The following is a 121,313-nucleotide window of genomic DNA, read 5'->3' as shown; positions in this document are numbered from 1 at the left end:
TGATTTCTAGCCGGTCTCTGATTACTATTGTTATATGCTATTTCGTATGAATTGCTAATATCCCACTATGTTTACGCAAATTGCCCCCGAAACCGTTGCCCATAATTACGTTCTGAAATTGCGTATGCTTTATATAATAATAAAATTACTAAAGGTGCTAAAGGTAATTTTGTAGAATTTATTACTAGGTACTTCCTCTTTTGTAAAACTGTAGACGTAGAGCTTTACGTACGTACACTTTGCCAATCTTTATTTAAAATATCTACTTACATAAATTAATTAATTAATTTAACAAAAGGAATTTTTCATCACAATTAATGGAAATTTAGTTTTAAGTAAAGCAACAATCAATTAAACCACTAAGTTTATAGACACCTAAATATTTTTATAAAATAATAAAAACTCAATTTAAAAGACAGGACGTAACTCCTTAATTGCATGTATACTTCTATCCAATATAAACGTAATAAAAAAAGGTTTTTTTTAACGGATTTTGTCAATTTTCTTCAAACAAACCATATTATATACCATATATATACATTACATTAAAGGTATACATACACTTTAAAACTGGTACTATAAACCTAAAAAGTAGTAATAAATTTTATACAATGGACAAATAAAAATGTCTTCAACCGTTAATTCTATTAAATCTTGTGATCTCTTTTTCAGTTTTCTTTTTTTTTACATTTGAGTTTTAAAATTATAAATGTAACATTGTTATCAATAACTTAATTAACTTAACTTAATCTTTATAAATACACTTAGCTACATTATAATATTTGCAGACCATATTCCAGCATCACTGCATTTAACACACAAGGTAGTCTAACTTATTGCTGATCTCACGTGAGTAAGCTTTGCAATACAATGCACGAACTAGCGAAGTTAGCTAGTTTGTCTCAGGATGCGGTCCGAAGATTAGATTGCATATCGCATCATAGCCGGAAAGTTAGCGAATTTGTCAAACACAACTTTAACTAACATATGAGTATAACAAACATCATATTGCGCTGTTACGATCTAATAACTTATATTAACATATGTAAGTACTTGACGTTGAAATCCTTCAGATGTTTGTTCTAGTTTAATATGCTTGGATTGCAATTGTAACTTAATGTCTATATTAAAGATAGAGAGATCCAGCATTTCGAAGTTTATATGTCTTTGGAACCATTAAAATATTAAAATTTTAACTCGGACATTCAATGCGTAAGGCTATATAAAACTTTAAATTTTAAACCCTACATGAGTTCTGAATTATGAGCTTCGTTAAAACAATTCACTTAGCTTATACACCCCAAATACCTGGATTAATGTTGTGTAATCAATTAGGTTATTCTAGTGAGAGATTACGAGTATCTTATATTTGTCACACCACGCTCCCAAGTATTCATTCACAGGACCATATTCTATAACATTCTATATTATTCTATTTCACGCTGCAGACTTCATCACCATTAAATAATAACGTGAACCAAAACCACGCCGTCAGATTATAGGCTAGTGATTTTACGCTGTTTGCTTTTAAAACTAGGGCGAGGGATAAAGGAAATTCGAAACCACGAGCAAATTATTTGCGATTCTTATTTTTCCTAGTATGTCACGAAAAATAACATATTTTTAAAGTTCCATCAAAAAAATGTTTTCAATAGTCCGGTTTTATGAAATAAAAATGAAATAAAACCATAAAAATACTGTTTTAAAATAAACATTTATGGAATCCAGCTAGCGTATAAAAATAGAAAGTCGAAATTCGTTCGATCATATTACGGCCGAGGATCTAAAGATCTTTATTGGAAATTACTTCCGGCCAATATGTCGGCAGACAAGGGTCCATGTCGCAAAGACACATTGGACATGATGAAGAACTTAACAAGGAATTATACGACCGAATATATCGTGCAAGCATTACTCAATATACCTTTTTATATTTTCATTGAAAAAAAAAAATTAACCGTTCTGTGTTATTGTTACGCTAAAAAGATATACCAATACATATTATACAATATTAAAATTCTTTTATGACAGCATAATATACCAAATTGAAGAATTTCAAATAGAGGGGGGTAGAATTTTTAGACGTGGCTTCCTTTTAACTACCGCCAAAGCCCCAACTTAAGGCAATGCAGTGTCGTCTCCGTTTTAGGTCGGGCGTGAACCGTGTAATCCTTTATTACAACGGGATGTACCGCGGTGTCCCACTCTCGTAAGCGCATTACCCGAATTAACAATTAGTCATGCCTACGTCTGGCAAACTTTACACAGATTTACATAACAACAAAGCCCTTTCGTTATGGCGATTTTTAAAATTAATTGGATTGCGAACCATTCGAAATTTGTATTCCCCTTGCCGTACTCCATAATTTTGTGGTCAGTGTGGAACGCGGGAAAATAGCCATTTCGTGAAATCGCGGAAAACATAACAAATTATCTTTATTTTTCATACAACACAGGTAGAAATTGCCGTAATGAAATTTAACTTTATTTATACAAACATTTATTCGGTATTCCCAATACGGACGTTATTCAAATATATTATTGTTTTTCGAAATACAGATCATGTAAAATATAGTATGATATTTAAAACGGACATGTACAGCCATATTTTAAACGAAATAAAAATATTATTATCGCTTTTAAAAAAAATACAATGTTACAGCAACAGCAACAGTTAATTCACTCGGATATTATTAATAAAGTTTTCCATACAACAACGTTTCACAAAAAGCGTAGCAAATTTTCCACGGTTACTGCAACATTAATAGCATAGAAATCACCACTATAAAGCACCAACACAAACTGCATGCATAATGGAACGTGCGTTTAGCCGCTAACAACTGTATATTTGTATTTTATTCAAAATACTTCCACAACGTAGATCATACACGAAAACTTGGTCCACCATTCAAATGGATAGTGATGAACGTGTAAAACTAAATCTAAACCAAATGAATGAGAACAATGCATAAATTTTAACATTGTTCCCAACGATTATGGAAGAATAGAGTCATTTGCAGTAACAGAGTTAACGTCGTGACCCTCACAGCATAGGTTTTGTTTGTTAATCTTCAAAAAGGGCGTTACTCATTTTGTCATCTCATAATTTAATTTCTTCGGAACCCCACTAGCAAGTTTCAACTCCGCACCGGACATGGGCCTTAGTAATCTGTTTATATAATTTATCGACAGTTTATATTAAAATGACCAGAAAACCAGTTAACAGTTAGTGTCTTAACTAGTTGTTAATTAGTTGTAGACCGGATCCTTTATCAATAGATTTTACTTACCGTAATGTAGTCACAACATGAAAACTTTGAATTGTGGTATAAAATTTTATTAAATTAATAATATGTCTTTATAACTCCTTTACATAAACCAAAAGTTATAATGAGATATAATAAAAAGCACTTGAGCAACCTTTCGGCAATACTACTGATATAATTTCATTAAAAACCATAAATTCCAAATGTTACGAAATTGTTGCCACAAAATGAGAAAACTTTTACATCATGCAAAATATTCAATAGTACGGCCAGAAGGTGACAGTGTACGTTGGGAAATGCTTAAAATGCAATGTTACAGGAACACTTTTATTTATGATCCCTAAAAAATGTAAAAAGCAAACGTTTTATTGCTGGGTTTTATAAAAATACGTAGAACAAATAATGTTCCCTGCATCTCAAGATAGGGGAAGTAGGACCGTATTTATCCGGTAGCTATGCATCAAAGGGGACCCTTAAAATTTATTTTTAAGAATCGTACCAAAGGTAAGACAGTGACAATACCATTTGCCTTGAAAATTTAAACAAATGTTTATAGAGGGAACGGAAGATTCCCGTGAATTATAAAACTTTGTGCCCCTTCTAAAAGCTAACTATAATCTTGTGATTTTTTGCTGGAGGAGATTTTGAATAAGAATTGTCAAAATTAAAAGTAATTTAGTACTAAAATTATTATTTTATGACTGTTGCCTAAGTTGCTTCAACCATCGCCGTTTTTAATTAAAAATATTAATTGATAAAAAAAAAATTACATTTCAACTTAAATTCTGAATGTAAAAGTAGATGGAACCATTTTAAAGACCCTTTGAAATAAAGTGGAGATTCAAATCACTGATAAATTAGATTATTCTCGTGACAAAGAGATTTCATTTTGATAAATCAACACTTATTGTTTGTAAGATGTATATATACCCTTTATTTCGAATATTACGTAGATTTGTGTATATGCACGAAAATGTTTGTCAGTGTGTCACATATGTAAAATATTTTGTATACATAACACTTGATTTCACTTATATAGGTCGTTTGTATTTTTTGAATTTCGAATAATATATATATGCATTTTTATATTATTCTACTACTTCTCAACTCTATTATTTATAAGTAAGTTTCGGGTAATTATCAAATGTTAGGTTATAAATTTTTATTCTTATTGAAAAGTTAGTTCTTAGTAAATTCTTATTGAAATAAACGTATGTAATACATTTCGACAGTCAATTTGAGGAATAATTATGAACGGTTCATAAAATTTGACAGCGCTTTTGTAAAATGATCGCAACATTATTCCAGGCGTCGAGCTAAATGGTGAAAAATGTGAAATATTTAAGATACAAGATTTTATAATAAAGATCGGCGGGATTACACCTTGATCTCATCAATTTTTAATGCAGCGGCTGGAAGTGGGACATTTTTATTGCCCCCAAGCTCTAGATGAGTTTTGTTCTGTGAATTTGATGCATTTAAAATGAGCCAAATTACTCAACGCCCCGTGCAACTTGCTTCATATTGTTATATAAATTTAAAATATCATATTACGTTTGCTTTCATGCGTGTCTTGTTTAGCATTTTTATTGTTTGATCCACGGAAACGTCTATATAATGTATAGAACCTGCTGCCTCCAACAATCCGTTCGTGACTGAATCAAATACCTATATTCTTGTGTGATCTCGTAGAAATCTATATTGATAATGCGCAAAATAGGAACGAAAATTCTTATTTTTTTTTTTTATATGATAAGGGGCAAACGAGCAGGCTAGCCACCTGATGGTAAGTGGTCATCGCCGCCCATGAACACTCGCGGAACCTGAAGGTTCCAGAGTGCGTTGCCGGAAAAAAATATTGTTAAGACAATCATAATAGAATCAATTTTTTATTTATATTTCTTACATGTTTAAGCAATTTATTTTTTTCATGTAGTGAACATTTTGTAATATAATAAGTGTTTTACTCTAACACGTGCCCTTAATTCGTTCGATTTTGATACAAATTTGTTTATCTACAGCACGAACACTTTACTTACTTTAACAAAACACAATTTAAACATAGCGTTTAACAGTATTGAAATTGAAATGTTGCAAACAAATCAGAGAAGCGACAAGAGTGACATTCTGTATCAAATGGGATACAAAAGTGCAAATATGAACATGTGCAAAAAATATCTCGGGTATGCATTTGGGAATTTCGCGTGACAGAGAATTTAATACGGGGGGAGTCTAATATTAAACCTCGGGGACCCATCACTTTTAATATTTGGCCGGCATCCTAGAGGGCATCTAAATTATTTACCAAATGGAAAGGTAATGGCCACGGAAGAGTGAGAATGAAGAATGCAAATTTTATAAACATGTATTGTTGGTAATAAAGCCTCCGCCAGCAAAGTAATGAAGGATGAGAACTCGTCAAAATGCTACAACAAGTAATTCTCGGCTCGGACGGAGTGAAATTCGTCGTACTCTGTAATTATGAATCACGGACTTTAGTAACTACGGTCGTTTCGTTTACTCATACGGTGTTTAGCAGTTTTAAATTATAAAAGTTGCTTTTATGTTAGCTTCTTCACAAGAAGTACTTAATAAATATTTTACGTTTTTACTAAGGTGTTTTCTGAATCATAGTTAATTAGTTGAGGAAGCCAAAAGCCAAACAAAAATTTTTCTTGCCTGTAATTAAGTTAGGAATTGGTGTAAAATACCTAAAAAAAATATTAATTTTTATTCTTATTCTTTGCCGCTTTATAAACATGAATAATATAAAATGAATATCCTCTATGCTGTCTGTATCAATAATCGTTATAATTGCATCTAAAATTCAATCAAAACTGAACATTCGGTGATGTCGACTGGGGATAAATGTAGAAAAATCACTATTAATCCTACACGTGTCTGTGTTTAGAAGGGGTGAAGTCACGGACCATAAACAGTCACGCTCTGCGGCGACGGGGTCGGACGAGTGAGCCGGCTGCGTCACGGCTAATGATGAATCGCGTCGGCTACGAGAACCGCGTCGGCTACGAGAATCGTGTCGGCTACGAGAACACAAATGTTACGGTCATAATTTCATCGTACATCAAAACTGGCTGGTCTTTAATTAAATACACGTTTCAGACTTATTGATTAAATACTATATTTTGATGTGATGTTTCGTTATGGTGTTTATCTAAATGAAGACAATTTTGTTCAACATGTTAATATATAAAGTTTAACAATGTATTTTTTATACTTGTATTTAAAGTTAGAATTTTTTTATTGAATCTTCAGCAATAAAGTTATTAACAAATAATTTTATCTTTTAAAATACATTATTTTATAGAAAATTTATATCTTACATTTTGATATAATAATGAATTCTTTTTAAATACAGAATACAAAGGAAACCCATAAAATCTTCTTTACCAGGATAGAGAATGATCTCGTTTATTCATTCTCTTTGAATAATACTTCATAAATTACACAAATTATATTAGATGCTTATTCTACATTACAGAACAAGTTTAAAAGTATTTCAATTTATTATCTACTTCAATTGAAACTGTAAAGGTCTCTATCATCGAGGGTAGATTCAATCAATAAGAATCTATCCTTGCATACTGAAGATAATGAACTTGTATGGACATATCTTATAAGCTATTCATTATCAAAGTTATAAGAACTAATATATAAAATAACGTTACATTATTATTGAAAATATTAAGTCGAGTTATTCTTAAAATGATATTGTATATAAGTAAAAATGTGTGAACCGAGTCTAATCCTAAAAAAATTCCAAAGCAGTCTCTAAAGCTCATCTCATCCAACGAGGGCATCCCGCTTTTTATAGATTATTCAAATGGAAACCTTAACTTCCTTCTTACGTCAAATCATAAGATGAATTTTCATGAATATAGTATGCGCCGTCTTGTACACCGTCAAATTTTACAAAGGAAAATGAAATTGTAGCGTTTTTTTCTTTAAACATGAGATGAAAACATTTGTAAATATTAGCATTCTTTCTTTATGTACTAATTAATGAGTATTTATTGTGTAAATCTTTAATATATGGTAATTACTACAAAAATTATAACTTTATTTTGTATGGAAACAGGATAATTTTTATCAAAATATAATCGGTATATAGCATAGTAGTGTAATTCAATACAATGATTTCACTCATTTTAATTTAAACTTCACAGAACCCTAAAATATTCACAGCGAAAGGGCAAATCCAATAAAAACAAGGAACGGATTGGTGCACGTAATTCGATTATCGTACATTGTAAGTCTTGTATGAAGTTCGTTAATCAGTGAGAGGGTTACATTTTGTTTATTTCAATGCACCGATTGGGACCAGCGGCTCCGACGGGGTAAAACTTCTATGTATCTAACATATACATACTAACACTTTAAATTTTTGTATACATAAAAAGAATGAATAATATTCAATAATTCAAACATTTAAATCTACTCAAAAATAATGGGTCTTTATAATATATTGTAAATTTTTAATACATTGATTACCGGAGTATTTAATCGGCTTAGTGTCAATCAAGATTGAAATCCTTAGGGAGGTTTTTATTTTAAATAACACAAGTTCAAAGATAAAAAACTCGTGTGATATTCTGAAGTAAAACAATATACACAGGAAACAAGATAACAAAATTAAATAGGATTAATTCAAAACGCCTTTTGATAAAGGCTTTGCTTGAATATACATTTTTATTTCTCAATTAACAATTTACGATTTAATATTAAACAATATGTTTTAGCTTATTTTTCTCTCTTTATTTTCCAACAGCCTTTCATTATAATAACGTGAACGAAACATAATATACGTATATATTCAAATCCATACTCATATATTCATATATATAAACAATATTGATACTGTTTGTTGCTGTGCATAAGCCACGGAAAGACGTCTAAAATGCTTGTGAAAATATTTTCTATGGAAATCTCATTTTAAATCACTTTAAGACCAGAGACTACATCCCGACTACAACTTTATACCAAGTGATAGTTTAGTGAGATAAGAAGATATATGAAAGTGCCCACACTGGATCCATTCCATCTTCAGTCGGATAAAGAGCACAAGCGCCGATTAAATTATACAAAAATGATTTTATATACTTTTGCTTACTGACGGAAGTTTATATATTAATGATACTGATAAATAATTTTAAAAAACCTACAATTATTATTAAATCGTAATATAATATTTGATTAGCTATGAATATCAGAAGTTTTTCTAATAGCAAAGTGAATTACAGATTCTTAGTGCGTCGTCACAGCTGAATTGTGCCCAACGGTGTATAAATGGGGTAGGATTATAGCGTTTACACAGTACTGTTGGATATCATTTAAAATTATTTATACTTAAATGATTGTATACAATGACTATTGTAAAACTAAAATTAACGCATAAATATCGATTATTTTTTCAATTAAAAACCTTCTCAAATCAAAATTAGCAATAAAATCTTCGTAATAAATATATCTTTAATATACAACAAATATTTCGGTGATATATAAAGGTTAGAAATATATCAAGTAAACATATGAAATAATTTCTCATTCAAAACTAAATTTACAGCCAACAATATTTTATAATGTTCTATAATGAACTGTAATAATTAAAACAGCTTAGTTACAAGGCAAATAAATCTACCGAGTGCTCATATCAATTCCCAAGAGTCTTGAAATGATATCTTAAGGGGAAGTTATATAAATACGTACGAGGAACAAAGAGCTTGTCGGATTTTCAAATGGATCTTCATCATAGACTTATAAGTGTAAAATTATAAACATTACCCGTCCTCTGTAGACTGTAGAAACTTTAACAATTAATTGTTCGGGCTAAAATTATTTAAATTTTTAACCTTATTGTATTCTAAGCCTTACTTCTTTTAGAGCATTTTTATATAAAATAATTTCAAAGTTTTTGTTCAAGTATCGACATTAAGGTTTCAAATGAACACAATATATCAAGAATGCAAGGAAGGGAGTAACATTCCTTTGTAAATCCAATATTTTTGATCACCACAATATTCCCAGGAGGTATTTTTAATTCATCGTACCACGTACATATTGCGGTGACACGTTCCATAATAACGTTAGACACAGGCATGCAGCGTACTGGACAAGCGGTTACGATTGCGGTAGCTGAGCGATGTCTCGTCCGCCAACTTAGCCGCAACGCCTTACATGCATATACACACATAATCTAATAAACAATTCTCACAAATTATTTTTTATGACATATATATATATTTATCTTTACTTAGTTCGAGATTCTATGACATAAAGTTCGAGATTATAAAGGTATTACATAGATAATGTAATGTTATATACAAAATATGAATAATGTATTTGTTCAGTTATTATTAATTTTAACTAAATGTGGTTTAGAATACTTTAATAATAGAAGACAATTAATCAAAATTATATGTGTAATGTAACTAGTTTTGAAGCGAACGATCTGGACGTACTCTGAATCAATGCCATTAGGCAATTCACACAACATTAGTCCTAGAATAGAACCCGTTTGCTCGTATTACAGTAATTACCACAAATACTGAATGAAATCTCATGACTTTTGAGATCGAGAAATGTAGTGATATATGTACAATGTACATTCATACGTATTATTTAATTTACTTCTTCCAAAATAAACTATTAATCGAAAAAGATTTTTATAATATACATATCTTCTCATTGCATATAACATACGTACATTAAAATATAAATAAATTTTATACACACTCTGGCGAATAGACGTGACATTTTAAATTCTTTATGAAAAACTAAAGTTTATTTCTATATCTGAATAAATACATGAGAAATTTAAAAAGAGAATATAAATGTCTAAGACAGAATAACTCTTTCGTTTTGTACACTCAAATAATTAAAATGACTATCTATACTCTATTTATCAAACATATATTTAATAATAGAATATATATCTACTACATATTGATAAAGACTATTTTATAACAATTTGCTAGCCGATATAACAGGAGGCTTTTAAAAAAATCATTTTAAATGTATAACATAAATTAGACGTCGCATATAAATTCATGAATCACGTATTATGAAAAACATACGTGTTTTATGGTCTTAAGCTAAATATGCGTACAATCGCAGAAAGAAGCGAGAAAAATTGATACGTATACTTAGATTAAAAGCTTCTTATTTTCCCTACATTTTGAGTGCGGTATTAAAATCATACATGTTTGTTAATTCTCTGCTAGAAAAGAACAATCGCGGCTCGTGAGTGCTGGCTATGTGTTCTGCATTACTGTTATAGCACTGCTTAAGTTATGAGAACTTGTTGATTTTTCCTTTTCTTCTTACTCGTGCAACACTCAGTAATTAATATATGAAAAAAAATATATAAGCTTAAAATTCATTTATACCTATGTCACAATATTTCTTCTATAAATACTATAATATTGACTTAATTTTATATTAAATATATCTAACTAATAGATATTTGCAGTCCGTCGTCAACTAACAAAATAACTTAAAACGACCTAAAGAGACAAATGATACATGACCTAATACAGTTAAGAAAAAAAAATTGGACTATTAGTAGAATTTTGACCTCATTGATTTTATAAAAATATTTCATAACTTGGACCATATCGTGAAAACTGAGGAGATTAGGGGAAAGAGACTAGTATGTACAAACATGAGCCAGGCTTTCCACAACAGCTTTGTCCATTATTAACTTCCTCTATACACCTGCATTTAAAGACGGCGTCTTTTATTTTATTCCTTTCCCTAGTATACCGTTTGAACACAAACACTCCTAGCGCCGGCGAGTTTTCGTCTAAGTGCACATAAAGCCAATGCTACAATAAAACTTAACTAGAATTATAAAAGCGTCTAAACTAAATCTAAACTTTTTGTTTAAAACTATTAAACATTGTTGCTTAAGTCCTTCGAGTACGGCATGTATGTTACATAGTTTTCATAAAAGTTTTTAATATTCAGTTAATTTGAATGAAAATTTCGAGATCTGTTTCAAGACTATATAATTTTAAAATTGAGTTCGTATCAGGGTATAGATAATTTAAAGAAATTTTAATTGATTTATAGTTTATTATTTATGTTTAAGCCTTAATATCATTTGATTCTCGTATTTTTTCGTAACCCAAAACTGACGTCAATCAATCATCGATCGTGCATTTATTTTGTTAAGAGATAAACAATGGTGAGCTAATATTTAAAATTAAATAAAAAGTATGGAATAACAAATTCATCTACACTGCCACCTTCGGAATGATAGATCAATTGCTAAAGGGACTGGAACGCAATAATCCTATTAGCTCAACATTGCTTTAACATTAAAAACATAATTACACGAATTTAATATCGGTACAATGTTTGTTTTATATTGCAAAGTTAGGAAATTATTCATTAGGATTTTTTTAAGAAAACCAAAAACATTTCAACTCTGTGGCTATAACGGTTAAATATATAGAATGATTAAATCTCCGACTCGAGTTAGGACGCGATAGTTTAATTGGTGAAGTAACTAGAACGCAATATTCCGAAGGTCACAGGTTGTTCGTCAATGAATTTTATTAAACATAGATCTCAATAAACAGCAACAAAAGTAACTCGTAAATTTATTGATATAATATAACTTTTATTCATGATACAATAATGCCATCAAATAATTAAACAACCAAATGTCAGCTCTAAATCAGAAATGTCATTTCCTATCCTTGTTATCTTGTGAACTTAGAACGTCCTGTCATCCCGATACAGGAGATAAATATGACCAGCCAGCCCCTCGCGGAAGTGAGGATGTCTTATCTTAATATCTAAAGTAAATAAATTATAGCTCTCAATTACATTGAAGTGTTTAACGACTCGGAATGAATCTTCTTTAACTATATTCTCGGATATTTTTTTTATTCGGAATTTGTAATCAATTTTATTCTTACCAGTTTCAATATTGGTACAAGTATCTTTGTCTGTTGTGGCATGAAAATGGTGATTAAAAAGACTACATACACCTCGCTTCTTTTATAATTTAATTATAAAAAAATAACTTGTTTTTGTTCGATTCATACAACTTATTTCACCACAAAATTTTTCCTAAATATATCATACACAGAGATTTCTTCCGCTACAATGCACTGACCTAGGTTGGCCTAGTCGCCATTACTCATTGAAAATTATACTCCGCTAAGTGGTTATACTGGTTGTACCCAGTCATGCGAGCTCAACATCCACCCCACAACAAGAAGGGATCCGATGCATTCGATGCTTTGATATATTTTATGTAACTTTAAAACAATTCGCTAAGTCACGCTGTTCATACGATCTATTAATGATGTCGCCACGCGAGGGACATTTTTTCTGTCATACATTTTTACCCAAAAATAAATAACTAAATTTTTATTTCAATTATGCATAGTTTATCAAAATTATAAACATATTTATTTAAATTCATATCTTACAAAGAAATATATACAGAATAAATTAGTGAAAATTATTTTACGGTTACTTAATTCAGTACGTTGAGAATGCTATCTGTGAATGGTATTTATGCATAAATAACATCATTGTGAGAAGTATGTACATATTATATCATAATAATAAATTAGCAAATATTTAAAAGTACTAGTTGTAAATGATAACAGCAACATAACACACAACATGTCAAATACCTGTCATCTGTCAACACCAGTTGTGATTTAGGAGCAGAACGTCGTGACTATATTTTTCATAACTATTAACGAGTTGAAATTTTATTACATTTATAATAGAGTTAAATTAAGTTCACTTCACATGCATGCTCTAAATTTTTAGCTATAAAAAGTTAAATGAAGTTGTTTAAGTTTTTAATTTAATACAAAGCAATTTTTTTCACTGTCTTATATCTCACATAAATTTATTTTTAAAACTAAATTCCGAGTATAATTTTAATATTTTTTTAACATTTAAACTTCAGTGCTCGTTAAACAGCCAACACATTTTAGTTAATCTTACTCTATACGACTAACGAAAGAAATTAAAAATAAATCTTTTTTAATGTTCAACTAACTACCGAACAGTTTTATGACAAATGTATTTGTTTATAACCAAGTAATAAACAGTTATAATTGAAATTTCTGGTTTAAACTCATTTCAGGTCAACTTTCAATCGGATATTGCACAAATTTGTTTTCAACTTTTAATAGTATTCACCCAACGAAGTACGGTAACATTAGTTATGTTTTAGAAAATCAATGTATAGGTAGGTTGATTTGTATGCGTGTGCATGTACGTGTACGTGTACCCACATCCACATCTATGATAATAAAAAAATAATATCAATATCTCATGTTTACTATATGCGTGAGATGTTTGTAGATGTTTCTCTTATGCATATACAAGAATTTTTGAGTTATCTATCTATGTATTGTAAAACAATATTATTATATTTCTGTCACATTCTCAATGCAGTTAAGTTACAAAGACGTTCTTATTTTTTATTTTATATCAATATTGAATATATAAAATCACAGTAGCCGAAAAATATTACTTAAGATTGTTCTGATATCATCATAAAATTATCGGAAGAAGTTGAAAAGAACTTTGACGTAGTAAAAATAAGAATATATTGAAGTGACACTGGTAGATAGATAACAGTTATCACATGTTAGAATTTCATGAAGCAAACAATATTATTACTAACTCTGGAATCAGTTAATAGGCTTTTTAATAGATATAAAATCTAATCTTCCCAAAAAATATATATTTAAAATGTAACATGCCTCGTCCCTTGCGGGTCTAAGACAAGTAATAAGTTTCTAACTAACCCTATCTCAGATTGGCACGAACTCCTGACAGTTGGAACGAGTGACGGCACGTCTATATAATTTATCATCATTAATTAGTTGGCGATGTATCAAACTGTTGTCTCTAGAGACTGAATTGACGTATAGAACAAAATTATATTTAACATTCTAATGCCTTTGTACAAAACGTGCAGCGACTTCTACCTTCACATTGTTCCTTGACAGAATTGATGTGATAATATCCTTTTTGTTGCCTTCAAATGCTGAATAAGTGTGAAAATAAAATTTAATTTATGTAATCATAAATAGCCTATTTTAGAAAGAAAGAAAATATGCCTGTTTATTATAGACAATATATTATAACAGCTGTCCCAGCGGTTGAATATTCCAACATAAGTCAAATGTAGCCGGAATGTTCTTTACAATAAACAGAACATTTGAGACGTTTTTTTTTATTTTAATATATATAATATAAGTTGAAATATAATAAAGCAGCAAAAATTAAATTGTAGCGGAAAGTTAAACTCCGCTAATGGCGCAGTCTTAAGCTATCATATTATATCGGCAAAGAGCGATATTCCTTTGGGACGGGGAAGCGATGTTGTGGGCATAGTCTTCAGATTGTAAATTCCACATATTATACCCTAGTAATTGTAACGTATATATAATTTTTAAACTCCTTGTCATATTACCAAAAAAAAATAACAACCTATATGTAAATGCTAAGTGAATACTTAATGACAGTGTACTCTCGAAAAAGTTAGAATACTTAATAAAATGTATTGCGAACTCACTGTAAACTATTTTAATATGATATTATGATATGTTTTTAAATAACATTTTAGAAGCCTAAAAGATAGTGATCATACATTATGCTACCTATCTTTGCATGGACATATACAGAAGTACGAACAAGTTAAAGAGTTAACTTCCAATTTTGATAGGTTTATATTGAACATGGTAAATATTAATGAGATCTAAGATTTTCGCGAGTTTTATTAATTTAAATGAAACTAATATATTTCGGATTTTATTATTTTAAAAACGACATAATCCCGACGTTTCGATTACTCTTCAGCAATCATGATCACGGTTATACATAACCGTGATCCGAAATATATTAGTTTCATTTAAATGGTAAATATTAATTTGTCGTTACAAAAAAAAATGTTATATCACTTGTCTATCTAATTCTTTATCTTTCGATATCCTATAGCGCATTTGTTTATACCTCATTTTTTTTAATAATATAGGTCAATAGTAAGATGATTGAAATAAAATAAAACTCCATATTAAGGTCCTTTGTTTCTGTTGAAACCGATAAACGAAAAACAAAAAAAAAATAAAAAAAAATCTATGTTGATAAGTAGTTATACTTTCGAGATTTCAATATAAATTTTAAAGCTAGAAACGTATTTAATTAATACAATATTAACTACATACATATAACACGTGTCTCGGTAACTTTGAAAGTAATTCATAACGTCAAATTCATAGTATATGACGCAAATTATTTACAACAACCCAGTTTCCATAGGAAAGTGGAAACTATTTAATTCAGTTGCCATCCGAACTAAGTTGGCGCGACAAGTGGAAGCACTCACGACGATGAAGACACAGTTTCACCACTTACTTCTATTTATCTATACTTGTAATAAAATTATTAAACACTCCGCATACGTTGACGACATTAAGATGAAATGAGATTTATTTTAACATTACATTATTTATTTTATACCGCCAGAGATTCTATTGAAACAGGATCAGATAAATTTTTAAATATTTTTATAAGTTTATGAAAAATTTCTAGATAATATAAAATGCCAACTTTATATCCGTGGAGCTTAAAATGATTCATTTTATTTCAAAAAGTACAAGCAGAGAGTGAGGACTTTAATTTGATTGATGATTTAAATGTCACGTAATGTCATTAAGTCCGAATGAACATTTTAACCGGCCGCGTTATTGTATGAAAACTTTCATCCGAGTGGACATTTTAACCAGCTTTATTGGGGTAGCATTAGCTATTTATTTTGACGTCACTGATGGCGGCTCTTCAAATTCGTAATTAGATATTAAAATATAATATAATCCTATACGTTTATTGGTATGATTTGAAAAGGGTGTGGATGTAAATTATGTTATAAACTGTCACTTTACATGACAAATTCGCGGTAAAAACTTTCAGTCAACCGGACATTTTAACTGCGTAATTGCAGTAACAAGGGTACTCCAACGTTATTCGGCACGATGACATTCATGTCAGCAGTCGTGTTGACCTTAAATATATTTAATTATGAGTTTTCAATAGATTACGCAGTCTCGAGTGGCTCAGTGACGGCCAGTTCGGCCTGCTTGTAATTAATTAGCTTTTAGCATAGAAATTTCAAATATAACAAATACCGAATACTAAAAAATATAAGAGATTTTTTTACTTCATACATAAAAAATTCAACGAAACAAACATGACTTTAATTATGATCTATTCAACAATTTTTATGTTTCGAACAAAAAATAGTAACGACAAAAACATGATCTCAAATTAAAGAAATAAAAGTTGCTTTTTCATATTAAATAGTTGATTTTGTTTATTAAAATTTACTTTTTTTAATTAATTCAGAAACCTAATCTGTCCATAGAGGTGTACTTAAAGTGCCAGATCTATAAACACATTCTAAATGTCAATTGAATTATTAATACGTATATCAATGTCGGGATGTTTCAGAATCATCAGAAATATCGTTCAACTTAATTATACATGAGCCGTCAAACACCGGAATCGATACCTGTAAGTGAATGACGTCTAACAATACACGAACAAGAAATGTACTCTCCTGAATATTTTATCAGTGTTACCTGAAGATCTTGCGTTTATAACATCGTAAATGAAAATCAAAACAAACAATTTCAACAGAAAATGTACTCCTATGTTTATTATATTTAATATTTCTTTTATAATTTATGTCTTTTGAAAGCAATATAAAGTCGTTTGATGGATGTTCGTTATTTTTCACGCCACATACATTGAGTCGATGTTAGTAAAGCTTAACAGTAATTTAGATTATATATCAGTATAACAAATAATCTGATGTTCATTGGGGACTATGTTTGATCGCCACACACTTAATCTGAGACACGGCTAATATATAATCATATTTATATGAATAATAATTTTAGAAAAATGCAAAAAAAACTCTAATATAAAACAATACACGAATATTTTATAGTATCCTATTAAAGGATATATTTTGCTGCCATCGGTTGTGTCAAAATCGAGCGATGTCGCCGTCCGGATCAATTATCCCTCATACTGTCATTCACATATTCGATCGATAGTTATGTGTAAACTATGGGTAAGCCAGGTTTACGTCGAGATAATCTTGCAAACAACAACGCCGGCACGATTGTGTTACACACACTCATGTACTTTTTATCATATCGCTGTTTAAATTTTTTGAATGCCATTTTGTATTAACCTTTCCGTGTAACATATTCTATGACACATGAAATTTAAAAACTGGCAACTTTTTATATTTTATTCACTTTCATATTACAAACAAATTACACGATGTTATGTACAGGAATAATAGATAGATAAAAATTCAATCCGTTTGCATTTAACAATCCAAAAAGCGTTGACCTTTGATATCAATTTACATATTTTAGTTTGACGTACAAAAAACCTGTAATGATACTAATAAATTTCATATAAATGTCAAAGTATGTTTCATTATTATAACGAGGAAAGGCTTTCAAATACATGCACCTTACAGAGCCATAATGGAAGAGGTAAAAGAATTTACCGCCCCTAATGGACATCCTTTTAACACATTAACACGTTTAAAATCCCAAAGTGGTGGGGAATGCGGCAGATTCAAAAAATATCAAACCCCTTGAAAAAAGCAATGCGAATTCGATTTAAAGTCTGTGTGACCATTTGTAGAATTTTTTTTGAGTATAAAATAAAAGTTTGTCTATGGAAAATAGTTTACCAATATATTTTATCATCATTTTTTTGCATGCAAACCAGATATTTTTATCATGTTTTCTTTTATAAAACATTAATTAAGATTTAAATAGTTGAAGGAGGCAAGCTACAAGACTTATAACGTATTATATCATGACGGAGATGCTAGTGTGATGTTTTTTTTTTTTTTGTATTTGATATCACCACTTAAAATACATTAATAAACCAAATCGTCTTTTACCAATATATTATAGTATACGTGACGTTAAGCAAAAACCAATTAATGTATTTGGGTAAAACATAGTTATAATACAAAATTACATATTCATAAACAATTTTTTTTTTCATTTACTACGAGTTAAACATTACCCAAGATAAATAAGGTCTATTTGGAATTTTCTAGTTTTGGGTTTTTCGAGTTTCGAGTTTCGGAATTTCGAGTATAAGCCATTAATACTAGCCACATAACCTACCAATGCGTCCAACCATTGAAGTGTTTTATGCAATACACAACGGTATCGCATTCGCTGCTCCTCACTGCCTCTTGACATCTACAATCGAAGGCATCTGGATTCACTGTCAAGAGCTGAGTAATCTAGTTGCAAGTATCAAGTGAATCTTGAACCAACCGTAATGTGATGCTGAACTGTTTTCGGAGACCTAAATTCGATTAATGTTTAAGCCTTAAGCTATTCCCTCCATTCCAAGATGTTATTTAATCGTATTACACCCCGAAATCCTGTCTTACTTAAGATGAAATTTAGAACTTCGTCTCTACTGATGAAAATGTCATTAAATTTGTCGATTAATTTAATTATTATGAGAATTTCAAATTTATGATACTTCACATCAAGTACTATTGTTTTTACAAAAACACAATATAAAAGAAAGACAAAGTGATAACTCGATAAATATGTTTATAAAACCAGATCTTCTTAGTCTTCTATAAAGCATAAGATATAAAAATATTTTGATAAATGTTACTCATTAATCAGGAAAAATATTTAAATTCACGTAAAGTCGGCTGTTTTTTTTTTAACTAATAAAATTTTGTCAATTTTTTTATATAGGAAACCAGACAATATTATCGCTGAAGCACCATTTAGCTTTAAATAAAGCGCAAAATAATCAGATTATGAAAATTACTTTTGTCAAACTTGAGTTAGTAACTAAAAAAATTTCTGTTATTATATTTAAATTGTCTACTTATTGTATTATCATACTAATGAGAAGTAGATTAATTTTGTGGAATGTTTTTACTTGTCGGCAATATATGCGAAAATAATTCACATTTTCCTAGCTTTTTGATCCATAGCTATAAAATTTCCTGTGACGCAACAAGAATGCTAAAGAATATTTTAAATGAAAAAAATTATAAGGAAATGTGATGTACATATCTTTGTGCGCATTATTTTAAAGAGATTAAAGTCGATAAATAAGGTAAATAGCTAATATATTAAAAAGTAAGGGATGCGTTTACTTAAAATTAAAAACAATTTAAAATCGTTTTATTTTTTTGCGGATATTCCTTACTATGTTCATAAACAAAAAGCTAGAAGGAGCAATGGGGTCGTAATCGACTCGCGAGAGCCACGGGCCGACGCCAGCGAACACCGACGCCAATTAGAATCAGCACGTAACCTGGCGTCATCACTGCTATATTATCCGCAATGGCCGCTAAAATTTTATTTTTTGTTCACGAAAAAATTCATTATATTATCCAAGTTTATTTTTTTTTACAAACATTAAAATTGTTTTAAAAAATCTAGTGACTGGCAGTAAACTGATTATTTTTATCTGGCTAGCATCCAATACACCTACACCATTGGTGTGATTAAAATGACAATATGATTTTTTTATGAATCAATGTTAATATTGAATTTACTTGAGTTTTGTCACTAACTTTTGGGCTGTTTTAAAAAAAGCCTAGGTTAGGTGAACATTCAATTTTATTCAATCAATAAAGCCATAACTATTCTTTTATATACGCAATAACATTTTAGCGGCTTCAGTCCAGTCGAGAGGTAAATTTTTTATCGAATAAATTAGTCATAGCAGAGCGTAAATTTAATTAGCGCGATTAATGCCGTTCGGGCCTCGTTAAAATCACCAACTAAAGCAAAGTACCCATAACAAAAAACATTTTGCCTTAGAATGGTACTGCTGAAGATCATTTAATTTCTAACATGTCAATAATTGATAAAATTAAAAAAATATATATTTAATATAACGATTTTACATAAAACACTGTAAATGATTAAACTGATAATTGTATAACCCGATCCTTAACATCAGCAATTCAGAAATTTAAATACAGCACGAAAAATATAGGTAACACATAAATTATCTTTAGCTATTTATATAATTTGCTATTTAATACAAAAATTATGTAGTCATTAACCAGAAACATTAAAAAAACTAGTGTAATATTACCAAAAGCAGGTCTATTTGATGGAATTAAATTTAACATTTTAAGGATACATTACATTGGCTGTTCAATCCGGACATAAACCGAGGAATGAACAAAACTGGTCGCTGTTTAAAAAATCATTGGTACACGTTTCTGCACTTACACACTGCACTACCCATGAACTAGTAACATAAAGACAAACATAGTTATAAATTCAGATTTATATATAACTATAAATATTTCAAATCTAATATTATTGCTCAAATTAATATTAAAATGATTATCTATGCAACGTTTATTCCTCAAAGTTCCTTCATTTCATCATATTGAATTCTATAATTAAAAAAAAAAACAACAAACTAAATTGAAATCGTTGCAAATCTCTGAAAGATTTGAAGCGGGACATACAGTGTTATAATCATTATTTTTCTATCCCTCTGTTTGAGATGATGGTATCTTTTAAACTAGCCAGCAGCCTGTATACAGAGTAATGTAGATATAGCTTCAGGAGCTGCGCTGTATGCACGTCTGTCAAGATCGCATCAATATCTGTCAACGAACAAGCCAATCAAGTCTCATTGTATGTGCGTTATTGAACCGATATCGACCGGCCCCGAACACAGACTTGTATTGACAATTAATAACTTTACTTTAATATATTTATATGAAAATGCTGATCTATAAATTAAGAAACTTCATATAAAATTCACATATTCTGAAAAAATATAATATCTGCATATATTACTTAGACTATGTTTAAAAATTTCACTAATATTTTTTTTATAATTATTGGAAAAAATGTGCATTAATTCAATATCTTTGTTAATGTCGTATATAATTTATATTTTAGAGTATAACACTCTATGACATTTATGATTTATACCTGAAAATGGAAGAGACGCTTCATACAATAAATGGACTGGACTAAAAAAAACTACTCCATTAATAAAGTAAAATATTCGTAGTATATATTCCTCTAGTATAATGTAGAGGTCGTTACCCTCATAGAGATGAGTAACTACCTGCAAATGATTTCGATAACACCTTTTATCAAATGCGAATCGGACATTCATTAATCTGCTAATTCTAGATATTTTTTCAACATTATAATTTTTTTATGTAAAGATTTTGCGTATTTAAAACTTCGATAACTTAAAGTGGAGTAATTTGATTTTATGATTAATCGAGTAGATAATACCTAACTTCTATAATAGTTGGATTTTAATAAATTCTATAAATAAGAAACAGTTCGAAAAAGTAACAAGAAATTTTAAAAGTAAGTAAAGTAAATATGTGTGAAACAGAGCTCGTAAGCAGAATAATTTCGTTAGAGAGATATATTACATAATAACCTAATTAAAAAAATAAAAATAAAATTATCATAATAACTTCTAGATGAGACTTACGCATATGTATTGAATGAGTCTGTATTTTTCTTCATCTTACATGTAAACAGTTGAATGTTTCAAGACAGTTAGACAAATATAAACTAATATAAGCACGTATTACACTGATATTCATCACATAAGTCTATAAATTTAAAAATATTTATTGACATGTATTCCTGATCTCAATTAAAGACGATTAAATATTACGATTTTAACATATTTTACATATATTTTTCGCTGTTCGTATATACAACATGGAAACAATAGAATTTAAGGGGTCATATGTTCGTAACAACGGTTTTTCAAATACGTAAGCACTCGTACTATTTATTAATTGTCAGTTAAAAAAATTTACAAAAGTTATAAAAATAAATAATAATACTCTACTGTACTCTCAAATTCAGATATATTTACACAATAAATAATGTTTTATTTAGATTTTATACAAAAGCAAGCCTGACATAATATACAGATCACATAAAGTTTGATAAAAATTTACTTAGTGGAAACCGCTTTTATGTAATATCAATGTATGAATTAGAAAGGATAAAGTTATTATGAAGAACACGTAACTGACAACAAAAAAATAATATTATTTTAATTTGCAACACCCGAGAAATTTTAGTTTCGAATCTTGTTGACTTTAAAGATTTTAAATTACCAAACGAATTGCAACAGAAGACTTAATAGGTATATCAGCAATTTTTTTGTATATCAGGTGAGCTGAAAAGTTCGTGGGCTAGCAAAAAATAAAACTTTTTTTGTTTATTACAGAGGTCATATATTTTTTCAATACTATTTTTGTAGTATGATTTGTCCTTACCCTCAAAATAGGCTTCAGTTTGGCTATAACTTCTTTATCACAGCGATACTAATACTAAGCCAGTAAACATTCGCTAGAGACCAGATCTGGAGGAAATTGTGGATACAGAAGTTCGAGGACGGGATGCATTATCTCGTCAGCATTATTTTCTTCTTAAAATCTCTGTAACGCTTCAATATCGACGCGTAACAGTCGCCATTTATGGATTGAATTATACTATGCGAATCCAAAGAATTATGCCATAGGTTCTCTGAATTTGCCAGTCGATTTTCCTGTTTTTCACTTTTTTCACACTGCTCATAATATTTATTTCGTTATTGCTTTGATTGATTGTAAGCTCGCTGCGCACACTTTAACAAAACGCTTTTTATACTAGTAGCACCATTTATATGTCAGAATACTAATGTTTGAGTTTACCCTATATACGCTTAGTTTCAAAAGGAATGTTTTAAAAAAGTATCAATGAATACTGTACATTATTAAAAGAGAAGTGTACAATAAGTCACCTTGTGGGACTCCTATTGAATTTAGTGTTTTATTTGAACAATACTTAAAGTCAAAGAAACGCTAATAAGTATAAACACAAATGATCATTGGAAGGAGTAAACGAATCAAGAGTAAAATATAACAAAGCTAATTGTGACAGTACTTGGACTTCATCAATCAACTTGAGGATTCATTCAGTAAATGCCCCATATCCAATGAATCCTAGAAGTATTTGATATGAAAGGGATGCATCAAGATATTTCAATTAAAACCTTAACTGTTGTAATAAACTTTCCTTATGTTTAAATACATAATATATTTAAAAAGTTTAAGAAAAAGCCATATTTTTATCAAAGCTCGTTTTGATGGTAATTATTTTGTTTTTTAAGGATTTATTACACTGACCGTTCCTTACGACATTAATCAAAGAATCAACAAAACTGGTCTCTATTTAAAAAATCATTAGAACACGATTCTGCACTTCCGAACTGTTTTACTGTAGACTAGAACCTAAAAACGTATGTATTTATAAACTTATTAATTTGCTTTTGTGTACATATAATTGTTTTTAAACGTAAATATTTATATAAAGAATTTTGTATCAAAGTATAATAGACTTTCATTGTTCATATGAAGAAAGTTCAAAAATAAATAAATTAAATAACTTAATAATTGTACAAAACTTGCAATACGTACAATCATGATTTAAGGAATATAAATACAAATAATAATTATCACAAATTAACAAAGAATGAAAAATGGCAATAACAAAGGAAATAAGTGCAATATAAAATCATTAATTAAACATATAGATTATGAATCATCCTCAAATTAAGATCTCTGACTAATGATTTCATATCTAAATCATATGATTAATTGCCCTTGTCATTTTTAAGTATTTTATTGATTTTATCATACCCCGAATATCGGTTACAGTTCCTATACATCCATCTGGTGTGTTATTTTTACCACATTATATTTGCAGGCTGGTCTCATAAGTGATATTCCTGGTAGCTCAGGACAAGAGGTATGCGGAGGTTCTCTACTTAGCACAAACCGAGTGTTAATGGCTGCTCATTGCTGGGACGATGGTAGAAGCAAAGCTTGGAGATTCACTGTTGTTCTTGGATCGGAAACGCTTTTCACAGGCGATACTAGAATTCTTACCAGCTATGTGGTCACCCATCCACTGTGGAATCCTGCATTTGTCCATAATGACGTTGCCATGATTCGTTTACCCGAACATGTTGTTCTATCCGGTAAATAAACTTTAGATTAAAAGAAAAATAAACATATCTAAAGACCAATATAAAAACGTTCGTCAAACCTATAACTCGTATTGATCACATTGGTTAAAAAACAACTTGTGTGATTCAAAAAAACCGATTGTAAAATAATGACGCATTTGATTTTCAGATACTATCGGAACTGTCTCCTTGCCCAGTGGATTATAAGTTTTTGAGGACTTTACCAGTCAAGTCGTTACAACTGCTGGGTATGGACTTACACACGACGGTAGGAAAATATTTTGAATTTACTTCTAACTTCAAATTCAATGTAATGTCTAAAAGAAACAAATGTACCTTTTTTCAGTTGACAGTATCAATAAAAATCAATTATTAAATTTTGTCAATATGGCTGTCATCACTAATGAAATATGCAACGTCGCTGTCTTCGGTGACATTCAATCTTCAAACATTTGCACGAACACCCTCGGTGGTAAGAGCACTTGCCGTGGTGACTCTGGTGGCCCACTTGTTGTCCAAAGACGTGTCAGGACTGTTCTGGTGAGCTATTTTTCTCAAAGTTCCTCCTTTAATTCTCAACGCCCATCCGTTTTATAACGTTTACGAGACTAAGGATCAAATTATTACTGTAATTTTCAGGTTGGTGTTACCTCATTGTTCAATTTTCTGGGATGCGAATTTGGCTGGCCGGTATTGTTTTCGAGAGTAACATCGTTCCTTTGATTTGTTATCAGCAATTTGTAAATTATAAAAGTAATATCGAAAATAAATATGCATGTGATTTTTGTTAAAAATTAGTTAACTGTCTGTAACCTTACATTTCGATTACTTTTATTATAAGAATTAATGAAAAATATTATTGTTTTAGATACCAATAAAATCACGTAGGTGCTATAAGACGCGCCTTTTTTCTTTTAATAATTTTGAATGCCTTTTAATTCACAGGTCTCTCCTATCAAATAAATTTATTATATTTAAATGCTTATTTTATTCTTGTTTGTAAGTAATGGCATAATTCTATTGCTGTGAAAATCGTGGGATTTTTAAATAACTGCTAATGTTCTTCTTCAACAAAATGACTTTGGCCAATTTAGGTGCGTCTGTGTTATAGGAATGTTTAGGGTAAAAACAACACAGTATTACTTTTGCGGGCACACCATATGATTCATAAATATCGTAACTCCTTTTCATAACCTGAGTCTTTCTACCTTCTGATGTGTTATAACGAATAACATTATAAAATGTTTATAAATATTTGGTTAATTTTCTTACTGGCCAATTAAATCAAATAGTATCACGTATTTTAAAAACTTAAATAACATTTCATTCATAAAATATTATTTGATTATATTGGTATGAATGAATGTAATTAAAACTAAATTAATTAGTACTCTAAATAGTATTCTATTTCTATATATATTTTACGCTCTATAACTAATATAGGTAGATCTTCCATTTGTGATATAATCTGTTTCTATCACACATCGAAATGACACGAGACAGAAATATAATTTACTTTTTACTTATATCCTTTTTAACAACTTAAATCATTATAAAGAAACCATATTCAACGCTTATTTGAATTAGCTTATAAATTCAGAGTTAAAGTAATTAATACAAACCTAGTATTCCTAACTGAGGGTTTTCGAATTTTCTGATTTAGATCTAGTAATTGCTTTATTATGGAATTAACAATATGTTCAAATACATTTCCTATAAACCCATAAGTAACATGCATATTTAAAAAGTAAATATCTTATTAACATAAATAAATAGAACCGTAGAGTTAAAGTTTTATTCTATTTTTATTCATTCTGATGTTATAAACATTTAAAAAAGGACAATTATGTGAAATGAAGCAAATAAAAAAGAGAAATAAATTCGTTTGCCTCACTTAAACTCGTTGCAAAATAAAAAACTGCTACCGACCTCGGGTAAAAGGAGATTCTGCATATTCAAACCTTCTCATCATTGCCCCAGATTAATTTTTGAGAAAAAAAAATGACGACCATAGTGTATTGATTTCTCACCAGGTCACAGAGACGTGGACAAGTTTAAAGACGAACAAGTGACTTACTTCCATCTTACTTTTGATTGTTCTTTAAATAGTCTCTAAATCTCTGTAAATTGTCTTTCCCTAACTATATTCATAGATTTAGAAGGGCAATTTATATTAGTCATCTTTGAAGCACATATCGGACATGACAATGTTTTGAAAATAAAAATACTTTTGAAAAGTTCTGGTCATTTATGTTTGTTATGAAAACTCGAATAAAAAAAATTGTCCATCTGATACTACTTATAGCTCAAAACAATATTGATGAAGCCATTCAAGCGTCCTTATCAGATATTGTATATAGCGAGACTCTTAGGTTACCTGAAGAGCTATTTGAAACATCCACATATAAGTCTAGTAAACTTAATCGATCTTATGAGTAATGGAACAGCTAATCATTAATTGGAAAAACTTTCAACACCAACCAGCTTTGAATCACTGTAATATTTTTGTTTTTTCATTTAAAAACCTTACATTGACTTTACCTAAGGTGGTTTTGCTAAAAACATAAACACTTCCAGAAGCTTACACTGATGCACATTAAATTATTGACTCTATGGTTATAATTATAAAGTATATTATTTTCTGTAGTCTCTTGTGTGCTGTACGCTCAGCATTATAACTATTATGCTGACTATATTCTTACAGAAAATTTTAATTTATTGTTGAAAACTGTAAAAAATATTCTTTAGCAAAGCTGCAAATAAAGCGCAAAAATGAACATTCCATTCAAAAATTAAACCACTTTCAACATCTACAAATGTAATACTAAATTCTTATACGATTAAGTATTTAAACTATAATTATTATTATCTAGGCAACATAATTTGAAATTAAGATTTAGATTTAAAATCGATACACCCAATAATTTATATACTTTTATTTATCCACAATTCCACTGTCTTTGATTGAGATAAGAATGCCTTGTTTGATCTAGAGTGATCATTATCTACTCCTATATCGGCAAAAGCACTTCTGTCGTAAAAATTATATTGGCTTAATCCAGATTTTCCCTTGACTGAGATTATCAAGTTGTTTTTATTTCTGTCTGTCTATCTTGTTATTTTAATTTAACAGCTTTGTAATAAAAGTTACGAAACTATATATAAAACTGCAATTTTTAAAACTTTTATACTTTTGTCGACCTATCTTATGGCTCATTTTTAGATCGACCGGGCCGATTTTTGATAGGATTTCCACTCATAGGTAAGGAGGGTCATGTAACTACTTTTTAAACGAGTTCAAAAAAGAATAAGTTCTCAATCCGACTTTATGTTTGTTACGCTATTACTTCTTCAATTAAAAGAGCGGTGACTTTTTAAATTATTTTTAATTTAAAATGGCATTATCCTCAGGCAGTTTCTTTGTCACCAAGTCAGGATTTGAAGTAAAGATTTTTTTTATATCAAAGTTATGAATATATATCCAAAATTTTTATGATCTAAATAAACACAATCCAAACATCTTAATACTTTTATGAAATATTTATTTTTTCACGTCATGTATGTATTCCATTCTTGTATTGCCTTCTAAGAAAAAAATAGTATTTTGTATATAACATTTTTTTTTATTTGACGTGGTATTATTAGAGCTCACTTGAAACATTTTTATAATGTGCGTTAGAAAGAATCTGGCCCTAACAATTGAATCATGGCAGTGTCGCTATAATCGACGGCCAACTGAGTCAGCCTAACGTGTATTTACCTCCCACATCCTTGCATTGCATTCACATAGCTCAAGAGGTGGCTAGTACTAGCTCAAGGACTATTGATGAAGATCTTGAATTGTTCAAATAGAAAATTTGAATTTAGTTTGAATTAAGTGCCTAGTAAGGTTTCAGGCAGTCACACTCAAACTAATACTGACTGGCTCAAGATAATACTTTTACTCATACAAAAGTTTATATTTTTATACTCCCATTTTAAATCCTCGGTATTTGCGATCTTATGAAAACATGACTATTACGTATATACCTTATATAAAAAAGTGGTAAGAAAGAGTAAATGTAAATATTTTTGGAAAATTTTAAACCATACACGCCTTACAATTAACTGCGCGACTGATTATTTTATCTTTGATGGACGCATTTGTAAATAATTTTTGAAAGGAGATCCTATTTGAATCCTAGTTAAAGTTTGGTTATATTCAATTTAATAACAAATGAAGTAGTTCGTGCACATAAAGATATCTAGGATACTAAAAATAGACGTGCATCGAAGTAAGCCATGAATTAGTTGCAAAACCTTATATACGTTTGTAATTAAGTGTTATGTACTATATTGTGTTTTAAGCATTATTATTTGATAATAAAAATACTTTTCGCTTGCACTGTCATCGTATGCTCTCGGAAAATAGTATGCTTAGTCCAGGTGTGCAACTTCTTACTACATACGAAGGGTTTCCTGTTTCTCATTTAATAAAACGTTAAATAATGTGTGATGATCTATGAATAAGCAACAAGGATGTCGATGTCAACTTAGACTAAGCATACCGATTAAAATATTGGACTATGACACATACTTGTACAGCTACAATATTCTTAATTCATGCTAGCTTTACTCACCTCCTGCGGTGTTTCAGCTATGAGACGGGGATGGAAGCGATTTACAAGACGTACAAGAGATATTTGTAAACAAATAAATCTCCGGATATCGTCATTACTGTGATATTTAAATCGTTATATCATTCGTTTATCATTAGTCTTTTTTGGGACACACAAAAACAGACACAAACTAAATGAAAATATTATTTCCGCGGTATATTATAGTACAAAATGATGTGTACCTTCTTCTTCATATCCAGACAGCACTTCCAATACCATGTCCTCCTTAGAATCTGACTCATTTCCGAGGTTTGCTATCACCTCGTTTATCACGTTATCAAATCTCATATCTCGGTTTAATTTTTTTTTATACGTAGTCGTTACACTTTTGATGTGTTTGTGGGGAAATTCAATCATATGTTCATTTAAATTTTATCATCCGATGAAAACTTATATTATTGGGAATTGTTTTTATCTCAGTCAGCATAAAGTCCATGGTACTTAGATCAGAATTATATGTTGAAAGACGTAACAATATTTTTTTTATTATAAAAGAGTTTCCTTATAATAATTATATTATGTATGTGTGAGTTCAATACTCTTTTTGTGAGACGGTGGTTCAAGGAAAAAACTAGGAACATTGTAAATAAAATTTGTGTGAACATTGTAAATAAAATAAAATGTGATTAGCAGATTCAATCCACCAAATATATTTTTATTTTACACTCATAAACTAACAGTAATACATATTTTAAATTATTTTTATATAGATCCTTGTGATGATGAAAGTGACTGAATTAAAAGCTTTAAACTTTGTATATATGCTCAAAGTTTTCAGTCCTCGATTTAGCACACACTTTAAACATAGGTAATATAAAATGAAAAAAATATCATTAAAATATAAATGGAAGGTTTTTTTTTAATATTTAATTATATTTTTGAAAAAATAAATAAATGTTATATTTAAAGTATGTTACAATGACTCTAGACTGTTCGAACCCTGAAATATCGCATTGTAATGCATGGAGTACTCATAAATACGCTCTCATATGTGTCTTTAATTATTTTTAAACTCCTGGATTATCTGGGAGAGTCTCTTCTAAACACTTCTGACGTCGATTAAAAGGCAATTTTATTCGTACTCAAATATACTAAACTAATAGCAAGCAGCCTGTATACAGAGTTATGTAGATATAGCCTCAAGAGCTGCCCTGTATGCACGTCTGTCAAGATCGCATCAATATCTGTCAACGAACAAGCCAATCAAGTCTCATTGTATGTGCGTTATTGAACCGATATCGACCGGCCTCCGAACACAGACTTGTATTGACAATTAATTAATTTACTTTGATATATTTATATGAAAATGCTGATCTATAACTCGGCCTTCTATTATTAATTCATTTTATTGATTCAAACATTCTTTAAAGAATGTTATTGTTATGTTAAAATACGATTGTATTTGACAACATCGTAATTGTATAACAAATAAAACAATCAAAATTAGATTAAAAACAGCGAAGTCGTAAAGGAAAACCAATTTATGTAGACCCCTAAAGTACAAAGAGCTAAGTTAATTATTAGACTATCAGAATATTTGAGAGGCCACGCTTATGAAGACGGGGAGGATCGAGTTCTAAACGGTTGTTTGATTGACACTCCCTTGTGTGAATAATTTGAACCAAAACATTTGTATGTACCGCTTTATGAAAACGCAGACACTCGACACTAAACAGTATTGAATAGCGCAAAACGGTTCGTGATGGCTGGCAATATTTGATGTTGTTTTTAAATATTTATCTAGCTAACAATAATTATTGGTGTAATCATTTAATAGAAGTATAATTTATTACTTCAGGAAATCTATATTATAATAATTAGTCATACGCTGTCTGTTTGTATTTTCTTAATAAATATCTCAATTTTATAAAAAATAAACATTCTCAAAATCTTTTTTAATAAAGTCTCATTAGGAATTTGTTTGTAAAAAAGGAATTTAAAGTGGTAGAGCCTAGCCGTGGTCAAGTTGCTACAGCTCGAACATGGGCCGACTCGAACGGGGACGTACCATCCTCTCACAGAAGATTGGCGTGCAGTAGCTTTAAAAGGCTGCCTTTCGTCCGATGAGTGAGAGAGCTGTTTGCCCTTTCCCTATTGCCACACTTTCCTGCCATTTCCTTATTCCCACACCTGCCTTTTCCTGAACAATCCAATTTGGCAATGCAACCGCAACATCTACATTGCGGATGTCCATGGGCGACGGTCACTACTGCCCATCAAGTAGGCTATTTTCTCGTTTGCCACCCTTCACATAAAAAAATGACCACTTTCAATCACCCGTACAGATTAGCTGAATTCATTCGTTTTTATAACAATTCAATGTTGGAACACTTAAAAGAAATCGAGGTGATAAAATTATTTGCACATAAAACTTGTATTAGTGCAATGTATCCTAAAGAACGTTTTGTGTGGACTTAAGTGTGCAAATAAATATTAATTGAGATACAATGAAAGAAACAATTACTCAAACTAGTTGTATTACAAAAAGTCTCCCCATTAAATATAAACGTGATTATTATAATTACATTTAGTATTAGAGGATCACATAAAGGTAAATCATCTGATAAGAATAATCAGTGACAAATTCTTATTAACACTTGTGGGACGGGATTATAATAATCCGATAAATAACTTTAATATTTTTTTATACATTACCTTAAAATATAGTATTATTGTTTTAAATTTACAGTCAACATTTGATCTAAAGGTATCATTAAATCTGAAATACGTGTATTTGATTTTATGACCAATAAAATTGTATCGAACCCTGAATTCACAAACAGTTAGTAAATTATCATTTATCAAATTATATATAATAAATTAGCTTTCATTGATAACTTTACAAATAAATGGTATTATCAAACGTTATCTATGTATTTTCTTAAACCCTTATAGATTAATCAGTCTATATAAAGCATGGACGCCACATCAGCAAATGTTAATCCATTTCTACATCATGAAGCTAGCCATTATACTTTTATCCCTAGCGGCCTTTGGGTCCGCGGATTTATTGAACAATATCCTTAGTTACAATACCGCTTATGGATACTTGACTAAATATGGTATACCTGAAGCTGAAAGGATCCAAAAAGCTGAAGAGGAATATCTGAGAAACAAACCTTTTATAAGCAGAATTACTGGCGGCTCTCCAGCTGCAGCAGGACAATTCAAATACCAGGTAAATATGTCAGTTTATTATTAAACTGAGCTTTTTGAACAACTCCGCTATTTTTATATTTTCCCGACGTTTCGATTACTTTTTAGCAACCGTGATTACGGTGGATACTCTCGTTGTCTGACCATAATCACGATTGCTGAAAAGTAATCGAAACGTCAGGAAAATATTTAAAACAAAATAATAAAAATCACGTAGTTATCGAAAGAGAATATTTTTTTAAATGTGTACCCACGAAAATCTGGGACACATATCAATTTATTGTTAATAGAATATTATTTTATTACATCGGATTACTTCAGCTTACGATGAGTGGATAATTGTACGCATATTTACTCTAACATTTATTAATCAAAGTCGATATCATGATGATTAAAATTGCAGGCTGGTCTCATCAGTGAAATAACGGGAATAGAAGGAAGAGGTGTTTGCGGAGGATCTCTCGTCTCGTCTAACCGGGTAATTACAGCTGCTCATTGCTGGGACGATGGTAGAAACAAAGCCTGGAGATTCACTGTTGTTCTTGGATCGGAAACGCTTTTCACAGGCGGTACTAGAATCCTTACCAGTGACGTCGTGATGCACCCACTGTGGATCCCAATACTGATCCTCAATGACATCGCTGTCATCCGTTTGCCAGAACCTGTCGCTTTGTCCGGTAAGTAAATTATTACAAATTTTATATGAAACCGTAAATACGTAAACGGTTAATACTCGTAGTATAAGGGCTAAACAAACATGTAACTCGTATTGGAACCAATTTATTCAATATAATAGTAGTGAATAATACCAATTCTCGAAAGTATATTTGTTTTACAATTTCAATATTCGCAATAATTTATTTATTTTAGAATTCCAAACCTGTTCCGTTTTCAGATACCATCGGAACCGTTTCTTTGCCCACTGGATTAGAAATCTTTGACGACTTCAACGGTCAAGTCGCTATTGCCTCTGGCTATGGACTTACACAAGACGGTACGTATATTTCTACTTATTAAAATATTTTATTTCCAAACCCAATTTTAATATAATTCTAAATAACAGGCGGCAGTATCAGCAACAGCCAATTCTTAAGTTACGTCAATATGTCAGTCATTACAAATGAAGTTTGCAACATCGCTTTCTTCGGTAACATTCGGCCTTCGAACATTTGCACCAGCACCCAAGGTGGTAAGAGCACTTGCCGTGGTGACTCTGGTGGTCCACTTGTTGTCCAAAGACGTGACAGAACTGTTCTGGTAAGATATCATGTTCAACATTGTAAACTCAACAAATTTAATGATCTCAACTATTCTATGAAAATTTTTGGGAAAATGATGCAACAGCAATTTAATACTTTAACTTCAGGTTGGCGTTACCTCGTTTGGAATTGCTTTTGGATGCGAAATCGGATGGCCAGCAGCCTTTTCAAGAATTACATCATTCCTTGGATTTATTAATGACAATTTATAAATAAATAAATAATAGCATGAATGTAAAAAAATATGTTTAATGCCCAATAATACAAATTTATTATTGTAATATATAAGTGTGCTATATATATCGGATTTTATTCAAAAACTGGCTGCTTTGAGCCTTCCTATAGATAACACATTTAAATATAGAATTATGGAACTTACTTATATCCTAATAACAATCTAGTGATGAGATCTAAGATTTTCGCGAGTATTCATTTAAATGAAACTAGTGTTATTCGGATTTACTACGCGGATTTTATCATTTAAAAAATCTAGTGAATTATGTGCTTTTATCCTTTTTTCAGTAAAAACATCAACTATTGATCAGGTCAACCTCCCTTTACACCCTGAACTGAATATAAATCTTATGCAGCTACTGATAACTATGTCACCTTGCAAATCCTTTCTCTTTCTTGAATAGTATGTTCATTCGGTGTTAGGTTTTAATAAAAATCTTGGTCAGTAAAAAGTGTATCACCTGGTTTTACTATTTTTCAGAATATCCAATATTTATTGCCAAAAAAAAACAGCACAAATAACGAGATTTTTTCTTCGGCTTTATAAAAATATTTTTGTATGAAAATTGTTTTTCTTTACCTCTATATAACAAAACTTTTATAAATATGATTTCAACTCATACATTTTTATTATAAAAACTAAAAATATTAATCCAAGTCAACCGATTAATCGTATCATAAATGTAGACAAAAGATTAATAATTTAGATTTTAGATTCATCAGTCGTAAAAATTTCACACGTTCTACACTATTATTAATTTAAATAAAACTAATATTTTTCGCATTATGCTATGCGTATATTATTATTTAAAAAAAAAACGATCTTTATTACCCTACCCTCTTATCGTAAATATATTAACACTGATAAAACATCACGTTCCTCTAAATATTTTAACAAAAATATTGATAAGTATGAATAACTACTCGATAAATATTCCCACAATACCTACTTTATATTAGCTATCAAAGCAATTACAGAGTTATATCAAATGTCAGCCTTGTTACATATGTCCACATATTTTTAATCTATGCAAGTTTTGATTTTGATCATTATTAACTACTGCAAAATGTTCCGTTATTTGTTTGTATGCTAATATTTTTAATATTAATGAAATATTTTTTACGATGTTTGGAGCCACTTTTAGTAACACTTTCTTCATCAACTATTTGTTCATTGTGTAAAAGATGTTTTGCGTCAGCTGTGTCGATCTTAACCAAAAAACCGCCAATAACTAAATCTATACCTTTAAACTATTTAGTGGTTAATTTTACTTGTATTTTTATTTTGATATATTTGTGACCAAATTTTAAATAAAACCGTACTTCCGGCGGTTTTTTTCTACTACAGTTTAACTTTCAATAACTGGGTATAAAAACAGCAACATATTTAATGAGAACTTATACATTATTTCTTTTAAGCATCAAATAAAGTTATTGTATTTTTTTCACCAATGATTTTATAAGAGCATAAAGACATGTTCAGTTAAACCACAGTACAAGTGTGAACAGGTCGTTACTAATGAATCTCGAACAACAAGTGAAAAACGTCTGAAACCCAAAACAAAGGTTAAATTACAAGGCTTCTCTACTATTACCATTTCAGCAATAAACATAACCGCAAATTACGTTTTCTCTAATCATGGTCAACACGCATAACTACTAGTTCTACTACTTTGTCTAAGATTTTTTTTATTTTACATATTTCAGCTACTAATAAAATGTTTTTTTATTAACGAATAAATTGTTCTATATGACTTGTGTTTTTTTTTTTTGGTGCAACAAAGAAAACAGTGCCTCTATCAGTTCAGCTTGTATTCAATTTCTGCTTTTTTATTTTTTCCGTCTTCAGGTGTCCTCTAAACATTCAATACGCCGTATCGTAGATAAGAATTTGTTCAAGTATTTTCGTTTCGTTTCAACTAATGATAATGAATTAAAAATCAAGTCATTATAAAGGTAACTGCAATATTAGTATTAAATATACATATACGTTAATGGTAGATGTATATTAGCCATGAAGGCGATCTTTGTACTCGAACTCTGAATTCTGAAACAACATACAAAGCGTTACTCGTTTCTCATTCAATAACTACGTTAACTCTATAATGTGCGAACTTCAATAATGAAAAACTGTAAAAGCTCCGTGTAGTGTAACGATGTCAACTTATATTAAGCATACTGCATCCTGCTACTAATGTGGATGTCAGTATAAAAAGTTATGATGTCATTATGCTATGCTATATATATGATTATTTCTCGATATTACAGAGGATGTTTATCATGGCACAAATTATATCGTAGAAAAGAAAAGAATACAATAAATTTTATATATCTTATGCTATGACTAACCTAACAAAACTTTATTTATCTGAAATACATATTGGTATCTCAATGATATCTGAGATAAAAATCGACGGCAACACTTCTTAGTTTCCAGCGTCTCAGTTCATTAGATAAAGTAAATTCTATGCTCTGTGCCAATTGATACAGATATTCAATATTAAAATCAAAATTTTTGTTGTTTATGTGGCTACTAAACCAGTTAATTATATAGTTAAAAAATTACTGTACATGTAAAATTTACGTAAGTAGCTCGGTTATAGTAGTAGATTATCATCAGACAAAAATACGAGTATGTGTATCTTAATATACAACATTTTATTCTTCAGGAAAAGTATGAAGTTTTCGAAAGTATGACAAAAATACAAACGACGTCATACCCTCAAAATTTCTCAAATAACATTCGCCAGAAACATTAAACAATATCTTAGTTTGCCAACAAATGAACTTGTTTTTTTTTCTAAATCAACCCATAGTAAAATGAAGATAGCCTTATGTCTGATATCTTTTGCGCTTTACACCTCCGCCGGAACATTGAACAACTCTGTTCCTCGTTCTTATTCTACTTACGGATATTTAAGAAAATATGCCATACCAGCAGCAGAACGCATTAGAGAAGCAGAAAAAGAATATTTGCGCAAGATAACCTCAATGACCAGAATTACTGGTGGACTGCCTGCATTATCTGGGCAATTTAAATATCAGGTAATATGTTTAATGTTAAGTTAAAGGCTCCGCTATCTCGACACTTTATGTTAAGATTTGCTAGTTATAAAATAAAAAAAGTTACAGAAACATTATAATCAGAACTTCATTTACAGGCTGGTCTCATCAGTGACATCGTTGACATTAATAATAAAGGTATATGTGGTGGCTCACTGCTCACTATCAACCGCGTACTAACAGCTGCTCATTGCTGGTATGATGGAGAAAACCAAGCTTGGAGATTCACTGTTGTGCTCGGATCACAACTTCTGTTTTTCGGTGGAACTAGAATTCTAACCAGTGATGTTACAACCCACATTTACTGGTTTCCATCGTTTAATGTGAACGACATTGCCATTATTCGGTTACCCGAACCAGTTATTCTGTCAGGTAAAGAAAACAGAAGCAATACTTAGTGTATGGATACATTAAAAGATCTAGATTTATTTACCTGTCCTATCTAGACAGAAATTTTATAAATACTCATGATATTTTTTATAGATAGTATTGGAACCGTTTCTTTGCCAGTAGGATTGGAAGTTTTTAACGACTTGACTGGTGAAATCGCTACAGCCTCTGGTTTCGGCTATACGAGCGATGGTGAGTAGCTTAACATATTAACTCTATTGTGATGCCGTTTGTTAAAGAATATGTTTTTCTCCAGGCGCTAACGTTACTGAAAATCAGTCCTTAAATTACGTCAATATGACGGTAATTTCTAACGCAGTTTGCAACGTCTTTTATGCTGGTGGAATTCGTTCATCAAACATCTGCACTAACACCGTAGAAGGAAGTACATGTCACGGTGACTCAGGCGGACCCCTTGTCATTAACAAAAATGGCATGACTTATATTGTAAGACTAATTCATTTTATATTATTATAGTTACGACTTAACAATAACATAGGTAAACAATAACAAGTATTAATTATATTTTTTTCTAGATTGGTGTTACATCGTTTGGATCTTTATTTGGATGTGAAGTTGGTTGGCCCGCTGCTTTTGTCAGAATAACGTCGTTTCTCAAATTCATATACGAGAACCTTTGATTTTTAATGTAACTAACAAATAACGTACTCATTAATTAAAGTTTCACACACACGTTAATAAAATAACAAGATTAAAATATTTCTATTAATGTAAAAAACAAATTAAGAACTCTTAAAGATCAATAACAAAAAATTAATATCTAGAATTCTAGAAAATTCATTACGGGGAAGAACATATACTTATTTATTTGCATTCTTGTTAATCCAACTGTACATATATTGTCTGTGTACATATTTGTTCAAATATATGTACTTATGTACTTTTATTGAGTGGTTTCAATAAATGATTTTTACTCAGAAGCTAGATACTGCTAGCGTATCTTATAATACATTGTACAAAAGGAGAATATAATGTTTTTATACATTCAATATTTCTTAAATTGATGTGTACCTTTTATGAAGCCGAAGCCTAGTTTTTATAAGTCTTTTTAATTATTATGTTCAGTCTGCTTTAGCTGAGTATATCCACTTGTATAACTACGTCCCTGAAAAAATACAACAGTGGCACAAGTTTCCAAGGTCACAGTTCATTCGAAATGTTTCCTATTTCTTGTACAAAAACCTGTGTTAGAAATATTATGTGTGAAGATTTACGAATGAGAGACTGTTCATGCTCCGTATGTTGAGGGCAATGTAAACTTGAGGTAAACATACAGTAGTCAACAATGTGTCGTTACTCTAATACGTCAATAGAATTTTTATTATTTTCCAAAAAAAAGTGCCCTTTTTGCTCTGTATCATAATAAATATTTATATCATTTTTGAAATAAACTGAGGTCGTTTAGATTCGTTTAAATTAGATCACAATCGGTGACAGCTTATAATTTGTAGTTTTTTTGTTCATTAACTACGTAACTAAGTATGTAGTATATATTGTACCTACATAAGAATGAAAAACATATAGATTGTTTGATTATTATTCATTGTACTTCGTATTCCATTTTTGTGTGCAGGAGTAGTTAAGACTGCATTCCATTTGGTTAAAACATGTATGAATTGGTATAAAGATTAATTAAATATTTGACATTCGGACAAGATATTATATCTATTGATGCTAACTCGCCCCTTCCTGCTACCTTAGCAATTATGTCTTTCGGTATGATCAGATCGACCTGAAAAGTTATATTTACTAGTCTTAACCAGTACCGACCTCGCGTAGGCCCGTGTAATGGCTGAAAATTCTAATAAAAATATTTTCCAGATTTAACTAAAAACCTACCAATCTCCTCAATGTATTCATTGTATAGTGAAATAGTAAATATTTCTGACAAACTTCTTAAAAATAGAGCTGGATAAATATGTACAAATGACGTACAATAGTGGTGAAAATAATCATAGTTGTTTTTAAAATTTAAATGTGCGAATTAAATATAGCTTCCTTCTTAAATCACATCGAGACTGATTCTTATAAAGTTCTTATATTATCTGATATAAATATAATTTCAGCTGTAGGTAACAGGTTAGCTATAATTCAATATTATTATTTATGTTGGGAAATACCCAAAATAAGTTATCATCATAATCTGTGTTAGATTTCGGAATTGGAATCACGTTTTAATAGATAGATGTATTTTATCATTAAACTCATTCATCATAGTTTTGTGATAATGTAATATATGGTGTAATAATTTTTAACATATCGCAACCTACTAGTGACGTACTATTCATTGATGAAACAATATTCATAGACAAAAACGTCTTATGTATTCTTGTGAATAAGATTTTTCACTTGATGTGTTGTGAAAGTTTTAATATTGAGGTATGCAAGGGCACTTTATACCTGTCCTGAAGGAGTCCTCAGAAAAGCCACATTTGTCATCCCAAACATTTGCAGAGTAGGAGGTAAACCTTTCCCTATAAGCGGTCTAAACTTGAGGATATTGAGTAATCAGGCTAATTGTTTCTTACACATACGTTTTTCTGCAAAGTTTGAATATATAAGATTATAAAATCAGCGATACTCAATCTAATTTCGGAACACCCTGCTACTTGAGAATAACAGGTGAAGCATATCATAAACCAAGCTGGGTTTATGATATGCTTCACCTGTGATTCTTTAGTTCTATACTGCGATATATTGCCTTTCTAATACTTTAAAGGACATATATTGTTCGACTAAAAACTGTCTTTTATAATATATCATAACTTCTCATTCAAAACAGATTTGAATTTTAAACACTTCAAACTCTTTCTGAATAAAATTTATTTCAATATTTAATCCTTTGAGTTCTCTGTAGTGACACTGTTTGAACAAATAAAATCAAATTTTCAGATTGTTATTGATTCAGAATTTCCAGAGCGAATTAATGAATATTTTATGAAAAATAAAATATTGTAATATATAAATTATATTAATTGAAGTATTTATAATAAACTTGAAACAAAATATAGCATGTCACGATTCTACTTGTAACGAAACGTAAATTTAGACAAACTAGAAAGTGACAGCATGACGAGTAATATTTTGACAATACAATATAATCTGTGTTACAAACATTTAGTGCAGTTAATTCGTTAAATACTCTTAATAACATTGAATAATGGAAGAAATTGGTATTATTCTCCCAGAAAAGGTAAAACTAAAATAGAAGTATATTTATTACGTTATATTTCAGTTTTATTCTAATATTCCGTTTATTTGCAGGATGACCAAGTCACCGACACAAAAGGCCTATCATTTGCAGGTCCACAATCTTTTGACGAATTGGAATCTGAAGATCTGTACACAAAATACAAGGTATATTTAGATGTCGATATATATGCTATTAATGTCGAAATGATTTTAATCAAAAAATATTTATATTATCTTTATTTCCAAACAGACTAAAATATGATGTACTGATTTGTTTTACAGAAACTACAACGAATGTTAGAGTTTCTCGAAGTACAAGAAGATTACATAAAAGATGAACAAAGAAATTTAAAGAAGGAATATTTGCATGCCCAAGAAGAGGTAAAAAGGATTCAGTCTGTACCTCTGGTCATAGGACAGTTCCTCGAAGCAGTTGATCAAAATACTGGAATTGGTAAATTCATTGCAATCATTGCTTTTATACCATGAAAGAGATAAATTAAACAAAGCAACTAATATATCATATTGCTGTTTTTGCTAATATCTTTTTTTTGAGTATTTTAATATTGATCACTCTTATTATAATTTACTGCATAAGACATATATATAGAAAGTATTTCGTATGCCTAACAAATAGGTGAAAATATATAGTTATTTACTTAGATAAAATAAGACTGATTCAATTGAGCACTCTCATCTCATGTGCCCAAGATCACTTTCAATGCAGAGTAATTATAATGTAATGTACAATGTCAAACAATTAATTCTTAAAAATTTAATCCGAAAACCATATTTTATATTAAATACTTACTTAAGAACATCTTGATGTCAATATAATCATCTGTTTGTTAACAAATTTGTCAAAAGAACAATAACCTTTTGTTTCAAAAAAGAGATGTTGCATGTAACAAAAACATTTTTTAATTATTGCTAAAAAAATTTACAATAGCTAAAACAAGAAGTAAAAACTAGACACTAAATGATTGTCTTTATTTTCAGTTGGTAGCACAACAGGATCAAATTATTATGTGCGAATCCTATCTACAATAGACCGAGAGCTTCTAAAGCCATCTGCCTCCGTTGCTCTACATAAGCACTCCAATGCTCTTGTAGATGTGCTTCCACCAGAAGCTGATAGTTCCATATCTATGTTACAAGCTGGTGAGTATGGCTTAAGTCCTATATTATACTTATTGTATAACTATATTTCTGAATACTATAATTTATTATGTTTCAATAATGAATGAAGTCAACAAAAAGTTATTTAGTATTATATTATTTAAATTTCAGACGAAAAGCCAGATGTTCAGTACTCAGATATCGGAGGAATGGATACACAGAAACAGGAAATCAGAGAGGCTGTTGAACTGCCTTTGACACATGTGGAACTTTACCGACAGATCGGTATTGAACCCCCTCGTGGTGTACTCATGTACGGACCTCCGGGTTGCGGCAAAACTATGTTGGCCAAAGCTGTTGCTCATCATACAACTGGTATATTAAATGTGCAATAGCTATAGACATAGATATGTATTTTTATGTAAAACTATGTACTTAACAAAGTTTAAACCAACTTAAAATGTTCACATAAAATGACTTTGCATTTAGTGATAGCACACAAAAGTTTTCATGTTTCACACTTTTAAAAAATTATGTGATGATTTAAACTGACATTGAAATGTTAATAATTACCAGAATCTTCAGAGTAAACTATACACCAAGTGTTTCTTAATTTCTAGCTGCTTTCATTCGTGTTGTGGGGTCCGAGTTCGTGCAGAAGTACCTCGGCGAAGGTCCACGGATGGTTCGTGATGTGTTCCGTCTCGCCAAAGAAAATAGTCCAGCTATCATATTTATAGATGAGATTGACGCTATCGCCACCAAAAGGTACACTTTTAATTTGGAGCACCACTATTGTAAATATATATTTTTATTTTACTTTAATGAAAATGTCACAATGTTTTTTATATTTTTTAACATGAATATGAATTGATATAAACATAATAAGATCTAAGACTTTCGCGAGTTTTATTCATTTAGGTTAAACTAATATATTTCGGATATACTACACGGATTTTCATTTCATTTAAATGAATAAAACTCGCGAAAATCTTAGATCTCATTATGTGAACCAGTACGGACTGGATATCGCCGACAAAATACGCCGGTTGGAGTACCTAAAGACGAAGAAAGCTAAATTGATATAAATATTCCAGATTTATCTTTCTTAATAATATGAAAAGATTTTATATTACTGTAGTGTATTATAAAGTATAGTTTACACAAATGAAATGTATTTTTAGATTTGATGCCCAAACCGGTGCTGACAGAGAAGTTCAAAGAATTTTGCTTGAGCTGCTCAACCAGATGGATGGGTTCGACCAAACCACTAATGTTAAAGTATGTATCTATTAATACACCTCTATCTTTAATGGTCACTTTATTTTTTTGTTATTAGTTTATAATAATGGGAAATCTATATTTCAGGTAATTATGGCAACAAATCGAGCCGACACCTTGGATCCTGCTCTACTGAGACCTGGTCGTCTTGATAGAAAAATTGAATTCCCACTCCCTGACAGGTAATCTCACTCACTATAACTCCAACAGGAAGTAATTAAAATTTCAATGTATTAAGATAAAGGAAATAGCACTTAAAAAGTTTAAATTCAAATCGTGTATATTCCAAAAATAAATCATATTCGTACGATTTTTCTCATAAAATAATTCAATATTATGATTTTAAAGTATCGAGTATGATTTGATAATATTTTTTAAACTCTACAAATAATGTAAATCTGTATTCAGACGTCAGAAGCGTTTGATCTTCTCGACTATCACGGCCAAGATGAACTTATCCGAGGAAGTGGATCTTGAGGAATTCGTAGCTCGACCTGAACGTGTATCCGGTGCTGATATTAACGCCATCTGTCAGGAAGCCGGAATGCACGCCGTTAGAGAAAATAGGTATAAATGAATATACATATACATTTCGTAAACATGAGAGAACAACTTAGAAAATACTATTGTAATACTGTATATAACCAATTAGGAATTTTCTCTACAAATTTTGCTTGTATATTATGTACTATAACATCTGTATAGAGAATTCTTTTTTTAATATTAAGAAATATATATTTGTATATTCCCTCATGCACTTAGAAAATGTATATGAAAAATATTCTCTTCCGTATCTAAAAATATACATTTTCCTTTCTAGATACATCGTCCTTCCTAAGGACTTCGAAAAAGGTTACAAGAACAACATCAAGAAGGATGAATGTGAATATGAATTCTATAAATAAGTGTTTTTATATAACCACATGTAATTCAAATAAAGTTATTTGTGTCTGAGAACTTATTCGCTTCGTGTCTTGAATTAAAACCATTTTGTTTGTTTCTAAATGTATTTCATAACAGGTCCTATTAACAATGTGATAATATTACAATATATTTGGCATATGATCTTATAAGAGCTGATGCAGAACTTAATATTACGTGTATTGTCACATGATTCAAATATAATTGTGATGAAAATATGATTTTTATATCCAAGTAATACAAATACAGTGACATCCGTACAAAAAAGTCATACGTTATTACAATTTTCGAACATATGTCAGTCATTTTAATATGATTTCAGTAATATTAAAATAATAAATAATCGCTAAATGAAAAACATAGAACAGTATTGTGTAAAAATTTCAACAATGATATCCTATTAGATTTTACACTAAACATTATATTTGTTGTACATAATTTTTCTCATCGGAATAAAATGTAAATTTTGTTGTGGCTCTTAGATTATTACACTAAAACTTGTATAAGGCAAACAACAAACAGTGCAATATGTGCTTACATCTAACTAAGGCGCGTATTAAGGCACTTATCTATCCAAGGCAAATAAATACATAATTCGACTGAGGTACAAAACGTGGAATAAAATTCACGTAACAGATTTGACGTTAATAGATTTTCTTGTTACAATAAGAGCATTATTAAGGAGACTGTAGTTGTGAGCCCAAATGTAAAAGTCGAGATATGATCTTAAACATTATAATATTTTTGTAACTGAAAAAAAAAAATCTTGTCTTAATCGATTTTATCACTTGATTACAGAATTACAAAAACAAAGCCTTAGGCTTAATAAATAAGTCTAGAGTATTTATATGCATTGTCAGTAGCTATATTCAATATACTTGAATATTATAGATTAACAAAACAAGATCAGCTGTTTTATAAAAATTCTGACAACCTCACATTTAATTAACCACTTATTTCTCAGTTCTGAGTTCTTCAAAACTTATTTTTTTTTTTTGGAAAAGCCTAATAAATCTATCATTTGATACTATTTTTATGCCTTTACATTTGGGTCCAAGAATATATGGAATGATTTGAATATTTTTCTAAACAGTTGTTTCACATAAAACAAAATAAATAATGAAAACAATAAATAATATTCTCAGAAAAATTAATGACAGTGTGTTACGTATTTTGATGATTTATGGTCCGATACAAATATTAATATATATTTGGAATACAACAAAGATATTTAATTATTTACACCAATTGGTTCACACAAAAATAAATAACAATGGCAACATTTATATACATTGCCATATAAGAGTTATAATAATTTTTCTTTTACAACTTCCATTCTAGCTCACGATCAGTCATGATTTTTTAATTAACTGTAACACCAAGATAGAAAAAATATAGATATAAAAGTAATATAATTTTGGAATGTAAACACAAAAATTGGTAAAAAAAAAAACTTATAAGTAAGTGTTAAACATTTGCACTACACTACTCGTTAATAGAACTTGATAACCGCCATATAACATATTAAACAATTTTAATCAATATAAGTACAAATTTAGCCAATTCTATAATACTGATTAATTTAATGAGGCACACACACCTGGCACATAGAAAGACAATAAGATCCGATACATTTCCGATCACTACATAGAATTTTTATTTTTCATTTAACAATATTATTGTATGGACGGGGTGAAGACTATCTTTAACCGACAATAAATATCAAAAGGTACATACAACATACCTGTACATTAAATACAACTAGCAATAGACTTAAAATGTTTGAAGTCATAAATACAAAAGGAATGAAAGCTTTGAACGTGGAATGGTTTAAAATAAAATGTTTCATAATAAACTAGCATTAAAAATCTCATTATCTTCTAAATTTTTTACCACTTCTATAATAACATGAGCATTCAAATATTGGCAAAACTTAACACTTAATTTTGGTGTACAATATTCATATTCTGAGTAAAATTTTTCATTTTTCACTGGTATGAAGAGCGGCAAGGTCACATGTCCGGTTAGTCTACATAATCAATTAGAATCATCTGGAAACAATATAACTATTAAGTTTCTTTAAGTTAAATAAAAATTAATACTAAGGTAGCATTCACTAATTATGTCAGCTCAAAAAAGGATGTCCCAGTAAAAAAAAAAAAAATTCATACTGGGTGGCACATTACTTGTAAATAAAAAAATATCTTAAATAAATTAGTAAACAATAATTACCAATATATATAAGAGTTAGGCGTGGAGGCGATCAGTTGCCGTGCGGCATTAGCGGCACGAGGATGGCGGGTGGTCCCGCTCGTCGCAGGAACGGGTGATGCAGGAGATGTGCAGCGGAGTGGCGGGCGGACGGGTCACGCACTAACGCTGACTCTATGAGAGATGTCAGGTCGGCCGGGCAGCGCGACAGACCGCGGGGCCGAGGAGGCGGCATGTCGCGGATACGACGCATAGCCTAAGATATTCATACATAATATTTTGGGATTCTCATCTCGTCTGGCCGTGATCACGGTTGCTGCATAGTAACCGACACGTCGGGAGTATGTAGTTTTAAAAATAATAACATAACGGGCAGTACTCCAATATTAGTTTCACTTTTTACTGTATACTATAATACAAGAAACAAGCTATGTATAGACACATGAAACATTATTATAGCCAGAAGAAGATTTCTACCACACAACCTTTTGATGGTAAAAATAAACTATACATTTTATCATTTTAAATCTATTTAAAACTAAGTTCAAAAGTAAGTGACTAATATTTATTCAGTGGCCATACAAATGTGTTAATTCAGAGAAGTTATACCTCGAACAAACTAATGGGCCACTTTTACTTACCTGTAGTGGTGGTTCGTTGAAGAAAGGCGGTTCGCCATCAACCATCTCTATGATCATGATACCCAAAGACCAAATATCAACTTCCGGTCCATACGGAAGTCTGGATACCACTTCTGGGGACATCCAATATGGCGTCCCCACTAGAGATTTTCGTTTCGGTAATTCCTGAAATAATTTATATAATTAGTATTTTTTATTTTTATTATTATGCCATATTACATGCCCATAGATTTATATTGATATATAGAAATAATAAGAAAAATTAAATCTTTTTACCAGTAATGCCATTAAACTGTATTCTATTTAATGGCAATACTGAGGAATAGTTTAGAATTCTCATATATAATACACGATTTTTTTTACGGATTTGACTTCTTATTCTTAACACCCGAACCACATAAAATGATGAAGTTTCTCAAACATTTTATTAAAAAAATAAACCAAAAAATTTCGGCCATTTTGAAGGTAGAGCTGATGTAGCTTTTAACAGATTATATATTGATTGACTAATTACCTGAGATACTTGAGCACAGAAACCGAAATCGGATAGTTTAACTCTACCGTCCGATGTCAGCAGTATTGAATCTGATTTAATATCTCGGTGTATAACGCCTTGGCTGTGTAGAAACGCTAGTGCCTGGAAGTGAGTTACATAATTAGTAAGAAAAATAATAAAATTCAATAAAATTTTATATTACCAACCTGTTGGATATTTTATATGTAATTTGAAAATAGAATAGGATTGTAGCCAATAAAAACAAGACTACTATTACTGCAAAGGTTATTAACCTTTTAATTATAAGGATTTTTTTTTTAAGTTCACTTTTATACAGAAAAGAGTTTATTAAACGCTTCCAATGAGGTAGTTTGTATTATACATATTATCTATCATACCTTAAGACACTGTTTGCACACAGTTGCAATCTGTTCTGGATCCATTCTAGAGCGTGTAACTATCTGTGTTAGAGACGCGCCCGCCATGTATTCCATGACGACCCATAGCACGTCACCCACCAGGTAAGAAGCATGCATCTCTACTATGTTAGGGTGAGGGTAGTCGCGCATTATTACCTGATAAATAGTATTTAATAATATAATAAAAAATGTAGGAACATTTTATAAGGTACAATGAAGATGGAACAACTTGAATTACCTTTGTTAATTGTAAAAATAAAATTATGGCAGTAAAAAAAATAGTATCAATCCAAAGCAGCTTAATATTGGACGCCTTATTTTTTATGAATTATATATATAAATGTTACATAATAACAAATGACTGACCACTTCATTAAACAACAGTTCCCTGCGGTGTTGTTTGAGCAGGTTCATCATCTTGACAGCGACCCGTCTCCTGGTGCGAGTGTCGGTAGCGGCGCACACCACCCCGGTGCTGCCCTCACCGATCTTAGTGAAACCCGTCAGCGTCTCACGAGGATCACCCTCACTCACCACCAGGCGAAGAGCAGCTCGGAACTAGAATTTATATATATATTAAATACATCCGAAAATATTAGTTTCATTTACTTGTGATTATATTTAATGAGTACATTATGTGCATTTAAATTAAGAATGATTTTTTTAGTACAATACGCGATTTATAAATCGATATGTAGGTCCGAAAAATTATAATTTAATGTATATCTTTTACAACAATATAAATTTTTAATGATAAATTCATTGACACGTATTCGAATCGGCAACACCCGAATATCGACTTAGTTGCTTTCGCAAAAACTCTCGACTAACATTCATCCGATTGAACAAAAAGCATTTAATACGTAAAACCATTGATACTCATAATAATAAACCTTTATTACAATACACCCCCTGTTTTATTTCTAAGTGATTTAATAGAGGTATTTAAAATTAATAAAAACTTGCATTTTTTTTTGCATGGCAACAAATTTGTATCATGCATTCATAATATGGCAACAATTTTATAATATAGGTTTAATATGAAATTGCTTTTTTTGTATATTATGTATACGATTTTTATCTATTGGTTTGTTCAAATTAATGGGTACGGTCATAAACAAGCCAAGCTCAAGTGTTTGACACTTGAAATTCACGTCAAAGCTTTAAGGATTCAGGTCACGAACTATAGCCCAGGGCGAACTTCTAAAGAGGGTTTCCAGGACAAGTCACTGTATAATGATGGCACGTATCGTATACCAACTTTCTACTAATATAGTAGTATATGTAAAAATGTGCACGTATATTTTATTTTCTCATAAAACTTAATTTTGTATGCCATTTCGGAGTATTTTATCTAAAGTCGAATTTATTACATATCAGTCAGGCAATACTGAAAGAAGCTGTTAGTTATTCATACATACATTAAAATATATATTTTAATACTCCGTTTAATTTTATAAAGAAGTTAAACTGTTTCGTAATAGAATTAACACTGACACACAGTTAAAACATGTAACTCTGATAATACCTACATGTTTGTGACCCAGTTCTTTTATGTAGACTGTATTATCAATATGTTATGTAAGAATTATCTTTTTAGTTCATATATATTAATGATTTTTTAGTAATTACATATATATGATATATACCTGTTCATGAGTCAATCTCAGTTCATGCTTTGATTCTCCTAATGGTATATGTGGAGGGCCAGGTTGCTGTGGTCGAAGTGATTGTGGATAGCCGTCCCCTGAAAGAACATATTTAAAAAGACATTACATTCACATAATAATGGTTTGTGTGGTACCAAATATTTAACGCTGTAATCCTTACTGTGATTTTGCAGCTTTGAACTAAACAGACAACAGTTTTCTGTTCACATATATAATACTATCATTGTACAGATTTATATTTGAAAAACTAGTAATTCTATGTATTTCAATTAACTACACATGTGGACCACCTCTAAACAGATATGAAAAATTTAAAGTTATAATCTTGTCTTTAATGGTTTTTTATAAACATAATTCTCGCCATCATTTTATTTAAAGACAATTTCATGGTTATATTGATGGCCATTTAATTTCTAAGCTGATGAATTCTGCCATAAATAACATATTTTATAAAACTGCAATATGTACAATTAAAATCGAAGATTTTGTTTTAAATTTTCGACCTACCTAGATTATTGTTTCCATTAACTGTGTGAGGTCCTGGAATAGGTAGTGGTGGGTGATTATGTTGGTAAGGCACATTAGCATTCTGAATATTCTGATATGTCATCGCCGCCTGTTGATTGTCATTGACTTCACTAAGATTCCTTACAGTCGCTTCGTGTGAGTGCGACCATTCAACGGGTGAATCTGATATGGGTTTATTTATGGAGAAGTTGCTTTGTTCCCGTCTCAAACTTGGGTATTGTGGGGGTGCGGGAACTTGTGGGGACTCTTCAGGTACAGACGGTGGTATATTTGGGTGGTTGCGAAAATCTCGCCTTATTCTAGGCGGACTTGTGCTTCTTAGCGAATTTGATCTGGCGACATTTGATGTTTTCGGAAGAACTACGCCATTTTGTATGGGCTGGGTCATAGGATTAGTTGATATTGGTCTAGAAACAGTGGCCACTGAAGAGGCTCTATGGTCTCCGCGCACTATAGTTTTTAAATCTAATATTTCGGTAGGTGTTATTTCTGAGGGATCGACTAAAGGTAAAGGGCGATTTGTTGACTTCAGTATCTAGAAGAAAAATATTTTATTGCAGTCAAACAAAATTTTAAAATATAAAAAAATAAATCTGTATATGGACTGTAACTTATCATCCAAAACTCTAATGTTTTAATCACTGCCATAAAAAATGCAACAATCGAAAACAACATTTATAGGAGAATTTGGTGTATTTTACGCATTATTTTACTCTACCTGGTTATTGCCAACAAGAGAAGCCCATTGAAGAGGCAGACCCACAAATTTTCCCTCACTCTTATCAAAGCCGGTGTGGACTCTGTGTTCAAAGTTACTTGGTGGTGAAATCAGAGGCTTCTTCTTTTTTTTAGAAAACATTTTGGTGAGTTATGCTGTGGAAATTAAAACAATATATGTATCAATACAAGATGCAACTAGTACCTTAAAAAACTACTACATACTTGAAAAACTTGTTAACTACTAAGAAAGTAAAGGAACTGTCTGAATAATTACTGTATAATGTCAACAAGTACAGGAAGCAATAGAAAGTGTATTCGAAACTAAATACCTGAAATAATTATTTGTTTTCAATTTTACGCGGATTTCATGCCTCATTAAACGAAAGTTCTATGCGGAAAGGCAAAAAAATGCAATACTTACTAATATATTAGCTGTATGGAGTATTTTACGGATCCAAACACACCTAATTTAATTTCACTTCCATGATATACTCTCGAGCCATGCCAACCAACTTTACTATTTTAAACGCATCCAAACATTAATAACATTTAACACATAGAATCAGTAAATCTTAATTGTTTAATAACAAATAAATTCTGTTAAGTATACTATAACTGCATAAATCACCTCACCCTACTGATCAAAGAGCTCTATACAATTATAAAACTATAAGTTTTAGCTCATCGGTAATCAGTATTCGGTATGCGTTCAAGAACAGCTTATGTCGAAATTCCTTTACTAACATGTTTGGTTTTTGCTGTCATAAAAAAGGACAAGCGATATTGATGAAACATATATTGTTAAATGTACGCACATTGTTTACTTTGACTGTTTTGGAATTAATTATAATATCATTTAATTGTTTTATATTAAGACGCAAATTCATTTTTCACAAGAAAAGATTTGAGTATTTTCCCATTCCTTCACTTGATTATTTATTTATGGTACTTATAAAATCCAATTATCTTTACATTAAAAAAATTTGTATATAGATATATATTTTGTAAAGATTTAATTATTGGAAGTTATAACAATGTTTTATCCATTTCTCTATTACACGTAGAGATAGCAAAAATAGTTTTAATTGACAGATTTTGTTTTTAAGTTGACAATTGACATTAAAATTTTAATTTGTAGTGGTACTCTGTGGATACGTAGGTCCTTAATCACTTACCATCACATTACACAGTCAAAACTAAACACCGAAGTTAAGTAATAAATACTCTTAAGGACACTAAAATTATGCAAATAATATATTGAACTGAAGTACTTACTAGTTACGGCCTCTCTTTTGACATTCTCTACTAATTATTGTGACAACCGAAGAATACGAACAGTTTTTTTGTGCCTCTCGCATATTATAATTCAACTCTGGGATATATCTTTATCCAGTAGCTTCATCAAACAACAAATCAAAACGTCATGGTTTTGTAAGGCATTTTATATTTATACGCAAATAATATTCAACACATTCCAATAAAAAAATAAAGTATTTGATACTCAACATAGTAAAAATGAAAGAAAAGCGTTCTAAAAAACATAAGAAAAGCTCTAAGGAAAAACGATCTAGTGAATCAAAGAAAAATAAACAAAAAAGACATGTAAGTTAATGTTAATGCTTGTAACTGTTTATGTGCTAACTTTTGCTCATTGATTTGTTTAGTCTTCAGATTCCTCATCAAATTCTGAGTCAGATGAGTGGGTTGAGCAGGAAAGAGTGAAAAGTGAGTCTGCTGGTAGAGATGAATGGATGGCTATGACTGGAATGCTGAAAACATATACCAAGGATGACATAAAACCAAAACAAGACAAAACTGAGAAAATGCACATTGATTCATACAACCCCGCCACAAGCAGTAGAGAATTAAACCCATACTGGAAGGATGGAGGTTCCGGTGTACCACAGTCATCAGAAAGCCTATCAAAAAGCAGAAAATTTATGAAACCATCATATAATGATGATTATTATAACACATCTAGTTCATCTAGCAAAAATACAAGTGGTAGGCAATACAAGCAGAATAGAGATTATGAAAGATCTTCCAACTGGAGAAAAGAAACAATGGATAAAAGGGAAGAAGAAAGGAAAAATTACAATTTACGTGATGATAAAAAAGATAATTTAAATTTAGAAAGTGATCATAAAGATAAAAAGTTGCAAAAAGATAATGATATACATGACAAATTAAAGACAAGCATTGAAACAAAAAAACCCGATTCTTCAACAAGAGAAAGAAAAGATTTGTATCTTTCCGATGAAAAGATGAATAAACTAGCAGCTAAAATTGTGAAAGCTGAAATAATGGGAGACTTGAAACAAGTAGAAGAACTTAAGTCGAAATTGGAGGCCGCAAGACAGTATAGGAAAAACAATCCCAATGTTGAAAACTTGGAAGACGATAGAGTTTTATTAATGTCTACTACCAGCACTGGAAATAGTAGACCTTTGACTAACAATCCTGTTGATACTAAAGGCAAGGGCAACAAACGAAAGGCCCAAACACATGATTCTGAAGGACGACTGAAATACTTTGGAGATGATGATAAATATAACTTAAAACAAATGGTAAGTATTTTGATCTATTATAAAGATTTCTGTTCACTCAACTCGGTGAAAGCTGTCTAACAAAGCTTTAATGATAAATTCTGTATTGTGACTGATTTAAATTTCTATTTCACCTTTTGATGACAGTATTTAAAATTGCAACCATGTTTTAAACTATTCTACAAACATTGTAAAGAAAATAGGTTGTGTGTTCATTTTTATATCACCTTTTTCATATTTCAGTTTGAACAAGAAAAGTATGGTAATAATTACAATGAAGATGCAGAGTTGGTCAGAGCTGCTAACAAAAGTAAAAATCCAAATGATGATTTAGCTGATATTTTCTTAGATAATATCACAAAGAATAAAAACCCAACAAGGAATAGTGAAATAGAAAAGCAACAGGCCATAAACCAGAATGTTAAGCTCGAAAGATCTTTAGAAGGTTGTGAATATTGTTTCGATTCTAAAAACATGTTGAAGCATCTAATAGTCAGTTGCGGAAACAAGATATACATGGCATTACCATCAAGGACGTCACTTGTCAAGGGCCATTGTATTTTAAGTACAATACAACATTCAACTTGTGTGACCAATGTTGATGAAGATGTATGGGATGAAATATTAGTAAGTAATTTATTTCTACTCACAACAACAAGTTTCATATTTGTTGGAATGGTTACTATTAAGTGTTAGTGTATTTTAATAATTATTAATTAATTTAAAAGTATAGTACAAATACAGCACTTCAAACATTGTGAGGGCTTATTATAGTATTAGATAAATTATAGATAGTATTTAGTGGTTCTTTATTTAAAATCTTCATTGGTCTTTTTTTTTACCGCCTTACTAAAAGCATGGATTGAAAAACCTAATCCAGGATACTTGTTATTTCAGTATTACAGAAAAATGATTACCCAATACTATAATTCTCAAGATCAGGACGTAGTATTCTATGAAACTGCAACAAGATTACATAGATTTCCACATTTAGTAATTAATTGTGTGCCGATGCCGCGAGACGTTGGAGACACAGCATCCATATATTTCAAAAAAGCACTTTTAGAATGTGAAGCAGAATGGTCTATGAATAAAAAGGTTGTGGAACTAAAGGGAAAGAATATACGAAGAGGAGTTCCTAAAGGATTGCCTTATTTTTGGGTTGACTTTGGCATGGATCCTGGTTTTGCCCATGTAATAGAAGACCAACAATTATTTCCCAAATCCTTTGCTGAGGTAAAATATATATACATATATAGTTACATTTCTACATTTTTTTTTTATTTTAAAAAAAACATTTGTTTCAGGAAATTATTGGTGGCATGTTAGATCTGGATCACACCCTTTGGAAGAATCCCAAAAAGGAATATGGAGATATTCAAAGAAAGAAGGTTATAGAATTTGTAAACAAATGGAAACCTTTTGAACAAAATTTTAAAGATAACAGTTAAGAATAGATTACATATCATCTTAAAAAATTATGAATTTAAGAACAACTTTTATTTTATTAGTGTTTTCTAGCATAATAGTTAAAATAACAATGACTTAAAAAGAAAAAATGTATAATTAAAAAGTTTTTATTTATTTACTTCATCTTCTTTCAACATTTCCTCTATTAATCTCTGTCGTTCTGCAGCTTGTCTCATTTTAGTCAACACAAGAGATTCATAGTCCCTGTCAGTGACAAGAGAATTTGTATATTGTAAGTCTTTCTTGGTTGTTAATATTGGCTTTTTGTGTAGCCATTTCAATGTGAGAGGATTTTCTTGAAGACCTACACAAATATCACCAGTTAAATTTTTATAAAAAACATTTAACACTAAGGGTAATACACTAGTATTTAAAAAGCATATTTACTAATATTCAAGAACTGTAATATACTTCTTGTTAAAAAAAAAACTTCAAATCTGAAAAGGAATTATGAAAGAAAATCTTAGATAATTATTCAAATAGAGAACAAGCTGGGATAAAACAATACACAACCTTTTTCAAACTCAACTGCCATTTCTGATGCTTCCTTTGTTCCAAATTCAACTAAAGCACTGCCCTTTTTAGCCGGTGACATAATCAATGCTGTGATAGGTCCATATTTCTTTAGGAATGTCCTTAAATTGGTTTCATTGTAACCTCCATTACCAGGATCACTTTTCTCAGCTTTCCAACTTATTTTTATTCTATTTAAACTGGAATCCCATACCGGTTCACTGAGATTTTTCATACTCTTTTGTATCTCTTCTTTCATCCTCTGTTGTTCTTCTTGTAAAAGTCGACTCCCTTCCCTCTGTAATCTTTTAATTTCCTCAGCAAGCTTTTGCTCATCAGTCAAATTATCTTTTGACCCCCCTAAAGCGGCTTCCCGCTCTCTCCTTTCTAAATCTTCTTTAAGTTTCTGCCTTTTACTGTCTAGTTCTTGGTGCCTTAATTTTGCTGCTGCTTTAGCTCTTAAAACTTTATCATAAGCAGCACGTGCTGCTTTATCTGTCAATATTTCTAAAGCATGTGATAGTTCGTGAAAAGTTTCTGCAGCTTTAGGATTATCAGGGTTTTTATCTGGATGACACTGCAGAGCTTTCTTACGGTATGCCTTTTTGATCTGTTAAATAAATCATTTAATAAGTTAAATAGATTCTTAAAGTCATATTATATGTTTTGGAAGTTGTAAGCAGTTTATACAAACAAATTTTTATTAAGAATATAATTAAACCATACCTCTGAATCAGTAGCTGTAATTTGAATGTCGAGAATGGCATACAAATCGACATCTTCGATTTTAGACTTGGCCATTTTAGAAATTAGTTTATAAAAATTATATTTGATGTAGTATAGCTCTGTTCTCTAATATTGGCGTCTTTTAAATTCACCACAACAAAGCAATAAGTAGGTAGGACCAAAAAGTGAAAACAACGTCATGTCAAATGTCAAGACTGAACTGTATTTCTATGGAATATATTTTGCTTTAGATTCAAGTATCATAGAGCACGTGTAATAATTTTTATAACCTTAGGGCAATCAGAAGGTGATATTTAAATTAAAACTTGAATTATACGACATATAATTCTGACCTTAATTTTAATTTACTTTAGAGAACTGTAATAAACAAAAGGCAATTAAGTCATGTGTTGACAAATTTCAGTAATTATTACATTGTATACATTATACAGTTATTGGAGTAGTTAAGTAAGTAATTATAAAATTTAGTTTCTAAAGGTTTATTTAGTTTTTAATGGCTCATTATTGAAACATATCACTAATATATAATATGTTATTGTGTTCGAAAAGTTTTTTGCCACTTCATGCTTTAGGATTCTTAATTTTCTAAGAGAATGAATTAAAATAACTGTGATGTTGTTTCTTTAACTTGGTTTAAAAATAAAGACCAAAGTACAATCATACCGATTTAAATTGAAAACATGTGAAGTATTAGTCGATAACGTCATAGATATCTACATAGCTAGTGTGTACCTACATAGTACATAATACATATCATTTTGACGTTTGCTATGAGTGCTGTTGTGTGTAGTCCTTATAATCTTTTATAAAATAAAGGTTATCGTTTAATTTGTTATAATGTTGCCCAGATGTTTACGTAAGTTTGAATACATATTAGACAATAGCTATGCCTAATATGAAAAAATTGAATTTTAAGTGATCAATTCTTTTTGTTTCAGACCGTCATGTGAAAAATGGTATTACACTAACCCGATATTATTCTAATGTTCCGCAGCCAGAGCCAGCACAGGTTCTAGTTGGTAAGTTAAACGTCATGTGGATGGTACATAACTTTATGAATGTTCGATTAATGAAAAACCTCAACATCAAAATTCTTTGTTGTTTTCAGATGAATCCGTCAAAACTAGTCCACTAGATCATCCAGATTTTTTTCAAGTCCACAATTTATTTACAGTCAAAGACTTATTTGAAGCTGGTGTACATTATGGACACAAAGAGGGGTCATTGAATGAATATATGTTACCCTATATTTATGGATCCAGACAGGGCCATTTAATTTTTGATTTAGATATAACAGCAGAACATTTGCGAAAGGCCCTTAATTTTGCTGCCCATATTGCATATAGAGGTGGTATTATATGTTTTTTCAATAGGAATGCACTTAATGCACATTTAGTTGAAAAAACTGCACAAGAATGTGGGGAATACGCACACACAAGGTTTTGGAGAGGTGGGATTTTCACAAATGCTAATCATCAATTTGGGGCTGTCACCAGGTTACCAGATTTGTGCATTTTCATGAATACACAAAACAATATATTGAACCAACACACAGCAGTACGAGACAGTGCAAAAATGTTAATACCAACCATTGGCATTGTAGACTCAAATTGCAGTCCCAACTTAATAACATATCCCGTACCAGGTAATGATGATACACCTCGGGCTATAGAAATGTATTGTAAGCTCTTTAAAGAAGCAATTAAGAGAGGAAAAGATGCAAGGATGAAGTTTCTACAAGAAAACAACTAGTGATTTAAGTTTTTAAAAAACATTTATATAGTTTAATATAACAATTAGTTTGAGTAACTGTTTTGTAAACATAAACAATAGAATATACGTAATCAAGACTACATCTTTTTATTCTCTATTCATATTATTATTAAAATATACAGATATAACAGCAATATTATAAAAAATCTTTATTATATTTAAAAAAAAATGAAGTTTAAATGCTTTTTCTATAACTAAGGCTATAAATGTTTTTTAAACTGTATTTAGCCCAATAAAACTTTTCTCATCATGTGTGATGGTGTGATGTTGTCGACTTCACGGCTTTCCCAACTGCCGGTGATGCATCTTGAGCTGCAAAGATATTGCAGCAGTGGTATGCGATATCTTCCACAAAAGTCAACAAATTTTATATGTTCTACTCTGTTGTTGAAGAATACACCTGGAATACGATTAAATTGTTCTAAATACCAGAAATTATATTATATAACATTATAGGAAATAAAGTATATGGTATGACGTTTTTATTAATTATAAATAATTACACCACATCTTAATGAATTTAAATGATAGATTAGTAAAAGATTGAGGTGTGTTGTATAAAGATGATCATATAAAAATAATTTATACTTTACAACATTCTAGAAGATTGTCTATGGTCAGTAAGATAGCTTTTTAATTTTTTTTAATTAATTTTCTGAATTGTAGTGTACAAAATAGAGGATATAAATAATTGTAGCGTAACTGCTAAAGTGACCTTTGCATTTTGGATTAACGCAACATTGGGCTGATGTTAAATATTTGATAAGCGTAGCAGGTACATCGCCAGGTTTGATTGCTATCTGATGCAGCTTGATAGTTCGACCAGCCAGTTCAAGTAAAGATGGTGGCTGCAATGTCATGTCACGAACGAATCTCACAACGAGAGGGTTATCACGTAGGCTCAGCTGAAAATTATATACAAATCAATGTATAATTAAGTTACGTTACTACTTTCTCTTTCTTTATATGAATAAGTGTTGTTGAACTGTAGCTATGACAGCGTCAGTGAGGAATAATTTTCAGGAAGTAGGTACATATTACTAACATTCAATAGTTGTGAAATTCACTTGTAATGAATTATATTATAAATACTTTACTGGAAACTCAAATAATTTATTTTTGTTATTGCTAAATCAAAAGCATTATATTAAAAAAAATTAAAGTAATAGCTTCAACATTTGAACAAACGGTCTATGATGTGTAACGAAATTAAAGGGTTTGTGTATTGTGAATTGAAAGCTTCCTGATTTCGGTCTAAGACCTAACAATAAGTGTGTTCGCTCGCCGCAAAAGCTATAAATAGATCATAAATGGCTCCCACATACATACATGTGTCAGAAGGTAGACAAAGTCTGTGATATGCATTATACACTTAATTGGTAACAGTTTGTATAAATTTATTGTAGAATTTAAAATTGGAAAACATGAAACACGTTTCGTTTAAAATCATAATGCGAATTCCCATTAAGGTTTCAGTAAATTTATAGAATTAAATTATGTTTCTATTATATTCCAAATAAAAAAAGTTTGAAATAATTTATTACTATTTATAAATTATACTACCCGGTACAAGAATAATAATAATTTTTAATGTTAAATAGTATAATCTACATTTTTGTATGATTAACCGAAAATAGAGCCAATGTATGTATTACAAGATACTTATTAATATTCTGTATCATTTTCATTTTATTTCATTATTGGCAATTCAACTGAAACGCCCTTGACCTGTGTCCTTTGCACGATCTTTTATTTTTTTAGATTCAAGACTATTGTGAAATACGGACTAAGTAACCTTTACTAAAGACAAAGAGGCCTTAATGAGGTTTCTTTTTTGGCATTTAAACCAAACATTATCTATGGCCACAAAATAAAGATTTCCATAATGATATCATGTTTCTTTAAGTTTTATTTAAATAAAGACATCCGTATTTATTATGATTATAAATAAACTAATAAAATATATTAACAATTAGTAATGTACTAATTTAAACTGAAAATACTGTCGTTTTGCTTTTTTCGACTTCTTCAAAATTAAATCAGTAATTATACGGAAAAGAAAAGAATGAAGATAGCACTGTGGTTTTTTATTCTTTGAACGTTAAGAAATAATCTGAAAAGTCTTAACCCATTGACTTATCTTTTTGGATGAGCACTTCGTCTAAAACTTACCTCAGTCAGGCATCTCAATTTGATTATCTGAGTTGGTAGTGTTTTAAGTCTGTTTTTATCAATCTTCAGTGATCTGAGTTGCTTCAAATTGGCTATGCTTGATGGAAGTTGTTCTATTTGATTGTCACTTAGAACCAACGCTTGAAGTGACGTTAAAGCTCCGACAGATTCAGGGACCTCTGTGATTTGATTACCCCCTATAGATAATATCTGCAAACTAAATTTCGAATAAATATATAGAGATGTTCAAAAATTTTAAATTAGTAGTAATACTAATAAGATCAAAGTGTATGTTTTGTTATTGAGAATATTAATTAAATTAAGGTGTTATAGGTTTGACGTCGATGTCTGTGTGTATTTTTCGGTTTCATCGTAACTCTGAGGGATCGAGCGATTTGGATGCGGTTTTTCTCATTAGAAAGCCAATTCTCTTGCAGGAGTTCTTAACTATCTTTGATAAATATCCCTTTAGCAGTGTAAAAGTATCAGATTATTTACATCTTTTGAATTATGAAGATCCTCTAAGTGCTTCACGTGAACGTGTATAATTTTTGAATCACAGTGAATGCGCAGGGTTTTTTTTTAAATAAGCGTTGTCTAGCTATTAGGTTGTAGGTATACGTCGGCCATTTTCTAATATGCGATTGGAGATCATAAAAAATTTAATTTTTTAACTTAAATAACTAATAATTAGATTAGTTAGCAGCTTATTTGGCGGTATTGTATTTATAACTGTCTTTAAAATAGGTATTGACAATAAGTTATATAATGTGTCATATTTATTGAAGTGTATACATATATAGTTGTTTTAAAACATTATTATATTGTTTAATACTTTGTTAACTCTCGACTACTTTATATTAATCTCACACCAGGCCACATTGTGATATGATTATATTATCATATAATTAATTTTTATAAAATTTAGATACTCAGTAAATGTGATAACGTTTGTTCTTTATGTTCAAAAATAATTTCTCTTTCGATTAGGTTACCCGCCTTTTTCACTCTATGTACTATTGTCGTTTATATTGAAATCCTTTGTTTTGGTTCAAAGACGTCAAGTATTTCTTTAGTTATCATTAATTTTAAAATTATTTAATTTAAAAATGCTGAATAATGTCGATTGCATATTTGGGTTTCAAATAATCTTTTTAAAATTCGAATTACCTTTTTAAACATAAACATTTTAGAGTTCTCTAATCTATTCTAGTAGGTACCAACTATCATCCTATCTTATAAGCAGGAGGTATCTATACCTGAATCTGTATCTATATCTATATTAGTACCTAAAAAGATGTCTAAAGAATGCCGTAAATTTTCACGTAATCGCATAAAGTTAACTTGAAATAATAATTTATCTGAAAGTTAAACTAAAAGAAAACAGAACAATTAGACTATTTAATGAAAAATCGGTGTAATGAGACTTTGTTGTCTATCGCAAAAGATTCATTAAACTTCAAAATAATTTTACAAAAAAATTATATGTATTTTATATTGTCATATGATGATTTAAGTTTGCCATGTAAAAAAAAAACCACTGACATTTAATGCAATAATAATTTCTATGCATACATTACAAGTTCATTGTGCCTTAAAGAATGTATCTTTGCTATGATTTTCTGTTAAAGAAAATAATCCGTGGGATTTAACGAAATTTATATAATATAAAAACAATAGTGAAGTATGTACTGTGAAAGACCTACGGCTAATATTATGAAAACAATTTCGTCTTACAATAAGAAGGAATAGAAATATTGTAATGTTAACAACGTCGTGGAGTTTAATTTACCAATGCATAGTTTTTTTGTGGATGTACATAATAAAGTTATTTTGATATGTTTATATTTAGATGAATTTAAAAACTTAAGGTTTCGTAGCACATTTATCATTTATGTCGTTAACAAATTACATATTAGCAGACATTTAACCTATATATAAGTTAATATAAAATCTAATACAAAAACTAGATTCAATTAAAACTGAGTTTTAAATTCTTTCTTTGTATAGTGATAACGCTAATATATGAGTAGGTAATAATCGCCATGACTTGTCAAATACAATATAAGTGATTGCAACACAATTGATCTGCTGTAAATTCAATGTATAAAAATTTGCTTGTAAATTATATCTAAACGGCTATGGGTAATTACGACTATTGACATCAATATTTTATAAATACAAGAATACAAAAGATGTTTACACTAACGCTTATGTTTAAGATGATAATGTAATTTCCTTGGTCGTAGACATTTGTAATAAGATAATAATTATAAAGAGCGCATTTAAAACGCTACTATAGGTATATATGATAATATAGCATTATATTAATATATATATAGAATTTATAGATCATTGTTTGTTTTTTGATCGATTGCTGCTAGTTGGTACAAGAATATGTTTTATATTATATAGGTACCTTCTATCTATATAACGTGTCGTGTAGAAATGACGATATAGATATCATATCTCAATCGATTTAATATACAAACCTGTTCAACTTCCAGATATCCTTTGGAATGTTTATAATCACATTACCTCCCAAATAAAGATATTTTAGTGTCGTTAATTGCAGTAATTGTTCCGGGAAGAAATTGATTCTGTTGCCGCTTAAATTAAGTTCTCTGAGCGTATTTCTTGTCTTTAAAAAACTCTTTGGTAGGGATTCATTAGTGAGATGGTTGTGTTTAGCTATTAGTGATGATAGTGGACAGGTGTCGAGAATATCTGGGAGCGAGGTCAGCCTGTTATTGCTTACATCAAGTATTTTCAAGTTACAAAATTGATTTATTGATTCCGGTAATGACTTTATGCGATTTCCATATAATAAAAAAATCTCGTAATTTTCCGCACAATCCTTTTCGTCGATTATGCTTTCCAGTTCCGATGTTATTGTGACACTATCCAACGACCTATTAGATAGGTCAAGTGTTTTTTGTTCTCTGCTGTCACTGTCGCAGCTATCTGATGTGTAGCACTCCATTATAGATTGACACTCGCCACTATAAATATTTTTTAAAAGGTATTTACATTATTGAAAGGTATTTCAAGCTACACTTACGAACTACTCGCCCCGCTCGCGGCGCACGCGCAACTGATGTGCCTGACTGACTAGTATATCAGGCTTGACCAAGCCTATGTTTTTTTGTTGCCTCTATTTCCATTAATACAAGACGAGGGCACGCGCAACTGATAAGATATTTTGGATGAAATAAACTGCGTAGTTAACTGAGTTCCTAAAGCGTTCTATATATAGGGGTATTTTAAAAAGTTTAAAAATAAAAAGAAAAGATTAACCTTTATTATTTATTAGCTATGGCTATATCTGCTTCACATTTTTAATATTTTATTATCTTTTTATCTTTGTTACCAGTTACAATCATTATATTTCAAGTTCCTTCTTAATACTCATTACCTATTTCATTAATAGATGGCGTTTAAATCAAAGTTGAGGATTATTTTTATTACGAATAAGTTTTATTGTAAGCATCTCAAAGATAAAGCAACATTTTTGTGGCGGGGCTATTAATATTAAATTTTGTGTAATATTTAATAATATATCTTTTTAGTAACATATTAATATATTTTTTGATGATTTTATGTATAATATTTTTATATCATGATATTTTAAATTTATCTTTTTGACTATTGTCCGTCCATTGCTGCGTCAAACGGGACGTTTTGTACTACGTCACTGATCGAAGGTCCGAACATGATCCGAGCGAAAGCCGAAATTGGCCGAACGAGGAAGCGAGCATAAAGTCTGTGAAGTCCAAAGAAACTAAAAATTTGTCGGTCACATTATTGATGTAAATTTTAAAAATCTAGCAAAATGATCTTATAAAATCATTTTAAGATAATCTTATTCTCATTTTAACTCTATTGTAGTGATTTAGTTTTGACTATTTGAATTCCTAACTTTGTATTTCCTCGGCAAAGTGAGAGAGTTCAGTGCGAGTGCAAGCAAGGGTGGTAACGAGAAATGTGAAGTAGTATCTATGAAGTTCAGGAATCGGCCGTTTATTTTATACCTATAATAATGAGCGGACGCCCTAGGACCACGTCATTCGCCGAGGGCAGCAAATCCGTTCGTAAGACATTTGAAAATCAACCACCGAAACCACCTCTAGGAGGCGTAAAAATTAGCAGTGAGTACCACCTAACCATTCTTTGTCGGCCATCGTGATTTCTTACACTGTGACGTTTCCCTATACTGACACTTTGGTATTCTCGAAAAATTAAAATCTACGCATATTCCATGTAACCTAGGCAAGTTTGATGAAATCGATATCGATTTCGAAATACTGATACTGTTTAATTGTGAAAAAAATGGCTTCAACCTTTGAAATGGGTTTGCCACATAAGCCTTGGCCGATGTATGACAGCTATATCATGTCAAAAAACAATAATTGGGCATTTAATATTCCTATTACCTCAGAAGCTCGTCATACTTATTAAAGCAGTGATCCGTATCAGCATTTACCTCATAATATACTGAAACAAATTCATTAGAAAAAATATATATATGTATATATTTGAGGTTATTTTTCAATGACGTAATTAATGATAGGCCCTATAGCTGGTATTAATTATTACATTATTTAAATTGACAGTTCTTTTAACAATAGATGATATACACGTATAGGCATTACCTCAATTAGCAACAGAAATATTTTTAGTTTATTGTAAAAATATTTATTGGTAGTTGGGCTTGTGAATTAGTTTTAAAATATCTCTGTACTATTAGGTTTTATTCTAGAATTGTTTTCAACTAAGTTTTACCACTTGGTGATGCTATTATTAACTTTTTATAATCCACATACATGGCTTTTAAACTCCATATGTTATGATTATGCTATGTATTCTAGTTTTAAAATTACATACATCCTAAATTTATTTATTACATGATCATAATGTATTTGCTTAATGTGGGAAATTTCTTACAAATTTTGAATGTCTTTGTTGAATAATCTATAGTCATAGCTTTAGCCATATGTTTAAATACGTCTTATAACATTACCATATAAAAAAATTCCTTAATACTGAAAATAAACTTGAGTTGAATGCATACAATATTTTATTCTTAAAGTCTAAAAGTCACATCCTTATTGTTCTGCTGATACAAAATCAACTCTACCTCATTGATATGATTTAAATGTAATATTTTCAATAAAGTTTTTTCTCCCATTGATAAATTATCTCAAAGGAAATGAATGTATGCTTTACACATTTAATCAAATTAGAATAAAGAATTTACAATGTTTAATAACTTGGATAGGTTAAATCATTTATGACTAATGATATATTGACCCTTTGATATATTCTACACAATGAAGTCATTTTATTTGCGGTATTAAAGGGATAATTTTATCTACTATTAAGAGTTATTAAATTATTTAAAATTTTGTACCTAGTGTATAAAAGTGAAGAATAATAATTGAGGTTTAAAGTATGCTATCCTATTTAGTGTTTTAATTTCTTATAACCAACAAATTGTCAAAATATCTTCTTAAAAGGCTACTGCTATCGTGTAATTAGTTACATTTATATATCTTCAATAAATAGTAGCATTTATTATAATATATTTTGTATATCATAAAAATTTATATTGCAGCGTCACTTTTTGTTTCTGGTAAAGTATTTTTCAAATATATTTTTAATTACATAGTAATCGATGAAATCATTGTGTTTAAAATTTGTTTCTAGATACATATTAGTGACAAGCAACAGCCACAACGATGGAAAAGTAATATACATTAAAAAAAACTAATTAAGAAAAAGGAAAGTAAAACTGGTTAATGGATAGTTTTTATATAACAGTTTAGAATGAAAAGACTTAATTTTAACACAGAGTTTCTTTATTAAACAAATACTTTTCCTAATGATTTGACTAAAAATTAAATTTCATACACATACACCTAGCCATATTCAAGTTTCATAGATCTTTCCAGAATATTTTTTTTCCATACGTCCATAATTAAATTCCATTTATATATTATTTGATAACCAAATACAAGACACGTTATTAAGTTTCGGTAAAACAGTCTCTTTATTTTAACACAATTTACATTCCATGAAATGGAAATGTTGAATATGTCCAACTTATATAAGATTTTTATCATATGGATTTGAAAATGTTTAAAAATCTGTTAATTACCTTAATTAGCACTAGAAAACGTAAATCTATTATCCGAATATATAACATTGATGCCGGTAGTATTAAATAATACTGGCATGTATTATAACACCTATTTATTATAAGTAAAATTATTATCCTAGTTTTCCATAACTTTTCTTTCATGCTATTACAATAATATCCCTATAACCTCATTACAGTTATGTGTGATTACAAAATTCATATTTTGTCATTTTAAAGTATCAGTTTCACTTTCTTTACTCACCGACACAATGTTTTAGTATTAATGATATATTTTTCAACTGTTCAGAAATGTGCATATAATTTCAACATATCAACTTTCTAATTACAAAATAATTATGTATACGTAATCGAAACTCCACTCATTCACTTGCATTATGATGTCTTGATATATTTGTCATTATTCACCTTATATGTTTTATTCGTTCGGAAATTTTATCGATACTTAATATGGAAAATATTGCTGCAACGATTTCTAATTGTAAATGTAAAAAAAAAAGAAACGAACTTTTTCCTTGAATCATTAAACACCTCCCGCTCTAGGGCGCCATGTTTGAATTTTTGATAAAGATACAACACAACTTTACTTCCATGAATCGTTGCTTAATAATGAGGTCGCTATTAAACTTTTTTTGGACCATTAATGTGAATGTATTCTAAATGTCCACTTATACTTGTGTATTGAAATCATTTAACGTTGTTAAAACTAGCAAATTTGTCTGGTCATAGATTCTGGTAGGCCAAGGGTAGCGACATCTATTGTTTCTATAAGCATTAGGTGAAACTGCTCGTTCACATTATTGATTGCGTTATCAGCGAGTGTCGGGGATCTCGCTATCTTGCGGTCGAGGCAAGAGCACGCCATCGTCCATCCTGCCATTCGCGTCATAATCGTGCCAACGTACTCTCGGGTTTTGACTTTCGCCAAGCATCCGATTTTTACGTCATAGCCGTGGTCGTTGGTCGGCTGTAGATGCAATCAGTTCCCAAAACCAGTCGAGACGGCAGTGAAAAATTATGAAATTAAAATTATGGTTCCATATCAACTCACACGAGTAACGAATTCATTGCTCCAAATCAAGTAGCATACCATAGTTTCATTAGAACTTTTGGTGGTTTCGTGTCGTGATTGATTATGGTTAGATAATGATTCTGTTGGTGTTTTTATTTTAAGTGAATGTGCTTAGTAATTTATAATGCTTCGACGTCGTGGTACTTACACAGTGAACAGTGATTCCGTCGTCAACCGCAGTCAAACTAAAACATCGGACCTTGCAGTGATTATAACGAAAAAAATCGGTAAACAAAAAATATATTACTATACCAATAATAAAAAAATATATATAAAATTTAAGCATGTCGGAATCAACCATTCCAATATGAGATCGCTTGAAGATAAAAACATCGTCATAGTCGTTTATGACTGTTATTCGAAATTATACGTTATGTACTTTGACATGAGATAAGATCAGATATATAGTGAATAGGGAGTGAGATAAAGGCCTTATATTAAATATATAGTCCAGCACGCATTCAAACAAAACGGTTGACATAATTAAGCGCCCTCCTGTTGTAACGTTAGGTTTATAAATAGAAACTCCTAACTGCGCATTATATTATAATGTTAACCCATTTTGATACAACGCAAGCCTTGTTGTTTTTTTTTTAAATTCTGTTTCACGCGAAGCTAAATTCCTTTGTATTGAAATGTATTTAAGTATCGCTCGTATCAAAGTGACAAGTTCAAGAACTAATCGATTCTAAAGAGTCTCGAAGATGCTAAGAGAGGTTAAAGCACTGACGAGAACTCGACTTCATCTTAAATATTGTTTTCGTACGGGCCATTTTAGTTTCCTGACAATTTGTAATTTTAATATCAAATTAGTATAACGACACGATTTCTCATTTAATAAACAGCATCCAAATATTTGGACACTTGCCTGAATGTTTTTTTTAAGCATACATTACGGCTCTTGACGCTAAAAGTTTTTTTATTAAAATTTTTCTGTAAGGGTTCTATCTACGTAACCTGAAAGTGACATCCTATTTTAAAATGCATCTTGCGTAAGAAAGAAGTGGCCAGGCTCGTAAATTATTTCTTACCTTCCTGAGCATTTCCTTATATTTTGTCTCGGTCGCTCATTAACTTTTAATCGTCGGTTAACGTGACGTTTATTTTTCTATGCAATTTCCTCTGATACAACCTTGCTTATTCATAAAAATCTTTCGGAATTTATTTCAATATATGCCGTTGATATTATTAACCGACCCTGAAGACACGAAGGTAGGTAGGTGAAAATCACTCGTTTTTCTTTACACGTACCTATAAGCCTCACTTTGAGACAAACTAAACAGATATAATATACTTATTATTCTCTTTTTTGTTATATGACCTTGAAGGTAGAATATTTCTTGTACCGAAATCTAATAGATGAGTCACTATTATTCTCATAATTTCTTTAAACATGATTTCATTATGCTCTAAAAAAAATTGTTTATACATGCACTTGTCGTTTTTATCACATCATATGACTATAGGAATAAATGATTATCGTGAAACTATCTTGCTATCAAATAAAACATATATATATTTTTTTTATGATATTTATAAAAAAATTTTGCGCACCAAAATTTTGAAACATTGTCTTGAGATTGCGTTACGATATAAATATCCGGAATAAATGCCAAAAAATATGTTGTTGTCATCTGTTGATGATGAATGTTTATTATTAAGACAATGAGAATGTACATTGCCAAAGAAGGATATGCGTGTTTTGGTATTGAGAAATGTTCAATGTGTCACTGCTGCTAAATATTTTGTATAAAAAAGATTTATGCATTAAATACTAAGAATAAATTAATTATACAAAAATTATAAATGATTCCCTTTGTTTTTACATCACGGCTGTCAGTCCTAATAAAAAACAATGCCTAAACCTGCGTTTGTAGAAGTTTGGCGCGTAGCAACGAACACATCTTATTTTGAAGCGTGCATGCGTCAGAGGTAGCTGATGGTCGGCTGGTCTTTATTACGCTGGTTTTGTGTCCACGCTACACAAAGTCGCCAGGTATTCATATACCGTAACACAAAGCTCATTGGATGTTGGCTTACGCTTACAAAGGGCACTCCCATGTGCTGGAATAGATTTGGAACATATTATATCAATGAAAAAACTACATACTTTTTAATACGGAAATGCAATTTTGTTTTTTTTTTTAATTAAAATTGAAATTAGTAAGAGGTTACATCGCTTATGTTAACAAAGCACTTGTAACTGACTAAGTAACGTTAAGGTTGCACTAATGAGATAATATTAAACAGCGGTAAGTTTTTCTATAAATAAATCACATTCTTATGTAAATCGATACATGGCTGAAATGTGAGAGAGTATATAGCGTTTGACATTGGAGTTGTTAATGTCTTTTTACGTGCTGAGAAACCAAGTAAGTATACCGAAAGTTCTAATCCAATTTACCCAACGTATGTGGCGTTGGAGATTTTTTTTTTTATAATTCAACATGCTCGTTTATTTGTTTATTCATTTATTCGTTTATTTTGTCTGGTAACTTAGATTAAATTTTGACCGAAATCCAAAATATTTAAATATTTTTATCAATGTCATCAATATTACACCTACATTTGTAATGTTACTTATTGTGTTTTTGTCGTCCTTTGCTATATATGTATCATGATAAAACATTTTTTTCTGCTCGCTTAACTAAATAAATTATAATTAAATTAATGAAATAAAATTAGTTATTTTGCAAAAATCCAAAAAGAAAAAACTATTTCACAAAATACATCATTTTATATGTACTTACATATAATAAAATTTATCAGATCTCATACAAAGAAGTCTTATCAGTCCAATTCAATAAAATAATCTAAATAATTCGCGTTCTCATTATGCGTAAATTGTTCGGAGATATTATTTCGGCTCGAATCTCGCATTCCGATTTTTCATATTGGTTGTAAATTCTAACTGATTTAGACTTTTCATGGTGTTCATAAACTATTGATAAGCCATACTTTAATCGTATGGATTCAATTAAGAGTTTATTTGGTTTTACCTTTGTAATTATTCACGACTATAGATTAAAAATTGTAGTATAAATATGCCACTTAGTCCAAAACACTTTGAGTACTTATAGGTACATATATACATGTGAATTCAATTTATATAAATAAGATGATAAAGGCCCGTAGTTATTTTTAAATCGCGACAAAAATACAGCTTATTTGATCAATTAATTTTCTAAGTTCTGGTTTATGAATTTGTTGAGTATAAGGTTAAGTTTTATGAAGGAATAGTTTCTATAAACATGTATTTAGTCATTTGTTTTCTAGCAAATAAATACGTTAACTTTGTCAGGATATCACTCGACGTGGACGATGTCGCCTATATTAGTTCTCAATAATTCTTATAATGTGTGTAAAAACAAGCCAATCTAAGATGCTAAAAAAACATTGTCATTTACATTGAGATAGGACATATTCTGTCCCAATTAGAAAGTGGAAGAAAATATTAACTATGCAAATATTATAAAGAAAAGGCTTTAGAATGATGTATGGTTGCTTCTTACAATTACTAAATACAAAAATGAAGCTCTTTGAAATATCACAGCTATGTAGATTATTTCATCACTCACATCGAAGGCTAAAATGTACATGTAATTCTTTAAATTGGCTTACCATCTGGCTCTACGAGTGGGCCAGGCTAAACCAACTAATATTTACTTGATTATTCAGAACTCAGTCCTTATTAGTATGTGAAGTAATTGCGGAATCAATAAAAGTTATATGCGGATTTATTTTTTATTTTGAACTCTTAATTTTGTATTACAGTCGAAGTGATTATTTTACATTTGCAAGAATAATAAAAAAAAATATTCAATATTTAAAATGAAATGTAATTTTGTATGAAAAAGGCTACATTCATTTACAACTGTTGGACAGTCGTAAATCGTCTGCTTTTTTATTTATTACGAAGTAATTGTTAGAGCGTAGACGTTAATTTTCATTGTTCAAATCTTATGCTCGTTTATTCAGTACTCTAACTAGGTTCCGTAACAGTAAATCAGTATGACAAACCACTACATGTTTTGGAATAGTAATTCTTATTAAACGCAAGTTTAATATCGTCAGATTTTAGAAGCGCAATTAATTTAACTGGATGTCTTTATTTTAAACATTGGGTATAGCTTTAATATATATTAAAAATATATATATATACATCACGTCTCTTTTAAATACTTGTTTAATTTAGATGGACAATGTACGTTTTCAGACATGTTTATTATTCGATACTGTTCTTCTAATGAACTCCTATTAAAAGTCACAAATGACGCAACATATCATTTAAACATTATAGAATAATTGTCGCTGTGTCGGCAACTCATCCACTGAACGAAACATGGAAATGACACATCTTTCGCAATGCAAATAGTTTGAATGAAACGCATTTTGTATATTGTTTTTTATTTAATACGAACAATATTTAATGACATAAAGAAAATATATTCCCTTACCGTATAACCAACGATATTCACTTTAAACGGTCGCCTTACGAAGGATATATTTATAACATTTAGTCTCGAACTGCACCGGTTTGTTGATCTCGTGTCGGGTTTGTGTACAAAGTTTTTAACGCCATTTATATTTTATTTTAAAATGACGTCATACCTGTAAATTGTTAGCGACATCATAAAGAGATGGACACGCTCACATGCTTTGTGGCATTGATCCATCATGGAAATCAGTCGTGTTTTCAGTGACACAACCCAAATGTATTTATAGCAACAATTGGTTTTAACAAAATTAGAAAGGGTGAAGTACGTTCTTAGCGTTGCCGTAATGAATTGATGTTAAACTTATGAGACGTATTATATATATTGAATAAGTGATAGAAAGTAGGAGACATAATCGCATAATGGTCGTGACTCGCGAAGGTTGAATAGCTCATTGTCGTATGAGTGTAATGAGGTCCGACCGCTGACTGCTGACTGGCGAGGCAAGCTAAACCGTGGGGTGGGGTGTTACAAACTGGCAGTTTGTTGCGAAGCGCGGTCGCGTTCGTTACACCGCCAAGCTGGATCGTCCGCGGGGTCCGGTATGTTTAGACAGTATGCGAGTGACCGAAGGTCCGGCGATGGTACTGCGGCCCGTAGGCGAAGTCACCGCTCGCTCGGAGCCCTCGATACAACGATTGCTTGACAACGATAAGACCGGCCAATTGAGTCGGGCTCGCGATCGCCTTTCTACATTTTGTAAGAAATTACGACGCACTATTAGTGAGTTTGTTTTGACTGTTACAATTAAAGTACATGCCGTTCATCTCACAATACATCCATGATCACACATGTATGTCCATTTCAATATTCTAATGTTGCTTTTGTATTTTGCTGCGGTATACAGGCGACGTGGATACACCTAAAAAGAACGACCTGGCTTCGGAAAAGAAACCCGTCTCCTCGCACCGTAAGTGCTAGATGTGGCGCACAAGTTGTTAGCTCGGTTGTAGCATTAACATTTTCACATTTATCATGGGATTCATTTTTTTATTACACATGAGAGTAACAATCTTCTGGCTTATTATTAAATGGAGTTATAAATGCTGTATGCTGAGGATTGTTGCTATTTTTTTTTACTATCGTAGTGTGTGTGTAATGTGTATGTGTCTGTGACGTAGTAGTTTCATTATCGAGATAAATCGCAATTAGTACATCATTAGATCAATCATACCTGTAATTTATCTTTCGATTTCTTATATCTAAATGTTATATGTATATTCGTCTTTCATACAAGTCCAGTATAATTTGGTTTTGTTTCTCGTTAATATTATATAAATCTTTAATATCATGTAAAATGGTTTAAACTCCTTTGTCCTTAGAATATTTTGACTTTATGATAATAATGACCAAAAGAAAAACTAGCACAACAGTAATAATTTATATACAAACACGTTTTGATATTATGTCTAAATTCTAAATATATACATATATGGTTCTAATTAATAAGTCGATTTGTTGATGTATGCTCATAGAGTTATAATTATCTTATTTATTTCTTCACACTAAACAGATTTTCATACTGAAATTTCAGTTTCGATAAAATTTGATTATAATATATAGAGAGGAATCTCATCGGTTACATAAATATCAGCCTCAAGATTAGTTAATTTTAGTTAAAGTTAAATATGATATTATTTACACAGATTTGATTGTTTTACTTGCAAATGATAATTTTTAAAGTTCTCTCATACATATGATAAGTAGCAAAAGATAAAATTATTCAATTTAACATCAACATAAAGTCGATCGCCGCGTCTGTCTGTCTGTCTGTTTGCGACAAACGAAAAAATTACTGCACCGATTATCAAACAATTATCACCACTCGATGGCGTGATTCTCGTGGAAGGTTTTAGTATATAATTTGTTAAGTTTTTGTATTTACTCGTTATAGATATAATAAATATAGAAGTAATTAAATAGAATTGTTTCTCGTACCATTAAATCTTATTAGCGAGTTAGTATCCATCAAAGTCAAACCGAAAGCTAAAGGAAGGCTCAGCCACACCCCATACATTTATTGACCTGAAACCAAACGTTCCTACCCTTGTTTATATAATTTACTCTGGGTTATTTATAGCTCTGATGGTCTTAATCTTTATTCGAGTCATGTCAAAATTACATACACACATTTCTCGGCTTACATTAAAATATTTTCGTTCTCTCAATGTTTTTTTTTTTTATCATTTCTCAACAGCCAAATTTTTATTATTGTTGGTATGCCCTTGACACCATGCTATTGTGACATCTATGGGTATTAATATATAATAATATATTTTAAAGTATTGCTTACTTTCACATCGTTTAATTTGATGATTGTTTTTTTTGAGATTCAATTTCTGATCTATACATAGAATATCATTCAAAAAGGTCCGAGTACTTATTTGTTTGAAAGAAAAAATGTTTTCGAAAAACTTTATAAGTGTATAATCAGCATGTTGTGTGGATTTTCTGAATAGTTACGATTCCGTCGTAAAATAAATTTAAACTCGAGTAAACCTTAGAAGTGATGTTGAAAATCGAATGGTCCCGAAAAAAACGCGGAATATTAATTAAATTAAAATACTATTATTTCACTATTAATCAAAAACCGTTTCAAAGTTACGGAAATTGTTGGACGATCGAAATATTAATTTCCGTATATTCATTCGCAAGGGAACAAAAAATTAAAAAAAAAACATACAATTAATTAACGCGCTTTAAAAATATACATTTAATTGTCATAGAACATAACAAATCGACTCTCCTTAATTAAAATACTGTTTCATTATAAAAATATTGATTTATATTATTAATCGATTGATTAAAACTTTTTTCTTATCTCTTCCTAACGTTGTTAAATGCAAACGTGCTTTTTGTGCATTTTAACCAATACGGAACTCAATACTTCAAATAGTGTTGCTGTAATTAAAATTATCTTTAACCTGATACGTTTTTCAATTTGTGTATTTTTTTTAGGTGTAATATTTTTAATAATTTAATTCTAAACTAATAAAATATATAATATATTCTTAATATTTATTTTTGTTTTTGATATTGCAATGAAAATAATATTTACTATGTAAACACTGACGACGAGTCATATAATTCAAGTTGGTTTATTATATTTATTTATATCCAAAAAATTTTTAGTTTCATATTAATTATATTGACTATATTGACATAATTTTTATCGATATTTTCAATATAATCAATGATCATGGATAAAAATTTGTATCTACAGGATGATGACGCGAGAAATACATTTACCTTTGAAGGTAACGAAGAGTTTTACATTCATTAAGATGGGTTGCGATATATATATTTTTTAATACTTCAAAGTAATAAGATGCCTACTAAGCGTTGGAACTCGAGTAATCGTCTAAAAACTTTAAACAGTTTCGTTCAGAAATATATAAACATGATTAATAGAAATAAAAGTTATGAATTTGTATTTATATGTAATTAATAAATGAAACTAATGGAGCAGATATTTATATGTAAGGTATGAATATATATATATAGTTCTGAATAAGTGGTAACTTGAATTTACGCATAATTTTAGATGTGATAGTTATTAGGGCTTCCTAACATCAGTATAATCTGATTAGACGGTTTAGTTAAATACGCGTGGTTTCAACTAGCATTGTGTATATAATATGGTACATTTTAGCTTTTTTTATAGTCGATTTTTTTAAACAATGCCGTATGTAAAATAACATGAATTTATTAAATTTTTAAATTGCCCATTGCTTTCACTGTCACTTAATCGAGTAATGAGTAATAATACGCCAAAAACACTACACATTTTTGAAAAGCGATGAAACTAATACTGCTGGGCCTATATTAACTACATACATATCAGCCTCATAATGTCATAACCTCATAATCAACATACAGCTTCAGAATCTCCGCAAGGAAACTCGCTTTCAAATGAAAACAGTCGCCTCGAAATCGGTCGGTCCCTTTGAGAGTTACGATGCCACAGACAAACAGACAGACGTAGACGTTAAACTAATAAAAACCATGTTACGGTTTTAAAAATAAGTAATTAATACAAGTATAAGTAATATATTGTATATTGAAGTGTATAAAATAATGTAGACTCTAGTGCAGTAACATCATAATTAGACAACATGTAACCATTCACTTTATCATTCTGAGGAGAGGAAATGAGTTTGTATTATGAGAAGAATACAATAAATTCTGTATTAATACAAAGAATTCTGAAGAATAATATAGTTTGAAAAGAATTGAATACACACATCTGTGCCTCCATATCAGTGTTGCCTAAATGCAAGAGCAAGACGAGACTCGGCCAGTCTTGGTCTTGTTCTTGCAGCAAGAGTCTCGCAAGTCTTGCAATTACCTATTAGGCTGTCGTTATTTATTAAACGTTACTTTAGATATTAGAACAACGCAACAGAGTAGGTACATTTTGAACTTGAATTGATATAGCCGTGGTAAAGACCAACCAATTAATATATGTCTAAACATTTCATGAGAAATTCAAAAACCAAAAAAATTCCAAAAGTCAACGGTGTCCCGCCGGAGTGAGTCTGTTTCTTAATAAACGTTTACATTTAATAATCTTCAATGTAATAAAACATGGTTTAGACATATAGAAAACACATTAATTACATTAACTTGACTGTATTTTACATAATGAGATCTAAGACTTTCGCGAGTTTTATTCATTTAAATGAAACCTAATATATTTCGGATATACTACGCGAATTTTATTATTTAAAACTACATAATCCCGACGTTTCGTTTACTTTTCAGCAACCGTGATCACGGGCAGACGAGATGTGGCCGAAACGTCGGGATTATGTAGTTTTAAATAATAAAATTGGCGTAGTATATCCGAAATATATTAGTTTCATTTAAATGTATTTTACATGTAAATTAATATTCGCAAAAATATATTTTGATGCAAAAGTCAATATTTATATAAACAGTTTTCTCATATATTATTATATTCCTGCTACTAAACAGTATATAAATCTTATTGCACGCTTTTTATATTATTCGATTAAGTACTGTTATAGAAAATTTTTACATGTTTGAAGTGTATCAAAAGTCCACAATATTATCTCAGTCGAGTTAAACTCGTAAATTTGCTTTTATATCTAAATAGGACAATTGCACGGTTGTATAACTCCTTAAATATTCCAGACTGGTTCAATTCTGCGTCCCGACTGATCTTCGGCCTTTATATCGTTTGTTATAATTTCTCAAATTTCATATCTTTATCATTACTATGTTGCTTGATTTGATTTCAAATAAAATGTATAAAACACGCCCGATATCTTCTGCTCGATGAAGATTATGTCTACAATATACGTTTATTTCAGTTTGTTATGAAAAGTGACTAGAAGAAAAAATATTAAACTTAAATATGTTACAATTAAACAAATTACCCACCCAAATAGTTTTTACACTTTTTTTTTCACTTCATCACACTTAAAATTGTGGTTCGGTACATTGACAAAAAAAACAATAATTTCTTTTAATTCATAGTAGAATAATAGTAATTCATAATTTTTTTATGGCTATTAAAATTTCTCGCTAAACTTTTGTTATCATTAAATTATTTTCTATTGATGCATGTTGTGATTTCCTGCGAGGAAATTCCATCAGGGTTAATTTTATTTACGTAAATGTAAGTAGGTCTTATTGTCTTTGATTATATTTCAACATTTATCATAAAATCTTCTTAATATTCACCCTATCTATATATAGTATATATATATATATATATATATATATATATATATTTCTTTCTATTGGAAAAAAATCTCCTATATTATACCTGAGTCAGGTTTTTCCGATTTCCTATTACATGTTACGTGTGTCATGAGTTTTTATAGTTAGTTCATATAAAGCAACTAAGATTTCTCCTCTTAATACAATTTTAATTACAGCTATAACTTTTATTAGAATTACTACTACTAGTGTCATAAAATTTGATGATGATTTTATGTAACATTATAAAAGGCTTAACAAAGAAGGGTTAAAATATACTGAATTATTCGGAATTGCCTCCTGGATTGTCGCGTTTATCATAAAGATTAATTGAATTAAATTAAGTTTTAATGAATATTTTTTATATGAATATTTTTAGGCAAGGACGGATCCAAAGTGACAACCGTGGTAGCGACGCCGGGGCAGGGCCCCGATAGACCCCAGGAAGTCAGCTATGCTGATATGAAGCTGATAGGTAATGGAAGCTTCGGCGTCGTGTACCAGGCCAAATTATGCGACACGGGCGAGCTGATCGCCATCAAGAAAGTGCTTCAGGACAAGCGGTTTAAGGTTAGTTTAATTTATAACATATATACATACAAGATTTGTATAAGGATTTTTCTTAAGAATAAACCACAATACCTTTAATTGAGCTCAATGCTTGGGCGTAGTGTGTGGGTTCAATAATTTTATTATTTATAGATAATTTTTTAATAGTTTCATTTTAAATAAGTGATGATTAAATTAAATCACCCATCAGTACTCGGCCGAGTATTATATAGACGGTCTGTCACCGTTAAGCAACTCATTGCTGTCATCATTGTGTTATATTTTTGCGTGTTTTATTTAATTGTTTACTTTATAAAATTTCTAAATGTTATTTATAATAATGTCTTCAGTAGACGATTTCCGTTTAATATAATTACAGAACAGGGAGCTGCAAATCATGAGACGGCTGGAACATTGTAATATTGTCAAATTGAAATACTTCTTTTACTCCAGCGGTGAAAAGGTAAATAGTTATTCTTACATAATGATAACACAATAACTATACTTATATGTTTTATTATTATTATTATTATTATAAGTTAATATTATGTATGTGATACCGTGTACTAATAGTTAGTATGTTATTTGTGTTTTATCTGGGGGAAAGGTTGCTGTGCCCGTCGCGGTTAGCTCTCTACTAAACGCAATGCAGTCTCTAGAAGTCGCAGTATGTCCTATGAACAGAATATAAGATTATTAAGCTAGCGTGCTAACGCACATATAGGTCTTTAATAAAAACCGGGCTAGGGTTGCCGATTTATGTTTTGTTGGATATTTTTTTTTTTTTTGTATAAGTATTGACAAAATGTTTAAAATATCGATCGGCGACCTTCAAAGCCCTGCAGTGGTGTTTGCAACTTTGCGAGCGTTACCAATCACATCACCGGACATAGCTTTTGAAAGACTTTATCCAGAATATTCCATTACAACTGTTCGTCTGTATGGACGGTGGAAATGCTTGTTTTTATTTTTGTTTTGTTTAATTATTTTATCGTGTTTTTTATACGTTTACTTACATCTCATACTCGCACTTGGCTTTATCGATACATTACCATCCACTTTGATATTAAATATACGATGGTTTAATGCCACGTGATACAGCACGTTATAGGCGCGTGGTCGACCAGGAGAGGAGCTCTTGCTAATGTCGAAATTTTGTCGCAATTTTTAATACTGTATAGTTTAATTCGGGGCTATGACGTCGTAATTTAGTTCCCCCTATATGTGGATTTTTTTCTTGACTATATTGGCAGTGGACGAACACGTGATAACGTCCGTGGATTTAGTTAATTTAATCGTTGAACATTTATAAATAATTGCTTAAGATTGTTCTATGTAGGCTGAATTTTAATGAGGCTAAGATAATATGTCACTTATAATACACTAATTTGATTGTTGATTTTGCCGTCTTTATTAATATCTATTAAAAATCCTATATATGCTAATATTAAAACAAACTACTTAACGTTGTGATATAATAATTTAAAAAGATCTAATAACTTCTAGCCACAACGAGATAAATCACAGAAAATATCAATTAATCTAGATTCTAGAAGTTTCTATCTCTTCTATAATGATCAACTGTTGTCGTTGACAACAATTATCTAGTTTGAACTATCGTTACGAATAAAATTCTAGATTAAACAATTTACATGCATTATAACATTTATATCTTTGCTATATTATTTTATTATGTTTCATTATCAGCTGTTTATTGATAAATATATGTAATAATATATTTAACGTTTGTTAAAATTTATATTAATAAAAGTCATTCGGAATGTCTTATCGTCGTGAACTAACGGCTTGGTATTTTTGACTAATATATACTGTGTTTATGTTGAATGTGAAATAATACGTAATTGCTAACAATTCTTACTACCCGTTTTTTGTGAAAGTTTTACGATCATCTGTCAGTATGCTTACCCCGAGTTTGCGTTATTACATACGGAGCGCTAATAGCTTTTCATACATAAACCTTGGTACAGTATTAATGTATTGTATGCAGTGTTGCGATGCAAACTTGTGTTAAGGATACAGTTTTTGTGGTATCAGCCATCGATACTGGTATAATTACAATTAATGGTCGTATATCAAAGTTAAGGAGAAGTTGAGTTTTCGTATTAGAATTTAAATTTAATTAGAAAAGAAAGACACGATAATGGTTCAAACCCGTAACCTTCCGGCATTTCGAGTACTTATTGCTTTTCCAATTGAACTATAGTGCCATACCTTGGGTCGGTTTATCTAATTTCACAAAAAAAAAAACATCACAGATTTGACAGATGTTTTCTAAGGTGTTGAACATAATATTTGGCTCTAAATAACTCAATACATTAAAAGATATTCTACTTATGTTTTGCATCACGTTAATAAATTTAAGTGTCTGTTTATAAATTAAAAATTACAGAGATTATATTTTATTCAAAATAATTCCAGTTCCCTTACCATGAATAATAAAATCTAGTTTCTCATTATTAAATCTTGGCGCAATGTACCAAGATGAATAGATGATTAAACAACAAAACTTTCAGTATAGTTTTGACGATGCACACTCGTGGTAAGGGACACATTATAATTAATATTGATATTAACACATAAACGTCATTCAGCCGTTTGTCGTGATTTTATATTTTGTCGTGTTTACAATTTCATTTATTACATACCAAAATAAATTTCAACCGAATATAACTGGTAATGTAACGTACAAGTTCCATTTTGCGACGTATTATTGGGAAGTTTTAATCAATTAGAATTTACTTGTGATGAAAAAATACAGGTCTAAAATGTTTATTTATGAGTAAAATTTATAGTAACGTAAATAGTATTAAAATTTAAAAAAAATACTTGTTTATATTTAAGGTTCAAGGTGAGGCACTATCGCTGTGAATTCTTTAAAGCTGTATGCCGTAAACCTTTGGCCGCGAGCCAATTTGCTATCTACTCACTAACTACCTACGTATTAAAAAAAAAACTGTCAACAACTCGACAATAGTTACTTGTATACAATCAATGGAATTAAACAATAACACTTCCTTTTAATTAATTATGATTAATATATATATGTAAAGTGAAAAAATTATTAACAGAGACTATTTTAATGTTTTTTAAATTTATACTTCAAAGTTCTACGGAATGAGCGGGAAATACAAATTATGTATATATATATATATTTTTTTATATTTTATACCACATGTAAAAGATCGGATGCATTCATTTGCGTCTATTAAGATCATAAGCACGTGAGTCGCGAGTGCTAATACAAAACCGCAAATGTACTTAATTTATTTTTATATGTATAATATATATGTATGTGTAACTGTGAGGCAAGTAACGGAAAGGATTAATTTTATCTTAAAAAAAATTATTATCTATTGTATACGTAGATGAATTTTGTAAATAGTTCACATAGATAATAATGCACTTTCCATACATTTGTTATTATCGAATAATCTTAGGCTCACACCAAAAACGAATACTATAATCTATGTACATACGGATCCGTATGAGAAGTAAAAATATGTACATATATTTGTTGATTTTTTTATATGAAAAAAAAAATAATAATAATAAAATATTATTTTTAATAAACAGTATTTAACATATATGATTTAATCCATAGTATAATTTCATTTATTTTCTATCATGTTGCTATACAATATAGAACTCTCTATCTCAAAACATGTAAAGGATTCTGTGAAATATCAAAGGTCATTGACATTTATCCTTAAAGTTTGTTTCGTTGCAGAAGGACGAAGTGTACCTGAATTTGGTGCTGGAATACATACCTGAGACAGTATACAAAGTCGCCCGTCACTACTCCAAAGATGAACAAACAATACCCATTAGTTTTATAAAGGTATTGTAATAAACACTCATCAACAAAAATAATATATAGAATATCTCAAGTCATAAAAAAAATAAACGCTCAACTCTTAATACATATGGATGTGCTGAAATATCAATTTTTTTTCAATTTTGCTATGATATGGCTTGAACAATTTTAATGGCAAAATATAAACACTATAAAAAACAAAAGTTGAAAATAGCAAATAATTCAATATGATTATTTATAATAAATGCTATCTTTAGTCTATAATAATTTTAAATACAACACAAAATGTTCCATCTCTTTCTTTCAATACTAATTCTGATTCTCTATCTCATTCCAGCTCTACATGTACCAGCTGTTCAGAAGCCTCGCATACATCCATTCGCTTGGCATCTGTCACCGGGACATCAAACCTCAGAACCTGCTGCTGGACCCCAAGTCAGGGGTGCTAAAGCTGTGCGACTTCGGTTCAGCGAAACACCTCGTCCGCAGCGAACCGAATGTTTCTTACATCTGCTCGCGGTATTACCGAGCCCCTGAGCTGATATTCGGGGCCACAGATTATACAACTAAAATCGGTGAGCTATAATATCACAGAGTATATAAATATATATAGAGTATAAAGGACACAGATTTATGTAGATTATAAAAATGCTCGTAAATTGACATAGAGTACACCGTGGAAATGTACGTGTGCAGATTACATTTAACCATCAATTAGAACAAAACATTCAGAAAACGCCTAAAACACAAAAGCAGTCTTTACACATAACAGAGCAGTAATGAGTTTTAAATTAGTTGACTCTAATGTAGAGCAATTAAATGTAGAGCAATATGTTGGATAAGATTGTTGTGATTACCATATAAGAGAGATCTTTTGTCTTTACAAAACATTCATTATAAATATTAAAATATTAATTAAATAAGCTTCAATGTTATACTTTATTTTTTACTTACATTATATAAAATGTTTGAACTATTATGTAAATTGATAATTTTAAAAAGTCACTTAACAACTTCTGAAGGGCAATATATATTGTATGATATTTACATATATATACACACACACACACACACTTTACAGTGTTGGGTTCAGACCCTACATTATTATTTATGGCCATGGAAGTTTATTTCATTTGATCCATATAACCTCTTTTAAGTCTAGTTATTTGATATTTTATATGCTATTTATAATAAGCTATCAATATATGTTTTACATAAAAAAATACAAATTATATCACAGTGATGGAGAAACTTAAAAAAATTGCTTAGAAAAAATTACACTATATGTTACATTGAAAGAGCTATATAACTGCATAGTTTTAATTTTATAATATTGTTTTTGTAGACGTATGGAGCGCGGGTTGCGTTGTGGCTGAACTTCTCTTGGGCCAGCCGATCTTCCCCGGGGATTCTGGTGTCGATCAGCTCGTTGAAATCATCAAGGTAATACATACGTCCATATATAGGTTATATATACATATAAGTAATAATTGTTTTATTACATATGTTTCCTTTGTTCAGGTGTTAGGAACTCCCACACGAGAACAGATACGTGAAATGAATCCAAACTACACAGAATTCAAGTTCCCGCAGATCAAGAGTCATCCATGGGCGAAGGTAAGTGATGTAATATAATGTACTACACATATATATACACACACTGTCACTGTTCACTATGAATACAGGAGTTTTGTCTGTTTATACATTATCAGATATAATTAAAATTAAATATGTTACATGTAAAGGGAATATTAAATACTGTTAACACAACTTTGTTTATATATATGTATTATTTAATAGATTTTATTTTTTTAAATTATAATAACGTCGTTAGACGATCGTTATTGTAAAGAAAATCATCTCCATCATCATTGATATAATCGGAATTTCACTGCACATATCATAGATTAGGTTAGACACATAGATGACTAGATACAGATATAGATGATGTAGATATTTTATTTATATATATGTATATATATACCCATGGTTGCAGTACATGTTGGAGAGAATACCACCCGCCCGCACCACTGATCACCGCATACGAGTAAGATATATCAGAGACATACTAAATGCCTTTATATACCAAACACTTTTTACTTCAAATAAATTGTACATACCGTGTATATAAGATACAAATCACACAGTATAATGTAAAATATTATTGTTCAGTTCACAGCAATTTTATCTCTAACGCTTTTGAAATGTACAAATCTTATTAAATTTTCATAATATGTAAGCAATACTATGTTAATGTTGTTTTTATCAATTTCCTTTTAAATTTTTTCCTTTTTATTTATAATTATCTGTATCATAAATGAAGGCATTTAGTTACTTATTCGCATTATGTACATGTCATACAGATGCCACGTGGGTGTGATGCGGATAAGTTAGTCTCTGGATTCAGGGTTACCACTAATTGGTTTATTGAGAACTCATAATGTAACGTTTGTTGGTGTTCAGTGTGCTACGAGTGAAGTGTATGAACATTTTTCAGTTATTTTATTCATAAGATTCATATAAAGAACAGGAAAATATTCTTCATACATTTATACAATCTAATTGCTAACAATTAACACATATCATTATCATATCATTATGTCATGCATAAGATATTATCATTATTTCATGTAAATATAGATTGTTAATTAAAAAATTCATATGATATGTTTTTAGTATCCTCGGTATTGTGAACAGGTTCTGTTCATGTTGGTTTTTTACTTACATTTATTTATGATATTGTATTATAAGACTCTATTTATGACATTATTCTATGACACAGACCACCAAATGTATTTGATTAATATTCAAAAGTTTGAGAATTTGACTCATTTAAAGAATATTGAATTATCATATCAACATTCAAGGAATTTAATTGTAAAAATATATAAAGATATATATAATAAGGTGACAAACATTGTTCAGTTTATAAACTATAAAAAGTTAAGCTTCAATTGGATTTTCGTGATAAGTTTTGTTTTTTGTTAGTCTTATAAGAGTTTGGCAAACTATGTTCTTTTTTTAAAAATTCCAATTTCAAACAAGAAATTCTGATTTCACTTTTAGTAGTGATGTCAGACCTATTTAATAGAACATAAAATATAGTATGAAAAAAATCTGATAAGCAGTCCAAAACATTTATACATTGTGTTCCATGTGTGATGATTTTTCCTAATAGTATTGTAATTACTCCAGGTGTTCCGCGCTTGCACTCCTCCGGACGCCATATCCCTGGTGTCCCGCCTGCTGGAGTACACCCCGGGCGCTCGTCTATCCCCTCTCCAGGCGTGCGCGCATTCCTTCTTCGACGAGCTCCGTGAACCCGCCGCACGCCTCCCCAACGGTCGCGCTCTGCCGCCGCTGTTCAACTTCACGGAATACGAGCTGGCCATACAGCCGAGCCTCAACGACTTCCTCAAGCCTCGTGCCGCCGTCGCTGACGCCGCCCCGGCCCAGACCGCCGCCTCCTCCGAACAACACGACGCGCAGGGTCAGTGTATAAACTAATATATAACGTACAAAATGTATCGTTCTATGTGATGCTCTCAGACTACATTGACCTAAAAGTTGCCTCTAACCAGATAGTTATATTGTTATAATGTTTCTGTATCTTTGTTCCCGGACTATTGAACGGAATACTATGTTGTAACTCCATTCCACACACAACGGAGACTCAGGAATTTCGATTCCAATTAAAATTTGATGATCGGAAAATATATTTATAATACTAACAATTTACATTTCTTATTCCAGGAGAGACGGCGGCGAGCGGCCCCAGCGGTTCCCCGGGAGCGTCGTAGAGACTCCTCCCTTGCCACGCCCCGCGCCACTCCCCCTGACCCTCACCCCTCCCCCTGTACCGTGCGCGTCTCCCCCTCGGCCAGAAGGCGCCGCGCTCGCGCCAACGGCCGCCCATGCTATTTAGTGATAGTAATTTTCTTATTGGCCATCGGGAAATTTTATGCATAATAGGTGTTTTCGGCGATTAATCGTGTGATACTGTAGTGTTATTGTCTATAGAAAGCTTGTGCCGTGTTCGTCGGTGACAGGGGTAAATCCGCCGTAGTTTATATGAACCGTAGCTATGTGATCGCTTTGTATAATTTTTTTTTGTAAGCTCAAATTGTCCGGTCGTGTACATCGATGCGTTCGTCATTATTACGCCTGGCCAGTATCCTATGTTAGTCGTGTCCCGGAGCTCCGTTTGTAATGGCCGGTTCGTCGTCATGGTGTCTCTATGGTAATCACATGGTCGGTCACACACACCTATTAAGGTATAACGACATAGCGTAGCGTGGACGGTGACGTCGCTTGGCCGTGTAATCAGTAGAGAAGTTTCAGTAGCGCATTAGTATATAATCTGTGGACTGCCCGACCGCGTGTGTTGTGCTAACATCGATCCTCAGATTGAGCATTTTTTTTTGCATAAAAAAAGCATACTTGTAAATTTTTATAACTAGCGTAAACTGATCTCTCAAGATAATTTTAATATTTAATGATATTTCAGAATATTATGTATTTGTATAAAACAATTCAAATTATATATATTTTTTTTAGATTTACAGCATTATAAATATTCGTTTATTCGGGCAAATTTACATTAGAACCTTTTTGATTGCGGTGTACCTTTTTATCGAACGCTGAATAAATGTAAGGTATCGTACTAGCACTGTCGTTATACTAATGTAAAATCATAGTTTTTTCGATAATATTGTATTCTATATTCAATAAATAATATTTCTGCTATGTAAAAATAAAATTGTCATTGAGAACACTTATATACACATAGTAGTCATTTATTAAATGATATGTTTAAAAAAATATATATAAAAATAATAATAATAATTAAATTCATTGTCATAGCTTTAAGTATTTGAGCAATTTCATTTTGCACACAGTTATTAGGTAAAGGTATTAAAAGCCTGTATATTTAGAATAACGCAACCTTTTATTCATGATATAGATATAGCCTTATGCGTAATGGTGTGCACCAGATCTTATCACCTACACAGATTTGGCAGCTCGAAAGCGGTCGATGACGTCACAATCACATAATTTTTAATACCATTGCCTGTATATGGTGTGTATCGGGGATTGTGAGAGAACTCTTTAGTTGGTCGTTATCAACGTGCCCTACACCACGTATATAATATACGCTCCTATTATTACATATTTGTATGTAGTAAAAATAAATTTTTTAGTACGTTAAGTGATAGAGGGCGCCCGCGTCCGGCGTCGGGCGTCCTGTATCAGACACATAGATCACACATAGATGAGCTTAGTTTTCCCCCGCGGATATTCTTTTGCTGGCCTTCATGATTCGTGTAAATATATTATAATTATTATCTTTACGGTATGACTCTGATAAAGTTTATCGGTAGAGGGCGTTAAATCGCTCGCTTACAAATCCCGAGGTCTCTGTCGCTTCGTGCAGATAATTATTGTATGTGAGACGTTAAGGATTCGTAAGGTATTACTATAGTTTAGATATGCATATTTTATTAAGTCTTATCTTATATGAATTTTGTAACCGACGTTGCTTCTAAAGACCCTCTGTGTAAAAAGTTAAGACATACTAGTGACCTGAATTGAAGCGATGTTATTGGAACGTCTTAATCCCACTGAATTCTCACTTTGACTATTTGAGTGCACGTTTACTACAGGAGAGGTACCCTTTATTACAATACTTCGAAATGGGGTTGACTTATATAAATTATTTAAAGTAAAAGAGTTTTTCTTATTGCTAGTACTGTAATATTAAATTTAATAGTGAGTGAAATTTGTATTTTGTTTTAATTTGTTTTACTGAATTTGAATACATCGTAACACCCATATCGTTGTTAGTTATGAATGAAAATAACATAATTATAAAAGTAAATATTAAATGAATAGTAAGCATGGTTTTTTATTTCATAGTAATTTGATACTTACTCACTTTAATAATCTGAAGTTGCACTGAAAAAAATATTTAATGCTTGCTATGGATAATGTTCTATATATAAATTACCTATAAAAAATTGCCAATTTATGAATATCTTGATGGTCGTCTCCGCCAGATAGCTATTTTTCATGTTCATTTATTACTACTTTTTGAACGAACATAATACCTCATCATAAAACATCTCTCAAACAACAATGTTAGTGTTAAATAAAATAATTATAAAGCTTGGATATTGCCTGAATATTGAATATTTGATACTATAATAATAATACTGATGCTTTTCGTGATTATAAAAATTTCAAATTATTTTTCCAACATCCAAGGTGCTATTGCTTTTTATTTCTCTTTCCTCTATTATCCTCAGAAGATTAAGAAGTATAAAATTGTGTGCAGAAATTCATATATGTGTCAGCATAAATAAATTAATTTGATTAATATTTGATAATCGTAAATAATTCTGGATGAATTGACTACGTCGTTAACATTTAAAGTATCTTTTTAATATTTTTCTACAAATTACGTCCTATCCTCTTTGTCAAAATAGTCTTCCTGATAAATCTGGACAAAATTAATTAGTTTCAAAGACAGTAATGTTAACTTTAGTATGAAATAAAATGGAAACTTAAAAAATAAAACTACCTTATGAGTCAAAAAAAAAATGAATAAGTGGAAAACACATGATACCAGAAGTGACTGAATCCTGTTGCAGATGCATTGGTGACAATAATAGTAAGTATTACTTAATCGCGCAGGCTTTTTAATATCAATGCCTGCATATTTCTCATCAGTAAACTTAATGAATTCAATAAAAATCCGTTGAACATGAACAGAAGCTTAAGAATAAAAAAATACTAAATGTTTTAAATATTACTACAAATATATAGCACATTTTTTAAACATGAAGATAGTTTAATAATAGAATAATGTAAATTTGGTTAACTGCTTTGGCCGTATTTTAACCATAACCACAATATACTATAAAAAAATATACTACTATACTATAAAAAAATATTCTATATTTTTATGTAATTTTAAGTTATTTATTTATTTTCCTTATTACTTAAATGAAATAAAATATAGGTTTGTAAATGAGCAATAAAGCAGTAGTTGTTGATAAACCTATGCGATGCCTTATAGGTTACTTTTTAAAAATGTTTTTCTTTGATTTTTTTTTTCTTAATTGAGGTTTATAATGAATCATACGATGAAAGGGTCCTGTGACGATATGACACTGTTAAAAATGTTTCAATACTAATGTGGGATTTCTATGTACATAGATTAATTTAAGTCATAAGTAAGTTATATCAGTGAAGTAGAATTGGAACATTCTGAGTGTAGTGTTTTATTGAAATCGGAGATTGCTTTAAACATATTAATTGGGACTAGGTATCACTAGAAGATTGTCAGTGTCACTGATAATGTAATTATACACAATTCACAATTGTCAAAGTCAAAAAACAATTTAGACAGTTTTGTAAAATTTTTGGTATATTTAATATTTATTTATTCCTAAAATGCCTCATATTTCTAAAATGTGAATAAATTGAAGGGCTACAAATAATTACATCTTGTGACCGTTATTATATCACGCAATTATCTATTGGTGTCCATTTAAATAAGTAGATAACTTTCAAATAGTTTGTTGGTGGCTTCTGTAATCATGCATGAGGCGTACGAGGTTTCGCATCTTCTCAACGCAACGGTACAGATTGAAGCAATCGCTGCTTATGGTAATATACAAAGATGGGTAAAATATTAATAGGATTCGAAAAGGGCTAATATCTTTGTTTTAAATTTTGCAGATGAAAACTTATTTTTAGGGACGAGGCAGGGTCACTTGCTTATGTACTCATTGGCAACTAATAATGGCAATCAAAAGTATGAACTCCAGTTGCTTCGATACTGTAAAAACTTTAGCAAAAAACCTATACAACAAATTGAAGTTATTCCAGGTAGCCATTGCTGATAAGGTTTATGTTTAAAATGTACTTGAAAATATTTTTTCAAAATATAATTTACTACAGTTTCTAGCAATAAGGAATATTAATTAACAAAAACAATAGCTGTGAACCTTTGTATCCTAAAATAAGTATCTTTTGCCTTTCCCGTTCTTTAAATTTTGTTATTACACAGTCATTCAAATATGATTTTTATGTGTGTGTTACTGTATTTGTAAATAAACTAGGATTATTTGTTGCATTATTTCAATAATGCCTTATTGAACTTTTTTACTTATCATATACAATTTATCCTCAGAGGACAACTTATTACTATGTCTAACTGATAATGTCCTATCTTCATATGACATAAATGGAGTTAATTTTCCGCTAGTTAAAACATTCTCTGAAAGCAAAGGTGCTTCCCTTTTTGCATTAGATAACAAGGTATGTTTAAAATCATTACTATTCAAATACTCTAAGGCTTTCATAAATAGTATGTATTATTGTAAATATACTTTTCAGTCAGCTACCTCAATGACAGGTGAATCTAACTCAATAGTACACTTATGTGTTGCTGTTAGGAGGAAGTTGCAACTATATTACGGTAAAAATGGAAAGTTCCAGAAACATCTCTTTGATTTCACAATTCCCGATGTGCCTAAAGTTATGGCATGGGGGCAACAATATTTGTGTGTTGGTTTTAAAGGGGAATACACCCTATTTGATGTAAGTATATTATTAATTTAGATATATGTATAATCCTCCTTTATTGATTTCATTATAAGTAAAAACACAAAAGACAATTTAAGATGAAGTAAAGTCAAATATAATAGGAGCATAAATTGTTCATTAAATTTATATTTCTTCAATAGCTGTCTTCGGGAGATCCTAAAGAACTCTTTCCGACAAGCAGCTCCAAATCCCAAGAGCCAACCATCGCCAAATATTCTGCAACATCTTTTCTCCTTGGCCGTAATAATACATCAGTACTAGTGGAAGAAGCTCAAGATATTGAAGTTAAGAACACCATTAAGTGGAAAGAGGCACCTATAGCTGTGGGTAAGTGATTTTTCTATAGTGTAATATTTAAAATTTGAGTTTTAGTATTATACTGTAAATACATATATAAAGTCATTACCTAACTGGCCATAATGTAAAAACATAACATCGCTATTTTTAATTCAAAATTTGAAAATGGAACAAATAAAATAGATGTAAATATTTGTTATCACCTTATAACTAATAATGCCGGAATTACAACCAAAATCCATCACTATTATAATCAAATATAAAACACTCGGATATTAATAAAAAAAAATATTTTTATCATGTAAGTAATTATTATTAATTAATTTCAGTTTGGGATGAACCATTTATCCTTGGTCTCCAACAGGATCAAGTTGTAATACAGACAGTGGAGCCGGCCTTGTTCATACAGACTTTGCCGGATTTAAACAAAGCAAGACTTATGTATAGGTATGTACATCTAGCATTACACTCATACTGAATACTTTATTATAAATTTTGTTCAGTTTTTTTTTATCTAAATATTACTTGGTTAATTACAATCCAAAACAATTAAAATTGTATTCTGATAATATGTACTACTGTAAAAACATCTGTAATAAATAAATTATAAGTCATAAATAGGATTTTAAATGAACCTTGTAATATTGCAAGCCTATTACAAACATTATTATTGGTATCCGTCTGAAAGGTCTCGTGTATACAATGTCAGTCTGAAATGCCTTTATTTAAAGTTATCATAGGTTTATTAAACATTCCATTCAAGACATTTATTTAATATAAACACTCCCGTCTTTTCTATTAAGTTTTGTTGTATGTCATTTATAACAATGTTGTAATTGACACTATTATCCATTGTATACAAAATAATGAAAATTATATTTCTTTGTACTTCAATAGTTGTTTGCAGTTTGTCAGCTAACAGCTGTCATTATAATATGCTACTATCATAAATGCTTGTCTGTGAGGATGTGTGTATGTTTGTTGCTCGTTCACGCAAAAACTACTGAAACGATTTGGATGAAACTTCACAATGATATAGTCTACATATGAGAATAACACATTGGTTATGATTTATCCAATCATTCCATGTAGTTCTTGGGGATGAGGTAAAATAGTTGTATGGTGTATGTCACGTGACAGACAATATGTCGCTGGCAGTTGGTCACCAAATCTATTGTTTGAACACACTCGATACTAGTAACTCTGAACGCAACTTCGATGTACACAGGCGAAGTCGCGGGCAAAAATTAGTAATGTATATATGTATATAGTCTTATGTAAAATAAAATTCGACTAGATAATAATTAGATAACATTTATATTTTTAAAAAGAATTATTTTAATAGACATATAAGTACAACTGGTGTAAATATTTGAAATTTTCACTTAAGTCATCACTTTTTTTTTTAAATATATATGTACTATAGGGAATGCAAAAACATATTTTCAGAACAGCAACGAACTTATTATTTTTAATAAGAATAACAATATTAATATCAATTTTATTTATATATAATGTATAGTTTTTTTATTAATATATTTTGCATCACAACTCACACGCCATGCATTAAAACATCTCTATGCTATTCTAGACCGTGTGACCCTAATAGCTTACTATTAAGGTCACACGGTCTATAGAGGAATTCACGAGGTCCTTATTACAGATGTAAGCGTGGCCTTATATTCGTGTCGTCAGTGGGTCAAGTGTGGTGTCTCAGCTCGGTGGACATCACCAAGCAGAGGCAGCAGCTGTTGAAGGACAAACATTTCCAGATAGCCATAGATTTAACGGTAATATATTTTGTCATCATTTACAAATCTCGTCCGCGTCTCTGTCTTCATACAGCCTTTTTGGTGACACGCGTTATCATATATATGTATATATATATATATATATATATATATTTTTTTTTGGCCATGTACTTTTGATATATAATAATATATTTTAAACATATACAAGCATTATGTTTAAAATATATTATTATATATCAAAAGTACATGGCCAAAAAAATATGTCATCCATTAATAGTTTCTTATATATCTTCAGTGTGATAATTTTACAGAACGGTTAGTATGTAATTTATTAATTATTTGTATTATTATGTTATGGATATCGTTCTAGTGAAAACATGTTATCATATAAAAATGTAATATTCAGAGCGTAAATAACATTAAATATAATCGCATATACAATGTAGTCCGTGCTTAGAATTCAAATATTTTTTTTATCAGCTTCAATTTATATATTATTTTCATATATACTCTATAACAATATTAGTGACATCCTATATATTATTAGTAATTAATTAGATTATACTATTCTTTTTTTATTATCTTTTAAATGCATTTAATTATAACGGTCACACGAGTACTATAGTTTCGTAAATCACTATATGTTCATTATTACGTCAAATATTGAAACAAAGTTCAACCGCGTCTCTGTTTACGCGGATAGCGACTATAACGTCAGCTAGTATACAATTCGAAGTTTTAATGATAGCTATGCTTTATTGCATTAAAATTTATTTTGTAATTCAATCGCGAAACCGTAACAGACAGGACACACACTACAAAATATATACACGTATAACAGCGATACTACCAACATTCTTAGAAATTAGTTTGCATGTCTGTCTGTCCTTGGTAGAAATTGTTTTGTTCATCAAGAAAGTCTTGATATCTATCGTCTGTCGATAATTAAAACTGCGTTTATTCCCCTCCCTAAAAATAACATACGAAACCGCAGGCAGTGGCTAGTGTATAATTTCTATTATTTTAAATTGGCAGTGATTGATGTAAACGAAATATCAATGATTGAAATGAAACTAATTAAACTCATGAGGAAAAAATTTAATATATATTTGCAGCATAAATTTGTTCATTGTTAGAAGCAAACGTTTAAAAACATTTAAAAATATAATTCCTTACGCACAAAGATGTTTCATTTCAAAGGCAAAAGGAGACAGGCAAAGATTATAAGGCTCATCAACGTGAGTATCGTCAGTAAATAAATTTGAGCTTTAAATACATTATCATATAAGTACTACATTCCATTGAAATTATAAAATATGATGGAGAGTTTTCAACGTTATCGTGAGAAATAGAGGAGGCGAGATGGCACGGATCTTTTGTTAAAAGTTAATAAATTTATTCCGTGTCAGCACTTGGCCATTTTGAATTCTAAAGTTCTAGGAAAGCCATTTAAAGACATGAAATTTTCAGAGATATAACTCGTCTTTTCTTCCACAAAATATCGCAAATTTATAACTATGACATTATTTAAATGAAAACCAGTTTTCACTAACAACGCGTTTTCTATTAATTTAATATTGCATTATCTCGAAGTTTCGGTTCCTTTACAGCAACCATTATGACGGGCAGACGAGATGAACGGTTGCTGGAAAATAATCGAAACGTAGGGAACATATGCCTAGTCATAAAATGATAAAAAACTCATAGTATCCTAAAGAAACTGGGTTTCATTGAAGTGTGCATATGCGAAAAATTTTGGTAACATTATAACAGTATTGTTACAAGACAAGGCCTCATTTATATATTAATCCAGTTCTATACCAAAAATGTATATGGAACTTCTTCTATATAGAAATAACCTGTACATCAACAGAATCTTTCGGACTGCTCGCCTGACGAGAAGCAGCAGTCAATACGCTCGATACAAAAGTTATACGCCATCGAGTTGTTCGAGAGCAAATTATACTCGCAGTCCATGAGGGAATTCATGAAACTTAACACAGATCTGGAGTTCGTTATAAAGTTGTTCCCCGAAATAGACAACAAACCCGGTGCCGAGGTTAAGAAAGCGAAGGGGAAAGATTCTGAGAACCCTCTTAACGCGTTGATAGAATATCTGTTGGAGTATAGATCGAAGATCGGTAAGAATGCTCAGGAGTCGGCTGGCAAGGACGAGCTTAATCAGAAGACCATACAACAGCAGTTAGAGCTGATCGATACTACGTTATTGAAGTGCTATTTACAGGTATTTATAAAATTTTTAAGATTTATATTTAAAAGGATTTATAGTAACAAATATTTGAAACTTATCACAACTCCTTTATAAAGATTAGATGAAAGAAAGCAACACGAAATAATAAATTTTATAAAGCTCTCTACGTGTTCGTATATTATATACAACATTATATATAATATTATATTACAACAAAAATCTTTTTAAAAATACATTAAAATGTTACCACTCATATAAATCTTATTATAGACAAACGACGCTCTAGTGGCGTCCTTGCTGCGTCTCAATAACTGCCGTCTGGAGGAATCTGAGAGTACGCTTCAAGCGCACGGCAAGCACAGCGAGCTGATCATCCTGTACCAGACGAAGGGCCAGCACACGCAAGCGCTTCAGCTGCTGAGGGCGCAAGCCACCCAGCAGGACTCCAGCCTCAGAGGGTTCCATATGACCAAGAATTACCTACAACACCTCGGTATGATATACTCATATAAATGTTATTAGCGTAACTTTTATTTTATTATTACGTAATGGTTTTTTTTTATATTATATATTGTACATTTCTATTCTTTGTAAATGATTGTATTACAGGTGACAAAATTATAGAATGTTCATATTTACTTCTGACATAACTTTTATCAGTGTGAGAATTATCGAAAAAAAATATTCATACATTGCAGGTGCTGAACATTTGAATCTGATATTTAAATTCTCCGATTGGATACTAGAGGAACATCCCGAAGAGGGTTTGAAGATCTTCACAGAGGATATAGTCGAGGTGGAAAACCTGCCACGGCCCAAAGTATTGGACTTCCTGCTCAGAGAACACGAGCCCCTGGTCATACCGTACCTGGAGCACGTGATCCACACGTGGAATGACACGCACTCGTTGTTCCACGACGCCTTAATAAGAATGTATAGAGAGAGGATCACTGATAAGAAGTCCAACGCGACGGAGGAGGAACTGCAGCACATTAAGTCCAAACTGGTGTCGTTTTTAGAGAAATCCTCCCACTACACTCCAGAGAGAGTTATATTGCACTTTCCGAACGACAGTTTGTTCGAAGAGAGAGCCATTATTTTAGGAAAGCTTGGAAGACATGAGCAGGCTCTATCGATATATGTACAGGTTCTTGGTATGAATTTTTTGTATTAGAATTCTCATTTTTCAAGCTTAATTACTACGAGAGCCTCAAAATACAGATTTTTATTAGATGTACTGTTGTCGTATACCTGGTTTCTACGTAAATAGGTCTAGTCTAGCTCAATTTTGTAATCCTGTCTAGCTCAATTCTGAAATCTTCCTGAAAACCCGAAAATTACATAAACAGAGTTAGTCCCACAGTGCCAAATTAAATTCCCAAAGGTCTATTGGCTAAGTAATGTTAGTATAATTTCAGGTGACGTGGATAGAGCCATCAGGTATTGTGAGAACGTCGCTGATAAAAACGCAGACGTCTATGTGATATTGATAAGAATACTCATGAACCCGGAACAAAATACTTCATTGACTGGACCACTGTCCAACGTACCGAGACACCCGAACGCCACTGTTCCCGACGTGGAGACGGCTCTAAGCGTGCTGGAGAAACACGCGGACAAGATATCACCAATCAAGGTAATACATGCCTATAATACAAATGAATTCTCTCCAGATAAATGTTCTCTGGAAAGAAATTAATGTTTGGCTTGCATTTCATATTACAAATTTTGATATAAAATAGTATTTTCGCATTTATTATGCGTTTTTTATTGTTTTCAAAACTACATACCCCCGACGTTTCGGTTACTATGCAGCAACCGTGATCGCGGGCAGACGAGGTGAAATTTTTGTAGTCAATCCGAAAATAATAGGTTTTTTTTTAATGAATAATCTCGAAATTCTTAGATTTCATTATATTACAAATTTAATAATAAAAATTAGACATCTATGTACATGGTAAACAATTCTGTCACTCGAATATTGTTATTATTTAATGTTTTCTATAAAACGTATATTTTGAAGATCCTTTGTCTTAATATAAATTTGTTTCCAGGCGTTGGCAGTGCTGCCGAGCTCTGTACCGTTGAGTCGACTTAAGGTGTTCCTGGAGAGCGCTCTGGAAAGTCAGTTAAGTTTGAAGAGACGGACGCAAGTGTTGAAGGGATTGTTATATGCTGAACATTTACAGGTATCATGTAGTATAGAAAAACAAGCTTTTTTCAAAAGTATATATAGTAAGTATAAAAATAATACTGCCATATTAAAAAAGTATGAATATTATAAATTAATTAATATAGAATCAATTTCCCGACGCTCATACTGTTTACTTCGCTGCATAGCAAGAATACTATGTGCATGCGTTTGGAATCTACGGACTCGCACTTCCTCTCTCCTACTCTCAACATTTGTGTCTTTCTTTCTCTCTCCCTCAGCATGGAAGGTTTAACGCGACCTTGTCGGAGGTTGCATAAAAGGTTTCACTGTGATAAGCAAATGTTTATAAATTATCAATATAATGAAAAATATTTATCAACTATAATGAAAAATATTTATCAACTATGAGTAGAATTAGAGTGAATCACAAAAGGATCTACGCTGTATTCTTACTGAATAGTTTTTATTTAATAAAATTTAATTTAATTATTTATATATATACGGAAACGGTAAATGTATATATTTTATACGATGTCATTGATGTTAATAATTTCCTCGTAACAGGTACAAGAGTTGAAACAGTTCCACGAATCCAAGAAGATAGAGATAAACGACTACAAAGTCTGTCCCGTGTGTAAGAAGAGGTTTGGCAATCAGAGCGCATTCGTGAGATACCCTAATGGGGACATAGTACATTATTCATGTAGAACTGATAACCGATAGATGTTTAACGTAGATAAATAACGTAAATTAAACGTGAATCATGGAAAACCAGCACCTTAATAGGTAACTTGATATAAAAATAAATTGCAAGGTCACCTATAGGATAATATCTTGTTCGATGAAACTAACAATCATATTTTCCCCCCAAAATATAAATTCCTCTTCTATGAGTTACAGCTGTTATTTATGGATACGTTCTAGTGATCAAATTATTAAATTAAAAATCGTTTAAAGCATAGATATTGTAAGAACTTTAAATTAATTTGTTTACAATATTTATATCGTTTCGTTGGACGTTCACAACGAGACCTATGGGATATGTAACAGTAATTTTTTTTTATATCTTAACAACAGTTTGATATTTATTGGAGAGGTTTTTGTTGGTCTCTCTAAAGCATAATCATTATGCTTGTTCTGATTTTTTTAAGATTTTTTTTTGGTACAAAATTTTATCAAACTCTAAAAATTTTGTGATTTTTTCGGGGGGAAATCGTAGTTTCTACATTTATTTGAGTTTATATTTATACATTATGTTAATTAAATCTCTCATTACCTTTGATCTCATACAAAGGAATGAGTTTTGGCATAATAGAAGATATTACAAAAAAGTCAGTACCCGTCAAAAAAAAGTCAATTAAAAAAAAATGCACCACAGATAATCATTCTCTAATAGTCATATACGCTTATGTTTATTTAATTTGCATAATTAAATATTATAGATTAAAAAAAATATTAAAACTTTGGCTCTTATTTCTTCATATTTAAGTGTCCAAATAAAAAAAATTCCCTTGATCCATCATCAAGTATAACACGTAGCTTCTTTGTATTGGCATTTGATTCGGGTCGATTATTTTTAACCCGTTATAGGACTGATATATAATTTAGTTTATTTAATTTTCAAACTTATGCCATTAACTTAAGAGTCAATGTACAGACGTTATATTTGTTTTTATTGTATTTATTATTCGCTATTTATATTTAACTTATGTAACAATGTATTTAATGTTGTAATATAATGATTTTTAGTAAATATTTTCTCGTATTTATTTTACACTTAGTTCATAGCCCATTGAATTATTTTAAATTGTTTGTAAAAAACACTAGTCGTGATGAAATAAAACATGGTTTCAGAGGAAATAGGTTTTATAAAAGGCTCTGCTTAAACAAAATGCATTTATTAGAACTAGTTTGGGATAAAGTGTTAAAAATTATACTGGTTCTGAATTACTGCTTAAGATTTAAAGTTTAATGCATATATATATATATATATATATATATATATATATATATATATATATATATATATATATATTCGCTAGATAGAAATCACGTATAACTTACCAACCTAAAAATAAAAACATATTTTAAAAGACAATATCTCATCATAGATGAATATGTTGCGTTCTGTGACGAACGGTTCTCACGAATAGTTATTTTTCTCATGACAATCGTGTATTTACATGTCTGAATATATCATGTGTTAGCTATATATATTTAAATATTATAGAAAAAAACTATTATACGGTCACAATTTTGCATGTTCATACAATACTGTTTGCGTGGGCTTCGTACAAAAAAATAGCAAATGTGTTAAAAATAACAACAACCTTATAAAAAAAAATTCGCATTAATGTTTTTTTTAACGACTTCACCAATACAAGAAATCAAGTGGTTTAAAAAGTTTATACTGAAACCATTGTTAAAAATCATATATGTACTTTCCTCCTATTTAATTTCGCTGATCATCAAGACAATTTAAATTCAACAGAAATTACACGTTAGTTAAAATAAATAGTCTTTTTAAAAAAAATAATAGTATGAGCATCGCGTATATACACTGACTTAGAGTTATTCCGCTGGCTCCCATGATGGCGGTGATGTAGACGCTTGTAGAGATGAAGTTGTAACAGAAGTCTAGATTGGGCTCACGAGGAGTAACACAAAAAGGTACATAGATTAACAAATTTTATAAAAACTATATAAATATACATAACGAAACTGGAATTATCTTGAATATTTCGATGACGTTCGTATTTAGTTGGAACATGAAAAATAATTTTACATACAATAAATTTATCTTCCTACCTTACAATTCCTAATCCTATAAATTATTGTTTTAAAATTACTTAACATCAATTTTTATAAGTAATTGTTAAATTTTGTGAAAAGCGCTTTTTTTAGGGTAGGTATGCATTTAATATTTTTTTTCCTTTTTTAAAGAACTGGTCCCACTATATTAAATACACGCCTAGCAGTCTGATATTGAATAAGAGTTTCACTATTTCAACAAATAATTAATAGTAAAGAAAAAACAACCTACAATCATGCTTTGTTTCTTCTAAGCGACAGAAGTCTAAAAAATAGAACAAACAGTCAAAAAAATCCATAGTGAAAGTATTATTAACCTTATAACCTCTTTAGCGATAGTAATACAAATACCATAAGCATTTTAAAACTATTTATTTCATGGTCACAATTAAGAAGCAACGATAAAAAGTACGTACTATCGTTATTGTCTATAGTTTGGAACTTTATTCCTTTATTTTATAGAAATTTTGTTGAATTTTTAAAATGTTTAGTTTAAATAACAGGCACTGTTATTTTGTTTTTTTATATTTTTCTGAACATTGTATGTTTTTATTGAAAAAAAAAAGAAAAAAAAAGTTTAAAAGTATATTGACAGATGATATTGGAGTGAGAATTGTTGATCATAAAATTTCGGTAATTGGGTGGAAATGATGATTTATAACCGAGCTCTTCGATGGAAGCAAAGTAGATAATCAGTGTTAATTATGGAGTGAGCGGCTATGACGCGTGAAATATACTATGACGCAACGACATTACAGTGTGGGCACACTCGCGCGCCGGTCGGACATGCGCCTCTGTGGCCCAATGGATAAGGCATCGGCCTCCTAAGCCGAGGATTGTGGGTTCGAGTCCCACCAGAGGTAAATGCCATTTTTTATTGGCAGGCTTACGGTACTGAAAATTCAGAGTATGTGTTCCATTCAGGTCCATACTTCGAAACTTGTATGAAATTCGCAGTTTTACTTTTTTTGTAATAAAGTCTCATTCTGTGAAGGTGAGAGGAAATTTCCTGAAATTATCATCTAGATTTTTGCAACAGTCTTTAAAGGCCAGTTTGATGATTAATTCAAGTAAAACCTCCTTGGGAGCTTCGATGTCATTCAACATTACGAAAGGCAGAATTTTAAGTGCTTGATTATAGCAACGCTCTTCTATCTTAAAAAACGTGATGTAACTATTATATCAGATAAATATTTTTATTGTGACAATATTATACTATGTAACGTTAAAATATTCGCTATTCATTAAATATATCTCAACAAGATTTGGCATTTAGGTGTTAAGGAAAGCATTGCCAATGGCTTGTTTCACTAACAACATATTGGCGTTAGTCGACGTTTATAAAAGTCCGATATCTCGGGGGAAAGCTGATAGATATGATAAGGATACAATTTTATTGATAACACCCGATGAGGCATCGATCAGTCGATGTGTTCGCCATCTACGGAACTGTACCAATATAAAGTTGAGCTGTTTTTTTATTATTATATCAATAATTTATAGGAACTTGTGTTCGGTGGTGTATAATGAAAATGATTGGCGACGGTGAAATGGGTTATGGGGACTATTATAATTATGAAAATAACTGGTCGGTGGTGCCAACGGATTATGGGGCTGAATCGTGTCAGTACAGACAGCCACAAGTCGAAGACGACTACCGATATGGAACTTACGCGTAAGTTATCAAGAACAATTCATTATACGCTACTAAGCTGCCCTCAAGGGATACAGATGTGAAATTATAATTTAAAATATATGACAATGTATTAAGAAAACTTCGACCAACCGATTGAAAGTATTTCGTATGCTAAGAAATACACGAATTTACGTTTATAATTAATAATATGAGACTTTTAAGAGTAAGAGTAATAAAAATGTTATAAGTTTAATACATATTTTGTATAAATATATATAAGTATATTAATTACACTATCATTCCTGGAATTACACAATAAGTTAAGATTTCAGCCGCAACAACTACTTTTTATTATAAAATGTGTAAATAAATCATTTAAGAAAACATAAAAAAAAATCGGTTATAACTTGTACTTAATGATGCCATGTGGGAAAAAAGTTCCAGAAAAATACAAACTATTTTATAATATATGTTGCTGGCTGGCTGTCAGTAACTAAGTGATGACGTCAATATAGGATATACCTATTATTAGTCAGCTTTTCTATTGCATTGATAAAGAGACGCATTGTCGTGTAGATCAACTCATTTGGCATTATTATTTTATAAGGGCATCAATTCGAGAACATGTTCCAACGTGTTAATAAAATGCGAAATCGGAAACATGTAATATCTTTTTGGTTGGTTGGAGTCGGTTGCGTGTCGTTGAACCATCGTTGGGAGTCACGAGTACCATCGAGCTCGTAATTCGTCAGCTGTTTCTTCTCCCATGCCTTCGTGGAAACCCTTAATTGGTTCGGAAGCCCTCTTCGCGGCTTCGTGCTTCAAACCATTTATGCTTAGAGCGCCTAACCAGATTGGAATAACAAAATATTCGTGAAAGTCATCGACTACACTCGCCTTCCCAAGTTTTAGATATTGGTAAACTTTTGCTCGTAAATTCATTTTAAGTACGGTACTCTTAGGTGCTGACTGACGGATATTATGTACGCTACTGCCTGCTCCGTCACGAATTTGTAATAATTCTCATTTGTTCTATAAATCTTGTTCTTTTCGGGACAATAAGTGACGTTCGCGGTTCGTATAGTAATTGAGCCATTATGTTAAAACTGTGTTGTAATTTGTTTGTACCGGGCTTTACCAACAAGACGTTATGGCCGCGTTTAACTCTGGTCATGGGGTAGTTTTTTCTCGCTATAAACGGAGCATGGCACGGATGGCTCGACTCCATAACACAATATAATAATACATCCACTAAACTTTTACACAAATTACTTTCCTATCGTGTCGACGATCAGTCCCTATTATTTTATCATTACGGTAGCGAATATGAAGCGACTGTAATGTCTCTAATTTAGTATCTATTTATGACAATGTTTCGTATAGAAAACGTATAATTTAAGTAATTTACAAACAAGTTTATGTTAAATCATTTGTTCTGTATTGAATCATGGACATGGATTTAGGTGATTCGGAAATAGAGGACGAATACAAGAAGAAAATAAAAATTCACAAACAAATGTGACATAGCTTCTTATAGAATAACTACTAAGAGTATAAATACTTTAAATTCAAATGAGAAGCAAAAAAAAAACGTCTACTGAAAATTAATAACTCCAATAGATTAAATTTCCAATAAGAAACGACTTAATTTATGTGATATTATAAAAAAACGGCTTTATTGATATGTATTTCTTTCTATTAGTCTAGTTCAGCGTTTTCGTGAGTCAATTCGGTCGGAGCGGTTGAAGACTAATGCATGGAAACAATTTGGACACTCACTATTACGTTATTACTTCAATTCTTTTTATGTCTGGCTTTAACATGAATGAAAATGTCGTGTTGGCATTTTTATTTAGTATTCATTTTTCTTTTATAATAAATATCTAAACCTTTCTTAGTTTTTCCATTAGTGAGATTAAAACCGCTTAAAATATAGTGAAGAAGATTTGTTTATTGATAAAAATAAAATTAATTAAACCGTGGAAATCGGTTTAAGTGAAATATATCTTTATAGTTTTTAAAGAAACATTTGATTTGTCATAACGAAAACTATGTGCCAGTTTAAATTGTATATGTTAAGACAAAGCGATTTTTTCAACAAGCAAATGATAAAAAAATAAGTTAATGTAATCAGTGAGTGATCATAGAGTTGTATTGGGGCTCGGACACCTGCGCAGACCCCTCACAAATCTGGTTGCAGCTTACCTTTACAGATATAGAATATGTTATAATTTTACATATTCCAATACAATAGTCCACATAATCATAACTAGGGATAGTTGATTTAAAATAAAATATGTCGGTTTTTGCGATAGATGCAATGAAGTTAGTGATATGTTTTTATGAAACAACAGCCTTATTTTGTCATTTAAATTACATTTTTTTTTTATATTCTTGCCGCTCTCTTTGAAGACAACTAAAAACCTACTTGGAAATCAACTAGACTTTTTAATATTAAATGGAATCCAACTAGAATCAACAATACAATAAATACTTTTATTTATATCTCAGACTTATATTAAGCGTTCTTTGGCTATGACTATCCCAATTACTTACATTAGATTCCTAATAGAATCTTAAACTAATCTGATATTATTTGCGCCATATTTCTCTGCATATTTATCATATACTGAACAGTTTCGATCAGCGATCACGTCGGGTAGATGTTTTAAAAACTCATTCTCAATAAGTCAATTAAATATTTCACGTCAGTACTACGCACGCCACTTAGGGGATGGTACCCGTTATAAATTATTGCCCTTTGTTGTGCCCTTTCACTCGTACCGGTAAAGCACATCGATTTTAAAATTATAGATGTTATCACTTACAATAATTTTACAGCTAACTCGGAGCGTTTTATTTAAATGTTGGCTTTCGTTTGTAATTGATTCACGGTATTTTGATTTGTGATTTATTTATACGTTTATTTATGAAAAATATTTTTTTTTGCAAATATAAAATATGGTATACATAAAAAATTTTAATTGAATTTGATTTGAAACGTCTCGATTTTCGTCTAATCTAGGAGTGATCATATTTCGCTGTAGAGTAATCGAGACGTCGGGTTTATTAGAACAATATAAGTCGCGTGTTTCATAATATCATTGATTCTGTCGATTCATTGTTAAGTTAATATTAGGTTTATTTCCGTTAAACCTACTAAATATAAATCATAAATATAGATTAAGTTTTAATTATAAGTATATTCAATCATAATTAATTGAATTATATCATGATGGCAAAATAATAGTACATAGAGAATATTTATTCGACTCGTTTGGAATTCAATAATGATCGAGTTTCTGCGTTTGAGATTACTTTTGTACGAGTAATATCTGCAGCGGTCAATACACACACAAGAAATATCTAGATCTTAAATCGTTTACAAAAGCCCATATGAAAATCTTTCAAATTGAATGATAGCCATTGTTTGCTTAAGTCACTCGAAAAATGCTTTTAATATTTAAGGTACATATATTATTTTACTGTGTGTCTGGATGTCTGGATATCATTATAAGCCTCGAAAAATACAATATAATATATATTATTTATACAAAATATAATATAAAATAATAATTTATAACGTTATTTTTTTTATAGACCTTTTGTTCCTGAGACATTTTTCTATTATTAAGGTATAGTGTTAGCTTGTTCCATCTATTAATTATTTTTTTAATAAATATGTAAATTTTTATTCTTTTATGACCATTTATAACTCAAATTATTATTATAATTTAAATTCACGTTGTACACTTTAAAGCGATTACTAAACTTTTTTCGTGTCACAAAAATCTAAAAATATTTTACCAGATCTGTTATAAAATTTTGTAGTTAGGCTTGAACATATATACAAACAAACATACATACATACATAGTCGGGTTAAAAAACCAGAAGTCTTTTTAATGGTTTCGTTGTAGCTGAATACGAGTTACAATTCTCCCTCCCATCCAGAATTATTAAACAAATATTAACCTTAAATACTTTTACCGCAAAATGTTGCCATATCCATTTTACAACTTTTAAAAATTGTCATTCTAAAGCGTTTATTGGAAAGCTATTTACATAAATACGGAATTAAGTCTTATCAACATAAATTATAAATTATTTCGTTTTCAAGCCTACATCAGTATCTGTAAATTATTTTTTAAATCGTTTAAATCGGGCGTACCATTTGAAAGTTATCATAGTATAAGTTTAATGATTCTAAAAATTAAATAGGTTATTTTATATTTTTTGTAAAAAGCCCATGCGAAGCAGGGGCTGGTACCTAGCATATATTTATATGTAAAATGATTTAACTTAGTTGAATTTTTATTTGTGTTAAGAATTAAAAACGTCATGGTAAACATCCACAAAATATTATATCAATGAAAAGCGCGAAATAAACTTAGTTAGGAACAACTTAGAAAAACACGAAACACTTATAACGCTAAGCGGTTCAAGATGTCCTCAAACGATACACGTTAGTAACAATAGTGTATTGTTCCAAACAATTTAATTTTGCAACACCTGCGACAGAATCCGATCCCATTGAGCTTGTTAAAAACAGATGTTCAACTTGTTGTTTAACACTTATTGTTTTAAATAATTAGAATATTTTTACTTAAAATGGCAAGAAATTGGAAATTGAATATAATATATTCAGGATTCAATGTACAGTCAATATATAAAAAGTATTAAATATATTTCATTTAATTCGAAATATAAGAAACTTATTTACCTCCTAATATATATATATATATATATATATATATATATATATATATATATATATATATATATATATATATATATATATATATATTTAATTAAATAAAAAACTTAATGACTGCTTTTATCATAATCACATTCGTATTTTTCACTACCATTCATAATTTTTTTGCAATCTAGCAATTAATTATCTCAATATACAATTTAAATCTTAACGGAAATATGAGTCTTTTAATTGTATACATACCATATACTATGGACAAACACATTTTAAGTTGAGTTCAGGTTCAATTAGCAAAGTACAGTATTATGTAAAACATCCTGTATAAGTATATAATAAAAAAACGGCGTTGTACTTATTTTGATAAGTAAATCGATGAACCCTTATTTCTATTTTAAATAGTTCTAAAACTATCTATATTTACAAATAACCTAATACAAAGAGTGACGAATAAATAAGACAAGGAGTGAAACAATGCGCAGGCGCACACGTGCAAGTCATAAACTGATAACTGGGATTTTTGTTGGTACCTGTTCAAGGAACTATGGAGTATGTCTCATTGTTTACACAATCATAATAATTTAAGTATTTGCACATGTGCAAGTCCCTAGACCTGTAGCGTCAAGTTCTCAAATATTAGAAACGAGGTTTTCTTTGCTATTTGTCTCTATGATAGAGACGCGTTTGTTCGAGAAGTTTCGTTTTGTATATTAAACAGCTACAAATTGTTAATACCACAATAATAAAATACAAAACTATTATTATTTAGTGCCAATATTTGGGTACAATAAATTGTGACGTGGGTATCGAGCGTTCTCATAATACGAATAGAAAAAAATACATAAAAAAAAAACATAACATGAGCTTACGCGGACTTATTAAAAACACTCTAAATGAAAATCGTTATCCGGGCATTTAGAGCGGCGTCCATAACGAACCGGGCTTCAACAATGGGCTTAACGCCGCACTCATTACAAAAGCAACATAACGTAACGTGCTACGTCGAAAGCTCCTCTATTCAAAAGTATACTTAAGTTTTTTTGTTGGGAAGGCTGATGTTGCGGTTCTATTGGACGGACGTCGTCCCGCCCAGTGCGGATGAGGCTGCGATTGGCGGAGCTCCCGGAGCACCCTCAAACGGAGCTGAGTAGGCTGTCGAGGGCGGAGGGGTGTGCTTCACCCCGAGCACCACTCGAGGGTTGTTTAGTGTAGGCGCAGCGTCGCGAGGCGCAGCACGTGTTCCGACGGGTGTGTTGTGTCTTTTACCAAAATTATTCCGAAGGCGAGTTCTCCCGGACGGGAGATGAAGTGCGAGGAGGCTGAGAGCGCGCGGTCTCCGCCGCCCCTGCTGCCGCCGGCATCCTTGCTGGCTTGGAGCCCTATTCTTTTACCACCATGGGGACCGGCTTTTTTACCGGCCCTTTACCCGGCGGCTTTTCGGTCCGCCTTCCCAGGGTAAGCGACGCCAGTGACGATGGATTGCAAAGTGCATATTCCGTGTTAATATAGACTAAAGTAGAAAATTATTATTGATTGATAGTTTTAATTTGAAATTATATACTCAGGTGATAAAATGTCTTTTTACATTTCTAAAATGAAAAAAGTATTTTCTTTTTGACTCTTTTTTTTCTTTTTGACTCTTTTTTGTAACTGGTCCTAAGGTTGGAGATTTCGTATGTTTTTTTAAGACAGGCATTGCTAGTTTTTCAAACGATCCTTCACAATCGTTCATCTCATCGTGACATATGTCAGTATTCTTACTTCTTAGTGAGAGCTTGTTAATGTCGGTGTTTACAACCTGCTAAAGGCTCTTGTAACGCCGCCCTTTCATCAAGTCACGTACTAACACCCGGACATATTTCACAGCTACATGTAATTCTAATATTTTAATAGACATTCGAATCTTGTATATTCTGTTTCCTATTATATGGGTCACGTTTTCTTGAGAGGTTCTCACTTAACAATCGAGTATTTGAATTGATAGATTTTGTGTACGTTTCTTTTTAGTTACGATCTCAACCTTACCTGATTTGAATTTGAATGTTTTTATTAATCGGACCTTGCACGTTTAACTTTCATTCACATAATAAGATAATTTGAAAGCATACTTTATTATTTGAATGTAGAAATGTATTTAAAGAAAATAAGAAAAACCTTTTAAGTAATTTATTATTGTGTTTTTTGTTATGGAAAGAATTGTAAACTGCACATAAAACGTATTTTAAACTCTGTTTCCTTGTTTCAGATTGCTTGACAGCATGAAAATGCCCGGTCAGCGCCCCGGTTTCCAAATATCCGATATTCTCGGCTTAAATGAGGCTAAAGGATTGGAACCACCCCCTCAAGGAGGACTAAGCGGCCTGGAGTTACCTCCGTATGCTCCTCCGCATCACAACTACCCCCATGAACTGCTCCGACATCATCAGCCTTGGTTATCATTAGATCAGCACGATGGCACAGGTATATACCTTTTTTTATATATATCCTAAAATAGTTTTTGCCAGAAACATCAGAACAGTATTCAAACAACTTCTAGTCCATATTCTTGATTTTAGAGTTAGGATTTTTCTTTACATTTGCCTCTAACGTCATTCATCCTAACCATATATCAGCGCCTCATTCATTATTGTGTCTTACATTGAATAAAATTTTACGATAGCTTTTGACTTAACAAGTATGTTGGTAGAGGAGTTGTAACGTAGATATAGTAATACAAGTATGAGCTCTTGTCTGGACGATCAATAAATAGATTGAGTTTATTAGATACGTACAAATTTTTCAAAGCTGATGAACATTAGTCACACGGCCGATTCTTTTATAAGTTTTACAAAATATTTATCCACGTCTAAACCGTTTAAATGTCCTATTTTTTATCACATTTCGTAAATGCTAACGTTTGTTTTGTTGATATCTCACTGCGGTGAAACATGAAGATTCTAACACGTCTTTATGAATTGACGTTTTTATCTGTCGATAAGATGATAGATTATGTACCATATTAAAACAATTTGTAACGTATTTCGGCAATACACTATTGTGTAATATAATAATGCAACTAGATAATTCATTTATCGGCACACGTTGTATTATTTTAGGCGAGTATTACTTAAAACCTTTGCAGACTGAAAGTTTCAAACACCAACGCTATGTCAATCATATACGGTCTTACTTTATACCATGTTTGTTTATTAAAAATGTATTGTCCAAATGTGACTATTTCAAATTTCTTTTGACTGAATCAAGACGAGTACTTTTCAAATTATCATACACAAATATATTGACCCACTCGAAAATAATGGTTGTTCGGTAGTCGGCTTCGAGAGGCCGAGATTATTTTTTGAAATGCTGCTCCAATGGAGTGCCGTCAGCGGTAATCTGTTGTTGTCATTAATTACGTTTATCGCTTATCTAATATTTCGGCACTCGTTCCCACATTCGATTGCCCGTTTAAAAACCTTAATCCGCGCTTTGATTACTTTTTATAAGATAAAGCTTTATTGTTAATTAAGATAACGATTGTTTTGTTGTCATGATTGTGACTTTTTTTTGATTTATGATACTATAAAAAAAACGTATGATCTATGTAGACATTAATGTGTTTGAGACAAAAGTAATATCTAATGAAATCAGTTGATGTCAGTGAATCCGTAAATGGGGTGCGTAATGTCACGCCCTCGTAACGGGGGCTAACCGATTGTTTAAGTTGCGAAGGGTGCGACGTAGAACGAATTTGTCACCAATGGAAGGCCTGCAGCTGCAGATCAATTACACTGTTTGCGGCTGTTAGGAATGCCATTCGTTCTTTATTTGATGACAGTTATACCATCCTTTGTTAGTCCTAATAGACGATGTTTGGGGTTTGATATAATAGCTGGAACATTCGATCAAACTTTTTTTTTTGCAACTCATTTCTAAGTATACTTTAATTCTTTGATGTAATGTTCTATTAAGAATAGGTATTATTTAATTATAATATACGTTATCTTATTTGAATTTCTTTTGATATACGTGAATTTCATTAATGATTTAACGTCGTATACTGTAAGTATATACTCGTAAATATTAAAATGTTAAATGTTAACCAAGTTTTATTAAATTGTGATACAATAGCTGAACAATAGAGCAGCTGCCTTGTAGTGGGAGTGCCACCTCCCTCCCAAAGTCCCTACCAACACGCCCAAGTCCCCGCTACTCCTTATATCCGTGTGAAACTGAATCCAATCCCTGGGGGAGATGAGAACAATGAGTTGGGAATATTTGCGGTGATTTTTTCCTGTCCTTTCTTGTTTTGCTTTCGAACGGTTTTTTCTGTTAAATAGATCTACCCTTACATATTTAGGAGGTTTGAGTATTGTACCTATGTACTCCGTGGTTTTGTTTTAGTTACTGTAAGATAACTTAAGCTTTATAGTATCGTAGAGTTAACAAAAAATAGGATTAAATGAAATAAAATGTTTATGATCTTTTCTTTTGTCGTAGGTATGCTTGGACAGCAGGCGAGTCCTGACAGTACTTCCAGAGCATCTGAATTGTCATACGTTGGTCCGTCAGCAGCTTCTCCCACAGTGACTGACCCGCGCCACGACCACGACCTGGAACAGGAACATGATCATGACATCCACGATCACAGTCTGGAGCTAGACGACGATAACGACAACGATCAACCTAACACAGCCTCCGAGTCAAATCTATCGCACAAGAAACGCAAACGCAGAGTACTCTTCTCCAAAGCCCAAACATACGAGTTGGAACGACGTTTCAGACAACAGAGATACCTCTCAGCGCCTGAGCGGGAACACTTGGCTAGTTTAATACGCCTAACGCCGACGCAAGTAAAAATCTGGTTTCAGAACCACAGATACAAGACAAAACGTGCCGTTCAAGAGAAAGGCGCCCATGATTTGAACGTGGGCGGTCTTAATTCACCGCGCCGTGTGGCGGTGCCGGTGTTGGTGAAGGACGGTAGGCCGTGTATCGGAAAGCCCGACGGCCTACCACCGTTGGGGATGACGCTGCCACCATACCAGCCGATGCATCACCAGCCCCCCGTCACGGGTCACGGACCTCAACCAGGTTGTTGGTGGTGAAAATAAGTATTATTACCAAGTGATTACTAGTCGTAGCAGTACAGAAGCTTGCAATATTTACGGTCAACGGTTATTTTGTTAACGTCGCCGACAGAAGGGATCAGAGCGAACAGTTGTGCCAACAGTGCTTATATCTGATTACATAACGTTAACAGGATATTAGCATCGGCCTTGTCAAATCACATGCAAATTAACTGGAGGTTTTATTTATTTCAACAATATAACGCGGTTGTCGGGAGACAGTAATTTTTTTTTTATAATTTTAATATTCAGTTCGAATAATAAGAAGTATTATATGATTTAATGATTTTAAATTTCTAAGGTACTTGTTCCTATAGTTTAAATTTATAAAGTAACTTGTAATGTCATTTAAATTCATTATATTTTCGTGTGTTTTCAATCACAAGTACATCCAAACATCTCAGAAATTTTTAGTTATGGAAGCGTACTTTTCATACATTTTAAGTTTATATACCTAGACATTCCATTTTAGTTTCTTATTTGTAAATTAATGTAAAAAAAAAATATAACAAATTTAAATATAATTATGAGAAATGACCAGATTTTATCAGATTGCAATATTTAGTCGTAAGTAACAGTATTAATAGTTGAATGTGTGTAGCCATAGTTATTTATGTATATCCGAGAACGTATATTTATAAAAGAAGTAGCGAATTTAGTTTAGAATAGTTGTTGTATATTTTGTAAATAATTTCGGTTGAATTACATTCGTTATCTTCAAGTGTGCCGCCGCTGTCACGTGGCGTTTGTCTATGATGATCGCTGACTTATACATTCCAACTAACGATTTTCGGTTTTTATTTCTATGTAATAATATTTGTAAAAAAAATGTTTTATTATATAAATTATTATGTGAATATTAAAACGATTTAATGAATCTAACTGTTTTATTCCAAATTTTTTATATATTTACATATTTGTTTAAGTTTACCTTTAAAAAAAAATAGTAAAAAAAAGCTGAAAACTATTTTCAAGTACTTTTCTTAGTTAAAATTTCAAGATGTTAAGATAAATACATATAATTTTTTTTTTTTCATACATTTCACAATTTAATTAAACGAAGTCTGAAAGATAACATATAAACTAAAAGAGTTAATGCGTAAGTGTATTTTCAAACCTTTCACAGACATATGTGTCTTTATTAATAATTATATTAAATAATTAATAAAATAATAATGATAATATTAGTTTTATGAAACTATAATTTTAGTTATTCCTTATGTTTTTTTTCCGTGCAAATAATAAGTATATAACTTAAACTAAACAAAGACATCACAAATCAAAGAAGTCTCAATGCAACAAATAAAAATAAAATAACAGAAAATGAACTCAATTTCTTAGAATCTAGTCAAATGAAATAAACGAAAGTGTCATTCGTATTAAAGTCTCATGTACTAATGTATTTCATACAAATATTTTTCCTATAACTATCTGTTTTCATCACGCTGCACGATCATTGTTTGACTTCAATATTTGCTGTATTGTCATTTATCTAATCACTGCTGCTGATAGCCCGCGACCCGATTACTGACATACTTGTTACTAAGTTTTCTTTACGTCAGCGCCATACCTCGGAAAACTGACGACATTATAATTTATATAAGTGATTTCTTTCACATATAATACTGTTCTAAATTCAAAAACTATACTTGTACAATCTCCAATTCCAGAATTTACACCACAAATTAATATGAAAAAGTTTGTACAATTTCACTAAGTTTAATATAAAATTTTTAACAGTTTTTTTTTTACCTATTGCGTATATATTTTTAAAACGTCGATACACCGTAAACAACATAAAATAAAAAGAATACAAAAAGTGTTACGTCAATTGTAAAAACAAAATAGTTGACATTCAAACTTGTGTAAAATCTTACAATTAATCCTCAAACCAAACATGGCAGACGGTTTAATATGACGCTTTGTCGAATATAAACGGAGTTTTGAAAAAGCGAAAACGCCTACTGGCTTTGATTGAGGAGGCGTTCAACAAAGAAATGTAAGCGTTTATTAAATAAATAATAACACTATCACAAAGGAAACGGCGTCGGTAGTCGACAATGGGCAAACAAACTGAAAATTAATTCCGATGAATTCTCAAAATGCTTTCGATTCAAGCTTCAAGCCATCCAATGGAGGTGTAGTAGTTAAGCCGATTAACGCTGAACACAACAAGTAGAACCTTCCAGATTCCCACTGATTTTGACACATATGTTGCTTTATTATAAGAATTAAATGTACATCGTTGTTACCATTTTAATTGAAAAAGTATATTCAGATACATAATATATTATTCTCTCTGTGATGTCCAATTGTTAAATGTAATAAGAACATTCGTTAAAAAAAAACCAAACAGATATATGTACATACACTTCAATATTTTTTTTATGTTTATAATAATGTCTTCAAAAATATAAATGATCTAAAACTAAGTGTACTTTAGCAAAAGAATAAGAGAATTGACTTTAAATGTACATAACATTGAACAGTGAGTCATCTTTTTTTGAAACAGTTAAAAATCGTCGGTCAGAGTTGTAGTAGAGGGTTGTTTTGTAGCCGTGAAATTAGAATCAGCGCTTTATATATATTTATAATATGGTATAAAGTCGCGTGTCGTCAATGTGAATGTATTGTAGATGTAAGCGGAATATCGTTATGATGGACGAGCGTACGGTCAGCGCTCAATCGACTCGAAACCTGATAAGAGCACTACACCTTGTTATGATGACAATCATATGTTGGATGCATTAACGTGACAAACAAACAAACCCAACCATAGTCTTATATATAACTAATAAATATATAAAGTTTGTTACTTTCTTAATAACGTAATTTTTATCGGTTTCTTTGTGTCGAATATGCTTCGATTGAAATGTTAATGTTAAAGCTAATCCTATAAGCATATGAAAGTGATATCGTGTAGTTCTGAAGAACGTTGTGAGAGCTTAGTTGTCACGCGGCAACCATTTTGCGGCTAACCCGCCTTCACCCGATTTATTGCTTCTCTAATAAACACGTTATGCTGCTTGCTGCTGCCTAATGAATATTAATAACGCATGATGATATTCACGTTTTAAATTGGCTACCATTAGCTTTTTGCGTTAGTATTTTGTAATGAGATGGTAATAATATTATGTAATCTATATACTGTCGGCATCTTAGCGATTATATTTTGGCAATTTACCTACCTTTTGTATAGGTACTTATTATATTTAGCCGTGACATTTGAAACGAACCTAGATATATAGGTTTAAAATACAGGATGTAACATTCGTGATGTGTACTTATGTGTAGTGTACTTAGGTATATGTTGCATTTCTCAATGAGTTTAAATAAATTTATCCACGTATAATAACCAACTGCATCATAAAATTTACGAAAATTGCTAACTAATCGAATTTCACTATTTTCTTTCTCAAAATCACGAATGATAGCAACAGTGTCATATTAATCAAAATGCTTTGATTTAATTTTCAATAACCAGTCTTATAGATTAAGTTTTTAAGATATTTGTAATTTATAAATGTGTCCAATGAAGATTTATACTGTCGTAATTTTAATATCTTCATCCTCTACCCGTTGATTATTGACGGGTAAATGTTGTTTTAAAAAAGAGCCAAAAGTCTGATGTTATCATATAGCGCGCCGTTCACATTCTACTCGTTGTATCAGACGGTAGTTTAGCAGTTAGTTGAGATCATATTGTAAATGTTATAAAGCAAATCTCCGCCATGATGGAAAAATACCGTTACTATCTGACACACACAATATATGTTTTAGTTTTTCTGCTTGTATCGCGAGGCCCATTTTTCACGTGCCAGCAACAACGCACAGACATAAAGGTTTACGACAGGCCGTCATATTTATGACGCTGGTATTGTGATATATTTTTTTGTTGTTCGCATTAGGTTTTATCTGACTTTCCGCTAAATCAAGTAGCTACTGGCCGGTGTCAGGAAATACCCTCGCATAGATCATCACAGCGTTTTGGGGTTACGTCTAACTCGTGGGGCCCGGGCCAGTTGACTCGCCATTTGTCTTATCAATTGTGTCTACTCATTTTCTTTTTCATCGATGCTTATGTCCCATTCATTAATTATTTGTACATATTGTAGGTTTGTTATTTATACTATGATAACATATCTACATTGTCAAAATTATTTGCTACATTATGTGTAGATATTTAAGCACAAAAAATATCGTTCTAAGGACGGCAACAAAACCTTCTGTACTCAATTTTATTGAGGATTAGAACACAATACCCTGTTTGTAACAACTGAACTATTCAGTTAGCCTCCCATGGTGATGACATTTATCCTTATCTGTTGCCTTAAAAAATACTACACTTGTTAAATAAAACCCCTGACAAAACAGTGGACATACTGTCTATACGACACAAGGATGGACGCATTAATTTTACTCTGTGTCATCGGAGGGTTCCGAATGTTCGAACGAGGATTTTCGATTAAGATGTCTCGCGCCCTTTTTTTAGCTTAAAAAGGGAAAATGAACAGTCCGGGGCGGAAATATTACGTAGTAACGGCATTTCCGCACGATAAATCGCCGCCCAATCAAAAGAAATTCCGCGCTACATCCTCGTATATCTTTATTAATGCTATACTTTATTTTATTAGACTTTTTATCAGCCCCATTATAGTATAGGATAATTTTATGTGTGCTTATAACGTACTTTACCGTCGGCCTTAGAAATGAAACAAAAGATATGGAATGGGATATAAATGTTGAGTTATATACACATCTACTATACTGATTATATATAACCTGTCGCCTGTTATCAGCAAGGGGAGGTTAAATCAGAAAATCAATATGAAGCGAGCGTTTATTACGAGTCGCTTGTCCGTTCCATTTAAAAGTTTCCGCCGTCCTCGTGCACGGATAACTTTAATAGTTTTTACTTACACAAAACTTTTCTGAAGGTTTGTTTATCTTCTTGTGAAAGATTCAAGCTCTTAAGTTTACAATTTTCAACTTAAGCGTAAATCGAAAACTAGTAAAATTAATTTTTGGGAAATAACGAATGTCTTTAGAATATTATCTGACTACTTTTTATTTGGCTCTACTATTATTATAGATCTATAATAAGTAGCACATTTCCCCCGTTCAGTGAAGAAGAACGGAATTGAGACGTCAATGTTGACTTATTTCCGGTCGCCATATAATTGCGTCCCGCTGATTGTTGTGAAAGAGCTGTCAAACGTCAATTAATGAGACCACAGATTATAATTGCGAACACCACGTGCCCTAACTAATTTATTACTATCTGTTGACCGCTAAAATTTTACAAATGGCAGCTGAATGATGTCTCAATTACTTTTTTTATATTTTAAAGTATTAGATTATAAGTGCGCTGTAGGTAGCGTCCGGTCGGCCACCATGCTAGGCGCGTGATTCAGCAGCCGCTAATGGTCATTTGGTTTGTTAAACATGATTAATTATCTTTATCAAACTCAAACGATTTAGGCCAGCTGATGGCTCAATGATGAGAGTTGGTGCTTTCGTTTCTATAGACCATCTATAAAGCAGGAAGGGTATGCCGTAGACGTATAATTTATAGAACAATTGTTTGAGATAGAAGGTACGTTTTTTTTGTTACTATTAAATATGGTGAATATTGTTAGTCTTCAATATACAGACGTAGACATAAGTTATTGGGAAACAAAAGATATCATTTTGTTTATTTAAACTAAATAAAATTAAACTCAAACGAAGGGTTTCACATCAATAACCAAGTGTTTATAAAATAAACATTTTATATTGTCCACCAAAATAAATTACTTAACACCAGGGGTCCGGCTCAACGAGCGATGAAACTTCAAAACAATACACAGTTTTTTCGACCTCGATAAAAAAAAACTGCAAAGGATTAATCATTCTGCCCATTTTTTTTTTCTTGATACACAGAAAAATAAATAAATAAACTTAATTATGTTAATCCCTTAAACCATTATATGTCGCTGTTTCTTTGAAATTCGGAAGCCGAAGTGGAGGGTCTATTGATGCGTATTCGTAGGCAATGCTTATAATTGGCTCTTTTATACCACCGGAAAGAGGACCCACGTCAAGGCATCGCGCCTTAAAAGGATTTGTAATGCCAATATAAGGGAATATTAACGCGTTCCCTTTATAGTTGCCCAGACTGTCTGTCTCCATCATATCTTTTTGGCAAATTGTCTGTAGATAGATTAAAAAAATTACGACTGAAGATAAAAAAATATAATATTTTATTTAGGATTTTAATTCAATTACAAAATAATACATTTGATAACGATTAATTGTGTTTTTAATGTAAGTAAAACCTTCGAACGCATGTCTAAATACATGTAGGTACCGATTTAATCTATACTGTGAAGTACTTTTATAATATTTAAAGATAATAAACAATATTGATAAGACTGATTTAATGTATATCTATTGGTATTGTTTGATAAAATTGTGAGTACCCTATGATTGATATCTAATTTGTATTAATATTGATTACAGCGAAGTTATTTCGCTGCTACTTACCTACTACCAAGAACACTGTTCTAGAAAGAAGCGATTAAATCGCCTAACACCTTTAATACCCATGTTTCTAAGTAAACTATATAATCATAATATTAAACAAGGTTAATAAAGAATTAAAATTAAATTTATTTATGAGAATTTTCTTGTACTATTAATATTTTTTCTAAGTCAAAAAAAACAAAAAATATAAGCCGTTTAACTGAACTGACAGATTATATATTATACTAAATTAATGTAAAGTTTCCTTAATTTTATGTAATAATGATAAATACTATAAATAATTTATAATAAGAATATAAATTAAAAATACATTCAATTATTTTAAGTGTTCACAATATGCAAACAAAGTGATACGTTTCAATGGTAAAATCTAAGATTATTTTTTTTAAAAACATCTTTTTAAAATTTCTCTTATTTTAAATTTTAAAAAAGTTCAACAACAAACAATTTTTTTTTTTTTTGTATTCGGATCTAGTTGAACTAAGTCTCAAATTTCAATGTAGCTATTAATCTTATGTTATTCCAATATATATATTTTGTGTCGCTTTTTCAAGGAACGAATAGTATTCGTATAAAATGTATTCAGTAAAGGCGTTCGATCGGATAATTTGTTTTTACACAAATCGTCTCGGTATTTACCATTCACGGATCTTCCAATTGAAGCATTTGCGAAGTTAGCTGTAATTTTATGCAACCGCGTGATGCGTAAAATTGATTCCACCCAGTTTAAGGAACGGAAGTTGCAACCCATAGTAGTAGTTCATTCATGTTTTTCATTCACGATATTCTACTACTAGGGCCACTTGCAGGTAATTTTTTCGTTTACTATGTACAACTTTTTTTTATTTAACTCATTCATTCAGTTACGTGGTAAGGGTTACAAATTAATCCACGGATTAGTATGTGTTTAAAATCAGCCTCATTTCTACAAGTATATATTTTTTTCTTTCATTAAAATTGTAAGACATGTAGTAGTTACTAGGAAATTAAATCAATTTTAATTCCTGATGTATATAGGAACAGTTGAAATAAAAAAAAAGGAATGATAAAAGATAAAAATATATATTAGACCAAATTGTCATTAAATTTCATGCAATGCAAAAAAGCATTTTCTTGAATAATGATAAATGTCTATATATATTTTAAAGTCAATGAACAATATTCTGATCATTTTATACTAACCGTAGTCCGCGATTACGTCGTTACGTGGATTTCGAATTCGGCTACAGAGGAACAAATATAAAATGTATTAAAACAAAAGATAAGTGACTTTATGCAAAATACCAATGATACCCTGTGATCTCGCGGAGAAACAAGGAACTCCGTGACAAATTATAGTTTGTCTTATATTGAAGTAACATTACGACAAAATTTCATCAAAACCGGTTAAGTAGTTTTTATATGAAAGAAGAATATACATCCATATAACCAAACAATTAATTTGTAATATTACTCCATTTGGTATTGTAGTTTAACAAGAATATGTATATATATATATAATATTATATATTTTCAGATAAAGCATAATCTCACAAATTATCATTTATTTTATGTTTTAAATATAAATTTTCATATAACATTACTTTGCCGCGAAGCTGAATCGATATACCTTGATCTTTTTTACGTACCCAGAAATAAAAAAAACACTTCATTCTTAATTTTGTTTTGTTTTTATGAAGTAAGCTTTCAACGTCCGACATAAATAATTTCTTCTCTATTCAATGACATCAAAAGCGGAAAGCCAGAACATTTGAATGGACACGTATTTAGCTACAAGTGTTTTACAACTCAAAAAATCTTAGTCAGGTAATTTCCGGATGCGAATGCCACGTAGTCTTGTTTCCCACGGTGGACAGTTACGAATTTTATGAAGTGACAAAATCACCACTCCTAACCATTGTTCTATGAGGACTCGATGAACAATACTTTATATTTTAATAATACAGCCTTTTAACAACAGATGTTACCAGTTTAAATGATTTTAAGTTGCTATTATAAAAAAAAAGATACTCAATATAAATGTCGACATAATATATGGAAAAAATTGCCTAATTATTATACTCCATAATTAATATATTAATACCATTAAAATTGTGATAAATAATATCAGACCAAATAACTTATTATGTTTTGAGTCGCAAACAATATATGTATATTTTAGTTCACGGGCTTGGTTGAAATCTAATTCTATGATATCTTAGAATCTTTTCATTAAATAAGCTTTTCATGCGCAATATAAAAATCATTATAAAATTATTTTAATAGATAATACATATCTCTTTTTATTTATCTTTACATAAATATTAATTTTAATTTTATTTATTCTTAGAAAACGAAAGTGATTTCAGCGTATGGCTTCAATCTATTCAGAATTAGTTTTGATTGTTCCGATATCCGAACGGAAACGTCCGGTTAAACTATAGTCTGTGGTGGTTTAAAATGGCCGCGCATCAATGACTGACCACCCAATGTGATATAATGTCTAATAACTTTGGACACCGAGAAAGTATTGCATGAATTTGAAATTATTGCTTTAAAAAGTTTAATTGTAAGGGCTGTAAAATTAAAATAATTAAGCGGTAATATGTCAGAATAATTGTATCAAGAATGCTCAATAGCGAACCGTGTGCCAACATTCAGCCGACCTTCGCCTTAATACACTGTGCTCGTTTATTGACGGTCAATTTATTTTTAAACATTATCTATGTCGAACTTACACGTGAAATATTTTTTTGTCTATTATTCGAATTTTAAATATCAACTGTGATACGTGCAATACTTCCTTGACTCCATTCTCTCATTAACCATAGAGTAGCTTCCATTTATCACACCTTTAATTCCAGCCCACATTATGCCATTGTGGACAAGCGTTATTCTGTAAACGGTGCTTATTATAAAGCTTTACTTTGTATAAAAATATGTGCTCGAGTATAAAAGTAAACATTGATTTTTTCAACTGCCCTGAGAGAATACTTGTTTGGGATGCCACTGACAGTATGACAATAGCACAATGAGAAATGTTCTATGAATGGCGACCTCACACTCCGGCTAGCTCCTCAATAAGCTAGTTGCATTTCACGATTCAGCCTCAACCTAATTACGGTGCGAATATTATCTTTATATTTATTATTGAAATCTATTTCATCCTACAATATATGATAACCTTAACAAATTGTTGTAGTACTAGACATTGGCATTTTATATAAAACTATAAGCTAATTCTTTTTTTTTTTTGAGAAAACTGAAAATTTAGTTGACGTTATATTTAAAATGAAAATAAAAAATAATAATAAATGAGGTATAATAACAAAATATAACCTTTAGCAGATGCGGTTAACCATAAAGATGATCACACCCACTTATAAATGGTGTCGCTCCCGCCCAAAATATCTGACTTTTGTTGAAATAGACATTTATTCTTTTGCGCAATCGTGTCAAACAGCCAAAATCTCATTTATTATTGTATATTTATGAACGGTCAATGTTTTTTTTCTTCTGAATAATGATTACGTCCGATGAAAGAGAAGGCTGTATTTTATCATATCGTAAGCTTCACCCTCCGCTGAAACAAAAGACTGTCGTCGCTATTACTTAGCAGATCACCCGAAAAATTGTATATTACAAAAAAACAGATTATTAAAATTCAATGATAATGTACATATATTAATAAATAAAACCTAATGGCGTCCAATGAAACAAATGTGGTAAAAGAAACCTAAATAGAGACGAGCGGAAAAATACTAAAGTTGCATGTTTACACAAATATTTTATTTCGTTCAATATCTTCAATTCTATGGCTGAACCAAATTAATCCAAAATAGCCAATTTATTCATTGCTTACTAATTTTAGTGACATCTCAATGTTTTCCATATACTGTACGTTGATGTTACAAAGCCCTGAAAATCTGTCTCGAGTAAATTGAAATCGGACAGAGACAGACTGTTCCTCGTTATCAACTAGCTGATGGGAGCGAAAAAGATGGAAAACAGGGTGTGAGAGGTCAATAACGAGGCAGCCAAGGGTTAGATATTACTCTGATACTCCGCTAAGGCAATATGTAGAGATTTATTTACCTCTCTATG

General features: G+C 30.8%; 11 protein-coding genes, 1 long non-coding RNA gene and 1 other non-coding gene across 24 annotated transcripts; 9 read left to right on the top strand and 4 right to left on the bottom strand.

Annotated features, from left to right (window-relative positions):
• Positions 1-6,260: 6,260 nt before the first annotated feature.
• On the top strand, positions 6,261-25,097 carry LOC133318777 (chymotrypsin BI-like). Its single transcript, XM_061521010.1, has 4 exons — positions 6,261-6,332; positions 24,113-24,386; positions 24,721-24,914; positions 25,014-25,097. Exons 1-4 carry the CDS (start codon positions 6,261-6,263, stop codon positions 25,095-25,097), a joined length of 624 nt encoding a protein of 207 aa, XP_061376994.1.
• A 6,866-nt stretch (positions 25,098-31,963) lies between these two features.
• On the top strand, positions 31,964-37,790 carry LOC116770845 (transmembrane protease serine 9-like). The gene is made up of 10 exons (XM_061521009.1): positions 31,964-32,210; positions 32,592-32,865; positions 33,084-33,182; positions 33,252-33,445; positions 33,555-33,655; positions 36,384-36,726; positions 36,843-37,116; positions 37,228-37,326; positions 37,391-37,581; positions 37,671-37,790. The coding sequence occupies exons 1-10, from the start codon at positions 31,968-31,970 to the stop codon at positions 37,773-37,775; spliced, it is 1,923 nt and encodes a 640-aa protein (XP_061376993.1). The 5' UTR covers positions 31,964-31,967; the 3' UTR covers positions 37,776-37,790.
• Positions 37,791-40,205: 2,415 nt separating this feature from the next.
• On the top strand, positions 40,206-43,704 carry LOC116770616 (26S proteasome regulatory subunit 6B). Its single transcript, XM_032662162.2, has 10 exons — positions 40,206-40,348; positions 40,420-40,512; positions 40,630-40,801; positions 41,347-41,508; positions 41,638-41,841; positions 42,087-42,234; positions 42,651-42,747; positions 42,835-42,929; positions 43,156-43,314; positions 43,568-43,704. The coding sequence occupies exons 1-10, from the start codon at positions 40,316-40,318 to the stop codon at positions 43,650-43,652; spliced, it is 1,248 nt and encodes a 415-aa protein (XP_032518053.1). The 5' UTR covers positions 40,206-40,315; the 3' UTR covers positions 43,653-43,704.
• A 946-nt stretch (positions 43,705-44,650) lies between these two features.
• On the bottom strand, positions 44,651-51,086 carry LOC116770730 (serine/threonine-protein kinase PAK mbt). Its single transcript, XM_061520792.1, has 10 exons — positions 50,775-51,086; positions 50,352-50,506; positions 49,613-50,168; positions 49,085-49,182; positions 47,802-47,993; positions 47,415-47,591; positions 47,035-47,157; positions 46,521-46,685; positions 45,901-46,135; positions 44,651-45,719 (listed from the first exon to the last, which is right to left on the bottom strand). The coding sequence occupies exons 2-9, from the start codon at positions 50,490-50,492 to the stop codon at positions 45,932-45,934; spliced, it is 1,656 nt and encodes a 551-aa protein (XP_061376776.1). The 5' UTR covers positions 50,493-50,506; positions 50,775-51,086; the 3' UTR covers positions 44,651-45,719; positions 45,901-45,931.
• Positions 51,087-51,482: 396 nt separating this feature from the next.
• LOC116770498 (CWF19-like protein 2 homolog) lies at positions 51,483-54,483 on the top strand. The gene is made up of 5 exons (XM_032661981.2): positions 51,483-51,955; positions 52,018-52,920; positions 53,143-53,526; positions 53,797-54,135; positions 54,207-54,483. The coding sequence occupies exons 1-5, from the start codon at positions 51,869-51,871 to the stop codon at positions 54,348-54,350; spliced, it is 1,857 nt and encodes a 618-aa protein (XP_032517872.2). The 5' UTR covers positions 51,483-51,868; the 3' UTR covers positions 54,351-54,483.
• Positions 54,463-55,809, bottom strand: LOC116770500 (dnaJ homolog subfamily C member 17). The gene is made up of 3 exons (XM_032661983.2): positions 55,609-55,809; positions 54,883-55,492; positions 54,463-54,673 (listed from the first exon to the last, which is right to left on the bottom strand). The coding sequence occupies exons 1-3, from the start codon at positions 55,681-55,683 to the stop codon at positions 54,477-54,479; spliced, it is 882 nt and encodes a 293-aa protein (XP_032517874.1). The 5' UTR covers positions 55,684-55,809; the 3' UTR covers positions 54,463-54,476.
• Positions 55,810-56,332: 523 nt separating this feature from the next.
• LOC116770501 (small ribosomal subunit protein uS2m) lies at positions 56,333-57,482 on the top strand. Its single transcript, XM_032661984.2, has 3 exons — positions 56,333-56,485; positions 56,568-56,648; positions 56,738-57,482. Exons 1-3 carry the CDS (start codon positions 56,467-56,469, stop codon positions 57,379-57,381), a joined length of 744 nt encoding a protein of 247 aa, XP_032517875.1. The 5' UTR covers positions 56,333-56,466; the 3' UTR covers positions 57,382-57,482.
• LOC116770499 (leucine-rich repeat-containing protein 58) lies at positions 57,385-62,675 on the bottom strand. The gene is made up of 4 exons (XM_032661982.2): positions 62,067-62,675; positions 59,575-59,791; positions 58,118-58,307; positions 57,385-57,802 (listed from the first exon to the last, which is right to left on the bottom strand). The coding sequence occupies exons 1-4, from the start codon at positions 62,555-62,557 to the stop codon at positions 57,627-57,629; spliced, it is 1,074 nt and encodes a 357-aa protein (XP_032517873.2). The 5' UTR covers positions 62,558-62,675; the 3' UTR covers positions 57,385-57,626.
• Positions 62,676-63,300: 625 nt separating this feature from the next.
• Positions 63,301-87,305, top strand: LOC116770987 (glycogen synthase kinase-3 beta). 12 transcript variants are annotated; one of them, XM_061520990.1, is made up of 12 exons: positions 63,301-63,722; positions 72,147-72,209; positions 77,406-77,596; positions 77,955-78,038; positions 78,183-78,242; positions 81,324-81,434; positions 81,748-81,985; positions 82,756-82,853; positions 82,932-83,027; positions 83,407-83,457; positions 84,606-84,900; positions 85,164-87,305. In XM_061520990.1, the coding sequence occupies exons 1-12, from the start codon at positions 63,614-63,616 to the stop codon at positions 85,208-85,210; spliced, it is 1,443 nt and encodes a 480-aa protein (XP_061376974.1). In that variant the 5' UTR covers positions 63,301-63,613; the 3' UTR covers positions 85,211-87,305. The 12 variants fall into 12 exon arrangements, with proteins under 12 accessions (XP_061376974.1, XP_061376977.1, XP_061376980.1 ...); XM_061520988.1 differs by lacking the exon at positions 63,301-63,722 and adding an exon at positions 71,769-72,022; XM_061520993.1 differs by lacking the exon at positions 72,147-72,209 and having other exon boundaries at positions 63,303-63,722.
• Positions 67,696-67,982, bottom strand: LOC133318770 (uncharacterized). The gene is made up of 2 exons (XR_009752528.1): positions 67,835-67,982; positions 67,696-67,760 (listed from the first exon to the last, which is right to left on the bottom strand). It is a non-coding gene; the product is annotated as an uncharacterized LOC133318770 (long non-coding RNA).
• Positions 87,306-88,799: 1,494 nt separating the features above from the next.
• Positions 88,800-98,193, top strand: LOC116770557 (vam6/Vps39-like protein). The gene is made up of 13 exons (XM_032662087.2): positions 88,800-89,081; positions 89,154-89,303; positions 89,608-89,735; positions 89,814-90,017; positions 90,164-90,350; positions 90,650-90,767; positions 91,984-92,110; positions 93,945-94,316; positions 94,554-94,776; positions 94,982-95,437; positions 95,702-95,919; positions 96,338-96,472; positions 97,003-98,193. Exons 1-13 carry the CDS (start codon positions 89,012-89,014, stop codon positions 97,159-97,161), a joined length of 2,547 nt encoding a protein of 848 aa, XP_032517978.2. The 5' UTR covers positions 88,800-89,011; the 3' UTR covers positions 97,162-98,193.
• Positions 98,194-100,039: 1,846 nt separating this feature from the next.
• Trnar-ccu (transfer RNA arginine (anticodon CCU)) lies at positions 100,040-100,112 on the top strand. The gene has a single exon. It is a non-coding gene; the product is annotated as a tRNA-Arg (tRNA).
• A 567-nt stretch (positions 100,113-100,679) lies between these two features.
• On the top strand, positions 100,680-111,582 carry LOC116770983 (homeobox protein Nkx-2.2-like). Its single transcript, XM_032662644.2, has 3 exons — positions 100,680-100,924; positions 107,843-108,057; positions 110,077-111,582. Exons 1-3 carry the CDS (start codon positions 100,776-100,778, stop codon positions 110,682-110,684), a joined length of 972 nt encoding a protein of 323 aa, XP_032518535.1. The 5' UTR covers positions 100,680-100,775; the 3' UTR covers positions 110,685-111,582.
• The last annotated feature ends 9,731 nt before the right edge of the window (positions 111,583-121,313 follow it).

Source organism: Danaus plexippus, chromosome 7 (genome assembly GCF_018135715.1).
Source record: "Danaus plexippus chromosome 7, MEX_DaPlex, whole genome shotgun sequence".
Lineage (NCBI taxonomy): Eukaryota > Metazoa > Arthropoda > Insecta > Lepidoptera > Nymphalidae > Danaus > Danaus plexippus.
Note: the sequence above shows the minus strand (reverse complement) of the source record. Positions and strands in the feature narration are given on the sequence as shown.

Coding starts and splice junctions, on each gene's coding strand:
- LOC116770845 (XM_061521009.1), top strand. CDS start 31,968: ATGTTAATCCATTTCTACATCATGAAGCTAGCCATTATACTTTTATCC. Junction 32,211..32,591: donor CAGGACAATTCAAATACCAG/GTAAATATGTCA, acceptor TTAAAATTGCAG/GCTGGTCTCATCAGTGAAAT. Junction 37,117..37,227: donor CGAACCAGTTATTCTGTCAG/GTAAAGAAAACA, acceptor TATTTTTTATAG/ATAGTATTGGAACCGTTTCT.
- LOC116770730 (XM_061520792.1), bottom strand. CDS start 50,492: ATGTTTTCTAAAAAAAAGAAGAAGCCTCTGATTTCACCACCAAGTAAC. Junction 47,592..47,801: donor AACTGTTGTTTAATGAAGTG/GTCAGTCATTTG, acceptor ACTATTTATCAG/GTAATAATGCGCGACTACCC. Junction 46,136..46,520: donor TCAACGAACCACCACTACAG/GTAAGTAAAAGT, acceptor TGAATATCTTAG/GCTATGCGTCGTATCCGCGA.
- LOC116770983 (XM_032662644.2), top strand. CDS start 100,776: ATGAAAATGATTGGCGACGGTGAAATGGGTTATGGGGACTATTATAAT. Junction 100,925..107,842: donor TACCGATATGGAACTTACGC/GTAAGTTATCAA, acceptor TCCTTGTTTCAG/ATTGCTTGACAGCATGAAAA. Junction 108,058..110,076: donor AGATCAGCACGATGGCACAG/GTATATACCTTT, acceptor CTTTTGTCGTAG/GTATGCTTGGACAGCAGGCG.
- LOC116770498 (XM_032661981.2), top strand. CDS start 51,869: ATGAAAGAAAAGCGTTCTAAAAAACATAAGAAAAGCTCTAAGGAAAAA. Junction 53,527..53,796: donor ATGTATGGGATGAAATATTA/GTAAGTAATTTA, acceptor TTGTTATTTCAG/TATTACAGAAAAATGATTAC. Junction 54,136..54,206: donor TTCCCAAATCCTTTGCTGAG/GTAAAATATATA, acceptor CATTTGTTTCAG/GAAATTATTGGTGGCATGTT.
- LOC116770500 (XM_032661983.2), bottom strand. CDS start 55,683: ATGGCCAAGTCTAAAATCGAAGATGTCGATTTGTATGCCATTCTCGAC. Junction 55,493..55,608: donor TTACAGCTACTGATTCAGAG/GTATGGTTTAAT, acceptor TTTATTTAACAG/ATCAAAAAGGCATACCGTAA. Junction 54,674..54,882: donor GGCAGTTGAGTTTGAAAAAG/GTTGTGTATTGT, acceptor ATATTTGTGTAG/GTCTTCAAGAAAATCCTCTC.
- LOC116770499 (XM_032661982.2), bottom strand. CDS start 62,557: ATGGAGTGCTACACATCAGATAGCTGCGACAGTGACAGCAGAGAACAA. Junction 59,792..62,066: donor GATATCTGGAAGTTGAACAG/GTTTGTATATTA, acceptor TTCGAAATTTAG/TTTGCAGATATTATCTATAG. Junction 57,803..58,117: donor CGTTAATCCAAAATGCAAAG/GTCACTTTAGCA, acceptor ATCGTATTCCAG/GTGTATTCTTCAACAACAGA.
- LOC116770501 (XM_032661984.2), top strand. Junction 56,649..56,737: donor GCCAGCACAGGTTCTAGTTG/GTAAGTTAAACG, acceptor TGTTGTTTTCAG/ATGAATCCGTCAAAACTAGT.
- LOC133318777 (XM_061521010.1), top strand. CDS start 6,261: ATGAATCGCGTCGGCTACGAGAACCGCGTCGGCTACGAGAATCGTGTC. Junction 6,333..24,112: donor ACGAGAACACAAATGTTACG/GTCATAATTTCA, acceptor TTATATTTGCAG/GCTGGTCTCATAAGTGATAT. Junction 24,387..24,720: donor CGAACATGTTGTTCTATCCG/GTAAATAAACTT, acceptor ACCTTTTTTCAG/TTGACAGTATCAATAAAAAT.
- LOC116770616 (XM_032662162.2), top strand. CDS start 40,316: ATGGAAGAAATTGGTATTATTCTCCCAGAAAAG. Junction 42,748..42,834: donor ACCAAACCACTAATGTTAAA/GTATGTATCTAT, acceptor TCTATATTTCAG/GTAATTATGGCAACAAATCG. Junction 42,930..43,155: donor GAATTCCCACTCCCTGACAG/GTAATCTCACTC, acceptor ATCTGTATTCAG/ACGTCAGAAGCGTTTGATCT.
- LOC116770557 (XM_032662087.2), top strand. CDS start 89,012: ATGCATGAGGCGTACGAGGTTTCGCATCTTCTCAACGCAACGGTACAG. Junction 90,351..90,649: donor AGAGGCACCTATAGCTGTGG/GTAAGTGATTTT, acceptor AATTAATTTCAG/TTTGGGATGAACCATTTATC. Junction 95,438..95,701: donor GATATATGTACAGGTTCTTG/GTATGAATTTTT, acceptor GTATAATTTCAG/GTGACGTGGATAGAGCCATC.
- LOC116770987 (XM_061520988.1), top strand. CDS start 71,857: ATGCGAGTGACCGAAGGTCCGGCGATGGTACTGCGGCCCGTAGGCGAA. Junction 78,039..78,182: donor TTTACTCCAGCGGTGAAAAG/GTAAATAGTTAT, acceptor TCTGGGGGAAAG/GTTGCTGTGCCCGTCGCGGT. Junction 81,435..81,747: donor TACCCATTAGTTTTATAAAG/GTATTGTAATAA, acceptor ATCTCATTCCAG/CTCTACATGTACCAGCTGTT.